The following is a 123254-nucleotide window of genomic DNA, read 5'->3' on the forward strand; positions in this document are numbered from 1 at the left end:
TTGCTTTCTGTGCTGCTGCTGCTGACGTGCTTACCTGCTTAGCTTGAGAGTGAGATTGTCGGGTCCCGGCAGCTTAGGGGGAAAGGGAGCTCGGTTCCGGAACCTTGTTTTATAGGTGGAGAGACTGAGCCATCACCAGCTACTTGATGGTGGACTTGGACCTCAGACCCACAGCTGCGCTCCTGCCTTTTGGAGCTTGTTCCTGTGACCTCTGGGCCAGAGGCTTCCACAGCAGACGGGGGTAACGCCAGCCGCAGCAGTGACCCCAGTGGGCTGTGACCCCAAACCTGGGGGCACACGGAACTTTAGCCCGCTCGCAGAGTGGACAGGTGTGCCTTGGCCTACAGCACTCACAGTATCAGTCACCAGGGGGTTTCTCAGGGGTGTTGACTGATAGGCAGGTAGATAAATAGATAGATGATAGATAGGTCACCAGCTAGCTAGATAGATAGATGATAAATAGATAGATAGGTAGCTAGCTAGATAGGTAGACAGATATATGACAGATAGATATAGATAGATAGGTAACTAGATAGACAAATAGCTAGAACATAGATAATAAGTAGGCGGTAGGATAGATAGGTAGGTAGATGGAGATGTAGACGCAGGTGATGCAGATGCAGATGGTGGAGACAGCAGAGAGGGACAGCTTGGTTTGGGGTTTTCTCTCTTGCTTCCTGCCCGCTTGTCCAGGCCCTCACCCCCAGTGACCCCAGGAACAGCCCCAGCATGAGGGAGTCCTAGAAACAGCCTAAGTAGGGAGGGCCCCCATCTGGTTTGGGCCCTGCAGGGAGTCGGGCCCCCTGTCTGCATCAGGTCCTGGGGGGAGCCAGGCCCCATCTGGGTCGGGCGTTTGGGGCCCGTCTGGGTCAGGCCTTGGGGGGAGCCGGGCCCTGTCTGGGTTGGGCCTTGGGGAGAGTTGGGCTCCGTCTGCACCAGGCCTTGGGGGGAGTCGGGCTCCCTCTTCAACCTTGATGCTGCTTTCCCAGGCGCCCCGGATTCTGAGACACGATCTTTCCTGTCCTGACCGGCCTCTGCCTGAGGCCCCTTGAGATCACCACCAGGCCCTTCATGGAGGAAGGAGCAGAGCTTCTTACATCCCAGGGGTGGATTTCTGCTGGAACAAGCCTCTCAGCCTCTCTCTCTGTCAGTTGGTCCATCTCCTTCTGTCTCCCTTCCCACGGGTGTGTACAAGCCACTCGGGGCACATGACATCTGTATGCCTGGAGATCCCTGGGGTCAAGCAGGTGGCCCCTTGAAGGGACCTGCGAGAGGAGGGCTGGGCTGGGTGACGTCAGGGAGGCAGGGGCAGGCAGGGGAGTGGGGTGAGGAGGAGCCCAGGGCATCACGGGGCCAGGAGCTGGGCTCCAGGTGGACCCTGAGCAAGTTAGGACCAGTCTCCATTCAGCTAAAGGTTAACAGACAAAAAGCAGTCATGGTGGGGGCATGCAACCCAGAGCTCGGCGTGAACACACCGCATCTGTCTCTGGGTCAGGATCCGCTTTATTCTACTTCCTGCACGGGATTGCGAGCCAGCAGCTCAGGAGACTGTTCTATTTATTGACGCTTCTCTTCATCAGCACCCTGACAGGAAGTAGACTACTTGATTCCCATTTGTTTTCCTTGCCAAAATAATAAAGAATGTTTGTATTAATACCCACCCACCCCCCTTTTGGGGAAGAGAGCAAAGAAAAAGGGAGGAGGGAGTAATAATCACCTTAATGTAAGTGGAAAAAGTACAGTGTGTGAATAATGGATCTGACAGTGATAGGAGCTTGGGGCCCTGGGGAGAGGGAGAGGAGGAGGGAGGAGGGAGGGGAGGAAGGAGGGGAGGAGGAGGAGGGAGGGGAGGAGGAGGGAGGGGTGGAAGGAGGGGAGGAGGAAGAGGGAGGGGAGGAGGGGGGGAGGGAGGGAGGAGGGAGGGGAGGGAGGGGAGAGAGGAGGGAGGGGGGGGGGAGGGGAGGAGGAGGAGGGAGGGGGGAGGAGGGGTGGAGGGGAGGAGGGAGGAGGGTGGGAGGAGGAGGAGGAAGGAAGGGTGCAGGGAGGATGGGGGGAATGAAGGATGCAGGGAAGATGGAGGGAGAAGGCTGTGTGTTACGCTCTTGTGTGCATGGTGCTCTCTGTCCAGCGAGGGGACAGCAGTCTGGAGAACAGAGGCTGGGAAGGTACAAACAGAAAAGGCCCTGCCCGCTGTGTTCCTGGGAAAGGAAGGAACAGGTCACGGAGAAGAGAGAAGATCTGGAGGAGACAAAGCGTACCAGAGCGCCAGGTGAACACGCCTGTCGAGGTGCCCTCCTACCACTGCTCCTCACGTTGAACTCAGCCGTGTCTGACTCTGTGTGACCCTGTGGCCTATAGTCCACCAGGCTCTTCTGTCCTTGGGACTCTCTAGGCAATAATGCTGGAGGGGGTTGCCATGCCTTCCTCCAGGGGCTCTTCCTGACCCAGGGATCAAACCCGAGTCTCTGAATCTCCTGCATGGGCAGGGGGGTTCTTTACTGCCGAGCCATTGCAGGACACCTTTAGTGACTGAGGAGGAACCCTTTCAGAAATATATGCAGTGCGTCAGTAAGTGTTCAACTGAAAATACCAGAAATTACAACGATGTTGGAAGTAGGATGGATATTTAGCTAGCTCATGCAGAAACACATGTTAGCAGGTGGTTCTGTGGAGCCAAAGACTCAACAATGTTGGGAAAACAGGGCTTTTCTCTCCTTCCATTTAGAAAAAAATTACCCATAATTCCCCCATTGGAAGGTTTCCAGTGTTGCCATGTTAGTCTGTAACCTCCCACTTTCTTTCTTTTTTATACAAACTCACACATATTCACAAAAAATGGTTCCTACAAACTATCTGTGGCTTCCCAGGTGGCACAGTGGTAAAGAATTAGCCTCCAATGCAGGAGACACAGGAGACTCAGGTTCGATCCCTGAGTCAGGAAGATCCCCTGGAGAAGGAAATGGCAACCCACTCTAGTATTCTTGCCTGGAGAATCCCATGGACAGAGGAGCCTGGCAGTCTACAGTCCATGGGGTTGCAAAGAGTCAGACCCAGCTGAAGTGACTGAGCACGCATGCATGCACAAAGTATTTGTAACCTGATTTTGTCCCCTAACAAATGATCATAACCATGTTTTCTTGCCAATAAATATGTCTATGGTTGTATAATATCATCATATAGATATATATCTATATTTTAATCCCTTTTAAACATTTAATTTCCTTCCTTATTTTTGTTCTTATCAATGACTGTGATGAATATTCACAGAAATACATTCTTGAGCTTGTCTTTTCTCTCCTTAATTTTGTTGACTTATGGTCAAAAGACTGCTGTATCTCAAGCAGAAAAGTAGGAGGCAATGGAAAGGGGGAATTTTCCCTTGTGAAGAGATAGCTTTGCATCTGGAAGGGAGATATTTCCCAGAACACCTGTCTATCAACTCTCTCTCACAGCTGCTGGTCAGAACTAGGCCATGGATGGACCTCAGGCGGAGCCCTGGCAGAGGGGAGACCACGACTGCTCACTCCAGCCATAGTTTATCTCCTGCACCTGAGGTGAGAGAGCGTGCCTCCTAGCAGAGCAAGGGGTTTCACTGACTCTGAGCAAAATCAGGGCTATGACAGGAGGAAAGACAGGAAGGGTGGCTTCTGGGTAGCGAGGCCCCGGGAGGGCTGCAGCAAGGGCTCAAAGGGGCTCCTCCTCACTGTGGTTTCACGCCTCACTTCCGGTGTTTTCACACCTCACTTCCGGTGTTTTCACACCCCACTTCCGGTGTTTTCACACCTCACTTCCTGGTTTCACTGAGCAAGTTTGAGCTGCATTAGAGGTCTCTGTCTTCTGTTCTAGTCTAAACAGCAATGCTCAGAACCCAGACTGGGGAGGGCACTCAGAGATGGGCCCGCTGGGGCACTCCTCCTGGGGGAGACCCGCCAGCCAGCTGGTGGCAGGCTGGTGACGCTGGACCCCTTCCATCGTGGAAGGAGCAGTGCTCTGGTCTCGCTGGGACGGATGCTCACTTCGGTTATGGATTTCCTCCCTTCGTGCAGTCCTTCTGCCCAGACTGCCAACCATGGACACGCAGGACGCCTCACCATTGCCAGGTACCCCACGCAGCCCCTTCCCATCAGGACGCTCAGTTCGCAGGAAGGTGAGGCGCGGGCCCACGAGCCCCGCGTCTCCGCCCTCGGGGAGCAGCTGGCTAGTTGGAGCCGTGGCGTGGCCTTCTGAAGGATCAGTTACAATGCCAGCTGGGTGGAGCCCGGCAGGGCTCCCCAGAGCCGCCCAGGCTCCGTGTCAGTGTCCACGGAGGTGCTGCTGCCAACTTCTCTGGTGGCCGAGCCGGGCGGCGGGGGTGCAGTTACCGCCCTCCCTGTTAGCACAGGTGACCTGTTAACATCAGCGCTCACGGGAGGGAGGCAGGCTTCCGTCAGGAGACGCGACAACGCTCCTTTGACCTGAGGTTGAGACGGCCGCCCCGGCCACTTTGAGCCCCTCATACCTCCAAGTCCACAGGCAAGAAGGGAGGGCCTGTCCTGGCTGGGGCGAGTGATCGCGACGGCCAAGGGGAAGTCCGGCCGCTGCTCTCGGCGGAGGTGAGGAAGGGCGTATCTGGAGCCCAGGTGATGGCTTGGGTGTCTCTCAGTATCCCCGTGTCCTGGGAGTGAGGCCACCTGAGAACTGTGGCGGCCCAGTCCAGGCAGGCCTGCTAACGGCTCAGACCGTCGGGGCTGAAGCTTGGGGTCACCCTGCCTGGTAAAGAGCGAGGCCAGCTGGGAGGTCAGCTGGGAGGCTTGCTGAGGGCAGGGGAATCCAGAGAAAAATAGCGGCAAATACCAGCCATGACCACGTGGTCAGCTGCAGAAACCAGGATGACCGCTTTTGTGTTTCTCCCTGACGTAAGTCCTGCGATGTCAAGGAGAGAAATGGATATCGTTCCGAGATTCTTCTGCCCTTCTCGGTGGAGAGAGCAGGCTTTTGGTTGCATCGTGTTGGACAGGCGTGTGGCTGTGCTGCTGTCTTTATCTGGAGATGAAGCAGGGCTGCAGGAGGTGCCTGCCTGCCCTCTGACCGGGGGTGGACCGTGGTGCCAGTTTAGACCGCTGATCTCACTGTTGCTGTGAAGGTGTTTTGTGGATATAATTAATACCTGCACAAAGGAGATTATCCTTGATAGTTCTGATGGGGAGTGGGGGCTGGTCCAATTAGTTGAAAGGTCTTAAGAGCAGAACCGAGGTCTCCCTAAGGATGGAGCAGAAAATCCCAGGCAGGGAGTTCCTGCCTGAGGTCCCAGGCTGACGGCCAGCCTACAGACCGGACCCACCTGGCCAGACGGAGGGTGTGTGAGCCAAACCCCGTGACACATCTCTCTCTCTAGGTGGCCCTGGTGGCTCAGATGGTAAAGAATCCACATGTTAAGGCAGGAGACCTGGGTTCAATCCCTGGGCTGGGAAGATCCCGTGGAGAAGAAAATGGCAAACCACTCCAGTATTCTTGCCTGGAGAATCCCCATGGACAGAGGAGCCTGGCAGGCTACAGTCCATTGAGTCAAAAAGAGTCAACACGACTGAGTAACTAACACAAACACACACACACACACACACACACGCACACACACACACACAGTCTGGAAGATTTGGGGCTTCCCAGGTGGCACTAGTGGTCAATAACCCACCTACCAATGCAGGAGACGTAAGAGACTTGAGTTCAATCCCTGGGTTGGGAAGATCCCCTGGAGGAGGAAATGGCAATGCTTTGTAGTATTCTTGCCTGGAGAATGCCATGGACAGAGGAGTCTGGAAAGCTACAGTCCATGGGATTGCACAGAGTCAGACACAACTGATGCAACTTAGCACGACACATACACAGACACACACACATATTTAATGTGAATGTATATATTTTTCAAAATGGGAAAGAGAGTGTGCTGTGATTACCAGCCAGAAGGCCTGGAAGGTGCAGGCAGACCGCAGCATTGAGCGGGGCCCTGGGAAGCCCTGGGGGGTGTTGCAGACTCTGCCCCTGACTCCGGGAGGTGGCGCTGGTCCTGTGGGAGAGCACGTGAGTCACGGTAAGCGCCCTGCACAGCCAGGGTTGGAAACCTTCCTGCAGAGCAGGTCACTGGAGGCTCACTCATGTTGGCCAAGCATCACCGTGAGGGCAGGACAGGAGGCCCTCCCGGAGGCTCTTTCTGGGCTGCTGGGCTCTCAGCCCTGGGCCAGGGGGGTGGGCTTCTCACTTGCTGGAAAAGGTCCTAACAGCCAGAGGAGCCCGTGTGAACCACACCCTGCGTTTGCTCCCACGGCTGTGTCACTGGCTGAGTCACACCCGCAAACCCCACATACTGAAGCTCCAACCCCAAGACCTCAGGGAGGCACTGCATTCGGGGTTGGGCCTTGAAAGAGGCAACTAAGCTAAGAGTGAGGCCCGGGGGTGGGCCCTGATCTAGTCTGACCTAAGAGAAGAAGAGGTCGGGACACAGACACACACAGGGGATGACCCCAGAGGCCAAGGTGGGGAGACCGCCAAGGGGAGAGGCTTTGGGGGCTGGCAGCCCACACCTGGATGCCGGCCTTAAAGCATCCAGGACTGAGAGCAGAGAACTTCCCTGGGCGAGGCCGCCCCGTCCGCTTTGCTGTGGCAGCCTGAGCAAAGTCACACAGGTTGTAAGGAAGCTTTTTTTAATGTCAGAGCATTTCCAGCAGGGGCTTTTTCGCACATCATGTCAGCTGCTCAGGCAGGCAGGCTGCTTTCCATGGTTGCATCTAGACATGCTTGCGTCAAGTAGGCTTTCTGACTGGGCACCCTGGGTCCACAGCCTGGGCACGAGTGCCCGCCCACTCCTCAGGAGTCACACCTGTTCCGTGGGTCTCCCCGGGCAAAACCTTAGACCCTGGGGTCCGTGGGCATCACTGAGGACCAGCCTGTCCACCGGTGCCCCGGTGTCCCTGGTCCAGGGTGCCTGTGACTCCAAGTCACCAAGTTGAGACCATGGACTCCAATGCCATGCTCCTCCCATCTGCATCTCTGGGTGGGGGGCAACTTCCCATCGTGAGATCGGGAGCCCCAGTCAAACGCAGGGAGGTGGGAGGAAGAAGCTGAAGGCTGGGCCCCAGGCACCACAGCCTCAGAGTCGGGCTGGGCTGGGGGGAAGCTCGACAAGGGACCCAGTAGGCCCCCCGGCGAGGGGCAGGCGCATCTCTGGGGCCGCGTGGACCTGGCGTCTCCAGAGGAGGAGGAGTCTCTGGCAAGGGTGTCGCTGAGTCCCTAAACGGCCTTAGTTTATTTGTTTGGTTTTAAGTTCTTACTAATTGTTAAATTATTTATGTCATTACACGGAAAAGCCACCTGTGGATTTTATGATCGTTGAAAGTCAAAGCTGTCAAAACTGTCCCCCTGGGAATGTGTGTGCCTGCGGGCGCCTCCTTCATCCGCTCTCACCTGCAGTGTGAATGGCTCCCAGGTGGGGAGACGGGACAGGGGTGTCCGCACACCCCTGACTCTGACCATGAACACCCCTCTGTGGTCCCCACTCCCTTCCCTCCTGACAACCCCCTGCAGACTCGAGGGAGGTGACTCGGGTTTTAAACCTCTGAGCAGAAGTGACAAGTGTGGGTAGGAGGGAGGCTGAGGCACAGAAGCAGAAGCTGTGTTGTTCAGTCGCTCAGTCGTTTGTGACCCCACAGACCGCAGCACGCCAGGCCTCCCTGTCCATCACCAGCTCCCGGCGTCCACTTAAACTCATGTCCATCGAGTCAGTGATGCCATCCAACCATCTCATCCTCTGTCATCCCCTTCTCCTCCTGCCCGCAATCCTTCCCAGCATCAGGGTCTTTTCTAACGAGTAGGCTCGTCACATCCGGCGGCCAAAGGATTGGAGCTTCAGCAGAGGCTGCAGCCGAGGCTCCCCCACACCTTCCTCCAAACAGCTTTCCTTTGGCTGTCGGCCCAGGAAGGTATTTCTAATCCAATGAAAATTAAACGGACTTACAGGGAGGATTTACTTACAGGGCGGACTGGCTCTGGCATGCAGTTCATTGCTAATGTTAACACTTCTTTACACTAAAAGTTCTGAATATAGAGCCTTTCCCTCTACAGACAGCTTAGCGGGTAAACGACTGAGGCCCTGTTTTTCATTCACCACTGGATTCTCCAGGCCCAGACAGTGCCTTGGGCTCAGTAGATGTGAGCAAACGTTTATTTAGTGACGCTGACATGAAAAATAAGAAGAAAGCTAGACAGGTGTGATTGTCACGGTCCCAGATAAGGCAGGATCATACTTTGGTATAATTAGAACACGCTGAACTCGTAGGCTTCCAACAGAAGAGAAACTCACGAGGGTTATCAGACTTTCATGAAAGGCCCAATCATCCTGGATGTTGAGCGCAGCCCTTGTGCGGATGTTCTAACCTCAGCTTCTACTTCACTTCCATTCATTCACTCAGTCATTCATCCATTCTACAGCCTGCGCCCTAAAGGAACATGAATGCCTTGCAAAGCACGTGTAAAGCAAGACCCGGAAGGTGTAAACCTCTCACCCCATGAGAGTCAGAGGTTGCTGCTGAAACAAGCTTCTGAAGGTCAGCACAGGGACTGCTCGTGAGGTGGAACGGAGCAGTGGTCTGGGCAGTGTTTGCGCCTTTTCCAAACCACGACGCATGGAAGGGTGAGCCTGTGTGTCCCACCCCCGAGCTCTGCAGACGAGGGGGCCCCGGGCCCTCAGGGGGCTGCCGCTGGCAGGCCCCTGGTCCCAGAGGTGAGGAGAAGCCACCTGTAAGCATTAAGAGACATTCAGAGTAGAAAATAATCTTCTCAGACATAAGGAAACATCCTTCTGTTACAAGGTGAGAGATACAACGCGCGCTCATAGAACTCTTTATCTACTCAGAAGTATCTTTTATTGTGTATACATTTTAAACTTGCACGGAATCTTAAACTGGGGCTATTAGAAGTGTTTCCTGAATGCGTATTTGCATCAGTCTGTAATCTGTCTACATAAATATTGTTTGAATCAAGTTAAATTGACGACGTCAAAACATTTTTTGACCTAGGCAATATGGCAATTTTATGGTTAACCAAATAACCTTAACATATGAGGCTAATTTAATTCATTATTCTTAAATGGAGATTACAAATAATTAGGTCTTTTGTGGGACATGGCTTAATATCTAAACAAAACTTGATCAAAAGAAAATTTTACATTTCTGAAACTTATGTATGAAATAATATATTATTCAGATACTAAGTTTACTTACCATTCAAACATTTTATTAGTTCACAACTTCTCTAGATGTTAAATATAATATAAATATAATATATTATATTATATAATGTATTATTACATAATATATTTATAATTTATAATTATATATTTATATATAAGTTATATTTATAATATATATAATATAATTATATAATATATAACATAAATATAATATATAAATAAATATAGCTATAAATATATATATATATTTTTACTAAAAAGCTTGGAACAGAACTATGATTTTTTATGAATGTGTGTTTGATATGTTATTTCCAAGAGTGTTAAAAATAATATGCTGGAAAACATGCAAATAAAATAATACAGACATTTGTTTCCCCATTAGGAAAAAGGAAATTGAGAGCCTGCCACGGGGGGACTCACGTGGGCAAAAGCAGCACAGATAAACCTTAGGTCTTACTTCATTTTCTACAGGCTGTGCTGTCAGGGGAATCTGGAGTGGTTCACTCTAAGGTGAAATAAGGACTGAATTCAGGTGTAAAGCTTGTCTCTGTTGACTTGCTTATGACCGTGCTGGGGCCTGGTTGCTGCGTGGGCCTTTCTCTGGCTGTGCTGCGCGGCGGCCACTCTCTGGGTTCAGGCTCCTCACCGCGGTGGCTCCTCTGCTGGGCGCTCGGGCTCTGGGGCCTGTGGGCTTCAGCAGTTGTGGCTCCCGGGCTCTAGAGCGCTGGCTCAGCGGTTCTGGTTCACAGGCTTCACTGCTTCGTGGCCTGGGGGACCTTCCTGGCCCAGGGATCAAACCACAGATCTGCATTGGCAGGTGGGCTCTTTACCACCGAGTCACCTAGGAAACCCAGGATGAACTACAAATTCAGACTGAGAAAAAAGAGTTCTTTGCTTCCTGGTCCCATCATCGCCCGCCCAGCATCAGCTTTTGCTCCTGCCTTGAGCCTGTGCTGGGTTTATCTGGGCTCCTGTTCACCGCTCCTTCTGGTCTGAAGACCCCTTGAGGGGTGGGGAGTTGCATATTGTGAGTCCAGGTAGCAGCAGCGCTTTGCTCAAGACTTGGGCTGTGGAGTTTCTGGGGGGTGGGAACGATCCCAAACCAAACCAGATGGGAGAAGGTGTTCTCCAGCCTGCCCACTGCCTGCCTTTGGCCGCCACCCGTGTGAGAGCACCCGGCCTCCTACCCTCAGAAACCACACGGATGGCCGTGACAGAAACCCTCCTCCCGTCCCGACTCTGCAGGCAAGGCTTGGGGCCTTGTCTTCAGTGAGGAAGCTCTCCCTGCCCCGGTAAGACCCCTGTCACACGCACCTCCCAGAAGACCAAAATACACTTCCCTCTTACAGAAAATGTATTCCTTGAGACATCCGATTGCCGTGATCAGAGGGTGCGATCCAGCTGCTACCAGCCATTCTGAGCCCCGCGCTTCCTCTGAGTTGGTGGAGGCATTTTGTGTAATTATCCTGCTTGTTTTTCCGCTCTAACGATCTCCCCGGTAGCTCCCCGGATAGTTTTTCTTGGTTAATTGCTCACGTTGCATCTTGCCCCACCATGATTTGGGGTGCTCTGCTCCGGGAGGATGCGCTGCGTTGCCCTGGACTGAAGTCTCATCCGAACGTGATGGTCACGCGCTCGGGGAGACGACGGGGCTGACCCGGCGGTCAGCTGATCACCAGCTTCGCCCCCTGCAAGTGTGGACAGCGGAACCCTTGGCTGCCGTGTTCCCCGCATGCACCCCCGTGGCCAGCCTTGCACATGGACACAAGGACATACTGTTCACCCTCACTCACCCTGGCCTGAGGACTGCAGTGACCTCTGACCTTGAACAAACTCAGTGGAGAGGCACCAAAAGTACAGAGCTCTAGGCAGGAGGGCAGGGGCACCGTGTCCCCGCATGTCCCGATGGAGCAGCCAGTCTCGGGTGCCCGTTCTTCCAGGGCGAGGTCTGCGGTGCTCTCTTTAGGCCTGGCCAGCCTCTGCCCCTTCCCCACACCCTTTGCTGGGGCTGCTGGCTGAGGAGCTTCCCTGGCAGTCCATCCCGGGTAAGGAGGCCAGGCGGTCTGTCTGGGTGGTCCCACATTGTCCATCCATCCGGGAAGCCATCCAACCCACAGCTTGAACCCCAGACATCCAGCAATGCCTGAGACATTGGCCAATCCAGGCTGGTGGAGGAGATAAGCATCTTTTCATGACTTGGTGGCTTCCTCTGGTTGATATTTGGAGCAGGATTTGCAAAATATACCCCCTCTGAGCTCACAATTGTAGGGGAACTAGAAACTCTTAAGTAATAAAAACTGGCTTTTAAGTAATAAAAACGTCTAGCTCCTAGAAGCACAACGATAGCGGGTTGAATTATGTGCTCCTCGAAAGACACGCTGACATCCTCGGTTCCTGAGATGAGACCTCATCCGGGAATGAGGTTGTTGCAGATGGGGCTGCCCAGGTGGCTCAGAGGTGAAGAATCCGCCTGCAGTGCAGGAGACAGGGGTTCTGTCCCTGGTGGGGAAGGTCCCTGGAGGAGGGTGTGGCAACCACTCCAGTGTTCTTGCCTGGAGAATCCCGTGGACAGAGGAGCCTGGCGGGCTGCATACAGCCCATGGGGTTGCAGAGAGTCGGACATGACTGAGCGATTGAGCACACATTGCAGATGGAGCTTGTTAAGAGGGCGTCACTCGGGCAGGTGGCCGTGACCCCGTGAGGCAGGTGGCCCTCCCAGAAGGAGGGGTTTGGACGCAGATGCACACACGGGGACAGCGTGTGAAGACACAGGCGGAGCTGGGGGCGGAGTGTTCACGAGCCAGGGACCCGGGAGGCGGGGAGGCGGGGAGGCGCGGGGTGGGTCAGTGTGCGGGCCTTGCTCTCAGCCCCCGACCTCCAGGCGGTGAGACGGGGTTTCCACTGCTTTAGCGCCTGGTCTGTGGAGCTTCCATCGCAGCAGCTGCAGGGATCGAATTCTAACAGCATCTGACTAAGCTAGCAGAACAAGACAGGAGATGTTCGCCTTGTCCTGCGGCTGAAAATAGAGCTATCAGTCACTCAGTTTTTCTGGAAAGACACACTCCTTCCGTTGACCCTGAGCGCGTTCATGAGTTCTCTCCCCAGGAGTGCAGGGGAAGCCCCGACTCCTTCCTCTTTCCTCTCCAATCCCAGCTGATCTTGCTGCTTTCCCGGGATTCTTCAGGGCCTCCCTGCCTCTCCATCATCGCCCAGCCTGCTCATCACCCTCCTCACCCAGAACAAAGCCCGAGCGGCTCCATCCTCACCCATCGCCAGCGCCCCGCACAGCCCACTGCTGAGCCCCTCCCGGCACCTCCGTCCCACCCAGGGCCCTGCACCCTCCCCCACTGGCTCCGTCCCCCTGTCCTGGAGGTTCGCCTGCCTCCTCACAGCCCAGCATCCTTCCAGCTTAGCCAGGGGCCCCTCCTCCAGGCAGGCTTCCTGGCTGCTCCCTGCCAGAGTCACAGGTGACAGTCAGGGACACCTCGCTCCAGGCTGAGAGGCTCTGTGTGTGTTCCTGGACTGGACTCTCCTGATGGCACCCGAGGGTGGGCGTCACCCCAGGGGTGGGGCCGGGCGGCTCCGGGGAGCAACAGCTGCACTGCAGCCCCGAGCCCCTAACACGGCCTCTGTCTCCTGCCAGGCTGCGGTCCCCTTCCAGGACGCACACAGCCCGAAGGACCCCAAGCCACTGCAGAAGGGAGCTGGGCTCCTCCCGGTGTCTTCACCCCTGAGGTAGCCTGGTGGCTGGAATCCTTCTTTTATTCTTAAAGGTCCTCCCTATCGCTGGGCCTGCATTCGGGCCTTGTCCTCCACTCTGGTCCACCTGCCGTGGGGAGGGGAGAGGCGTGTGGTCAGAGCTGCGCCTCCCCCCACCCCCAGGCCCCCGCCTGGAGCGCAGGCCCCTCTGGCTCAGGGCCTGGTGTGAGTTACCATACAGACACAGCAGCGGTGCTCCAGCACCAGCGTCTCTGTAAACAGCCCCTCACCTGCTTCCCGGCCGGCCCCCACGCCCAGCCCAGCACAGACCCCCTCACGGCAGGGCGGAGGTCATGGGGAAGACAGACCACAGAACACGGGAAAAAGAAGGGAGAAACGGAAACCTCCCTGCTCCCCAAAGCCTGCGGTGGAGGATTTCACAGGCGCCTCCCCAGGAGCTCACGCCCGGCAGGTGGTTCGGGGGCGCGTGGGGGCCTGCCGTGAGGCCCGGGCACCCCCAGTGCCCGCCCTGCCGGGATGGGCAGGGACCCGCACGCTGGGGGCACTCAGCACGGACCTGCCGGCTCGGCCAGGGGCGGGGGGCCTCCCCGCAGCTGCTGTTCCCACTCCTTCTCAGCACTGGCCCCCTCCCCCTGCCCTTCACGCTGACGCAGGACACCAGGGCCCCTTCCCCCTGCCCTTCACGCTGACACAGGACCCCAGGGCCCCTTCCCCCTGCCCTTCACGCTGACACAGGACCCCAGGGCCCCCTCCCCCTGCCCTTCACACTGATGTAGGACCCCAGGGCCCCTTCCCCCTGCCCTTCATGCTGATGTAGGACCCCAGGGCCCCTTCCCCCTGTCCCGTCACCGGGAACCTCACAGGGACTGTCCCGAGAGGACAGATTTGCTGACCATTTCCAAAGTGAGCCTCTGGCGGGAGGCGGTCCATCCCTGGGGCTGATGCTCTGGGTATCTGTTAATAGAACAAGACTGGGGGGTGGGGCACAGCGGGTGGGCTTTCTGAGTCTGGATCTGGTGAACCTCTGACTTTCGGGAGCCAAACACTACTCCACTTTTAAATTAACACCTTGTGCTTCTGGGGTAATAGAGTTACGCTATTTTAATGAAGTTTTCCGTGGCCTGGACAGGGAGGCATAAAACGAAGGGAAGAGTGACAGGAATGAATTTCTTATCGGACCATCAGAGCTCGCGGAGAAATATATAAACAGGCCAGAAAGATGAACCAGATAGGAGTTCTGTGTTATGGGCTGCTGTGCCCCGAGGACCCGGCAAAACTGCTAATATCTTCTGTCGAACACTCCAGAAATGTTTGCTGAGCTCATTAACTGATTATTAACGTGAGTAAATCCACAAGGATAGGATAAGTGTTCCACGAATGAACAGACGGACCCCTGACCTTTAGCTGTTTACTGATGGAGGTCAGACACTGCAACATGTAAAAACAGAGCCATTTTCAAATGGTTCTGGTGTGGGCTTGTTAATATTCTTATTTGCCTGAGAGAACAGAAAGAGATGACATATAGCAACAACAGAGAAAACCCCGAGATTAAGATCCTCAGTAAATGCTCTTCCTTAGAAGACTAATTTCAAGTGATTCTACAAATAGTTCCCGCTTCACCTGGCAGCTCAGAGAGGCTTCTCTCCTCCCGGATGAATTTGGTGGACCTCTCAGGCGTTAGTTATGCCTGTGAGGTTTTGGACCCGTGGGGTTTCACAGCGGACACTCGGACACTTGTCCTAAGGTGGATTTTTAAAATATCTTAACTTTGTGTGTGGTTCTAGTGGCCGTGCTGCAGACCCGGTGAGTGAAGGCAGGGGCACGCTGGCCCCACCCTCGAGGCAGGAGAGACCACAGGTGCCGGGGCTCAAGTTCTCCTCAGAGTCTCAGTTCAGGAGACAGGCTTGTTCCCCAAGCTTCCCCGGGGTCTCAGCGGTAAAGACCCTGCCTGTGGTGCAGCAGATGATGGAGATGCTGGTTTGATCCCTGGGTTGGGAAGATTCCCCCAGAGGAGGACGTGGCAACCCACTCCAGTATTCCTGCCTGGAGAATCTCAAGGACAGAGGACCCTGGCGGGCTACAGTCCAGGGGGTCGCATCGCAAACAGTCAGATGACTGAGTGACGGAGCAGAGCACGGCCCGTTCCCCGAGGGCTTCCCAGGTGGCGCTGGTGGTAAAGAACCTGCCTGCCAATGCAGGGGACGTAAGAGACGCTGGTTCAGTCCCTGGGTCAGGAAGACCCCCTGGAGGAGAAAATAGCCACACACTCCAGTATTCCTGCCTGGAGAATCCCACGGACAGAAGAGCCTGGCGGGCCACAGTCTGTGGGGTGGCAAAGAGCCGGACACGACTGAAGCGACTTAGCACGCGTGTACGCACGCTTGCTCTCTAAGCCTCGGACTCCCCGTTTATAAAGCGAGGATGGGGGCACCAACAGTGCCAGCAGCACGGCGTTGGTGGGGGGAGAGGGTTCACGCCCGGGGGCCTCGATGACGTTGGCAGCCAGTTGTCATTGTCCCCGAGGTAGGATGTACCACCCCTGGGGAAGGAGCTTTAGAGAACGGGAACCTACCTGGAGGAAGAAAAGCCGACCTCGGCTCAGCAGAGCCCAGTGTTGGGAAAGACCAAGGGAGAGACACACGCACGCATGCACACACATGTGCGCACACACACACACACACACACACACAGAGCCTGGGAGGCCCGCCTGGGAGGCCCGCCTGGGGGAGACATCAAACCCCCCAGGCTGCCGCACTGTCAGTGGGCGGCGTCAGAGCCCACGTTCACGTCTGAGCTCTACTCCTCGGAGACCTCTCTCTACCCTCTGAGCTAGGGACTCATGAAGTCTGATTAGAGCGCATCTCACAAGTTTCCAGCCTTTAACCCTATGCTTGGGTAACCATCAGCCCGCCGGCCAGATCCTTGACTCCAGTTGCAATAGAGCTTCCCCAGTTTGGTGAGTGGGACCAATGGGTGGAACCAGCCGCCCTCGGCATGCACGCCTGGCCCTTCGTGTCCTGCAGACGTGTTGGTGGCCAGCACAGGAATGGTGAACACACTTTAAGTGTAGAGGACACTCAACCTTCGGGCACCTTCCGTGCATTGACCCTGAAACCTGCTGTGCTGGCTTGTCCCCAGGTGGACCCAAGCACGCTCGGCCCTAAGGCTGCTCTATAAATATGATGCTTCAGCCCGATGGAGGGTGTGAACAGGGCCTCCTCTTCCACCAGAACACAGTCCACTGCAGAAAAGTACGTTTGTTTTCATTTTCTCCATAGGGAGTCCTTTTCTTGTCTTAAAGAGCTATTTTAGGCAATCTTTTTCTTGTGTGGACATTTTGCATAATAAAAATTATACTATGCTTTGTGTTACACAGGCATTATTCGAGACCAGCCCTACCTTGGATGAAAATACTATTATTATGGCCATTTTACAGTTGATAAAACTGAGGCTTAGTTAAAAAGAACACAGAAAAGAAAAATTGGGATTTTAATGCAGCCTACATGTCTAGTCAATGCTATTTCTTCACTTTTCTCCCTTATAACTCTTTCTAAAATCTGGAGGCAGTTTTTTCCAGGATATGAATAGAAAAGGGCCCAGTCTGGGTTTAACTTGCTTGTGCTTTGACGTTGAGGCCACGGGCTTGTGTTCAGAGATCCTAATGTTGCGGGAGGCAGATGCCACCTGTCAGGACCAGAAACACCCCCGAGGCCACTTCCGGTGAGTCGGTGCGAGGGGCCGGGGTGGGGGCTTTGGTCCCTGTGTCTCCCACCTGCTTCCTAAGGATGCCTGTCCAGAGACCCGAAGACAAGCTCACGTTTCACTTTGGGTCGGGTCTGGCCTGCCCACGCTGCATGACCAACATTTCTCTGAGAAGGCAGCCAGGAACGAATTTAGAAAACCAGGAGTTTAATAATGACCCTCGCCTTAAAAGATAAAGGCGTGATCCCAAGGCAGAGCTCATCTTTCCTAGTGTGCGTGCCTGGGACTTACAACCATTCACAAGTCAGATAGAGTTTTTGAAATAATTTCTTAAGAAAATACTGACCATCTGTTTTCCTTCTTGAGGACAACTTGAATCCTCTTGGTCTTTTCCTAAACCTCCTCCCGGAGATAAGAGGAGTTCTGTTGTGCATGCACCTCCCTGGGAGTATAAAGGCCGCCCCCACCCGTGAGAAGCCCTGTAGAGACGGCCGAGGACCCCCTAGAATCGTCAGCCTGGGGAACCCGTCAACCCCTGCTGGTGCCCAGAGCATCCCGACTCTGAAGGGTTGCCTCCTGGTCAGGTCTGAAATGTCCTTGCGGGTGTTGTGCATATTTCCATCTGCTTGGCTCCTTCCTTCCCTTCTAGACCGGCCAGAACTCAGGGCTGCCCACCCACCGCCTGCTGGCCTGCCCGGAGCCCCTCACCCATCCCATGGCCTCTGCTGGGCAGGGAGGGTCAGACCTCGCAGCCCAAAGCCCCATCCTTGGGTGACCCTGGTCACCGCTTCGGGGCAGCCAGGAGTCGCCTTATGGCCTCAATGGAGAGACTGACTGGGCTAATCACCATCATTTCTGTCCTTTTTCATCCATGTGCTAACAGGAGAGACTGAGCAATTCAAGAAATCGTATGTTTCAAATTTGTCTTTACAGCGTGACAGAAGCAGTGAGGAATTGGCTCCGGCAATCTGACTGCACAACCGTTGCTGGGAGGCCAGTCCGGCTGCTGGTGCTAAGAAGCCAGGAGCAAGGCCCTGAACCTTCTCCGCAGCCTGCACAGGGCGGCGCCCTGCAGGAGGTCCTTCCCGGTGGGCACTCTTCTGCGGGTGCGCTCTTGGAGGGAGAGGTGAGCGCCAGGGGCTGTGGTCAAGACGAATGGGCTAAGGTTGGCAGGGGCTCAGAGGGTGGGCGTGAGCACAGGGTCCAGTGCGGGCTGAAGTCATAGCTGTGATTCAAGTTTTATCAAAATAATAACATTTTGGGGGGGAGGGAAGAGGGGGAAAGGGGTGGGAAAGGAGAGGGAGGAGGGGGAGAGGGAGGGGGAGGGAGGGGGAGGAGGGAAGGAAGAGGGGAGGGGGTGGGGAGGAGGGAGGAGGGGGCAGGGAGGGGAGAGGGAGGGGAAGGGGAGGAGGGAGGAGGTGGAGGGAAGGAAGAGGGAGGGGGAGGAAGGGGAGGAAAGGAAGAGGGGGGAGGGGTGGGAAGGGGAGGAGGGGGAGGAGGGAGGAGGAGGAGAGGGAGGAGAAGGAGAGAGGGGGAGGGGAGGGGAGGGGGAGGGGGGAGGGGACCTCCCAGTGGGCTGGGGAAGGAGGTGGGCTGCCGGTTTTACCCCTGCTCAGTCTCAGTGGCTTTGGGTGAGTCACTGAAGCTCTCTGAGCCTCGGTTTCTATATCTGAAAGACAGAGGATTTGGACTAGAGGAATTTAGCATTTCTAGCTCTATAATCCCATGTTCTGAACTTCTAAACAGTACCAGTGGGTTAAGAACACGTCAGCATAGCTTTAACATGCTTCATACCTTAAGAAGCGTTCTTTCAGGCATCAGGTACCATTTTTATAAACTCCTTGGCCCCCGCTTGACTGCTCTTTTTTAATCAGGTGAGTTTGAGTTAAATGCTTTCAGTGCCATAGAGATGATTTGAAGTTTTAAAATTAAAGCACACTCGTTATCTGCAGGATTTTGACCACTTGGTGAGTTAGAGAAAATGCTCCCATCTCAAAGTACATCATGGAAATTAAATTAGCAGTTCCTAGCCAGGGACCAGCTGCGTGATGTGGTGATTGTTGTTGGCTCCATGTTTGAGGAGGAAAGACTGAAAAGTTAAGAGATCAGCCCCGAGCAGGAAACAAAGGGAGAAACTACATTGAAACTCAGTGCCGGCTTCCGAAGCCTCACGAAGTTAGAAGGTGGCCCCTCCTGGGAGCGGCCAGTCACGTTCAGCTTGTCGGCTTCCAGCAGCCAGGGAGGGGCAGCACGTGCTTTTCCAAACTCCCATTTACCCCGAAAACCTTCCAGCCTTGAGAATAAAAGCTACAGTGGATCAGAGGACAAATTAGGGACCCGAGCAGCCTGGCACAGCCCTAACTGATGGGTCTTCACCTGGCCACCGGGAGTCTGGTCTGGACGGAAAGCCACGTAATCCTTTCACTGGAGAATCCGTCCCCACTCACCCATCTTTTGTTGCAAGTAATTCAACATCTCATTTGCCCTCATTTTCTTTCTTTATATTTTTGTATGTGAGCTTTTCGTCTCCCCCATTCATGTCCCTTGCTAATTGGAAGGTCTTTTGAAGAAAGTTCTCCCCGGCATTTGGTCCTTTGGTTATTTTGTTTTCTCTTTTCTGTATTAATGGAGAAGTTTTAGATTCAAGTAAGAGTTAAACTTTTCTCCCCTCGATCCTAAATATACTGATGTACAAAACTAAATTTTTTAAATAATACTTTTGTTATGGAAAGAATAGTTTTTCTGAACAAATAACATGAATGTTAGTATTAAGTGGAAACACCCTATGGGATAAATGCAGAACTCTTCCAAGTCCTTTTGAGGGGGGAAAAAAAAATCTCAAAAGTCTCAAATTAGCAAATGAAAACACCGTGTCCAGGGATATTGTTTCCTAAATATGTCTGAAATCTGTCATAATCTGTTTTCCTGGAACAATAAAGAAGTGGTTCCAAGACCCACATCACTATCATTCTCCAGACAAAGGTTATCTGTGCATTATGTTCAATATAGAATTTTCAAATTTTGAAACATTTTATTATTACTGTAATGGCTATTGCTGTTTCTAACAGACACCCTGTCAGAAGGTTTAAAAAATGTATGCCTCGGTTCACGCAAGAGAAACACAAAGGTCAAAACTTTTAAAATGTCACTTCTTCTGCAGTTTTGCATAGAAAATACATTGGATCAGTGGGAGGGCTCCTTGCCCATAGAAACAGGCTGCAGGGAAAGAATGTTACCCCGCTGCTGAGTTTCCACTTTCCCTGCAGCTGCGGGCTGAGCAGAAAGGCACTGTGGGAGACTATTGTCACCCCAGCTGGGTAATAGTTTTCTTATTTTACAGTCAGCAGCCAAGGGGGGCTGGGGTGTCTCCGTAAAGTGCCTGAAAAAAAAATATATAACTCCTGCAAATAGATCCCTTTTCCCCTCCTTGGTGAGAAAGGGGAGTCTGTGAAACGTGTGTTTCATTTGGCCCTAGCAGCGTAATTAACCAGCACAAACAAAAGCAACTCAAGATGGGAGCCTTGTACGCAACATCCTTCCCTAACAGACCTGGGCTTGAGGGGAGGCGGGTGTCTTCAGGGTCTGCAGGCTGGGCCCCACAATCGTTTCCTTCATGTCCCATCAGCCAACGACTCCCTCCTTGCTCGTTATTGCAAAGTCACCTGCCATGGAGTGGAAAGCACGGCACTGAAATGTTAATTTCCAGTGTTTCAGCAAAGCCAAGCTGCAGGTACTGGCCGGTTGCTGAGTTTCTGTAAACAGTGGTTGGGTTGTGGGGGTGCATCTTTCTGGCAAAGTTTGAGCAATGCCTGCCCTTCAGGCTGGTTTTGCTTGGGTTTTGTTTTGAACTGCGAACTGTCTGGGCCATCGTGCGTTTGTTACCATGGAAACTCAGTTTTTTTTTTAAGGTGAAAAGTCAGCGACCTCTTAGCATTCCCGCCACAGGAATAAATATTCTTGCGGCTTGGCAGGAAGGAGCCAGGCTGGCAGGAGAGGCAGTGACGGCCCCTCCATGAACACGTGTGTTCACAGCCACGAAGCCACAAGGTGACTGTGCTCAGATGTCTCATGAAGCCAGGCCGCCTGGACTGCATGTTTCAAACTGATGAGACTGTTCCGTGCAGGGCCTGAAAACCGAAGTGGACACAAACCTCCTTGGCTTTCCCGAGCAACAAGGACGGAGCCAAGGCGGAGTCTGGGAATGTTCTGTGTTTACCTGGTCTCTGGAGATCCAAGAAAGGAACACTTTTAAAATAGAAACTAATAGGGAACAGTCTAGAGGGCGGTAGTGCAGTGACCAGGCTTGGGACTTTCTGGAGACTCAGAAAAGTGAGGAGAAACCTGGTGGGTTTTTCTTTTAAAAGTGCTGAATCAATGAGATCGGTGTTTCTTCTGACTGGTCTGAGGAAGCCATGGGCTCAGCATGGTTTTTGGAGGAAGAGCAAGCACCCTCCTCCGTCCCTGGGAGTGGACAGACTCTGAGAGCAAGCAAGAGAACGCAGGGCATGCTGAGTCAGTCCTTGGAATGGTGCCCCAGTGCTGCTCCAGAAAGTTCCAGAAAGAGGTGCGTTCGGCAAGACTGACAAAGGATCAAGAGGTGTGCGTCTCTGAGGGTGCGGTGCCCTTCTTTCTGGGGGCTGCTTCACGATCGTGTGAGGGCACTGACCTAAGCAGAGGTTCTCAGGGTGTGACTCTTCCAATGTAAAAGCAAGGAAACAGCAGCAGCAAGAGGCAAAGTCGAGGACAAGCGAGAACCTGGCGTTTAGACTCTGCTGTGTGTGTGAGGGGACGACACCCCGGAAGTCAAAGGGCCAGGGCGGGCTGGTTCCAGCAAAGGAAGGGAGTCAGAGGCTGATGGGACTTGGCAGAAGCACCTCCCAGGCGCGCAGCTCTCCCTTGAGACCCCAGAGGTAGAGACGATGGTGGGTGTGCTGGGCGCTGGGTACCGGGCAGGGCAGCTCCCGTGCCCCCGGGAAGGCGGTATGGACTGGGCCTGACGCGTCTCCTGCTTGATGTCCCCACCCAGATTTGCACACACGTTTCAGAACCATTCTTTAAGGGCAAATGTGCAAAACCAGCCTGGACAAAGGCCGCCGGTGACCCGCCCCCAGCTGGCACGGCTTCCAGGGGCGGGGTTCGGGCCCCGGCTGCTGTCGGGGGTTTGGCGGGGGGCAGACTGAGTGGGGGAGACTGTGTTCCGCGACCTCAGAGCAGGTGTAGCCCGCCGGGTCCTAGACTTCTGGGTCGCGGGTCCTGGACTTCCGGGTCACGGGTCCTGGACTTCCGGGTCCCGTCCCTTAACTGCCGGGCTGAGAGCTTCTCCTTGGCGAGGATGTCCCTGGACTCCGGCTCCCCAGCCCAGGTCTGAGACTCTACCGAGAGGGTGGGTGAATGAAGGGTGAAGTAAGACCACAGCACGTCACTGCCTGTTGGGCAGAGCAGAGACTGGGGGGGCCCAGAGACCTCTTCACCCCACCGCCTACTCACCTTACCCTACCCACCTCTTGCCCGCTCACCTCGTCCACTCCCTGGCCTCTAGCAGTGTGAAGAAATACCGTCCGGACAAAGCAATTCTTTCTTGTGAAGAAACAATAAAAACTTAGATGCAAGGAAATAAGCGATTTTGAAGAAAATTAATGTCCTATTTTGTCTCTCTTACACAAGCTTTGCTAAACGCAATTACTCATCTCAGTTTTCCTAGATATTCCTTTTGGGACAGCAGCCTCTTTTAATTTAAAACTTATTTGTTGAGATCCTGGCATTTATCCTTAATATACAGATGCCATCAGAGACTCCCTTTGGCAAACTGAGAAACTCCTTTTTAGCAAAGTGTTTGGAGGGTGGGGTGAGGGCTCGTCGCATCAAGGGGTGACTGTGCTTCGGGTTTTTCAGCATAAAACGGGGGTGCTGACAACGTCTGCTGTCCCAGATACACGGGGTCGTGAGGATGACAGGGGGACAGTGGCAGTGAGCGCTTTGGGATTCAAAGTGAAATTCAAGTGAAAAGCAGAGTGAAATTTCAAGATAAACAAATGAGTTCAATCTTGCACTCATTGCAACTTCAAGAAAAGAGAAGGTAAATAAGAGAAGGAACATTGGACAGTGATGAATTTTGCTTCCGGTAGAGCTGATCCCAAAGTAATATTAATAAAGGTTGAACATTTGTAGTAGAGAGTGAAAAGCATTGTTTTAAGAGAGAAAAAGTTGGTGTCCAAGGAAAATCTAATATTTTTGCCGTGAAAATGCTAAACTGTCTCAGCAAAAACTAGGAGTAAAAGGAGAGAACAGAGTAGAAGATTCCAGCTCTTTTCAATCTTATTTGTTTTGTGTGAAGGGAGAAATAGAGCATTCTGCTTTCTGGTTTTCTTCCAACAGTTGAAAAATGTGTGTGAATTCTGAGTGTGAGGAATTGATGAATAGTTACCAGCTCAACAGAGAAGCTCGGAAACACGTAATTAACAAAAGAAAAAAGGGGAATGAACATTAATGAAATCAAACCATCCAAAATGAGGAAAAGGAAAAAGAAGAGAAATTATAACAAACAAGGATCATAAAGTAAGGTAGAAGAATAAGATAAGCACATTCATTATTATACTAAAGGTGAATGAGATAAATTGCTCTATTAAAATCAGAGGTTGTCAGACTGTGTCTTAAAAAACAGGTATATGTGATTTCAAAAAACCCTTCCAACAGAACGGTAAAGTTGAAAACAGAGGAACAAGCAAACAGATGTTAGCAGATGCGAACAGAAAGATGTGGTGACGTTAGCATCAGACAATGAAGAATTTAGGACTAATGGCTTGAAATCAGATGAAAATATGTAATAATAAAAGTCACAATTTTTAAGATGAGCTGGATATGTCAGACAATGGTGACTAATTATAAAGAATGACAAAAATAAATGACCATAAAGAAGGCTGAGCACTGAAGAACTGATGCTTTTGAACTGTGGTGTTGGAGAAGGCTCTTGAGAGCCCCTTGGACTGCAAGGAGATCCAACCAGTCCATCCTAAAGGAAATCAGTCCTGACTATTCATTGGAAGGACTGAAGCTGAAGCTGAAACTCCAATACTTTGGCCACCTTGATGCGAAGAGTTGACTCACTAGAAAAGACCCTGATGCAGGGAAAGATTGAGGGCAGGAGGAGAAGGAGGTGACAGAGGATGAGATGGTTGGATGTCATCACCGACTCAATGGACATGAGTCTGAGCAAACACCAGGAGATAGTGGAGGACAGAGACGCCTGGCGTGCTGCAGTCTGTGAGGTCGAGGAGTCCGACTCGAGTGAGCAGCTGAGCAACAACAACAAAGCAACACGATAGTAGTTTCCATTTTAATGAGACTAAAACATCCGCAAACAAACAAGCATCAACCTGGATGACCTGTAAGTGCTAACGGGAGTCTTTACGGCAGTCAGTGGCCTGTCAGTAATTAGAACGTTCTGAACTGCAAATCCGGCCCGCGTTCCTGGTGTGGATCATAACGGCCAACACAAGAACCAATCCCCAGAACTGTCTCGGAGTTCTCAGGCGCCCCAGGAAGCCCCTAATGAACAGGTGTCTTGAGCAGGTAGGCCGCTGTCATCTAGGTGGTTGGCTGGCTGGCTGGCTCAAGGTCAAAGACCGAGTGGTGCCGGGAGAGAAAGCCTCTCCCCTCCTGCCTTCAGGGTGCCTGAAACTCGCACGGTTGTTCTGCTCCCTCGGGGGAACCAGGACAGTCATGAACCATATTCCTCTCCAAGTGCAGCTTTCCTCAGCAGCGAGCGCCTTCTTCCCGCACAGGCGTGTCTGTGAGAAGTTTTATGTAAATCAGATCCCATTTTCCAGCTCACTAACCTACCTCTTCAAGTTTGTTTTCTTTCTTTCTTGATTGATTCCCAATTGACAGCGGCTCTTACATTCAGCTCTAAGTGTTCCTTTCCTCAGCCTTCCTGCTGAAGCATCACTGATCACTGAACAAGTGATGAGCTGCATTTGGAGACAACCGCCTGAAGGAAGGCTTCTGTGAAGCCTGCTATAAAGTCTCCTTTTGTCTGGCACAGCCTCCTCTGCGGCAGTAACAGTAACCCCATAATTTATCTGTTTGGGAAGTGCAATGGATTACATCTCTTTGTTCTGCAGCATCCGTGGGCCTCCTCTGGTAACTGTACCTTTGGTAGTGAGAGCTCAGTGAAATGACCCTTTCTCAGTCCATGTGGTCCTGGCCCAGGATCCCTTCCCAGCTCCAGTGCTGGAGGATACAGCCCAGGATCCACCAGGAAGGGCAGAGCATGCTCACACTGTCATGGAGGGCACCTTGCCTGACCACAGCTGAGGAGATGCTTTGGGACTATGGCTTCTGGAAGAGAGAAGCCTGATGCCACTGGAGCTGAGCCCCACGAGGATGCTGGAGACGGAACCGCTGACTCCATCTTGTTAATGCATGAAAACCTCTACTGACTTAGCGAGGTCAGAGCAAATACCCTTCAGCTCCTGATGCTGCTGGCTGCGGAAGTACTCGGGCCTGAAGCCTAGCTTAGGGGAGCCAATGAATTTGGTTTTTTATTTAGTCCGGTTTAGGATGGGTTTTCCCTCTGTCTTGCATGCCTTCAGACACTGAAAGTCTGAATTTCTGTGCACTGAATTTTCTTATAAAGAAGCCTCTGCTTATCCACCCACAGTAACAGCTGATGTGTCTTTGGTCAACATAGTTCTAATATTTGCACCTAGAGCAGCAACTCCTAGAAGCCAGGCTTTAGAATCACTTCCACTGTCTGTCCCGGAGCTCCGTGACCCCCCAGAGGTTGAAAGATGGAGTCTGGGGGTTCCCTCTGGCAAAGGAGAAGAGTCTTCTGATGACACAGTTGATATTTCCCGAACTTCATCTCCTGAACTTGCCTAAGTATGAAACTGTGTATCCAGTGGGTTGAAAGCGCTGGAAGGAACCCACGTCTGCATGAGAACTTGGAAGCCAGGGGTTCTGTGAATGTCTGGACTTGGAGAGCCCTCGTTCAGAGCAGAGGAACCTCAGACAATGACGTTATTTTATTTTCTAAGATGGTAGACGCCCTGGGCTCCAGCCGTGAGACTTGGAACCAGTTTGTGGCCATAACCCAGATCAGAGAAATGGACTGACAGCATCTCTCAGGCATCCAGACTCTTTTCCAGGTTTCTGACTTGCAGACAGACAGTGCTTTTGCATTCTGTTGGTTACAACATGAACAGGATAACACCGGGATGAAAATGTATAAGGTATTGAATTCTGCAGGCTGTCAAGCTACTGAAAGTGCATTTACCGTCAGCTCGCTCTCCCTCACCCCTTTCTCAAGCAGAAATCAAGCTCTGGGCTCGGCAGGAGGGCTGAGGCCCCTCTCGTGACAGTGACCCTTAGTGAGTGTGTGTGGTTGGAGAGGAGCCCAGGCCAGTACCTCACCCCCGGATACAGCCGAGTCCCGCGAAGTGACATGTCCGGTTCTCAGTGACCCTGTCCTCAGGGCAGACACCGCCCTCTCGCTGGGTCCTCACGGCCTTCCCTGGTGCAGGAGCCTGCGGCTGCGGGCAGAGCACTCGTCTCTTACTCTCGTTATAAAGGCTCTAATACCATCACTCCAATACTGTGGCCGCCTGATGCGAAGAACTGACTCACTGGAAAAGACTGTGATGCTGGGAAAGAGTGAAGGCAGGAGGAGAAGGGGGTGACAGAGGATGAGATGGTTGGATGGCATCACTGACTCCATGGACATGAGTTTGATCAAACTCCAGGAGGTGGTGAAGGACAGGGAGGCCTGGCGTGCTGCCGTCCATGGGGTCTCAAAGAGTCGGACACGACTGAGCAACTGGGCTGAACTGAATCCCATCACGGGGCCCATCCACTCAAGTCTCGTGCTGGAATTTCTCTCACTTGTTTTAATGACTTTTGTTTTCTAGTCCCCCTGACTGAGCAGACCCTCCTGAGTGTGGAATCCTGGGGAGATCATTCCCCCTGCTTGGCGCCTGGCTGGCCTTTCTGGAAATGGGGTCCACACACACCCGCGTGGGCAGTGCTGTTGCAGTGAATTGAGGCCGCGGCACTCGGCACACGCGTCCCCTCCAGTCCTGCCCCTGCCGTCCCCCCACGGGGGGACATGGAGGTGACTGCTGCCCAGAAGGAAAACATTCTGGAATCTGGAAGCACTCGGAGGAACTGTAGGAGCAGGGCGCTCAGGGCTGGCCCGGAGGCCTCAACTCCTGACGGCTAAGCGCGCTTGAGCGTCTTGCTTGGGCATCATGGCAGGCCGCGCGGCGGGCCCTCCACGCCGTCCCTGGCTCTCCCGTGACCTTGACGCGCGACCTTGACGAGTTGCTGCTGCTTTTCTCCTGTCTCTGGAGCTGAGTTCGTCCTCCCTTCAGTGTGCAGGTGGGAGTCGTGAATATTTGTTTCCTGTGGGCTTGGTTTTGTAAACCTCTTCTCGGATAAAAGCGCCAGGCAGCTGTGGAGCATTGTTCTTATTAATAACCTCATCCTGGCATAAGCTCACCCACTTCCATACTTCATATTAATATTCCACTGCCGAAAATACGCTGCAACAACAGCTCAGGCTGATACCCTCTGTCTCCTCACGTTGAAGCTGATCGTACACAAGACAGTTAAATTGTCTGAAAACAGACGCGCTTTCTTCTCTTTCCATGTCCGTGTGTAAAGGTGCCTTGTCTTCTAGAGAGGAACGTCAGGGTGGCTCCCTTGTCCAGCTGCATGTCGCCAGGGGTGTCAGTGGTCCTGGGCTGACCTGAAAGGTCCCGTAGCCTGGGGGCTTAAACAGCAGGGCTTCACATTCTGGAGGCTGGCAAGTCCAAGCTTTGGGTCCCTGTGAGGGCCCGCTTCCTTGTTCACAGATGAATCTGTCCTTACGTGGGAGAGAGAGGGAGACAGATCCTGGGTCCCTTCTTGATCCCATCGTGAAGGCCTCACCCTCATCCAAACCTGATTACTGCCTGGAGGCCCATCTCCAAACCCCATCCTGCTGGGAGTTAGGGCTTCAGTTCAACATGTGAGTCTGGGGTGCGGGGGCAGCTCAGTCCCTGGCTCCAGTGTCAGAGTGCTCACAAACAGGATTGCTTTGTTTGTCTGCTCAAGGCAACTCAGCTGGCAGAGGTGGCTTGCTGTGGTTTCCTAGGGCAGATGCAGAGATGATAAAGGTACGTGGTTCACATGCAGAAGCACCACTGCCCCTGGGTGGCCGCAGTCCGAGCTTCTTGCGGGCACCCCTGGGCCCTGGAGAGCGCCAGCCCTTGGGTGCAGGGGTGGGAAGCAGGGACACTGCCCCTTGGGAGGCGGGGGTCTGAAAGCTCATACTTGCCCCCATCTGGGTGACAAGACCCCCTGAATAGCAGGTTCTGCGTGCCTGGGCAGACAGTCCAGGGCACCCGGCTAGGGTAAGGAAGGTTGTGAGCCTCCTGTTCTGGGCTCCCCAGAGTTAGAGGACATCTCCTCCCCTCTTGACTGCTGAGACCCCCAAATGTGGTGCAAACGTCTGGAAGATACGGGGCAACACAGAACTGCATCTGGCGGCCAGCCTCTTCCACCAGCTTTGGAGATAAGCGGAAGGTGACCTTGAGTCAAGTGCAAGGTCACCCACACAGCCTGAGCCTGGGCGGAGCCCTCTGCGCTCTGTGGGGAGCAGGTGCCGGCCTGGGCTCCTGCTGGGGGCTCCTGGGGCTCTGGTGGACGCCGCCCTGGCTTCAGCTGCGGCCACAAAGTGAAGTCGCTGATACTCGGTACCACTGGTGAGGAGCCCCCACTTTCCCAGAAAGCTGACAATACGAGGGCGAGCAGACGCGCCCACACCAAACGCCTGCATGACATACAGAAGCAAAAACTCTGGATGCTGAATGTTTGTGGGTGGGTGTCAAGTTAGACCGCCTCCATTCACAGGGGTGTTTCCAGGCGGCTGTGCACCCTAGATTGTGAAGGACGCTGTGGTCCATCTCCCCAAGCCCTTGTCTGTAGATTTAGTTTTCAGGTCAGACCCTTTTTTTTTTTTTTTTTAAAAGAAACTTTTTATTTTGTACTGGGGCATAGCCGATTAACAAGCAAGGTTGTGGTAGCTTCAGGTGGACAGTGAAGGGACTCAGCCCCACATAGACATGCATCCGTTCCCCCCAAACCCCCAGCCAGGCTGCCACGTGACACCCAGCAGAGCTCCCTGTGCGCTTCGGGTGGTCCTTGTTGGTTTTCCGTTTGAAGCACAGCGGTGTGTATGAAGCTCAGATCGAGTGTGGCAAGGCAGCCAAACCCACAACCACAACAACACCACAACACCACAAACACCACAAAACCACAAACACCATAAACACCACAAAACCACAAACACCACAAACACACAAAACCACAAACACCACAAAACCACACACACATAAAACCACAAACACCACAAACACACAAAACCACAAACACACAAAACCACAAACACCACAAACACAAAAAACCACAAACACACAAACACCACAAACCCACAAACACACAAACACCACAAACACACACACATAAAACCACAAACACCACAAACACACAAAACCACAAACACACAAAACCACAAACACCACAAACACAAAAAACCACAAACACACAAACACCACAAAACCACAAACCCACAAACACACAAACACACACACAAAACCACAAACACCACAAACACAAACACCACAAAACCACGAATCTCAGGAAATCTTCTTGCCTGCTGAGTCGTTTTCCAGTAGAAGTGCTTTTCCGTAAAGTGCAATTAATAGCCCACCCAGCCTTTGTCAGGCCTCACTGTGTTTGAACAGAGTGTGAAATACCCAGAAGCGTTTGGCGCCGTCCTCCTCCAGACGGTGAGCACGACCAGGCCAGAGCAGCTCTGCGGAGACGCCGGCTCGGGCGCTCCTCTGTGTTGGTGGGAAGAACACGGACTCGCCTAACCAGGGCTGCCCACGGAGCGGAAGAGCCGGCGGCCGGCGCACAGGCCCGTCGCCCCTCTGACAGCAGTTGAAAAGTAAATTGCTTTTTAATAAGGGTGGTATTTTCGTGGGGGGATCAGAGCTAAAGGGTTAATTCGATGCTTGACCCGTCAGAACTGCTGATGGCAGGCAGGGAGAGGCGCGAGCGATCGGATGATTGCTTCTGCGGGGAAAGTGGTTGAAAACTGAGCCTCACTCGGCCAGGTAATCAAGGGAAGTCGGGCAGAGCCTGCGTGCCACCTGAGATGCCGTTACTAGTCCCCTTTCAAGCATAATAATGAGATTACTGTAACCCGAACCTGGCTGAAAACAGAAATCTGGCTGCCTGTCAAGTTCATTGTGTTGAGTTTTACAACAATCCAGGTCTGGTTCCCCTGAACCTGTGTTGGTTACGCTGGCAGGGGGAGCTCGGAGAATCCTGGCCAGTCCCCAGGGTGGTGTGGGTTCTGGCTTCCGACCTGTACATGGCCATGGAGTGCACGGAAGGCCTTGCTAATGTCTGTCTTCTCACTGTGTGACTTAAGGATAGTAAGAAGCTGTTTCTGTAACCCTCCCTGCTCCCCACGTCAGGGCCGGACTTGCTGGGAGTCCTGCGAAGGCGTGTTGGTGCTGTGTGCCTGGATCCAGCCGCACCAGCACACTCGGGGTTCACATCCATCCCCACCACGCCCATCACGCTCCCTGGGGGCGCCCTGGGCCTACGTTAACCCCACCTGCACAGACAGGAAGTAGGGGAAAAAGGGGCAGGAAACGGCCTTGTCCTGGAGGGAAAAGCTGGTCTTCCTGGACGTGGCCCTGTTCAGTGGGTGCCCTGATGAGGTGCTGAGCTGCTCCCGGCGCCGTGGTGGCATTTCTCAGCGCTCACGACAGTTGTGGGCCGACGTGCTCTTTGCCCAAGCCGCTGCCCTCCCGCTCCGCAGCTGGAGGTCCACCCCCCACACCACATGCTGGCCTGTGGCCCTGGCGCGTGGGCCTGCAGGGTGTGGTTGCCTGAGAGCCTCTGCTTCTGCGGGACCCGAGGGGCTGGCCCGGCTCCTGCCTCACACACGGCGAGGACGTGAGGTGCAGTCTCCACACCGCCAGCCCCGGAGCCAGCAGACCGGCCTCCCCCGTCAAACTGCCCGGCCCTGCCTGCACAGCGGGTGGTGGGAGCCTCCTGACGGCCCTCCACGCCAGACTCGGAACTGAGTGGTTCCTCGCTGTGCCTCCCGGAAAGAGCACAGAACAAGCCGTAAGTAACGCTGTGGTCATCGCAGCCTCCCTCGGTCAGTGGGGACGTCGCCGTGACGGGCTGGGGCCCAGGGCGGGTCGGAGGCCAGCAGGCCAGGTTCTCAGTGCTGTCCCGCGGGGCTGCGCCCGCCCGGGCTCCCGCGAGTGACGGCGCTGAGCTAGAATGCATCCTGTGCTGGGCTGCGCCCGCCCGGGGCCCTGTGAGTGTCGGCGCTGAGCTAAAGTGCAGGCCCCTCAGCCACCCCTTCCCGTGTGTCCTCCGCGGGCCGGCCCCCACCCTCAGCACTGACCGGCGTCCAGGCCTCCAGCCTGGGCGCTTTGCTGACCTGCTCAGGGCTGCCCCCTGCGGTGGGTAAAATGCTGACCCTGGGCTGGGAGCACCTACAAGCCAGCAGCGGGCTTCAGTGCCCACAAGTGTCCGTTACAACACCACTGTAAATCGACTGTATTTCAATAAATGATTTTTAAAAAGCAACAAAATGACCTTTATAAAAGCAGAGCGTGGGAGGAGAAGGGGGGACTGCAGGGGGAGAGGTCATGTCGGTTCCTGCAGGCATCGCTTGGGAGAAGACAGTGGGAGACTGTGGGGCAGGGGTAGACGTGGCAAGTGTGCTGGGCCGGGGGCGTGTGGACGGAGCCCCGAGGCGGCAGGTGACTGCCGTGGAGGGCAGAGCGGAGCACGCCCCCTGGGAGCAGGTGAGGGGGATCGGGGCATTGCTGGGGGCGCAGCTGGGGGCTGCAGGTGGTGTGCAGGGGCAGGGAGGGTGTGCCGCCCGCTGTGGTCACGGGACCGGCAGGCTCAGAGGGAGAGGCGGGCCCCCACCCCGGTGCCTCAGTCTCCCCTGGTCTGACTCACATTTGCCTCTGTCCACTGGGGGGCTGCAGCTGCCCAGACTCCCGGTCAGAGGGGTGCCCTTCCCCTGGGCCCTCGCTCCCTGCTGTGCAGACCTCACCTGGGAGGACATGTCCACTGCTGACCACACGGGGCTGGCGTGGGACAGAGTCTCAGCACAGAAGGGAAAGCAGGTCCCTGAAGACCCATGAACTGACCTTGATGAGGCTCTGCAAGGCCTGAACCTGCCACCGCTCAGCTCTTGTCCTGGCGCTTCAATTGCAATGACCCTGTGACCACACCTTGATGACTGACAAGCCTGGGAGAGCGCAGACCTGAACATTTCCATGACTTAATAACCCCGGGAGATGGCGAAGGACAGGGAAGCCTGGCGTGCTGCAGTCCGGGGGGCTGCAAAGAGCTGGACACGACTAAGCGGCTGAGCAACTACCCAGCGACATTGGTCTTAGCGTCTATTCCATGTCTGTGAAGAAATTAGCTACTCAATGCTGAAATGAACCTGAACGTGATGGATTTAGCAGCAGCTTTTGGGTATTGTTTCGTGAGTGTTTTTCATTGAAGACTGACATGATACATACTGGGGGGAGCCCAGGCATAGCATGTCACGTGTACATGTGAATGTATCCAAGGGCCAACACTGTGGTCTTGAAATACAGTGTCTCACTGGAGCTTCACAGAGAAACAGCCGCCCTGGTCTGGATGTTTACCAGATGACCCCGGGACATTTTGTCACTCATTAATGAAGGAGCCAAATTAAGGAGGCTTTATTGATCAAAGAAGAGACAATTTGATCCTCGGAATATCGTAACCGCAGGGGATCAAAACACGGCACGTGTTTAATCCACAAGCCCTTCATAAAACTAAACAAAATCAACTGGTACCCCTGGAGGATGCTAATGGAAAATTCATTATTTTGAAAACTAGTAAGTGAAGGGAAGGTATCAAATACTTATCCCAAGTTTCCAATAAAAACTGCACCCTGGGCAGCCTGCTACAGTATGAGGAATTTCTCTTCTTACCGAGGTGCTCCAGCTTACGGACCAGTGGTGAAGAGTCAGGATGAGAACAGGCCCGCACACCAACCCGTAACGGACGCCTGTGTCCTGACACAGAGTAGCGGCCACCGCTGCTCTGCAAGGATGGAGGCGGTCAGACCTTCCCGGTCTCCTGACCTCACAGTAGAAGAGGTGCCCGGGGAGTCACTGGGCCTCCCCCAGGGGGACTGGGATCCGCTCACACCCCAGGTCTAGGCACACGTCACAGGAAGCACAGTGGGCTGTGCTGGACTAAAGCTCTGGAACGCACCCAGGGGAAATCCTCAAACTGGGAAACTCTGTAGATTAATGACTGTTTCCTCAATGAATAAACACTAAGGAAAAAGAAATGCCGCGAGACCTACTGACTGAGACTGAAGGCGCAGTTCAACCAGTCCCAACATGGGGAGCCTTATCTGATCCTGGTTTGAGCAAACTTTATATTCTAAACTGAAAAACGCATTTATTTATGATCTCTGTAAGTCAGATAAGTGCGTGCTAAGTCACTCAGTCGTGTCTGACTCTTTGTGACCTCATGGGTTATGGCCCTCCAGGCTCCCCTGTCCATGGGATTCTCCAGGCAAGAACACTGGAGTGGGTTGCCGTGCCCTCCAGGGGATCTTCCCAAACCAGGGATTGAACCCACATCTCATATATCTTCTGCATTGGCAGGAGGGCTCTTTACCACTAGCGCCACGTTGGAAGCCCCATAAGTCAGATAAATGACATTAAATGAGACAAGGAGAAAATTTCAACAATGGCTAGGTATTTCATGATACTAAGGAATTATTGTTACATCTTTAGGTGTGACTATGTAATCATAATTTTTAGAAAATGATTCCTTTAATTTTAAAGATCCATAGCAAGAATATTTACACATAAAAACATGACTTTGGGGATTTGCTGGGAACACGAAGCGGGAGGGTGGGATGGGTAGACAAAATCCTTATGAATTATTGAATTATTAAAGTTGGGTGGTGGGTACATGAAGGCTTATTACATTATTCTGTCCCTGTTTACATGTTTGACATAATTTTTAAAATAAAACATACACACATATGTATAATCTCAGATTCTTAGGAAATAAAATCACTACTATTGCTGAAAAACTAAAGACCTCCCGCTTCTCCTTGCAGCATTTCCACGTGTACACACACATACGCACGTCAGTGTGCGTCCCTGCTAATGTCCGTAAGCATCTGTCTTCAAGGAGAGCTATTCTAGTCTGCTGAATGAGATAATGCATTCTGGAGCCACTGATTAAAAACATGAAGTGAACTGAAAATTATGCTGTAAAGTTTAGAAAACTTTCGGAGGTTACATTTGACAAACTGATATCTTGCCTTTAACAATGACAGGAAGCCCCACAGAAATACCGTGTTTCATCCGGTGTGGGTCTTTATCTTATCTTGACAGATTATTGCTGGTTAAATTGTAGTGCTGACTTAAAGGCAGGACTCTTCAAGGAGTCAGAAATTAAGGCTTCACCAAATGGTAATAAAGCTATTAAAAATGCAAACAGCAAACAGCGGCACTGTACAGGTTAGACAGCTAATCCAAACTAGCAGTTTAAAAAGCAGAGCAATTACACTTTTATTTAAATGCAAGGAATATGAGCAAGAATAGAATGAGCAGCCTTGTTTAAATGCATTCTTTTGAATATTTATTAGAAATAATACATGTAGTTAAGCCACTTATCTGATTTCAGTGAATAAGTAAAATGCAAAAGATCAATTTTCATAATTATACCAAAGAAGTCTGTCTTTCATAAAAATCTCATTAATAACACCATTATTACTGAAAAAATATCTCGGTATTATTATTGTTATTCTAATTATCAGCAAAATGCTACTGATAATGTTGTCATAAAATTCCCTTTTAGTATCCTATTAAGAGAGATAGTCTAAGTAGTGGTTTAAGTTAAATCTAGACCCTAAGTGGCATTACGAAAATCTCCTTTGTGTATTTGGTTAAGATACATAATGTGTATAATTACAGAAATTACCACGAGTTTGGCAAACAGGAATGTCTGTGTGCCTGTGTCTACATGTGGTGCGTGGGCCCTGAGCCCATGGGTCCTGGACGGTGGCCCCGGAAGCCTCGGACTTGGGGGGACACTGGAGCCACCCTCAGACATCACGACTTTGAGTGTCTTTCCTTGAAATGGTCTTGCTTCTTAACTGAGGCCGAATGTCACTTTGGAGAATGCAGAGATTTACTGATTTCTACTTTCGCTTCCTGGTGGCGGTCCACTTCTGCTTGCTGAACACCCACCTTCCGAAGCAGCTCTTGCTTTTCTGTCTGAGTATCTGTCCTGACATCCGCCTGCACGTTGGGGAAGGGACCCGGCTCCTCTGGGCCTCGGTTTCCGTCTCAGGGCGACGGTCCCCGAGAAGCAAGACCTCCACGACCCCTGGATTCCTGACTGTTTAGCTCAGCGTCAGACAATGGCTGCCTGAACCTTTGGCAAATATTGCTGCAACAAAAAAGACAAAACAAAACAACCAGGGCTCTCGAGACTTCTCTTGTGTAATGAGCTCTACTGAGAAAAAGGGATTTGAAGCAAAATTAACTGCAGTTATTGTTGGGACTTTACTCCCAGTTCCAATAAAGGAAAGGATTCGGCAAACTCGAGTGTCTTTGTTTAAGCAGCATGTTTTCCTCCTAACCTGCTCAACCCAACTGTCTCATACCCAGGCGATAAACAGCCCTGAAAATTCTCAGGACTGTCTATGTTGTGGAAGTAAAGTTCCTCTTCTCACCAGACTTACAAAGACGTGAGCAAGGTGTTTTAAAAATGATACAGATGACTGAATAAACAACCCAGATAAACCTTCTTTTTAAACTAAAAAATAATTAATTCACAGTGTTCTGTTAGTTTCAGGGGTATAGCAAAGTAATTCAGTTATGCGTGCATATAAATCTGTTTATTCAGATTCTTTTCCCTTGTAGATTATATCAAAATACTGAGTAGAGTCCCCGTGCTTTGTGGTAGGTCCTTACTGTTTACCTACTTCATATAAAGTCGTGTGAGTCCACGAGTCCCAAACTCCTGACTTACCCCTCCTCCCCTCTCCCCTTTGGGAATCGTTAGTTTTCTGTGTCTGGGGTAACCCCTCTTACTTTAATACCTGTTTGTGAGCATATCTGAATATCTTTCTGTACCTTCATAAAGGTCCTGACATGTAGAGCATTTACATGGTCAGCCTTTCTTAGTGAATTAATGATAACGTGGCTCTTTGAACTGGAGGAAGCGGTGCTTTTTGAAGATGGGAATCCACAGCCAAGTGAAGAGCCTGTGTTCACTCACTTTGGAAGGCAGCTCTGCTAACCGCTCCACCAGTCAAAGCTGAAAGCGTAAAGAACTTCTGGAGCACGAAGCAGAAGACCCGGCAGGCCCACCGCCGCCTCTGGGGACTGTCCCCGCTTGGCCCCAGTGGAAGGGCCCCTGGGGCGCTGCAGGCCGCCCGTGCCTGGCTCTGACCCCTCCGGGGAAGAAGCTCCAGCATGGCTGCCAGACGCTTCCCAGAGTCGGCCTTGGTCGCGAGATGGGCCGGGAGGTGGGCCAGGGCTCCCCTCATCTCCGTGGGGTGGGAGGTCTCAGGTGCAGTTCCAGACCTCGGAGGGCGCCCCCGAAGGACGCCTCTGGCCACTGCCTGTGCACCTCCGGGAGTACCCTGGCGGAGCGCTGGGGTAGAGCCTTTACCCCAAACCAGCTGAAGCTGCAGCTTAACTCTTACCTGAGCATCCTGCTCCGCCTACACGAGGGGCTCAAAGCCCTGAAGAGGGTTGAGATGATGCCCAAAGTTACCTATTTCTTGTGCTGAAGCCCCCAGCTGCACCTCCCGCATTTGCTGGGACCTGATCTGATGCCCTGACCACATTCACGGCTCTGCTCTGCGAAGATTCGGCTTGTCCCAGTACCTCTCAGTGTGACCCCATCTCCTGAGTCTCTGAGATGGACGGGAAGGAGAGGGGGCAGAAGGAAGGGATGAAGGAGGGTGGAGGATGGGGCAGAGAGGACAGAAAAGAGGAAAGCAGGTGTCCAGTTGGCAGGATGGGCCCACGGCAAGGCAAGTCTAGGGCAGAGAAGGCTTTTACCTTGAGGAGGGCCTGGGGTCAAGAACATCTATTTGAGAAAAATTCCCTTAAGCCAAGACCTGGTGGCCGGACAAAGGGAAGAGGAGTCTGACAGTCCAGCGAGGGGACAGAGGGTGAGGGCCACCCTCTGGGAAGCTCCCTCCCGTTCCCGGGGCGAGGGGCAGCCGGGCAGACGTTTGGCCAGAGGAACCCAGGAAGGTTGGGAGGCAGGAAGGCTGGGCGCAGTTAGCTCAGAAACATCAGATTTAAAATAAATCTAGAGCAAAACCTAAAGGCAAGAAGAGAATCCACACAGTCCCAGCTGCCTTGGTCCACGTAATTTCTACAGCCTTCTCTTTTTTAATTTTTACTTTTTATTTTAGAGGAAATACATGCTCAGCATCAGGCTTCCCTGGGGGCTCAGTGATAAAGAATCTGCCTGCAGTACAGGAGATGAGGGTTCAATCCTGGGGTCGGGAAGGTCCCCTGGAGGAGGGCATGGCAGTCCACTCCAGTATTCAGGCCTGGAGAATCCCCTGGACAGAGGAGCCTGGTGGGCTACGTCAGACACAACTGAGTGACCAATACTTTCACACATAAGCTCAGCATGAAAGTAAAAATTACAGTTTCCAACCCTGAAGAAAGAGGCAGCAGCAGCTCTGGCTGCAGCTCGAGGGACGATCTGGGTGAGCCGATGTGGAAGCAGAGAGCAGTCCGCGGTGAAGCAGAAGGATGGGGAAGACAGCGGCAGGCTTAGGAGACGTCTGAGATGCTTTCCTAAAACATTGCTTTAACACTTTATGTTATAGGTTAAATCAGCTTTGATAGGCTTACCTGGGACCCTAGTTTCACTGTTTCACATTATTTCCATGAAAATGTATTCTAAGGGGCTGACAACTAATGTGGACTCGAACTTGAGGAAGAACCTGTTTAGAAGCGGAGAGCTACTTAAACCCCGACTCCAGCAGGGCTGTGGGGGAAGGGCCCGTCTCCTGACAGCTCCTGGCACAAGCCGCGTCTCTCCCGGGCCGGATCAATGGCAGACCATTTCCTCAGCTGACTGGAAGTCTCCAGGACGGTTTCCCAGCTGGGAGCATCAGATGGAGTTTGTGCAGGCTGCACAGGGGCCACTCATGAAAGGACCTGAGCTGGTTCCCATGACTCTCAAAGTTTACCAACAAAGGACAGAAAAGCTAACGCCTAGAGATGGTTCAAAAAACTTTTTTAAGAAGGTCCTAAAGTTAATCCACCTCATAAGGTAGGTCTTGGCTTGGCATGGGTGTTGTCCAAGTTTAAGGAAGAACTCAAGTGCCCAGCCTGTGTGACCGAGATCACCTATCCTGCAGTGAGGGACCAGTATTCTATTTCCCACCTATTATGGAATGACACTTCTTTTGTTGTTCAGTCGCTCAGTCGTGTCCAACTCTTTGTGACCCCATGGACTGCAGCACGCCAGGCTTCCCAGTTCTTCGCCATCTCCCAGAGCTTGCTCAGACTCATGTCAATTGAGTTAGTGATGCCATCCAACCATCTCATCCTCTGTTGTCCCCTTCTCCTCCAGCCTTCAGTCTTTCCCAGCATCAGGGTCTTTTCAAAGACTCAGTTCTTTGCATCAGGTGGCCAAAGTATTGGAGTTTCAGCTTCAGCATCTGTCCTTCCAATGACTATTCAGGACTGATTTCCTTTAGGAATGACTAGTTTGATCTCCTTGCCATCCAAGGGACTCTCAAAAGTCTTCTCCAACACCACAGTTCAAAAGCATCAATTCGTTGGCTCTTAGGCTTCTTTATGGTCCAGCTCTCACATCCATACATGACCACTGGAAGTACATGATGTTTCTACAAAACATAATGAAAACAAATTACTGTAACCGGCCCAGTGGGGTTTTCCTGGGACAGACCCCCCTCCACCACCCCCTGCTTCTTGTTTGTAGAAAAGCCTCAATCTCCTATGCCTTGTCCAGGCTCCAAAGAGCAAATTTAATCAGAGAAGAGAGAAAGTGCAGAATGGAGGAGACCAGCCAAGTGGAACAAAAATAATAAAAATTTGGTAATAAAACAAGATCGAAGACCTCTAGTTCCTCCCCAAGGGCTGTAAATAACATCCTAAGCCATGTCCTTGAGCTGTGGTGCAGATACTAAGACCCCCTCCGCACACACACACCCCCCAAGAGGAAGAAGTTAACTTCATGCTGACCACCAGCGCTAGACCCCGTGACAAAGAATCGCAGGTGGCTCCTTGGGAATCAGCCCACCAATGCCAGAGATGCAGGAGTTACATCCCTGGGTTGGGAAGATTCCCTGGAGTAGGAAAAGGCAACCCACCCCAGTATTCCTGCCTAGAGAATTCCAAGGACAGAGGAACCTGTCGGGCTACAGTCCATGGGGTCACAAAGAGTCAGATACGACTGAGCGACTAAGCAAGGACGCAAGCACTAGACCCCAGACCAGTTAGAACCAGAGGCTGATGATGGGGATTCCTGAGCTATCACCCTGTTACCTCACCATCGACCAGAGAGCTGTGCCCATGCTGGTCAGACCCCCTGAGTCCCTCTTGCTGGCTCTGCCTCTAAAACCCCTGCTCTGAAAGCCTCCGGGCACTCGGGTCTCCTAGGCCCGAGCTGCCCGTGCTCCTTGCTTGGCCCTCTGCTAGGCGCCTGCAGTGAACACTGCCCTTTCCTTAACCACAACCTGTGTGGGTGGATTGGCTTTGCTGCGGACCCAAGTTTGATCCCATAACATCACTAAAAAGGTGAAATAAAAATAATCATTGACATTCAAGCTGACTTTTTAATTATGAGACTCTACAGACATAGCATTACTTATGAAAATGCTACAGAAGTTTCTAAATTTTCACTCTGCAAGCAGCCCTCTCCTCCCAGACATGGTCGCCAGACTGTGGATCAGACGCTCAGTGTTGGAGATGGTGTGGATTCCAACCCACCTGTAAAACTGATCCAACGCCTGATGTGCGTGGAACGTGGTGTGAAACAGGAGTAGCTGACTTCTTTCCCTTTTGCTGTGGTTCCCAGAGATGGACGTAAGGTTGTGGGCACCTTAAATTTGAAACCCAAGCCTCCAGGGTCCTTTTTCTTTGAGGGGCATTATTGTTATTCCTGCAAAAAAAAAAAAAAAGTTCCTGGGACGTCCAGGGAAAGGGAGAACATGGTTGCTACTTAAGTCACAGAGCAGGCTTCTGGGGGATGAATCGGGGATGTCCACTCAGCACAGGCGACGGTGACACCTGTCCCGCATCCACGGTCAGTGGCCATGAGCCCCTGGGGATGGGGTCGCGGTTTCAGCAGCCCCGGGGACATCACGGCTGTCCTCATGTCTTGCCAGTGCAGTTTGATGGCACTTGTTGAGGTTTTGCTAGAACAGGGGGAGGGAGGCTCTTTCTTCTCTCTCCAGTTGGGCTCCGCTGGTCTGCCGTTTGCCCAGAGCCCACCACGTGCTCCTCCATCTCAACAGAATCTCCTGGGCAGCCTCCCTGGTGAGATCGTGAACAATGATGCGGTTTCCAGGACCAAGTGGAGATGCGGAGTTCTTGCAGCCTGTGGTGGGCAGCGGGCAGAGCCCACGTCCCGGCTGACTCCGGCTCTGGCCCGGCAGCCTCACCTGCTCCTTCCTGCACTGCTGTTCATGAAGGCATGTGCAGAAGCAATTGGGTTTGCTTTTCAAAGAAAGGACCTACTGACAGAAGTGACCCTAATGAATGTCATTAAGGCGGAAGTGCTGCGCTCTCCATGGCCACCGAGCCGGCCCTCGGGGCCAGGAAAAGCCCAGGCTGTAAACAGTCCAGGGTCTCCATGGCAACAAGCGGCCAACCTTTAACTTTCCAAGTAGAAAGGAGGTAATTACCTTCTTCTTTACATTTGTATAGTTTATAATAGCAATAATGCTGCCCCACCCCAGGTTGGACAACTCCGGTGATTAATGACCAACTGGCCATTTGCATTCACTTTTTTCCCTGAAGGGCCTTTGATTTCGCTCCAGGTTTTGAACTCCTCTGGTCAGTTGCTAACTGCCAGAAAATGTCCTCCTCCTGGGTCACGACGGCCACCCCAGGCTTGGTTTTAAAACAAAGGCAAAGGGACCGGCCTCGCTTGCTGTGGGGCCCCATGCTGGCCTCTTAGAGGCACTGTTTCACTCCCGCCCGTGTGTGTGTGTGTGTGTGTGTGTGTGTGTGTGTGTGTGTGCGCGCGCGCAGATGGATGTGGGCAGAGGAGCTGGGTGGGAGGGTGCTTGCCCTGCAGCAAGCACGCGCTTGTAAGGACCGGGTCTGCTTAATGCCTCAGCTCTCAGGCTCCATCCCTGGGTCTGGTTCTCTGTGCTTCACAAACGGAACCGCTTCATCCATTCACCCCCTGTCCACTCAGGGGTTCGTTTGAGCTTTATTTACAACACAAGAAACATTGGTCTATCACCAGCGGGGGTATGTGCACTAGGCGATGTAGGAATATGGAGATACATTTGGTCCTTAATCAGAAACGTGTCAAGCCTTGGCTGTGGACCAGTCCTCGGGCAGCACTGCGCTCACCAACGGAAGAGGATGGAGTGTGGTGTCATTCTGATTTAAAAGACCCCGTGAGGTTGCTGTCAGCTCCTACAGACGAGGGAGGTGGCAGTTAAATCCGGCTTGTTAGAGCGACTCAGGCACTAGTTCTGACCCCCTTATTCACCCAACTGCCGTGATAGGCTTTGGAGATGTGAGTGTAGGAAGTCAAGGTCAGGGTGGGGTTGCGGTCGTTTGATGCCCCCTTGTTTCTGCCCCGGGGGGTCCTCTGCAGTGACAGCCCCACCGGCACGGACCACCCCCCATCACAGGGGTCCTGGTAAGTTCCTCCGGGCCCAGGTTCCAGGAACTCAGTTACCCTCATCCCTTCTGATGAAGAACAGAACCAGTGACGGGGCAGCGGCTGAGGGAGGTTTTCTCTCAGCCTGAACTGTAGGCGAGCTTTGTAATTCTTCATAATTGAACGATTTAACTGAAACAGATGATTTCCGTTCACACCAAGCAGGGATTTCTGGTGAGTTTCCTGTGTTACTTGTGTGTCATTGGGATCACGTGGGCTCTCCTCGTTTGGTTCTGAGTGTGACTCACTTTTCTCGGGTCTACTATCTGCAGGGCCCCTGCAGACACCCGCCACGCTGTCCCCGCCACACTTTTCTGCAGGTGACTGCTGTCGGCTACAGCTGGGGCTCACTCACCCCTGCGGCTTGACCACCCCCCCCAGATAAAAGGAGGGTACGGCCACCCTCACATCTATTCAGCACCTTTTACTTTGATTTGTAAAGTGTGTTTTTAGGATTCATATAGCATGTTCTTTTATTTAAAAGAAAACTTCAGAAAATAACTGAGCAAAAAGAACGTGTATCAGGCAGGTTTGTGCCCAAGCAGTGCAGAAAAACAATTGACCTGGAGAAAAGGAAGAGGAACAGAGGGAGGGACAGAGAACTGGAGGGAGGGGGGCACGGGGAGGAGGGAGGGGGGGACAGGAAGGAGGGAGGGACAGGGAGGAGGGGAGGGGAGGGAGGACAGGTGGGGGGAGGGAGGAGGGGAGGGGGAGGGGAGGGGAGGGAGGAGGGGAGGGGAGGGGAGGGGTACTGGAGGAATGGAGGGAGGGCAGAGCAGGCGGTGGGGGTGTGCAGTGCCCTCCAGGACCAGGGAAGCCCAGGGTGCTGAGCGCCGGAGCGAAGAGCTTCTCCATCGAGCTTCTTGGAGAGCCTCAGTCCGGACTTAGGGAAACACAGCGCCAGCGCAGTCAGGACCTTGACTGGTCGGCAGCTGGAAGGCAGGCAGAACGACACGGGTGGGTAGCCCCGCCCGACGCCTTGGAGAGCCCGGAGCTCCATCCTGTCACCTAGGCCGACCCTGTGGAATGCTCCATGAACGTCAAGGTCAAGTTGGTCCAAGGTTTTGGTCACGTCCCTCTCTCCAAGAGGGGCACGGAGACCAATGGAGTCCCTGGTCAGGAGGGCCTCTGACCTTTAGATGACCCGTTAGACATCCATTAGTAGTTAATGCACCCAGGAAATTACCAAGGGGAGAGGGACCAGCTATATGACCAGTGCGTTCTCTTGGCAAAACTCTACTAGCCTTTGCCCTGCTTCATTCTGTACTCCAAGGCCAAATTTACCTGTTACTCTAGGTGTTTCTTAACTTCCGACTTTTGCATTCCTGTCCCCTATAATGAAAAAGACATTGTTTTATAAAAGGCAGAGGAACCAGAGATCAAATTGCCAACATCCACTAGATCATCAAAAAAGCAAGAGAGTTCCAGAAAAACATCTATTTCTGCTTTATTGACTATGCGAAAGCCTTTGACTGTGGATCACAATAAACTGTGGAAAATTCTGAAAGAGCTGGGAATACCAGACCACCTGACCTGCCTCCTGAGAAACCTGTATGCAGGTCAGGAAGCAACAGTTAGAACTGGACATGGAACAACAGACTGGTTCCAAATAGGAAAAGGAGTCCGTCAAGGCTGTATATTGTCACCCTGCTTATTTAACTTATATGCAGAGTACATCATGAGAAACGCTGGGCTGGATAAAGCACAAGCTGGAATCAAGATTGCCAGGAGAAATATCAATAACCTCAGATATGCAGATGACACCACCCTTACGGCAGAAAATGAAGAAGAACTAAAGAGCCTCTTGATGAAGGTGAAAGAGGAGCGTGAAAAAGTTGGCTTAAAGCTCAACATTCAGAAAACGAAGATCATGGCATCTGGTCCCATCACTGCATCGCAAATAGATGGGGAAACAGTGGCTGACTTTATTTTGGGGGGCTCCAAAATCACTGCAGATGGTGACTGCAGCCATGAAATTAAAAGACGCTTACTCCTTGGAAGGAGAGTTATGACCAACCTAGACAGTATATTAAAAAGCTGAAACATTAGTTTGTCAACAAAGGTCCATCTAGTCAAGGCTATGGTTTTTCCAGTAGTCACATGTGGATGTTAGAGTTGGACTATAAAGAAAGCTGAGTGCCAAAGAATTGATTCTTTTGAACTGTGGCGTTGGAGAAGACTCTTGAGAGTCCCTTGGACTGCAAGGAGATCCAACCAATCCATCCTAAAGGAGATCAGTCCTGGGTGTTCATTGGAAGGACTGATGCTGAAGTTGAAACTCCAGTATTTTGGCCACCTGATGTGAAGAGCTGACTCATTGGAAAAGACCCTGATGCTGGGAAAGATTGAGGGCAGGAGGAGAAGGGGACGACAGAGGATGAGACGGTTGGATGGCATCACCGACTCAATGGACATGGGTTTGGGTGGACTCTGGGAGTTGGTGATGGACAGGGAGGCCGGGCGTGCTGCGGTTCATGGGGTTGCAGAGAGTCAAACACGACTGAGTGACTGAACTGAACTGAACCGAAACGTTGATTCATTCTTCCTATTAAAAAATTAAATCTGATTTTTAAAAAATAAAGTGAAAGTTCAAAGAAGGGAAAAAGACCTACACCCTTATCCAGAGGTAACCATTGATGGATTTCTTCATATTCTTCTTTGCCTGCGTATTCTTAGTTTTTGATCTTTTGCACTTAGGGCTTCCCAGGTGGTGCTAGTGATGAAGAACCTGCCTGCCAATGCAGGAGGCATAAGAGATGCAGGTTCGATCCCTGGGACCGGAAGATCCCCTGGAGAAGGAAATGATACCCACTCCAGTACTCTTGTCTGGAGAATCCCCGAGGGCAGAGGAGCCTGGCTACAGTCCGTGGGGCCGCAGAGAGTCGAATGTGACTGAGCGCCTTGAGCGGGTTGTCGTGGACGTCACCCACGCTCAGCCTCCTGCAGGCTCCGCCCTCCCTCTCCTCTCAGGATGAGCTCGAGGTGCCTTGCTTGCGTCCTCAGCCCACCTGTGCCCACCGTGCCCTTCCTCCACTCTCCCAGGTCTTCGCACAGTGGGCGCTTCCCCCTGTCCCATTTGTCCCCCTTGAGGACCACTCTTCATCCTCTCTCAGCAGCTTGGGCTCCAGGGCCAGCCTTGGCTTGAGCTGCTTCTCCCGCGGTGACGTCCCCTTGATCCCCGTTCCCCACTGAGGCCAGCCACACGGGTAGGTGGGCATCAGACCTTCTGAAGGCTTGGAGTCCCAGAGCTGCCTTCTGGGGGTATTGCCAAGGTGTTCTGGCTCCTGTTAATGTGTCTGTAGAAACCTGTGGCTCTGAATCTGTGTCTAAAGTCTCCCTTTGGAGTAGACTGGGCACAACTTGCTGAGCACCGAACATCACCTCCTCCAGGGTCTCTGGCCATTTTTCCCACAAAGAACCTCCCAGCCAAGCCTTCCCCGCTGTCGTCGCGACAACGATTCGGGAGAGACCCTCTGCTGACCACCGCGCGGGGCCTCCCGAGTGGCGGAGTCACAGGACCTGAGATGACTCGTGTTTGCTGCTCGGCGTGGGTGGGTTCTTACACAGCCATCGGTAACCAGCGCAGAGGTCAGCAAGGACAGGACTGTGAGCCGTCAGCTTATTACCTGCAAGTGAGACACGCTGACTCTTAAGGGTATGAAACACGTGCTTGGAGAAAAAGACTTACGCTGCATCCAGCAGTGAAGTACATGGGAAGCCAAGATAATTAAGAAAATTTGATCCGTGAAAGAAGGCCAAAGAAACGAGGGTTTCCTTATCCTCAGAAACAGGAGATGTAGCAACTGAAGTCATCAGGGGACCCTCGTCCTCCCCAGGAGAACAGAGTCCTCCCCAGGAGAACAGAAGTCCTCCACTTCAATGCCTGGTAACTCTTGGAAAATGGATGCAGCGTTCAGTACAAAAGTATGAAGAAAAGATGTCTTTATTCTGAAGAGCGACTAAGGATTATTGTTAGAACTCCGTTTTGGTTCTCAGAGTCAGGTTCATCGACACCTAATTTGAAGCTGTATAAACGGTGAATGGGCTGCCTGGGGGCTCAGATGGTAAAGAGTCTGCCTGTAATGCAAGAGACGTGGGTTCCATCACTGGGTCGCGAAGATCCCCTGGAGAAGAGAATGGCTACCCACTCCAGTAGTCTTGCCTGGAGAATTCATGGGACAGAGGAGCCTGGCAGGCTACAGTCCATGGGGTCACAGAGAGTCAGACACGACTGAGGAAATCACACACACACATCAGTTCAGTCGCTCAGTCGTGTCCGACTCTCTGCGACCCCATGAATCGCAGCATGCCAGGCCTCCATGTCCATCACCACCTCCCGGAGTTTACTCAAACTCATGCATACACACACACGAATAGTGAATACTAACATAAGCCTTGAAAAAGATGATTTTTTTGAAGTCCCTCACTGGATTGAAAGAAGTAAAGTATTCTTTACACTCCGAGCCTTGTATCTGGTGCTGCAGGTGAACTAGGGACACTGAGTGGGCAGACGTCTGTGGCCCACAGAGCCCCACGCAGCGGGCAGAGGGAAGCCCGTGGCTGGGATGAGTGGAGATGCGATTCCGAAAGGAAAGGACTCCGTCCTCTGCAGGGTCTTCAAACCCCGTCTGTGCCCTCGGTCTCAGCGTGGTGCACATTCTGTTCTTCCCGGAGGGCCTGGTGCATCAGGGTGGGGTCTATCTGGGCTCTCTGGGGTCCCCAGTGGCCCACGTCCCACCCCTATCCCCAGAAAGGACAGGGTTTTGAAGACCCGAGTCCTGGCAGTGTCACTCGTGGGACCCACAGTCTCCAAACAGGTTTCTCCCTATCTCTCCCTCCTCCCAGGCGATGTTCCCTTCTGTGATCAAACATGTTTAAGGAGAAAAAAAGTCTCCTGATTTCACTGCACGCACACTCACGCCCCTAGAACAGGGTTTGCGTCTTGAAGTCTGCACTGAAAAAGCAGTTGTTCGTTAGTTCATTTCTTCTGGCTGCTTCCCAAAATAGCTGCAGAGTGAGTTTGGAGCTTCTTAATTCAAATAACCGAACCCAACAGTAATTATGCTGTATATCCACGCACCTTGATAAACTGAGCACAATCATGAAGCAGTTTTATGGCCGTTTTCTCTTAAACAACTGTTTTCATGAAATCTAAAAATGACTATAATTAATCTCTGTATTTGGGAATTTCTGGAACCTCCCTAAGTAATTGTCTTCAACACGACTTCTCCAAGAACAGAATGATGGCTCGGTTTGCAAATAAACAGAGAAGGGGGGGCTACAAACGCCACTCCCCCCGGAATGCAACAGGTCAGCACGGCCTCCTCCCCGCCCGCGGCCCCGAGGACGTCACACACGCGCGTTCTGTGGACACCCTGCTCGCCCACCCACCTCCCGAAGACGGTGAGGTTGCAACCGTCCAGAGCTGCGTCTGTGAGCTCCCATCGAACAAAAATAGCACATCTCCACGGCCAGGAAAGCTCTTTGCACCCACACTCAGGGGTTTGGGTTCCAGATTTTGCTTTTTTAAAAAAATAAATCTCCTTTGAAATTTATTTATTGGCCGTGCTGGGTCTTCGTTGCTGGGCCCCGGCTTTCTCCAGCTGCGGTGAGCAGGGCTTCTTCACCGTGGTGTTCCGGCTTCTCACCGTGGCGGCCTGCCCCGCTGCACTGCGCAGGCTTCAGGAGCTGCGGCTCTGGTGCCCCAGGTGGGCAGGCTCAGTCGTGGTGGCACACGGGTCTGCTTGCCCCATGGCACGTGAGATCTTCCCGAGCTGGTGGTTGAACCGGCGTCCCCTGCATTGCAAGGCAGCTTCGTAACCACTGGACCACCGGGGAAGCCCCAGCTCAGGACTTTGAGATGGGGATGACAGCTCTCATATCTCTCACCTATGGACGAGGTGCTGACGAGTCCATGTGAACCACGAGGCTGGAGCCTTGGGCTTCAAGTGACGGTCACAGGAGCGCCTCCCCTTCTGGAAGCTTGCACTGGCCGCCCATCTGCAGCGCGGAGCCCACCTCTGCTGCCTGCTCCGCTGGATGGCCCCTCATGCCGCCCCTGTTTGTCTGTGTCTGGAGCATCCATGCTCACACACCATCTGCGCTTCTCCAGGGATCCAGCCATCGAGGCAGGGATGAGGGGACCCTTAGACTGTTCACAGACATGTGTTCATTACTCTCTTCAACCAACCCTGAAACAGCATCTTTTTTCTAAAGAATATATTTCAGGGATGGTAAAAATAACACAGCTTTCACAAGCCACGCCAGCCAGTCCCAGAATGGCGTCTGCCCTTAAAGAGGGAAGCTGGTCTTCACTGAGTCCAGTGGAAGCTGGGACTTTGAGAGAGTGGGGAGGAGGACCCCGTGAGGGCCCCCACCCGGGGCCCAGTGCCTCTGCTCCATCCCAGGAACGGCCGACCCTCACCCGCCTCCTCGCCCGTCTGCTCCTCCATCCCTCAGCCGTATCCACTCTGACTGCCCTGTCCCAGCGCTGGGGACACAAGGCCCAAAGGGGTGCAGGGACAGAGCAGTGACCCACGACTGCAGCGTCTTGCTGCAAGGTCTAGCTGAGACCCCCACGCCCCTCCGGGGGGCTAGGAGGAGCCTCTAGGCCCGGGGCTGGAGGGGACGGACCGCCCTGCAGAGGGTCCCAGGCTCTGGGCTCTGGGCACCCGGTGCCCTGGAGGGAGGATGGGGCAAGGGCATGAAGCCGCTTCCCAGTGGCTGAGTGGCTGACCCGGCCGCCCAAGACCCCCGACAGCCCTGAGTGTCCAGGCCCAGGCGGCCCGTTCTGAAGTGTGTCTCCGAGCATCTACTCAGCCCCTCGCCTCCCAGCGTGGCCGTGCTCGCTGCAGGAGGCCTTGCAGCTTCATTGCTCATCTGTTACTCTTCACATGCAGACTCAGGCTTGGGACTTCACCCCGAGAGCGCGGCAGGCAGGGGTGAAGGGGACCAGTCTGTCCTCAGGCCAGAGCAGGGCCCCCTCCCCAGCCTCTCTGGTCTCGCAGCTGAGGGCCCTGAGCTTGCGGGGTCTGGGGGGGGCTCCCCTGGCTCCCGAGCCCATTAAGGACCCCGAGGTCGTCCGGCCTCAAGAGCCATCTGGGGGCCACAGGGCAGCCCCGGATGGCCCGGCAGCACTGATTGGGGCTCGCCAGCCCAGCAGGGCTCCCGGGGCTGAGCATGAAGCACTCTGAGCCCCGTGCCGCCCCAGGGGCAGCGCGGGCCCGGGACCTGAGTGGCACCCGCACTCTGCCGCAGGTCAGGATGATTGCAAGGTGGGGCCCAGCCACGCGGGCCGGCTCTGAATCGCATCTCCTCTGGGCTGATTGGCAATCAGGCCGAGGAGCCTGTCGGCGCAATCAGATCTGAAATCGTCTCCGCCCCGGCCCTCTCCTGCGGCCGGAGGAGCAGCTGAGCAGGCAGGCCCTGGGCCAGAGGAAGACGACCGAGGGGAGGCGGGGCCAGCTGTGGCCGGCTGGCTCGGGGGGAAGATGGAGAAAGGTAACCGAGAGGGGGACTTGACAGGTCACACCAAGTGTGAGCTGGGCCCCTAGCTGCGGTGTCCTTGTGCATAGGAGCCCCTTCGTTGTCCTCCCCACGCGGATCAGAGGTGGCTGGGGTGTGTCCTCGCCCACCCCCAACGCAGCCGTGACTCGGCCTGGTTCTGCCTGTCCCCCCGGGAACCTTGGCCCGGGGACATATGGACAGAGGCGGCTGTGTGGCTGAAGCTCTGGGGAGGCTCCAGGGAGGCCCTGGGAGCCCCAGCTATGCCCTGCCCACCCCGGCTCCGGGGGCTGCAGGGCCGGCGGGGCGTCCACTCCGCGGGCTGCTCTGCACTGGGTCAGGCCCCTCCGCAGCACCTCCTTCCCCAGGCTGGCTTGGGGACGTGGCCTCCTTTGTCCCCTCGGGCCTGAGGGTGGGAGCAGCCCCTGGGTCACAAGCCCAAGGCCTGCACTGCCGGCCCCCAGCGCCCACCGCCCCGGGCTCTTCTCTGGCTGAGGAGCGGCTGGCAGCCTGGACGGCTCCCCGGAGGGGCCTGCCTGCTGGGCTCACATGAGTGAGGGTAGGGGGACGGTGCCCCTGCAGGACTTGTTCACATGGGGGGGGGGCTGTCCCCCGAGGGACACCCATGGGCCCACAAGGGGCTGTCCCCCGAGGGGCACCCACATACCCACAGGGGGCTGTCCCCCAGGGGCACCCACATACCCACAGGGGGCTGTCCCCCGAGGGGCACTCACAGGCCCACGGCAGGCGGTCCCCTGAGATCTGAGTGACTCAGAGGCTGGAGTCACAGTGGGCGGCTGGCCCCCTGAAGCCCCAGGCATGCCCTCTGCCCCTCCCAGGACTCTGGCTCCCGTTGCCGGCTCTGCCCGCCTCAGCTCACGGGGCACCCTTCCAACCCTGTCCCGGTTGCCCGGCCTCCCCCCTCTGGGTCCGTCTTGTAAGGACACGAGCCAGAGCAGGTTTGGCCTCTGCACCCTGGTCTGAGTGCGTCTCAGCCAACCGCCTCTGCTGCGACCCTGTTACAGGTCCCGGGGTCGGGACCTTCACCCCCCAGCCAGGCTGTTGGGCCCTTCCCAGAGCCCGGCTCCTGAGGCTGTGGGGCAAGAACCAGGGCCACCCCCCGTTTCAGGGGTGCCCTGACCCCCATTGGAGAAGGAAATGGCAACCCACTCCAGTTCTCTTGCCTGCAGAATCCCAGGGACGGGGGAGCCTGGTGGGCTGCCGTCTATGGGGCTGCACAGAGTCGGACACGACTGAAGCGACTCAGCAGCAGCCGCAGCCTGACCCCCTGCTGTCTCCCTTTCTGTCCCTTCCCTCCTACGAGGCTTCCTGTGTCACTGACCTCTCGGTCCTGGAAGCAGGGCTAACCGGTGACCAGCCTGCACACGGCCCCTTCCTCTCAAGGGCCCGTCTTACCAGGACCATAGAATTTGCCGCTGTTCAGTTGCTCAGTCATGTCTGACTCTGCAACCCCACAGGCTGCCGCACACCACGCTTCCCTGCCCTTCACTCTCTCCCAGAGTTTGCTCGAACTCATGTCCATTGAGTTGGTGATGCCAGAGAATCACCGGTTTTAAATTCATAAACGTGGATGGCTGGCTGCATAACACTTTTCAGATCATCTCTACTAACTTGGGGGATGTTCTCCTACCCCCAAAATGTGAAGTTCATCACTGCTGTTTGGTTCTCTCACTAATCGGAATCTGTGGATGACAGGCATCTCTTTCTCCTTGCCGAGTTTTCCCCCAAAGGGCCACGGGGCAGGCTGGGCGGGAATGGTGTGTTCAGGGCCTGCCTGCTTCCACCCCTACCCACCCCACTCTGCTCACACACTGGGCTCGTCAGGAAAGTGGCATAACCAAGACCCACACAGCCCCATGTGGGCGCTTTGGAGGGAGTGGAAGGTGATCCTGGCAAAGCTGGGGTGCTAGCCCGGGGGGTGGGGTTCAGCTGCCCGTCCTGCCTGCATGTCTGGCCAGGCGTGTGCCTGGGGGTGTGTGTGCGTGTGACCAACCAGCCCGTTGTGCATGCTGTCCTCCCACCAGTTAGATCTGAAGGGAAGGAAATATCACCCTGTATGAACACACCATCTCTGCACAAACTAAGAGAACTGAAACTCGTTCAGTCGGGTCCCACTCTTTGCGACCCCATGGACTATGGAGTCCATGGCATTTTCCAGGCCAGAATACTGGAGTGGGTAACAGTTCCCTTCTCCAGGGTGTCTTCCTGACCCAGGAATCAAACCACGGTCTCCTGCATTGAAGGTGGATTCTTTACCAATTGAGCCACCAGGGAAGCCCGTACAAACTAAGGATGTGACATAATTTTCTCAAAGTACATGCTAACCTTTAAGTCCTAGATATCTCAAGGGCCGCTTAAACACTGTTTAAAGTGGAAATAATTTTCCAGACCAGAGTAAGGCAGGTACTGAGATTCCCTTAGAAGCTCTGCAGTTTCATTTTTCATTCTTTAATTCTTTGAGAAATTGACAAGAAACGACATCCATAAATATTTAAGCATCAAGAATGTGTTTGCATCTTTATTTTCAACTTGTAATTAAAAGCTCATCATAATGGGAGGAACATTCCATATTTTATCAGGTTTTTTCACTCCAGAAGCTCCAGGAAAGCTGCCTTCACCCAGGAAAGCGTGAGCCCTTGCAGACCGCTTGCCTTCGGGCTCAGGCTCTGCCGCGCCTGTTCAGCTGCCCCTTTGCTGCCCCGTCCTCCCGGGCATCCTCTGTGGGCCGCTGTCCTCAGGCTGATGCCCCCCGAACCCTGAGAGCCTGGCTGTGAGTCTCACATGGGACCTTGCCTCCTTGCGTCCCCTCTAAATCCTGACTGCCATCCACTTCCAGCGCTGCCCCCAGACACGTGATGGCCTGGTCCATTCACTCCCCACCCCTCATAGCTGTCTTCGTCTCAGATTCTTGTCAAGGACAATTTGATTCTCATGGACCCGGGAGCAAGCAAAGCTGTCTGCAACCCTAACCACTCACAGTCACACACACGGACGTACACACTCCTCACGTCTCCTCCTGCTCAGAACCATCCACTGGGTCCTCCTCGTGCAGAGAATCAGACTCAGGTCTCTGTCTGTTCCCTGCCTCCAAGGCCACCGGGCTCGGCGGGACCGGCATCATCACCCGTCTTCACCTGCTGGTCTTCTCTCCAACCAAGGTCAGGGGAGCTCCACTCAAGGCCACTTGCACACCCCTTCCTCCCACTCCTGCCCTGGACGGCACCTTGCACTCAGGTCCCCCCAGGTGGGCTCCTGTTCCAGGGTCCTGAGCGAGGCCCCGTCCTCTGGGGGCTCTCCACCGCCTCCCCACGGCTTCTCCCCAAGACAGCGCCCCAGGAGCCTCCCAACACCTCTGTACGGAGCACGCTCTTGGGGTGGGGGTCCTAACAGCCACCTCAGACCCAAGAGCGGACCTGGGTGGTCTTCAGTCCCTGTTTTTCTGTGACAGTCACTATCTTAAATTTTGAAAATTTCTGTTTCCAGGACCTCAGACTCTGATTTACTTTGCTTTTCTATTTCCATTTTGGCAGCTGTTTTTCTAGATTTGACGGACCTCCCTGCTCTTGGGCAAAGCCCTCGGTTTCCTATTATGATGCAATTGGGAATTTTGGGGTTTAGGCTGCTGGATTTTCTCCTGGGTTTTATCTCATTACAGTTTGTTGTATGCCTGAGTCAGCGTGTTTGCATTACAAATGCAATTTAAACCTGAAAATAAAGACTATCATAGTTATGGACACTCAGAATTGTGTTCTAAATATAGTCAATTTTAAATGGGATAGCATCATCTAGTTTATAGACTAGTCTATGTCTATTTTTGAAACTTTTTAAATAACAGCCATTCTGTTAATTATGTCAAATTTTATCATGTTGAATATCTTTTGTGTTAATAGGTTATTAAATAAATTTTGTGTTAATAGATTATAATGGTAATGAAAGGACAAGTCAGTGACCTTTGTTAAAAGAATGAGGATCAGATAAATGCAACTTCCACTTCCCAAACAGTGGCTCAAAGGCTACTGGGGCAAATAGCATATTAAAAATCAGAGACATCACCTTGCCAACAAAGGTCTGTATAGTCAAAGGTATGGTTTTTCCAGTAGCCACGTATAGATGTGAGAGTTAGGCCATAAAGAAGGCTGAGTGCCAAAGAATTGATGCTTTTGAATTGCGGTGCTGGAGAAGACCCTTGAGAGTCCCTTGGACTGCAAGAAGGTCAGAGCAGTCCATCCTAAAGGAGATCAGCCCTAAATACTCACTGGAAGGACTGGTGCTGAAGCTGAAGCTCCAAACTTTGGCCACCTGATGCAAAGAACTGACTCACTGGAAAAGACCCTGTTGCTGGAGGGCAGAAGTGGGCGGCAGAGGATGAGATGGTTAGATAGCGTCCCCGACTCAGTGGACATGAATTTGAGCGAACTCTGGAAGGCAATGGAGGACGGGGAGCCTGGCTGCTGCAGTCCACGGGGTCGCCCAGAGTCGGACACGAGTTAGTGACCGGACAGCAGAGAGCACGCACTGATGTCAGCAAAAGTGGTTTCTATACGAAGGCACCAAGAAAGTCCTTCCGGTCCTGGCCTCAGGGATCGCATCAGTATTAGCAGCAGGCGTCAGGAAGAAAGAAAGAATGTGGGCAGCCAAGCAGTGGAGAGCCAGAAGGGGCTTCCACGAGGGTCTCGGGGCTGCAGCCTCCGGGACCCTCTCCACCCTGGAGGAACCGTCCAGACCACCTGCCCTGAATCGGAAAAGAACAAAGACCCTGCCATCAACAGACAGGTGTGAAAACCATCACGCCTGGCTTAGAAGTCTAGAAACTTTCAAAATGCCTGCTTTCCCCTAGAAGCTGCCTAACTTGCAAAAACCTTCACAATTTGCTTATGGCCATATTAAAATCTAGATAAGGGCCCTCATTTACGAGCAGGCGCCATGGCTTGCTTATCTGCTTTTGAGACATGTTGTAATAAATAGTTCTTTTTTTTTTTTTTTTGGTCCGTAGTGCTTTTTCAATCACTAGCTGACACCAGATCATTTCAACACAAGGGACATATCGCACTAGCCCAGTATGAACATTGACCTAATTTTGTTAATCTTGGATCATTTATCCAGAATATCTTGTCTGTGAATATTTGAAAATGTATAACCATTATAGTCTTCAGGGAGGAAAAAAGAAAAATGGGAGTGTGGGCGAGAGTGTTGTCTCTAGTTTTTAACATGATGAAGAAAACGAAGCCACGCAACATGCAGATTAACAAACGGAGGAACGGGCTCCTGGGACCTCTGCCCACACAGACTCCCCGTGCCGTCAGCCCGGGTGCCATGGCCTGAGCTCCTCTGCTTGTCTATCACTTTCTGTTCTCTAACTCTGAGATGATTCCAAAAAAGTACCAGAAGAGAGGAGCAGACAGTACGTGGCTAAGTTCTGAAATCTGGTGGTTTGCTCCGTACAGTTATCCCGGTAAATTTAACGAGAGCAAATGTGAGTCATCTCAGAAATAAGATAAGCAACCTCTCCTATTAATAAATACACCATCCTACACACCCCAAGTGAGATTACTTAAGTTTCTAAATGGGATGTTGATAGCTCTTCAGCAACATACATGCTAAATTTTCAGTTATTTCCTTGGAAACTTTTTAAAAAAAACCAGGCAGTCCAATGAAATAATTTAAATTTCTATCATTTTCTTATTAATGATGCACAAGCCTTCAATAACAAGAATGGCATTTTCCAAGGAATTAATACAGATAATAAACCATTTTAATGAGTTTACCCACAAAGCCTTGATCATTTTGGGTATTATTCACTATTTTCTTTTCCCATTAATTAAATTTAATTTAGCCAAAAATGACCTGTAAATAAATGTACAAATAATGAATAACAGAAGGGTTCCTTTTATGATAGAAACATATTTTTAGTTTTGTCCAAAATTATCTATGAGATACATTCAATTATTGGCAATGTAGAGCCATCTTACATTTTTGCTGAATTGTGTTTTTCATTACTTATACAGCCCTCAAGATAAATATGTAAAAAATATAATGTGTGTCTAGCAAATATATAGGCATGCAGACTTTTCATGATACAGTTATACTGAATTTACTATATACAATATTCTTGGAGGGTTCTCTTGTCTCTTGCTATCATCAAAAGACCAAATATAATTTTTAAGTTTTATTACTTTATTTCTAGAACTCGTGTCTCTAAAGTGTTAATGGAGACTATTTTGAAAAATCTTATTTAAAATTTTAAAAAGCTTGCAAATGATTTCTTGTATTCTCCTTGACCAAGGTGTGACTTCACAGATTTTTAAACCTATGGGTCAATCATAAAAAATAAAATAAAAAACCAGGGGAAAAAAACCCTTCTATTCCTGCTTAATAGAAAGCATCTTCACTGGGAGAAATCCTGGCGCAGGCTTTCCGCGCCGTTTGCTTTGCCTGGGGTTGCAGTGGTGGTGGGTGGTGGTGGTAATACCTGGCAGGGGAAAAAGTAAACAGAAGAGTACCAAAAATGCTGATCTGAAATTTGAAAATAACAGGAAAGGGTTTGCTTCCACCCATGCAGACATCACCGGATAACCTGCTGCAATTTACATCTAATCCCCATCCAATGCTCCTAGCACGACCCTTCCCAAGTTACTTGAGAGTTCATTTAAGGTTGCTGACTGAGATCACAACACAATAATTGGATGAGATTAAAATTAAAATGGAAAGAAAATGAATCAGGCAACAAAATACAAAGTGTGATGCCACCTCGTCCCACCGCCAGTTCTAGGGGGAGAAATGATGCTTGGCTGCGACGCTGTGTTGCAGAGGCAGCTCCAGCACAAGCGGTTTCGCCTGGCCTCCCCCTGAACCACGGGGCCAGCGTCTTCCTCCATCTCTGCCTGTCCGCTTCCGTTTCCTGAAGGATGCCGAGGAGAGTCAGAGATGCCCTGCAGAAATACAACGCAAGCCGCCAGAGGCAGCTGAATTAATAGCTACGTTTTTAATGGGTGAAAAGAAGCAAGTGAAACTCACGTCAAGAACCTAGTTTACCCCTATATAAAAATACAAGCATTTCAACATGAAATCAGTATTTTAAAATGAATAGCGAGGTACTCTGCATGCTGGCTTCCAGGCTTCATTTTAAAGCCCGTGCGCAGCGTGCGCTCAGCACTTCTCCACTTGAACAGGCCACGTGTGACGCGCTCAGAGGCCACATGCCTAAGAGGAAGCCCAGGGAACCATCTTGGGAGAAAGTGAACGTGGACGTGAAGTGCTGGTTCAAGACGGGAATCCGAGAACTCAGAAGGGAAGGGTGGGGAAGAGCTGCCCGCCCCTCAGCACTGTTTGCTGTTTCCACAAGGGCTGGCTCACTCCTGCCCTCTGCACATGGCGGAGAGGCTTGATTTTTCCCCAGCCACCCCAGAATCAGTGTGTGTGTGTGTGTGTGTGTGTGTGTGAGACTCATAGGTGAAACAATGAGTGTGTGGTCCCGGGTAGCAAGTGCTGTGTGTGAGGGAGGTTCCGGTGCTTGTGAGGGTGGTGAGTGCACAGCATGTATGGGTGAGTGTGTAAGGGTGTGCACAGTGTGTGGGTGTGTAAGTGTGTGCACAGTGAGTGTGAGTGTGTGTGAGGATGTGCACAGTGTGTGTGGGTGTGTGAGGATGTGCACAGTGTGTGTGGGTGTGTGAGGATGTGCACAGCGTGTGTGAGTGAATGTGTCAGGTTGTATACAGCATGTGTGTGAGTGTGTAAGGGTGTGCACAGTGTGTGTGGGTGTGCGAGGATGTGCACAGTGTGTGGGGGTGTATAAGGATTGAACATGTAGGTGAGTGTGTACAGATGTGCACAGTGTGTGTGAGTGAATGTGTCAGGTTGTATACAGCATGTGTGTGAGTGTGTAAGGGTGTGCACAGTGTGTGGGTGTGTAAGGATGTGCACAGCATGTGTGAGGAGGGAGGTGAGGGCAGAGCCAGGCTCACCAGCTCCCCGGAGACTGGGCCACCTCTGCCAGGAAAAAGCCCACCCTGGTCACTCACATTTGACCGCGGCCACGGGCTCCACCCAGGAGGGCCCCTTCAGGGTTTCAGCACCGTATCTGGGCACCCCCAATGAACCAGGCGCTGTCTACACCCTGGAGAGACCCTGGTGAGGCCACCGGGCAAAGACTCGGCCTCCTGGAACTGGCAGCATCCTGGGAGCCGCGTGCCTGCAGCCAGGACCTTCGGGTGGGGAGACCCCCAGCCTCCAGCTCGCCCAGCTGCACGGGGCCCCAGGAGGGCGCAGGAGGGGCTCTGAGGGCTGGTGGGGGACGTGGGGGTGTCCCAGGCATCAAGAGACTTCCAAGTACACCCGCAGGCCCCAGGCCCAGTCAGTTTTCTGGGAAGAAGGGCTCTAGTCTAGTTCCCCACAAAGTGTCCACATTTGAGAAAAGCCCCTACAGTTTTGGGGGGGCGATCTCAGCCTCCCCTCCCCCCCAACCAAACAAGCACAGCCTCTGGGGGCCTTTCCCCCTGGCTTTCCTGTCCTCCGTTTGGGTGACTCCCCTCCCAGGCCTCCCAGCTGGTCAGGAGACAGGAGGCACCAGGCCTGGGGCGCGGGGCGAACTCGGACCCCGCCGTCCAGCCTCCTGCAGTCCTCAGCCGCGGGCTATGAATTGACCTGGTGGCTTTCCACGTGTCGGCTGCTTTTTCCTGGGGACCATTTCCAGCCCACGGAGGAGGGAGAGGGCAGTGGGCACAGAACCCTGTTAACTGAGGGGCAGGTGAACACCGCTCCCTGGGCTGTGCCTTAAGCGGGCAAAGAGGCCTTCACGGAGCCTTGGGGGCTCTAGGCGCACAGCCCCACCTGGCCCCCGTGGCCCCACACGCACCCTACCTGGGCCACAGGTGAGCCCAGGGCGTTCCTCTGCCATCACGATTCTAGAAAAACCGAGGTCTACCCAGAAGATGGGGGCCGGGGGGCATGATGTGATGATGGAGAAGGAGGAGCATCCTTGGTCGAGGGGGGACAGACACACAGGTCTCCAAGACTCGGGTCCTGGGGTGCCCAGAGTGGCCAGCTGTTTGTTGTGGTGCTAGGGGCGCCCCCCCAGCCCCCTGTAGCCGCCTTGAGGCTTCAGGTCACACCGTAGCCCTAACAGGTATGGTTTCGAGTTCAATCTGAAGAAAGGAACTTCAGAATCTCTCACGGGTGTTGTCACAGAGGCAGAAGACGAGCTTCTGTTAAATTCTCTGCACTGGCTATCTTGGCTGCTCCTAGGAATTTTAAACTTAGAAGCAACACTTAAGGAAAATCTGGAAAGGTGGGCATCTCCCAGTCGCCCCCGTCCCAGGAAGGAGCTCAGAGCCCCCAGGACGGGTTTTGAGGTCTGGAATCCAGCAGAGGGAGGAAGTGATGGGTCATCAGCCCTGTCACTTGTCAAACTCCCGCCCCCGCGCCCCCCGCCCCTCTGCGCGCGGCAGAAGGGGGTCTGGAGTTTGCAACTTGTCACACGAAGAAGAGAAACCTTTGCCGAGGAGGCTGCTAATGAATTCGGATTGTATAGTTTTCAAAATCTGATGTTTTGCGATGATGACATTAGTGTGGCAACGGAGGGTCTGGGGCGACAAGTCTGTGCAGCTGCTCCCGCTTTGAGAAGCTGCAGACAAAGGGGCCAGTGTTCCCGGCGCTGCGGCTCCGCGCCGCATTTGCATAGTCTGTTCTGCCTGATTGACCAGCGGGGCTGCCGCGGGGACCAGCTTTGTTCCCCGATCACTGGGAGATGCCCGGATGACAAGGCTCAGGTGAGAGGCTAAGTGGGCCGGGCCGCCCGCCGCACAAAGAGCAGCCTGGGAAACCCGGCGGGGCCGCCGCCGACCCCAGAGTGGATTTACTTGTTTGCTTTTAAAGACCTCATCAAGTCGCTGGAGGGGAAAGGGAAGGCTTAAGGATTTCAACAGGAATTTACAATGCCTTATTTGGGGGGCAATTTGGGACTCTCCTTTATCCAAAAATCCAATGATTTTATGGCACTTGGTTTCCCTGTATTCTTTCACTCCCCAAGTTTAAGTAAGAGTTACGCTGTCGGAAGGGAACCAGTTCCAGGCCGTGTGGCCAAAAACTGTCACCAGTTGAAACGGAATTTGCTCTTTCCCTGAAGCACCGTTTTGAGGCGTTGCGGCGGAGGTCCCTAGGCCAGCCCATCGGAGTTGGGGAATCAAATGGTTTGGTTCTAATCAACGGGCCGCACCTGCCCCTCCTTCAGAAGTCCACCCTCTACAAGTCACCGCGCACAGCGCACCCGGGCGCGGAGCGCCTCCTTCCCCGTCGGAGTTTCATCCGAACTGACGTTTTGACTTCAGCTCAAAGACAAAATCCTGGCCACCCAAGTACCCCCCGCCCCACCCCATGCCCAGGCCTCAGATGCCTCTGCCGCCGAGGTTCACCCCCATCGGGGAGCGCGGAGGCGGCGGCACTGGGGCGGGTCTCCGCACCTCCTCTCCGGGGGATTTTGCAGAGATGGGCATCTTGGAGGAGGGGGTCTGGGGGAGGGACTTAATTCGGACCGAGTGGGTGGGGAGGGGACGAGGCTGGAGGAACCCAGACCCAGGAGGGAGAACCGTTCCTGCCGAAAACAGCGAGGGCAGGGAGCACCGGTTCAGGTCAAAAGGCGCGATTCTGGCGCTGAGCGCGCCCGACCGCGCGGACCCCGAGGCCGAGTCCGGATGCGCGGGGTCGCTGCGGCGGCCCTCTCGCCGGTTCCAGCCCTTCCGCTGCCCCCCGCACTCCCACACCACCCACCTGAGCTGCTCAGGTGCCCTGCGGCCGCACCCGTGGGCACCGAAGCCCGGGCACCCGGGCCCCAGGCCGTAGCCCGACGGCCGACTGGAGTCCCACAGGCGCGGGGGAGGCGCTTCCCCGTCCCCACCCGCGTTCGCTGCGCATGGCAGCGACGCTCATCTCGGGAATATAACGATTAATCCAGCCGCAGGTTTCCAGATAAGTGATTGTGATGGAGATTGTTGGCGAGAAAATAGACAATTATCCGCTGTTAGCTTTACATAAAGATCGCATTAACTCAAATTAGTTATCAGACAAAAGAGGGTCGGCGCGCGCGCCCGGCCCGCCCGCGCCCTGCCCGCAGGGACCCCCGGGCGCAGTCGGGTCCAGCGCGCTGCCGACGGGTGGAGGGATGCGGTCGCGGGGCAAGTGGCCGCGCACGACGGGGACCCCCGCCCCACGCAGGGACTACAGGGCCTCGCTCTCCCGACGCCGCACGGCTCTCCAGGGCCTCCAGCTCCGCCAGCGTTCACCGTCCCCTCGCGGGCCCTCCTTTCCCTCGCGTTCCCCGCCGCGCGCCCCTGGTTTTGTGTCCTTGCGCTCAGTCGAGGACGTCACTCATCCTCCGCGCCCCAGAGGGCCGGCCCTCCTCCCCCCGCGGAGTCAGACTCCCAGCGCAGGCGTCCTCGCCACGAGGAGCTCGCTCCGACGGGGCGGCCCGGCGACCGGGGCTCGGACACGGTCCCTCCCAGCTGACCGGCCGACGCGAGGACTGATGGGGAAGGCGGGCTGGGGGAGGAAGGGCGCAGAGTGACCCTCGGGGCCCAGAGACAGCGGCCTGGGGCGGGGGGCGGGCGCAGAGACCCGCAGAGCCGGGCTGGGACAGGGGAAGGGCAGGTGGTCTGGACACGGGGTGGGCAGAGGTTGCAGCCGTCCACACACCAGGCTGAGTTCTGTGATTCTGCTGGTGCTGCCCCAGGCCCGTCCGCGCACGGACTTCGCTGGCCCCGTCGTTGCAAATGCACAAGCCCGCGGGCGGCCCGCGTCTCAGCCTGGCCGCCAGCACGCCCTCGCGGCCCGGCCTCCCGGGCCCCCAGGGTCCCGGGGCCCTGCTGAATAGGGCGCATAATGACCCCTGGTTCCCAAGGCGGGCTCTCTGCTGCCTGGCGCGCTTGGATTTGTGTGGTCCAAGCCTTTCCCAGCTTCTCCCATTCTGTCACCGGGATAAGGGGCTCCCTCGGCTCGCTTGCACCTGCGTCGCTTTCGGCTCCTTCAGGAATGCGCTGAAGCTTGTAATCAGCTTTGTGAAGCCATTGAGTGCACGGCTGAGTGAAACTTCCAAAGCTCGAGGAGAACCGGCCGGCTGAATAGGAGCCAGCATGGGGCTGCTCTCCAAGCCTCCGCGCTGCCAAATTCCAGCAGACGCCGCACAATCGCCCCGCGGGCTCCGCTTCCCCACACTGAGAGCAGGGAGAAAAGAAAGGCGAAAATCCCAGTCACCCAGGTTGGCCGTCGTTTGTTCCCAGATTAATGGCAAACGGACTCCCTCCCATCCCCGCCCCCCAACTTAGCTCACCGACTCAGGAAACATGACCCGGGGAGCGCAGGCGGTTATTAATAACTGCGCCTCTGATTTCACTCTGGGGCCTGGAGATTCCCCAGCGCGCGTACCCCAACCCCAAGTGCTCCTGGACCTCGCCTGGCATCTGTGGACTCTTGGCTGGAGCGGGGGGCCCTGCATGGGGCCCTACCCAACAGGAAACAAAATCAACAACCCAGCCTGCTTCTTCTCCAGGCCCCTCGCCCCGCCCAGCAGGAACCCCAGTCCTTCGGGTGGGACTTGAGGGGCTCTGCAAGGGAGGAGGGTTCAAGGAGGCAGAACTGCTCCAACATCGGCACAGGGAAGATGGTTTTGTTTATTTGGGGACAGACAGTAGGCCTCGAGGCGGGCAGCCTGGAGCTGGGGCTGCCACGGTGGCTGTGTTGGAGGCTCTGGGGCGACCCCTGTCCTCCCAGCAACTGGGCCTACTGAGAGTCCAGGGCCTCCGAGGAGGCCTCCCCGCGGCCGGCCCAGAGGCCTGGTCCCTCTCTTCCCCACGAGGTGCCTGGCTGGCTCTCTCCAAGAAAGGAATGCCTGGGCAGCCAGTAGCTGGGCAGTGAGCGGGAGGCCAACTCGCGCTCCTCAGCGTCCGCACCCCCAGCGTCCGTCCCGTCAGCTGGCCGGACACGCCTCGGCTCTGTGTGGTTACGCGTGGCTCTGCGTTAGGACGGGCGGCTCCCAGAAACACTCCTTGCCTGAACACCGTCCACTCCTGCCTCTGGATTCTAAGCCTGGAAGGGGGGGTTCTGGAACACGGGGTCCTTTCTCCCCATCCCGCCGAGGCCCTCGCAGACGTCCCCTGGGAAAAGCACAGTGCAGGCAGTCTCACACCTGCTGGGGATTGCTTCTGCTAAGAATTCTTCCACCCACAGTCAGAAGCCTTTCCTTGTCTGCAAGGGCACGCGCATCGTTTTGGACTCCATCTGGATTCCACTCCTTCAAGGAAGGGGAGCCACAGTCCTGCAGCATTTTGTTTGTGTGGGTGTACCCACCGCCTGATTGCGGCTCTGGGAGAGAGATGGTCCCCGGTGGGTGGGGGGCCCGACGGGCCTCCTTAAGCACCCAACAGACCGTGAAGCCTGGGGGATGTGTGAACAGGCGGAGGGGCGTGTGAGCTCTGCGGACGCTCCAGGACGGGCCTTGTTGCACTCTTAGGAGACATGGAGGGGCAAGAACTCTCCCATTTATATATGCCAGCGTGTCAAGGGGCATAAGAAGCTATGATGTGTCAGTGAGGACCTGGAAGAGGGGCCGATGGTGAAACAGGCCATGTGAGCTGTTCTCAGAGGGGCCGGGTGACCGCCGGGGACTCACGGGGCCACGACTGTGATCAGCAATGATGAGAAAACTAGCGAAGCTTTGTCCTGGTTTCGAACACGCTGGATCGTCTCAGAGCAGATAATCCTCCCCTCCCTCCCATCCTGAACCCCGTAAGTGGCCCAGGAGGGAAGGGACGGTCTCTCTGGGCCCAGGGCTGCCACAGCCCTTTGTAGCCGCTGAGCCACCCCGAGTCCGTGCCGCTCTTCCTGACATTTCAACTTTCACGTCTTATTGGAAAGTTGGATGTGTAGTTTTCAGCAGCATTTCTCCTCCGAACCGTCCTCGGGAACGAGTCGGGAGGCTATGCAGTAATTCAGAAATTAGTGAAATTTTATTCTTGGTGGGGCGTTGGATTAAGAGGCTGGGAGAGTGTGGCGCGAGGCAACGTGTAATTGCATGATAAGGCTCTCACGAGGAATTTATTGGCCAAGTTGCTATTTCTATTCCTTCCTAATCTCGTTGAGCACATTCATTCTCTGCAATCTGTCTCCATAATCTTCTGCGGGAGAACGGCAGCCAATAGAAGCATGCATGTTTGGAGAGAAGAGAAAATATGCAGAAGCGTGATAAACTGATGCTAATTATCCATATTTAGGACACCGAGTGCAGAAGATCAAGGTTTACAAATAACGAACCAGAGCCAGTGGTGATGGCTTCCTCGTGCAGAATATGTTGGAGGCAACCAGATAAGGGTTTCACGGGCAGGAGAGATTTATTGGTCAAAGGGTTCACCTTCCACTTTTCCACTTTTATATAGCAGTAAATTATTTAGGCTAAATTCACCAGAACATCACTCTTTTATTTGGCTGGGTGCCATGACTTGCTCTTTCTTTGTGGCCTTTCAATGCAAATCCGTGTAGTGTAACATCAGCTGATAAGGGACACATAATTGAAGTCATAGGTAATTCCCTTTAAATCGGACGTAGAGGACGCTGAGGTAATGCTCCCAGGAAGAGTGAGACTCGGGGAGAGCAGAGGGCTGCATGGAGAGTAGCATCAACCCCGCCAGAAACACGTGAACGTGGACCCTCCCCGTGTGCCCGGGGGCCTGTCTCCGGCCAGCAGGCTCGTGCACACGGCCTGGAGCACAGAGGCCCTGTGTCAGCTGTTCCGGTCTGGAATCCTTGTCATTTAAAAGTTTAACAATGGAAACAAACTCCTTCTCTTCTCTCTACCGTCCCCACACCACCTCAGACTGACCTGATGTTTCACACCGGGTCCCAGGCCTCCCCAAGACTTGCTCTGGGAAAAGGTGCAGAAAGACTTCAGGCTGGAACTGTCGCCTGGCATGGCTGTGGGCTCAGCGGGAGCGATTTTCCTGCATTACAGTAATTGCCTTGTAAAGGTTCCAGGAAGCGCACACAAGTGGAGCTGAGTATTCTGATACACATTTGTGGGCTCATCTTGAAACCTGGAATAGTCACTAAATCCCATTCAGTGGCACTAACTTCGATTTTTCCATTTTGACTCACCGTCAAGCATCTGCTTGGGTCCCAATCGGAAAACTGGTCCCCTTCCTTCATCCTTTGAGAGTCTTCTAGAGGTTTCATTAGGAACCTTTTCAGTTGCATTGGACCACCTCTGGTCCAAGGCCATAGGACACCTCTGTCAAATGCATATTGTGATCTAGTGAGAACCAGCTATTTTAAATATAAGACTTTTTAGAATAAAGAGAGCCATGCTGAAGTTTGGGTGTGTAACTTGTAATCCCTCTGTAAGGAAGTATCATGGAAGACTAGCCGATCCTTGATGTGACTTTTCTTCAGCCCAGACCATGTGGACAAGAAATTATCCACAGGTTATGAACACACAGGTGCACTTTTTCTTTTCAACCAGCCTGAAATGCCTTTGACAGTAAGATGCATCTTTATTTCACATGCCACTATGCATGAAAAAACTCTGCCACTTATAATTGTGAGCTGTCACTGAGGGTAATGGTGCACTTAGATTCCCGAGATGATAAAACTGAAAATGTGTGTCTTAGAACCAAGAAAACGCAGTGTGCACAGTCGTTAGTTGATTCATGAATGTGTACCATTTTGCCCAAAATACTGAAAAAATCATTCATTATTCTATAGAAATTAACTTTGCTAAAAATGAACAGATGTGTTAATATGTAGTCAACAAAGGCAGCAGCTACTCTACAGTTGTACGTGGTTTAAAAATGTAGCATCAACACAGTTATCCATTCAATTCACCAAAAAACAAAAAAGAGAGAGAGAAAAGACAAATATTCTCTCATTAGTAATACTCTGGTCACGGAGGCTGAAGATGTAAGTTGTTGGCATTTCTAGAAACTTTACCTAGGCTTCAGAAAGAACCCCAGTTCTTCAGTTTATTTGGTGCATTGAGATTCCCCGCAAAAATCAATGTGTCACTTCCCACATGGACACGTCCTGCCAAAGCAAAGCGGCGGATTGAGGCCGGTGTGGTTACTGGCTGGGTTTGGTCTGAAGACTGTTCATCCGGAGAGGTTGTTCCCCAGGGTCTGCTTTCCCCCCGAATTACAGAGTGTTCACCAAAGCCACAGAAGAGGGCCTCAACTCTGCCTGCATGCTTCCCCTGTCCTCACCCCCCTTCTCCCCTCACTGACAACCATTCCAGCTACAGAATTAGCCATTATTATGAAAACAGGACTAAACTCAGACAGGGACCACTATGTCTGAGATAACCAGTTAAATGCAAGGAATCAGTTAAACTGTGTATCAGTTGAAGCTAATTTTCTAAATTTAACTTCTTTTTAAGATGAAATTCATTTTTTTTTCTTAAATTTGCCTGCGTTCCTATATTTGGACAGTGGCAAACTTTCACCCCACTAACAGTGGACCTTGGCAGAATGTGGAAGAGTAAAACAGTGGGGAAGTTACCCAAACAACAGACCAAGGGATTCTAAATGTGGTGGCACCCTTCTGGGCTGTGTGTGTGTGTGTGTGTGTGTGTGTCTGTGAGTACCCCATGGACATGTGCCTTGTGTGTGTGTGTGTGTGTGTCTGTGAGTACCCCATGGACATGTGCCTTGTGTGTGTGTGTCTGTGTGTCTGTGAGTACCCCATGGACATGTGCCTTGCAGGTAAGGGAGCAAACTCGGAGGAGGGTGGGTGTGCCAGGGAGAAGGTGGGAGAAGCTGGAGGAATTACAAGCTTGGGTTAGTGTCTCTGTGAACCAGGACAGGCTTGGTTTTTCCTCTGCTGCTCAGGATGACAACAGAGCTGTGAATGTGTCTCCGAGCCCAACTCCTACTCTTGGTGGAAAAAGTGAGTGGTTAGCTTGGCGTGTGGTTGTGTCCCCTGCCCTTACTTCTTCTCTCCAGAACCTGCCCCCACCCTGAATCAACTGACATAAATATATATTCAGCACATGCCAGCTTCATGAGGCACCCCTGTCGTAAGTACCTAGTTGCCACTGACTCTTCCAATAAAGCAGAAGATGCTTCGTGTGCTCCTCTTCCTGACTCACACTCCTGGAACACTTTCTCAGGGGTGTTGCAGCCCCTTCACAAAGGTCTCTGAGCCAGATTCTTATCTGTGGGTAGTATACACCGAGGTATCTGAAATAAACACAGAACTCCAATTACTGTTTGCCTGTGAACTGGTTAGCAAGATGATTACAAGATACTGTAAATACACTTGGCATGTTGAAACATACTTTCAGCTCCAACGACTTCAAATAGCTCTTAGTAAAACAAATAAACAGAATAATGGTGGGATTTATTTGGAATTATTCATTATGAGACGACCCAAATCATGACGTTTCTAATCATGTCTTAATTTTCTTGGTAGGATCGAAAGGGTTTTCATATCTTGACACATTCCTCTCCTGGGGCCCGCAGTGGTGGCTCTCCGGTTCTGTGGCTCTTGGAGCTGATGGAATGCTGGGGGTCTTTTGTGGAGCATGCATGGCTTGCTCTGGTTTCTACACAGTAAAACTGAAATAAATACCCAGGCTGACTGTCCTAGATTATCATCTATGAGTTGATGTGTTAAATGAGCCCGTTGCTTTAAAGGTTATAAATGACAAGATTTTTACTATTACAAGTAATTTATAGCTATTTCCTGTTTGACATGACAGATTCTCATGGAGAAGTCCAAATTTGTCTGCTTGACATACATTTATTTTAACACTTTCCCCTTCTCCAAATTCTAGCATGTATTAACTACTGTTTTCCTAGGTGTCAATTTGCACCTGTGGGGTCTACCTCTTGAGGCTTCAATGAGGTCCCTGGTCCCCCCTCCAGATGGCTGCCTGCATTTCAGCAGCTAATGTGGGTGATTACTGCATATTTACTGTAATTTATAAAAATCACAAGAAATGACATTTTTATTAGTCACTGACTCCACCATCACCAACTGCAAATGGATGTTATGCATACAAATCCATTTTAAAAAACTGTTCTTCCAAAATCAAAAGCTCTTTCTAGTCTCTAAGTCTCTGAAACGGCCATGCTCCCTTCTGCTTCCCATGTGTGGGACCCCAGAGGAGTTCAGACCTCAGCTTATTTCTCAGCGCCCGCAACGTCTGTGCCGGGACTGGAATACAGGCCAGGGGTGTGCCCTCCACGACAGAGATGAAGATCCAGAAATGCCAGGACCTCAGCCGGAGGAGGCGTGGGGAGAAGGGCAGAGGAGAGCGGAGGCTCCGGACTCAGCTGCCGCCCTCAGCATCACTTCCGGCCGCAGTGAGGATGACTTCCTGTTTGTGGTCAGCATCACGCAGTGTATGCGTGTTTGCAAACCCGTCCCACCAGCCGGAGCTGGTTCTGGCCAGAGATGAAACCTAACAGGATCCTGCCGCCCTGGTTCCTCCCTCCAGCCCCCGGAAGGCCTTGCTCACCTGCGGACGGAGGGAGTGCGCTAAACCTTAAAGGCGGAAGAGGAATTGTCTGTGTGAAGCAGGGTCGGCAGTGCAGAGAGGTTACCATCAGCCAAGGCAGGGACCGTGAAAGAGGAATCTGGGTTGAAAAACTGCCAGTTTATTTGCGTAAAGTCGGAAATACCTGAGGGGCAGAAGAAAAGAAGATGGGGGCGTTGCTGGGTGCCCCCCTAAAGCATCTCCACCCTCCAGGCAGTCAGACGCGGGGGATGTTTGGTCACCGGGGGAGTATCGTGTGCAGCTCTGGTGGGGACACGTGAGTTGGGATCAGAGTGGTCATCCACACCACAGTTAATGGGAAGGTCAAGGGAAGGGCCGTCCTGAGAAGAGGGAACAGGGTCTCCCAGCTGGGGGATGGGAAGAGGCCGTGGGCGGAGCAGAGGTGGGAGTGGGGGTCCCTTCTAGAAGCCGAGAAGTGGAGTGAGAGCAGCGTTCCGGAGGGGAGAGGCGCCGGCCAGCTGGGGAACCGCAGAGGAGCTCGCGGTGCCTGCGCGTCCCCTCGTGCTGAGATGGGTCACTGCCAACCCTCAGGACCCAGCTGGGGGGCGGGCAGGGAGCAGACACCACCACCCGCCCGAGCGGAGAGGGCAGGCCCCTGGAGGGGCTGGACACCACTCGGGGGCTTGGGGGAGGGGCGACAACTGTGCTGACCGCAGCCTCCACTGAGCCCCCGGCGGGCGCCGGACACTGCTGTTCTTCCCCTCACTGCCTTGTCCTGTCTGAGAATCCGCCGCCCGCTTTAGAGCTGAAAACCACAGAGCCTTGGCATCTGGACCCAGGCTGGGCTAACTCGCCAGTGTGGCTTTAGCCGCTGCTGTCCAGAGTGACGAGGCCGGGAGGAAGTGACCGCAGAACCGCGTGCAGGGGCCGCTGTGACCTCGGACACGGAGAGGGTAAGGGTTACCCTCCAAGGAGGCGACTGACCCAGGGGCCCGGCGCTTACAGCCCGCCGGGGAGCTTCCCGCAGGTGCTGCGACGTGTGTTTACAAATAGGAAGTTGGGGCTCAGAGCACACCGCTACCACACGGGGAGGCTCACATCCCAACTCAGTCTGACGACCGAGATGCTCCCAGCCGCCCACCCTGCCCCCTCAGTGGGACGTGCGGGGCAGGCGGGACAGGAGACGCGTCAGTGGGACGCGGGTGGGACACGCCGAGGGCCACGCAGGGTGTGAGGCGGAGCATTTAAGATATTTAAGCTCCCCGCGGGCAGCCCTGCTTCACAGGAGCCCCGAGGAATGCGCTGTGTCTGAGGGGCCTAACTCAGGGGTTACTGTTTTTGTCACTGTTTGTCCCTCAGTCGCGTCTGACTCTGTGTGACCCCATGGACTGCAGCCGGCCAGGCTCCTCTGTCTGCGGGGTTTCCCAGGCAGGGATACTGGAGTGGGTGCCAGTTCCTCCTCCAGAGGATCTTTCAGATGGGGAAACTACAGGATAAAAAATCTTCCCGCTTTTTTTAACTTCAAGAAATCAATTGTAAGAAGAGAGAAGAGTTGAAGCAGAATCTAGAAATTAAGAGGCTTAAGAGACATACCCACTAATTAAAAGTGTGAACCTATTTGAATTCTAATTGAAAAAATAAATTTAAAAAGCTAACGCTTATGGATGCTTGAAGACTTGAACACTGACGGGATATTTGATGAACTTAAGGACGTGTTGATTTTCTCCAGTGCAAGCATGGTATTATGATTATACGTGAAGAAAAAGGTCTTCTATTTTAGAAGCACAAGCTGAAATACTCACAGGTGAAGTTACATAATGTCTAGGATTCGCTACAAGCAGTGCAGCAATGGAAAGGGTTTGGGCTAAACGGGGTGATGGGTATGTGAGCATCTACATGTCATTTACTTTAATGTATGTTCCAAGTCCTCCATGATAAAAGGTTAAAACTAAGATTTAAGATTGCCAAGGAAACAACTTGTATTGAAATGCAGTTATCAGAATATATTTTTAAAATATTGTGTGATATAGTAATAATTTTCCTCCATAATGCACTAAGTAACAAGTTCTGTGGCAGGTCCAAAAGCAACTGCAATTCCAAAATGGTTGGGAGCATAAATGGTATTTTGAAATGTAATATTTGCAACAAGTATACTGTGACATGAAAATACTGATTATTTCCATTGGTGAGAAAGTTATAGGGAATACTGCTCCTGCGGTGTGTGGATTACCGAAATGCTGAATTTCAGTTAAAGGGTAATAAAAATAAAGGTGACTATTTTTCTGTCCAAGTTCAATGGACAGTCTGAGTTCTCTTCACGGGGTATTTGGACTTCAGGGTAGCTTGGCAGACCTCAGGGTAGCTCAGTGAACCCCAGGTTAATGGCCACGTTCTCAAGGCGTGGGGGTTTTCTGGGGTGAACACCGCGCTTTGCTCTCTTTGTTCTAGAGAGCCAGGCCACGTCTGATGTGGGGATTGGAACTGACTTTACATCCTGGTTCTTAGCTGTTTGACACATTCATGGATCTGTCTTGGCTTCCTCTTCTTCTAGGACCCATGGGGAATGGCTTGTTCAGAGACAAGTTGGGAATCCCAGCATTTCTTCTTTCCTCTCCCTGATGGAAAAATGGCCAAGTTAACACCCCATATTCATGTACCACTTAGGAATCACCTGTAGTGATAGAGAACCAGACTCCTAAAGTGTTAGAATAAGAAGAGGCCGTAAGGGGATTTCCCTGGTGGGTTCCGTGGATAAGCCTTTGCCTTCCTGCAGGGGGTGCAGGTTTGATCCCTGGTCAGGGAGCTGAGATCCCACGCGCCTCGCAGCCAAAAAGCAACACAGAAAACAGCAGCCTGTTCCCTGTCAGGCAGCAGCGGGGACGCAGACATACAGAGCAGACTTGGGGGCACCGTGGGGGAAGGAGCGAGCGGGAGGAACGGAGAGAGGGGCGTGGACGCACACCCAGTGCCATGTGTGAAACAGACGGCTGGTGGGAACGCGCCGTGCCCCTCGGGGCGCTCAACCCCGTGTTCTGTGGGGACCGCGAGGGGAGGGGCGCGGTGGGAGGGGGAGGAGGTTCAGGCGGGCGGGACATATTTGCCTGTGGGTAATTCCTGTTGATGTACGGCAGAAACCAGCACAATATTGTAAAGCAATTATCCCCCAATAAAAAATTTGAAAATAACCCAGAAGCAATATTGTAGCAAGTTCAATAAAGACTTTTTAAAAAAGGCCTTAAGGAGGATGCACCGCCTCTGCGGATGGGGGGTGATGCTCCGACAGAGGGGCCACCTGGTCTGCCGGCTCCGGGACCTGCCCGGTTCACAGAGGGCTTACTGTCTCAGGAACATCGCCCAGCAGCCTTCCCCCAAAGAAACACTTCATTGCTTTGTTCATTAAGGAGTTAGGTTCAACTTAAAATATTTTATGTGCTAACAACTCTGTAGTTGATTGAAAAAAGTAACAGATGTCAGCCGAAGGAACAAAGCAATATTTTAATTACATTCTTAAATGGCTATACTGTATTACTAAAGGCAAGTGTGTCTGCTATTGGAATCAGATTTCGCTGCCAACACCTTCGTGTTCAACACCAATTTTTATGTGGGACTTTGATTTTTTGTAAAGTAGTTTTCATTTGCTAATAATTAATGTATTATATCTTTATTTTACCTTGGTGTATTTCTTCCAACATCAAGTGACACTATGTTACCGAACACTGAGCTTGGAGCACAAAGTTTGCATGTTGATCTGTGAGTCCCGTGACCCCCTTCTGCTGGCCTGTCTTAAGACTCTTTGTAGGCAATTGTGAGTTCTTCTCTAGACAAAGGAAAGGTTTCCAGAAGCAGGAAAACTACAGATAACTGATATTTGGATATTCCTGCAATGAAACACTCAAGTTTCAGGCTATAATAAAGCCTGCCAGCTATCACATAGCAGCTGTGTGCTTTGGGAGCAGCTTTGGGAGCAGCTCCCAAAGCTTCCAAGCAACGGTTTGAGGACCCACTGTTAAACATTAACAGATAAAAAAGATGACTAGACTTTTGTGGAAAACCTCCAACAGGAAAGACTGAGTCCAAAACTAACAGGCAAAGCGGATTCACAAAGAACAGAAGCTATTGAGGGTAAAGAAAAAGTATTTTTAAAAAATCACAAAGAAGATACGCATGAAAAAAATCAGCATTTCAAGAACTGATGCTTTCGAACTGTGGTGCTGGAGAAGACTCTTGAGAGTCCCTTGGACAGCAAGAAAATCAAACCAGTCAATCCTAAAAGAATTCAACACTGAATATTCATTGGAAAGACTGATGCTGCAGCTGAAGCTCCAATACTCTGACCACCAGATTCAAAGAGTCAACTAACTGGAAAAGACCCTGATGCTGGGAAAGACTGAGGGCAGGAGGAGAAGGGGACGACAGAGGATGAGATGGCTGGATGGCATCACTGACTCAGTGGACATGAGTTTGAGTAAGCTCTGGGAGATACTGAGGGACAGGGAGGCCTGGTGTGCTGCAGTCCACGGGGTCACAAAGAGTCAGACATGACTTAGCGACTGAAGAGCAACAAGAACAACAATACATACATACATGGAAACTCAGAGAACAGTATAGATCTTGGAATATAAAAATATGATTCCTGAAAAAACAATAGAATAAGTTAAAGATAAATATGAGGAACTCTTCAGGGAATCAGAACCTAAAGAGAAGGTGGGAGGAGAGAGAATAAAAGGAAAAAATTACAAAAAATCAGAGGGTGATGGATATGTGTCTTCTAACTAACGGGAGCTCCAGAAAGAGAGGACAGAGAGAGTGGAGAGAAGAAAGCTTCAAAAATTAATAAGATCTTCAGAATTGAAGGGTTCATCTCTTGAGGTGGAGAGTACAACAAATCACGAAGAAGTCTAACATAACGCACATCTTCATGTGGTTTCAAGAAGCAGAGAGAGAGACGCAATCAAAAAATAACTCAGAGAGACTAAGAAAAATAAGCAAACAAAATAAAAACAGGTCAAAAAGAAAGGATCTGGAATGCAACAGAATGGGTTCGATCCCTGGGTCAGGAAGATCTCCTGGAGAAGGAAATGGCAACCCACTGCAGTATTCTTGTCTGGAGAAGCCCATGGACAGAGGAGCCTTGCAGGCTACAGAGCATGTGGTCGCGAAGAGCCGGACACGAGTCAGTAACTAACCCACCGCCATAGCTAACATCAGACTTACTGGTGAGAGATTGAAAGCTTCCCCCTGAAATCCAGACTAAGACAGGAATGTTGCTATCCTAGCTTCTCTTCAACGTTGTACTGGGGGTTCTAGCCAGTAAAATGAGACATGGAAAAAAAAAAGATCCCTAGATTAGAGAGGAAGAAAGAAATCTTTATTTGCTGGTAGTAAAATTGTCGTTGTAAAAAATCTCACAGAAGCTGCAAAATGAACCTACCACAACTTATAAGAAATTTATCAAACATATACATCACAAGACCCAAATTAAAAAATCAGCGGTATTTTTCTGTCAGAAACGGAAATATAAAAAGCACTACTACCTACAGTAACAGAATGAAACATGAAACAGTTTGGGAGAAAAATGACCAGAGATGTACAAGATCTGTACATGAAAATAAAACATTGCTTTAAGAAAGTTAAAGATTTAAATACATGGAGAAATATAACATGGCAGTGAATTGGAAGAATCAGTATTATCAAGATATTAAGTCCCTCAAAATTCACAGGGTATTGTAAAGCCAAAACAATCTTGAACAAAATGAAAAAGTGGGAGAATTTACACTGCTCGTTTTTAAGGTTTATTTTGGATCTGTGGTAGCCAACACTGTGTGGTCCTGGCAGGAAGACGAGCCAATGAATCAGTGTCAGGATAGGGAGTCTGAAGGCAGATCCAGACATACATTGCTAAGTGATTGTCAGCAAAGGTACCAAAGCAATTTAATGGAAAGAATGATCTTTTCAAAAAATGAAATTATTAGAACTGAGCAGCCACATGCAAAAGGCATTAACCCTTACCTCATACCACATACAAGAGTCAACACAGATGCACCACTGACCTAATTCAGGAGGCTATAGAAGGTTACAGGATAGTTCAACAGAACTTTCTTGATGCTGGAAATATTTTTGTATTTCCCAAGATAATAACCACATATAACTACAGAGCATTTGGAATTGGCTACTGTGATTGAGAAACAAATTTTAAAAAATTTAATTTTACTTGTTGTAATGTTAAATGACCACATGTAGGTAGTGGCTATTTGATTGGGTAACAAATTTCCAAAGAAATCCTGAGAGAAAATCTTAATGACCTTGAATTTGGCAAAAAATAAAATAAAATACACCAGAAAAGGCATGACCTATGTGAAAGAAAATACAACACAAAATGCATAAATATAAAAGAAAAATGAAATCAAGAAACCAAACTTCACGAAAACATAAAACCTTTCTTCTTCAAATGACATTGTTAAGATGAAAAGGTAAGCTACAGACAGAAAATATTTGCAAATATTTTAACAGACGTTTCTCCAAAGAAGATATGTAGAGGGATGGCTAATAAGCACATGAAAGGATGCTTGAGAGGATTCGTCATTAGGAAAAAGCAAATTAAAGCAACACGGAATTCTCTCACACAGCCAGGGGCATAGCTAACACTAAAAAGCAAGTGTGGATGTGGAGCAACTGGAACTCTCATACACGCTACTGGGAATGAAATGCAGGGCACGCACTCTGAAAAAGGATTTGCAATTTCTTAAAAATTTAACCCACTGCAGTATTCTTGCCTGGAGAGTCCCCATGGACACAGGAGCCTGGCGGCTACAGTCCATGGGGTCACAGAGAGTCAGGACTGAGTGAGTAGGCACGGCACCACACAGCAGCCTACGGATTCACCCAAGAGAAATGACAGCCTATGTTCACCCAGACTTGCACACAACTGACGACAGCCCAAAACGGAACAAATGTCCATCACGAGGTGGGCAGACTGCAGTTCATCCACACAGCGGGACGCCACTCAGCCGTCAAAGGAAGGACCCACAGACCATTAGAACGTGAATGGGTCTCAGGGCGATTATGCTGGGAGAAAGAGGACAGGCAGCGGAGTCCATACTATGCACTTCCATTTATGTAAAATTCTAGGAAACGCAAACAAATGATGACAAATAAACCGATAAAAGCAGATGACTCATTACCTGTGAGGGGAGAGAACAGGAGCGGGGCTTTGCAAAGAAGGTAGGGAACACCTTGAGGGTGACAGACATGTTCACTCTCAAAACTATGGCAATTGTTGCCTGGGTTTGCTTACTTGTCAAAAGGAATCATATTGGACACTTTACATACGTATAGTTTATTTTATGCCAAGTAACCCTCAGGAAACTGTAAAAAAAAAAAAAAAAGTAGTATGGACTATTCAAAAGCAACAGAGTAGGACAGAAAACAGAATCTTAAAGGAAGATGATTTTAGAATCCTTTAACCAGCTAAACTGTACCACTCCAGTGTTGCACAGCCTGCTGGGAGTTACCGGAACAGGGGAGTAAGTGAACACGAGGGCAACATGGGACCCAGAGGATGAACAAGCGCCTGGAAGAAAGGAGACGATGATGACGACGGGCCGCCGTCAGAGCAGCCACCCGCTGGGGGCAGGGGGGCAGAAGACCTCAGCAGCAACGGCGGGAGGAAGAGGCTGAGCTCATACATTCCCGACGTGCTTAACCTTGCAAAAACTAGTATCGAGGGTGTTTACCGTGGTGATGCCGAGCCTGGCGAGAATTTGTAATAAGAACAGAGAAATCAAGTGTTAAAGAACAAGCGCTCTCAGCAAACGAGACCGTTGATAACTTCAGGGGAAACACAGCTTTGAAAGAAAGGAAATATAATCATAGTTTTCCACTGGCTCAGCCACGACCAGTCCTTCCATGAACGGACGCCAGGGTACACTGGATAGGACTTAAGAGAAACAATGATATGCTTCTGTGGGGAAAAGAGGGCTGGGGAAGAATGCGAAGGACGCAAAAGCTTTACAGTGTCTAATGAGTAAAGGTCCAAATAAATAATGCCCCAAATTAATAAAGAATAAGCAATATAAAAATATAACCCAGAACCATTGAGATAAACCATGGGGAAAACAGCCAAAAGTCTTATAACACGTTGCTGCTGGGGACTGGGACGGAGGCTGGGATGCCTGAAACAAGGGTTATTTTCCTAATGAACTTTATAATAGTGCCTGCCTTAAAAAAGTGTTTAGCAGAAGTATGGACAGTAACACGATCAGTGGTTTCCAGGGTTGGCGGCAGGGACAATGAATAGGAGTACAGGGGCGGGGGTGGGGTGGAATTAGGACAGAGGAAATACTCTGTGACATTATGACTTTGTCCAAAACCGCAGCAGATGCAGAACACCCAGAGTGATGCGAATGCAGACTGCACTCCGGGTCACGACACGTCAGGGAGGCTCATCCACTGGCATAAGTGTACCATCTGGTGGGCACGCTGATGTCGGGGAAGGCTGGGCATGGCGGGGCAGGCAGTCATCTCTGCACCCACGCTCGGTGTTGCTGCGAACCTAAAACCACTCCAAAAATAAAGTCTACTGAAAATACTCCCATGTATTACATAAATATTAGAATCTGTCATCTCTGGATTTTGATTCTGAATTTTCTGTTCCTCCATGATATGCCCTTTGGTAGATAGCTTAACCTTTCAGATTCTTAATCTATATAAAGGGGAAACAACTATACTTCTATCTGGAGGAGGAAACGGTAACCCACTCCAGGACTCTTGCCTGGAGAGTCCCTTGGACAGAGGAGCCTGGTGGGCTACAGTCCATGGGGTCACACAGAATCAGACACGACTGAACGACTAAGCACCACTCTACTTCTAGGCTGGAGATGCAGTGAGGATTAAATGAGACTATATGTGTGAACTCTCCTAGTGATTAGCCTCTTTATATGTTGCATGCTTCCCAAAGATGTGAAGATGGTCTACAAAGATGCATTTAATATAGCAAGACAACGTGAATTAAAAACAAATAAAAAGAAGGCCGCGTCGGGCACTTGTGCGTTGTTCACTGCTCCTCTTTTCTGACGGAAGCGGCGCGTCTGGGGTCAGGTTTCAGCGAGTCCCCTCGGAGTTTTGTGGCAGCGCTTTTGCGTGCATGCTTAGTCCAGGGTGGGCTCCCGCTTGGCTGTATCAGAAGGTCCTGTCACAAACAGCTTGAGGGGAGAATTGCACACAGAGCTTTGAGAGCCCGCAGAAGGCAGTCTTCAATCTTCCCGTAGCCAGGGCCCTTGAGCACACAGCACTCACTCAGCAAGAACCCTGGCTGGAATCGTGGTCGAAAGAGGGGACGTTACAGCTGGAATGGAAGAAGGGTGTCCTAACCCCGCTGTGGGACCTTGCTTGGAAATACGGCCTCTGCAGACGACCAAGATGGGGTGTCAGAGTGGGCCCGTGTGTGCCGTGTCCTTATAAAGGGCAACCTGGACCCGGAGATGCTCAGCGATCACGGAGGGTGCTCCTCCAGCCAAACGTGAGTGTGAACGTCGCTCAGTCGTGTCCGACTCTTTGCGACCGCGTGGACCGTGCAGTCCAGACCAGACCAGAACGTCCTTCCGCCAAGCATGCCCGCAAACCACCGACGGCCTGGGGACCTGGACAGGTCCTCCCTCTGGCCTCAGAGGGAACCAACCGCCTGGCCGCTCTTCCAGTCTGACTTCCGGCCTCTAGGCTGCAAGGGCGCACCTTTGTGTTGTTGGAAAGCCCGAGGCCTGCGGCACTGGTTTCCTGCAGCGGGGACTCAGCACACAGGCAGGTGACCAAGAACCCCTCTTCCGTCCAGGCGTCTGCACTGCAGCCTCGGGGGACACCTCTGAGCTGGGGTCGGGGGTCTCCTTGCCAGCTTTCCTGTCCCTTTAACACTTGTCCCTTCCTGTCCTCTTTCCAGCGTGACCCCGCTCTGATCCCTTCTGCTTTGGGTGCCCTGTTGGCGTCTGGATAACCCCTCATTCCTAATAATTTTCTCAGTGTTCCCTGTATTTCTTGGTCTGAATTATGTTTTCCACTTGTTCCCACGTTCTAGTCACCATCATGAATACACCCAACCAAAATATTTCAATCCCATCCAGTTCAAAAGAAGTGAAAGTCGCTCAGTCATGTCCAACTCTTTGCAACCCCATAGACTATATGGTCCATGGGATTCTCCAGGCAAGAATACCGGAGGGGGTTGCCGTTCCCTTCTCCAGGGGATCTTCCCAACCCAGGGAATGAACCTGGGTCTCCCACATTGTAGGCAGATTCTTTACTGTCTGAGCCACAAGGGAAGCCCAAGAATACTGGAGTGGGTAGCCTTTCCCTTCTCCAGGGGATCTTCCTGACCCAGGAATGGAACCGGGGTCTCCTGCATTGCAGGCAGATTTTTTACCAGCTGAGCCACCAGGGAAGGCCCATCCAGCTCAAAGGCAATCACATAACCACCTGATGCATCACAGAGCCCGGCCTCCAGGCTGAGGGCAGGGCAGGAGTGTCTCCACAGGGAGCCTCGATGCCCCGTATTCATGCAGAGCCGCTCTCCTCTGCCTCGACACCGGGCGGGTCCCAGGCCAGCTGCCCTCCCTCATCGCTGCCCTGAACTTGCCTTGGTCCTTCTCAGCTTCCTCAACAAGACAGAACAAATACAAGCAAAATAAATTTTGAAATAATGAAAAGCCTTAGGAGAAGGTGTTTACTGTGCAAAACTGAGAGTCATCCCTTTCCTCCTATTCATGGATACTGAGGAAGCCTGTGAGATAAAAATAATCCCTGAAAGAGTAAAAGGTAATCAGATGTTTTGATTTCAGAGTCGCGGGAGTGACTCACACCGACGCCCTCTGCTTTCGGAACTGCCGCCTTGCAGGCAGGACTGAGCGAACATGTCCAGCCTCCTCACGTGTGGGCAGCGCCATGGTGGCCTGCATGGGGGTTCCAGGCGGCCGTGTTCCTTGTTCGCGGCTCACAGCAGCCAGGACTCGAGATGTTTTGTCAGCATGAGGTTTACAAAGAGAAGAGAAGTCCTGCACCAAGGTCCCGGACGGCTCGGCCCCACCAGCCCTGACGTCGGCTCTGCGCAGGGTCCGGGGCAGTAGACAGCTGTTGGCCCCACGAGGTGCCTGGAACTGTGCTGATATTTGAAATACAGTGTTCAGAACAAATCAGGCGGGACCCAGAGCCTGTTCTCCAGGAGGCTGGGGGCTGCTGGCAGGCCAGTCCACACTGGCCTCTGGCCAGGGGCACATCTGGGAAGGTGTTCTAGCAAAGACAGGCCTTTACTTCACGAATCTACAGGTGTCCAGACTCCGCAGAGGCTGCACAGGCAAGGGAGGGGCACTGACCCCGTTTTGCTTGTTGAGTTTTTAAAAAATCCTTAAGTGAAGACTTTGCTTAAAATGTTGTAAATGTGCTATTTTCCTCAAACCTAATTTAATGTAATCATAACTGTTTCACATTCATTTAAAACTTAAGCTGTTTAAATTTATATTGAACTTGTAGCTTATAGATTGATTTAAATTATCTATTTTTAATGCAAATACATGATTACATTTGAGCTGTGACTTTTAAAGACAATTTTGGTTTTCTGCAAATAGTTGCTACAGGTGATGTATTTATTTTAGATAATAAAGTATGGTTTAATTATTTGAAGGCTTTCATTTAATTGCCTTTAGTAAGTGTATAACTTCATTCATTATCCACATCTTGTCATCAATATTTTAAAATTGAGAATATATTTCTTGTAGTAATTTCGGTTTGAAAGACTAAAATAAATGATTTGCTTTTTTAAAATGAGAAGAAAGGTTTTACATTAATATCTTATTCAGATTAACATAATCAGATTTTAATCCATGCAACTCAGAGAGAGCTAGAGATGGTGAACTACTGACTGAAGGCGGGAGGAGAAGGGGACGACAGAGGATGAGATGGTTGGATGGCATCACCGACTCAATAGACATGAGTCTGAGTAAGCTCCAGGAGTTGGTGATGGACAGGGAGGCCTGTGTGCTGCAGTCCATGTAGTCGCAAAGGGCCGGACACGACTGAGCGACTGGACTAAACTGAAACTACTGACATGTAAGCTCACACGCAAGGACTTGCTAAAACATGTTCCCCAGCTTTTTGTTTATTTTCATTGTAAATGTTCGCAGCACCAGGATTTCTACCAACTTTTAATTTTTTCAATTAAAAGAGCTCTCTCTCTCTGCTTGGCTGCCTCGGGTCTTGCCCGCGTCCTGCAGGGTCGTCGTTGCGGTGCGTGGACTCTCGCTGTGGAGCTCCATGCTCAGTGGTCGAGGCAGGCTGGCTTAGCTGCCCGCCGCCCGTGGGGTCTTCGTTCCCCAACCAGGGATCGAACCTGCGTCCCCTGCACTGCCAAGCGGATTCTTAACCACTGGAGCGCAGGGGAATCCTTCGAGTTTTTAAATAGACGCTTAGTCTATTGGTTCTGACCATGGGCGAGACTGCGCTAAGAGTCAGCCTGAATGTTACTTCTCTATCTCATTTCATCAGCTGCGACGTAACCGTTTCTGTTCCGGCCTCCCCCCCTTCTTCTCTTCCTTCCCCCTTCCTTCTCTCCCCACTCCTTCCCTTTCCCCGTCTTTCCTTCTTTGTGCAGGACCTTCTTTTCTCTATGCAAGCTACGTGACAGACTGTCGATGGGTCTGGGTGTATGGTGTGCAAGGTGCACGCACGTAGTCACAATAACTGCAGTGATGCTATTAATAATACGCAACGATGGTCAAAACAAGAGGGTTTCAGAAACTCTCCCCTGCCTACTGTGCGCAGGGGCCTGAGTGTCTGGATTGACATCTTATCCACTGAAATGATGAATGATTTAGACAACAAAGACACTGTCATCGTCTCCAAAAGGCTACAGTTAAGATGCACAGGTTATCAGATTTTTTGAATGATGCCCTGAGTCCTGAAATTAGCTAAAAACCCTATTGGAACTTTTGCATTATCAAGATAGTTTTGAATCTATAGAACATTTTCTCTCATTATATCCTATTTAAAATTTATTTCCTCACATGCTACTCAGGTAGACACACATTTCTTCCCTAAACACACCTTGGTCTAGATCTGTGTCTACAGACATAAGGAAGGCCTCGTTGTTACGATCTGCAGGAGCAGTCACACGCATCACACAGAGCTGAGTCGTTTCCAGACAGAACGGTGCTGACACACAGTAGCTTACCCCGTTATTCTATCTGCACAACCCCTTCCTTTCAAAGTTACTGAAAGTGCTTAATGTATTAAGCTTTTTTTAAAAAAGCAAGATAGCCCCATTTTACAGACAATAGCTACGGTTCTACATCCAACAAAACCCATTCATTCAATTTCACCTGCACGATTAAATGCCCTTCTCCCACTTTCAAGTATCATTAAAACAATGCCCCACTGTTTATGTGTTTTGGCCCTCACCGCGCTCACAGGTTGTGCAGACCTGGTCTGTGTGAATACCAGTTAGTTTGGTAAAATCAGAGCTCGATGACGCACAGCACATGACCTCGCTGAGTCTGTTTAGTCGCCCATTCTTTACAACAGAAACGTGTGGGGGGACTGCCTCCCGTGTCTGCCCGACCACCCTCCAGGAGAGGCGCACTGCGTCCTCAGGCAGCCGGAGCGGCCAGTCCAAGAACGGAGAATAAAACCAGTAAACTGGTCAGTCCTCTCTACTTGCAAGATTCTGATAATCCAGCTTAAAATTTTCTTCTGCCAGTTTAGTTTTTTCAAAAATCATCTAAATTGAACAGTTAAGTGAGAGTACTTTAAAAACAATAAATTGCTCCTCAAATTTAAGTGATCTAAACAGAGTCTTGGGCTTCCTGGGTGGCTCAGATGGTAAAGAGTCTGCCTGCCATGCAGGAGACCTGGGTTTGATCCCTGGGTCAGGGAGATCCCCTGGAGGAGGACACGGCAACCCACTCCAGTGTTCTAGCCTGGAAAATCCCATGGACAGAGGAGCCTGGCGGGCTGCAGTCCCTGGGGTCACACAGAGTCCCATGACTGAACGACTTAACACACACACTCACAGTCTGAACAACTGCTCACCACACACGTGCTGGGCCGTGTCGTGTCCCCAGTCTCCCGAGTCCCGGCGGCCCTGCTCAGCATCCCCAGGGTGCCGAGGAGCAGGTTGGGCCTGGGTCCTCCTGGACCTCGGAGGCGTCCTGCGCCGGGGACTGGTCTGAGCCCCTGCCTCGGCAACAAGCTCTCCCAGCGTCCGTGCCTCCGGATGTGAGAGGCCCTGCCTCGTGAACCTCTGAGGGTAACTCTGTGCCAACTCCAAGGCAATGTGGGCCGCTGCCGATGAACAAGATCGTGATCAGACCCACTCTGCTCAAAGTCGTTCCAGCGTTCATCCGTGCGGAGAGACAGGGTGCATGCCCCATGGGAGGGCCCCACGGGCAGGGCAGCCCAGGGCGTCTCAGCCTCCAGGCCAGCTCCTGCTTCCTCTGAAGGACCCTCCTTGAGCCCCCAGGATGGGCCCCCACCGCCTGTCCTCCAGTGGTGGCCCCCAGGGTCACGCTCCCTCATGTACCATCAGGCTCACTGGCGCAGGGAGGCCCGAGAGTCCAGCGCTGCACTGCCAGGGCCTGGGAACAGGCCACGCACAGGACAGGCGCCCAGAGAGTGACCCATGCCCACCATCGACGTGTAACAACGTCTGCCGGGCAGGTGAGCCAGTGACGCGACGCTCATCAGTAACTCTCAAAGGAAATCAGTATTAATACGATGGGGGTGGGGGGGGACACTGGTCTGTATAATTTTGTCTGCCACCCAGGCACCCAACTGAGGTCACAACTCTCCACTTTGTCCCTGCCTGGATGGGCACAGGCTTACCTGGCAAAACACCGTTTATTGAAAGGCTGCTATTTTCTGGGCAGAGCACATACTCAGACCATGAACCATTAACACCCTTCCCCGGTGGGTGTGATGGTGAGAAGATGGACTCGCGGTGAAGACGTTAACTGAGGACATGGAGCTGCCGGGTCACCAGCAGGCTCCCCTTCGGTCCAACTCCCACATCCTTCCCCATCCTGCTGGACAAGGTCGGCAGAGATTAGAAACAGTCCAGACACCACCTCGGACGGACGCTTCCTGTCACAGCACAGGTGAGTCGCTGCTCCCTGGGGTGAAATGCAAGTGGCCCCAGCTCCTACAAGGATAAACATCGCCCTTCAGAGCAGTTTCTAACACACAGAACAAAGCCCCACTTCTCCCTCTGTGTGGGCATTCACGCTAACGTCCTGCCCAAGTCTGGGCTCTCCCACGTGCCTAAATTTCCCCCTAGAGTTTGGATGACTGAAAGGCATGAGGTTTCTACATCCTTTCCCAGGTTAGAAACACGTCCACCTGGGCTTCCTCCTGTTCTGTTGCTTAGAAATACAAAGAGAAGCTGGCCTCTGCTCGGGACGTCTTTGGACCGCCCTCGCCTGCTGCTCTTCCGTCCTAAGTGTTCCGAACCTGTGCGGTTCTGTGCACTGTGCGGCCCGGTTCTCCTTCTGCGAAGCCTGGGTCAGTGTTTTCCAGGCTAAAACTCTCATCCCCGTGTCTTCGAGCACGTAGGACCATTGCTGCCACTAGATATGGTCCCTACTTATCGTTTCCGGGGTGCAGACAGAGAACAATGTCTGGGTGATCACTCTTGTCAGCGCCCCTCCCCCCCATTGTCAAACCCAGCCTGACATTCCTCCGCACTCTCACAATATTTCCCCATTGGGAACATGCCTGACATTGCAATTTCTCAAAACTGCAGCTCTGCAGTGAATGCCTAATTCCTGAAACTGCAAAATCTAACAAAAGCTGATTTTTTCCACTGATTTGACTGGCTGACTATTTCGAGGCTTTGCATGTGATGCCCTGCTGTTCTTCACAAACAGCATCTTTAATGCCCCACACGGTCATTCTGAAGGGGCTGCGGGCAATTAAGTCCTGGCGGCGGCGGCCTGCGGACGCTCAGAATTGCTCTCAGTGTCCAGAGTTTCTGCTATAGATGCATTTCCCCAGAGGTGGTGTTGAGCAACTTGGGAGCAGGAATCGGTCCTTGCTCTGAGCCGGGAACCCATTCACCCTGAGAGTCCAGCGTTACCCAGGACGGCTGTGCAAACACGTCAGCTCACCGGGAGTGGTTTGTTTGTGGTGGTTTTAACATGGCTTTTCTCTCCCCCTCTCTCTCTGGGGTTGGCGTTTTCACATTTACAGATGAGAAGCCAATTTGGAAGAAAATACGGCAGTTCTGTTTTCGCTATCAAAACAGATGATCTTTTTCTATCTTTGGATGTATCAGTCGTCTGGGTTCCTGATCTGTTTTTCATAGTTGGCAGCGCTCTTCAGCTGTGATCGCAGCGCGAACCCCAACCTGACTTGTGAGGAGGACAGTCCGTCCTCCGCTTTCCTTCCCCCTTGACTCCCACCCGCCCCCCACCCGGCACCGCAAACTCCAGTTTTCCCGAGTTTTCAGATGAGCCTCGCGGGTCTCACTCTCTGGTGAGCGCCGCGGGTTTACAACCCAGATCAGCGCTCCATTCCTCCACCCTGGTGGAGAACCGCGTCCAGGCACAAACAGCCTGAATATATTCCATGCCCCCCGCCATGCTGCGCGCACACACACACACACACACACACACACACACACCCCAGGGTTTGCAGGAACCCAGGCCCGTTGCGCCTCGGGTGAAAAACGGAGAGGCCGGCCGGCCGACCGAGGGCCCGGTCGTTGGTTGTGGTTTCTTCTGGAAACAGAACTGCCCGGGCAGGATGGAGCCTCGCGGGCTTGTTCCCAGGCTCGCGCGGGCCCAGCGAGCGGAGACAGGCGCTCTGGTTACGGAGAAGGATGCTGAAGGACGAGCCCTCTGCGCGCTCGGCCGCCTGCGGGCCCCCGGGTGCCCCCGCCGCCTCCGCGCACGGCCCGGCCTCCCCGCCCCCAACTTGTTGCGGCCGAGCGTGGAGACCGCCCGTTCCGCCTGCTGATTGTAAAAGGGTTTGACTCGCCGCTGACCCCGGGTCAGGACTTTCTCTCCGCTAATCCCGCTCTCTTTAAACACAAAACACTCTGCCCCTTCCCTCGCTTCAGTCGTCTTAATCCCCCCGCGGCTGACACCCCGCGCGGCCCCCGGCCCGGGCCGCTCCCGCGGGGCCCCGCCCGCGCCGAGCCCGCAGAGACGCGGCGGAGGGGACGGGGCACCGGCCCTCGGGGCACCTGCCGACCCAGCCCGGACCTCGGGGAGTGTCCCGGGCCCGGCCGCGGGGGAGGTGGGCCGGGCGCGTGGAGACAAAGGCGAGGAGGCCCGGAGCGCGGAGAAGGAGCGCGGAGGAGCCGGAGCCGGAGGGGAGGTGGAGGGGAGGGAGGGGGCGGAGAGAGGCCTCAGGACGCGGAGGGGCGCCGCGGCTGCGGGGCGGAGAGAACCCGAAGCGGCGGGAGCGGGAGGTCGCCCGCGGCGGAGGGCCACGTCCGCAAGCCGCGAGGCAGGGCCGCCCCCGCCCAGAGGGCACCGGGCCCCGTGCGCCGCCCGCCGCCGACACTGCCGGGTTCCCGGGGGCGCGCAGCTGGAGAGGAAGGGCGGGGGTGAGGGGCGGGGGCGGAGGGAGGGGGAGCTCCGCGCCCCCCGCGGGGCCTCGCCGTCTGGCTGGGGTGGGCGGACCTCGAGGTGTGGGAGAGGGTGAGGGGTCCCAAGTCCCCTACTGCCGGGCTCGGCCTCCGCGCCGCCCGCCCGCCGGCCCTCGCGCGTTCCCCTCGCCGCCCCGACCCTGGGGGGCTGGGGGGCGGGGGCCCGGGCCCACCTCCCTCGGTTCCTCGCCCCGGGAGGCCCGCGCCCCCCTCCCCACCCCTCCCCTCCCGGCTGGGCCTTTCAATCCCGCCAAACAGCCACGCTGGAAAAAGAGCCGCGCCAAGGCCAAGTCTGCTTTTCACTTGAAGTTTCCAAGGAATCAAACCTATTATTACATTCAGCCGCCGATGTTTCTGGAGCCTCTGCCCCGAGGGCCGGGCTGCAGAAGCGAGGGAGTGGGGGTGGGCGTAGGGGGGCGCGGGCCGTGGGTGCGGGAACCCTGGCCCGCGGCGGCCCCGGAGGGGTTTCCCGAATTAACTGGAATTTTTCGAAGAAGAAATCCTCGTGGCCCAGTCTTTGTCGGGAAAGTGAAACGCGTGAAGACGCGTGTTGATCTGCTCCTAAAGGCAGGCCTTGACCAGACCCACCAGTCCCGCGTCTGCAGGTCGCGCGCTCTATGCCCACTGCCAGTTTGGAAATCATTTCACCAGCTGCAGTGGGCTTCTCTGACGGGGGAGGGGGGAGGAGGAGGAGGGCCAGAGTCTCAACCACGAAAACGAGAGAGCCCCGTAGGGTTAAAAAAAAAAAGGTGGGGGTGGGGTACAGAAACGAGGGGAAAATGTCCCCAGCAAACAAACCCTGCTACCCTCGGCCTGGAGAAGCCGGAGGTGCGCGCGGGCCGGTTCCTGAGCTCGCGGATCCTCGAGGCACGAAGTTATGCAAACTTTGCACAAGACCATCAGAGTCCCGTCTGCAGTCTCCACACGGGTTTCACAGAAACTGGAGTAAGCCTCAGGACTCCCACCCCCGAGTGCCCTGGGGACGTGGACGAGGCCGGGGCAGTACCGTGACGGCCACGCCGTGCGCGTGAACAGGGCCAGGCCGTCTCGGCAGGAGAGCAGTTCGCGGTTGAGTGAGGTGCTCCCGGGCCTTGTGGAATATTCTCCCCACGATCTGAAGTCGAAGAAACACTGCTGGAGCGATAAGACCTCAATCCTGAAACATGATTCCTGGCTAATTTCTATTCCCACCCACCCCCGCCCCGTCCTAAGTTGTTTTAAAATGGAATCATTAAAGAATTTTTATTTGCTTTTCTCCTCCTTGTTCTAGTCAACAAAACAGAATTGCTGAATTTCAGGAATTTTTGTTTTCAGATCTTCCGGGGTTCTTAACAACGTGGCTTGGGCCACCTGGCATTGACTATTTCTGCTGACTTGGTATGAGGCCGATTAGGGAAAATGCCACACTATAAGTTCACCTTCCAGGAGACCAACAGGCAGCTTTGCCAGGAGCCCGGCTAAACTTTTATGGTCAGAAACATTTCCAATGTATCCACCTTACTAACATTGTTATGCCAATGGTCCAGCAAAGATACAAATGTGTTTATATGTGAGCACAGCCCCAGGTCTGGTCTGCCCCCTTAGCAGGTGCAGGAAGATGGTGCAGACGAGCCAGGCGGAGTCCACTGAACTCTGGACATTTCAGAGCAGATGAGGCCTGCACCTTCCGCCGCTTGGGGAGTCCACAGAGCATCACAGAATTTCTCAAAGTGTCTCCCAGAGGAGACAGTGTGTGGCATTTATTTTCAGATTGTCTCACTATCTAAGATGCTGTTCTGCCCAAACACATCAAATTGCTAAAGCAAAAAAAAAGAAAAGAAAAAAGAGGGAAACTTTATTATCTTGTTAGAAAGAAGCAACTGCCCTAGCTCTTAAAATTTCTGCAATCACCTTAAGGAATGAGTGATTGAAGCAAAATTATCAAAGTGACTCCAAAAAAATTACACATGTCAATTGTCAGGTGAGCATTTTACTTAAAGCTGTTCTCTAGCGCAGGCTGACCCTGGTTTTCTTTAACCTGCTAGCACAGGCTCACGTTTGGAGGGACAGTCTATGCTCATTCCAGGACCAAAAAAAAAAAAAATGTTGAGAAAAATGAGGGGCTGATGAAATCAATGTATTTCGATCTGACTGAAAGCTTTGTTCTTTTCAAAAATATAATTTTCATCTTTATGCTGTGACTAATGTCAAAATGTATTTGCTACAGTATAACTTTCAAATGCAATATTTAATGCTGTCATTACTTGAAGACAAAGTTTTACAGAAAACTTTAAAATCCAGAAAAAACTGCAATGTACCAATAAACACCTAGAAAAAATATAATTAAAAAAAATTAAAGCATCAAACAACCTCAGATCTCGTCAGGAATAATAAACACCGCATTTTGCATTCACATTGGTTAGCAACTTGCATCCCAGTTCACGCGGGGCATCCGGGAGTGATCGGTTTTGTGTGTGAAAACCCAACAGAACTATTTTGTCCTTTTCCAAGGAGAGAGATACCAGAGGGAGGGGCTGAGGACAGACAGAGGGGAATCGGTTGCAGTACATTTTGGTTTAAAGAATGCGTTTCCTTGAGCCAAATTCAGAAAATTCCACTTGCAGTCTCATTAACTGCAGGGGAATTGGGCCCCCCGGCGCCCCCACCGTCTTTGTCGCCCGTCCTTGCCCTGGTCCCGCCACTGGGGTCTTTTCTCCTCCCTCCTTTGGACCAAACTGCGCGCAGGTCCCGGGCCAGCAGGAAGAGGCTGGAAGCAAGGAATCGCAAAGCCCGCGGCATCTGCCTGCGGTTAAAAACTGCGCACCCAAGGCCGGGCTACAAAACTGTTTTTTTTTGGGGGGGGGGGCAATTATTTCTCGTTCCGTAATGACAGTGTAAAGTCTACAAAATAATCTATCGATTTTTACTCCCCTTCCTTCCTCTTTAATGCAACTCCAAGGACACTGTGCCCTCTCCCCCGGCTTCCCTCAGTTTCATTTCATGATAATTTTTCTTTCTCCTTCAGATTAACTAATTGTATCTTGAGCTCATAAAGCATGATTATAAATTTAGCACGTTTCAAATTTATGGGGGAAAAACGGACTTCTCGCTCTTAAATTTATTGACTCAAAGCTCGATGCAATTATTTTTTAGGGTGGGGGGTTCTTTTTTTCGTTTTTAGAAGAAAGGCTTTTTAGGAAACTATGTACATAATCTGAATCCCCCTCTCCACACCGCAACGCCGCAAATAAAAATTTCACAACGCATTTACATGAAATAATACAAAACCAAAAAAAAAAAATGAAAATGCTCAGATACAGAAAGTTTTACAAAACCCAGAATAACGCTGCCGCCTGAAAGGGGTGGGTGGGGGGAATCTCTTCGTATAAATTAACAAACCGACCCCCCCCAAAGCCATAACGACTACCAAAACTTGTGTTTGGCGCCGTCTCCCTACACTGCTAATAGATGAGACCCGCTCCCCGCGCCGCCGTCACCCGACGCCGTCAGGAGGCGATGCGGGATGAAAGCGGGCCCGCGGCGGGGATAGAAAAGTTGGGAGTCGCCTCGTGTTTGGTTCGGTCTCTGTGTCCCCTCGAGCAAAGAAGACGCTTTCTGCCTTCTCCGCGGATGGATGATAAATACTGTACAAAAAGTCTCAAGAAAACACCGGAGTTCAGTCTCCGACGCGCAACCGTCCCGCCGAGCGGTCCCCGGGAGCTCGCGGTCGGGGGGCCAGGCGGCGCCGGGCGTGCGGCGCCTGTGTCTTCCTTTTCAGGAGAGCGTGGACAGGTTTGTACGGAGGCCGGCCGGCCGCGGGGTGCGCGCCCCTAGATGTGCGTCAGAGGCACCGTGCCGTTGACGCCCGCGCCCGCGCCCTGGTAGTGCTGCGGCAGCGAGTGCAGCCGGCTCTGTGCCGCCGCCGGGTCGCCGCCCTCGCCGGCCGGCAAGTACATGCTGATCATCTCGCGCAGGTCCCCGGGGCACGGCGCCCGCGAGTGCGCCGCGGCCGGCGGGCTGCCGCTCGGCTCTGACTTGACGAGCGAGCCCAGCGCGCCCAGGGCGCCCGACGACGCGGCCGCCGCCGCCGCTGCCGCCGCCACGGCCGAGTTCTGGTGCGCGCCGCCCGCGGCGCCGTAGGGGAGGCCGCCGTAGCCCGAGGGCGAGGCGCTCATGTAGCCCTGCGAGTTGGAGATCGGGCTGTACTGCAGCGCGCCCATGTCGTAGCGGTGCATGGGCTGCGGGTTGTGCGGGTGCGCGTGCGGGTGGTGCGCGTGCGGGTGCGCGGGGTGCGCGTGCGGGTGCGCGCCACCCGCGCCCGGGTGCTGCCCGTAGGCCAGCTGCGCCTCCTGCATCATGGCCGCGGCGGCCGCCGCCGCCGCCACCGAGCCGGGGTAGGCGCCGTTGGCCCAGCCGTTGACGTGCGCGTAGCCGCCGCCCGCCGCGCCGCCGGGGCTCTCGAGCCGCTGGCCCACGGCCGCTGCGCCCACGCCCACGGCCACGGCCGCGCCGCCGCCCGCGCCGGCCGCCAGCAGCCCGCCGGCCAGCGAGTACTTGTCCTTTTTGAGCAGCGTCTTGGTCTTGCGCCGCGGCCGGTACTTGTAATCCGGGTGCTCCTTCATGTGCAGCGCGCGCAGCCGTTTGGCCTCGTCGATGAACGGCCGCTTCTCGGCCTCGGACATGACCTTCCACTCGGCGCCCAGGCGCTTGCTGATCTCCGAGTTGTGCATCTTGGGGTTCTCCTGGGCCATCTTGCGCCGCTGACCGCGGGACCACACCATGAAGGCGTTCATGGGCCGCTTGACTCGGTCCTGGTTGGCCTTGGCGCCCCCGCCGCCGCCGCCGCCCCCACCCGCCCCGGCCGGGCCCGACAGGTTCGTGGGCGCCTGGGCGCCGCCGGGCGAATGCAGGTCGGTCTCCATCATCATGCTGTACATCGAGGCGGCTCGCGGGTTCACCGGCGCCGCGCGGAGAGGGCCTGGCGCATAGACGGCCGGGGTGGGGGATGGAGAGGGGCTCAGACGGACCGAGACGCGGGCGGGGGGGTGAGGTCCTGGCGGAGAGAAGAGTGCGGAGAGGTGGAGGCGACAACGACACAAAAGAGGCAAGGATACACGCACTTAGCGCCGGTCCGGCTCACGGGTGGAAAGTTTCTCTGAAGCGCCAACCACTTGCCGAAGAGGCCGAGGGCCGGGGTCGCCGTCGCCGCAGCCGGGTCGCTCTCGGCGGCGTGCTGCCAACAGGTGCAGGCGCGGCCAAGTTGCAGCTCCACTTTCCGGGGCGCAGCGGTGCGCGGGGCCCGGCTCGGGGCTCGCCGCCGCCGCGCAGCTCCTTCCTCCCGCGCTCGGTCCTCCGCGGCCTCCAACTCCGGGGCTGCAACTTCTAGCAGGGCGGTGCGCCGCGTGCGCTGGGCATGTGCCGGTCCCAGGTGCCCGGGGGGAGCGAGTCGCCGAGGGGAGCGGGAGGGGGGTGCGGGGGCGGGGGGCGATCACGGTGCAGCCGGGGAGGGGGGCCGGGGGCCGCGGAGGGGGCGCAGGCGCGCGGAGAGGGCCTGAGAGCGGGGCGGCCGAGCCCGGGACGCGCTGCCGGCTGCCTGCCCGGGGCCGTGCGCTCGGAGCGGAGGCGCACGCGGGGCCGGCGGCGCGCGGGGCCCAGCAGCCATACGCCGGGCCCGGGCTGCCATTAAATGAGCGCGCCGCGGCCAATGGGAGCCGGCGGCGGCGGTGATTTGCATGGCGCGCTGGCGAGTGACGTGGGGAGGGGGTAGGGGCGCCGGGCGCGGGCGGCGGAGCGGGAGGAGCGAAGGGAAGCGGAGGAGCAGGGGAGGAGGGAAGAGGGAGGCGGGAGGCAGCCGGGAGGGGGTCCACGCCACGCCGCTTCCCGAGCGCGCGCGGCGGCGGCGGCGGCGGTGAACCCCGAGCTCGCCCTCCTCGCCTCTCCCCGCCCGCGCGCTCCGAACGATTAACGAGCGGGTTTAAAAGCGAAGATGAAGAACGACTCCTGCGGGGCGGGGGGCGGGGGCCGGCAGTCCCGAGCAGCGTTTAAAAGAGCGCCAAGGAAACGCGGCCCCTCCGCTCCCCTGCCAGCCAACTCCGCGCCTGCTGGGAAGGGGGAAGTTGGAGGCCGAAGCGGGATGCTCGCCCCCCTCCCACCTCCCCCCGCTCGGCCCGGGGGGCGGAAGGCCGGGCGCGCCCCCGGGAGCAGGGGAGACCTGCCGAGGCACGCAGCTGGAACGTCCCCCTTCCCCCGCCCCGCGGGCGCGCCCGCGAGGCCTGGACCGCTGCGTCCCCCTCCCCAGGCGCACGCTTCGCCGCCGCCGGGCTGAAGTTCTCAGACCCTTCCCGTAGGGGAGGCCTCCGAGGTCCAGGCCGCGAGGATCCCGAGGCGCGCGAGCGTTTGCGTCGGGCTCCACTCCACGGCTGCTCTTAGCATTAGCCCTGAAGTCTTATTTTGGACGGGGTGGGGAGATGGGTAATGAGTCTAGGGGTTGTCATCACGTGCTGTTCTTGGTTTGGCTTCCTCCTCCTAAAACTGCATTTCTAGGAAGGTTGAAAGCAACAAGATCTATCTGGAACCTAGTGACTCAACGACAGTTGAAAAAGTTGTTTGAAATCGCAAACGAAGGATCTAGCCCACGCTCTTCTGGAGCCGTTTGCTTAAGAACTGCGAAAACTTCGTGAACGGAGGCCGGGTGGGTGGGCACCTGAACCCGAATTGGAAACGTGGGGCCTCGGGACGAGGAGACCGATGCCCTTTCTCCTGCTTTACGCAAACCAGAGGCCTGTTTCCTGGAACGACGAAGGCACAGACCTGCGGGTGTAATTGTTAAACCACGAAGTGTCCTCAGTTCCGGGAAGCACAGGCCCGTTCTCAAACACCAGTGCGCTCTCGCTGTGGGTACAACCCCAAGGGTCTGAAAATGGCCCAAAGGCTTGCGGAAAATCCCTCAAGTCCTGGGGAGGAACGGGGCGTCTCTGTGCTCTGCGGAGGGAGGTGCTTAGGAGATGGCTGGTGGATAAAGTGGTGCCCAACCAAAACGCCTAACTGACCATCTTGTGACAAAAATAAACATATAATGATGATCGTTACAAGTTAAGAAGGCTGTTCAAGTATGTCGGGCAGCGAACACACGACGCCTCTTCCCTCCCCCCACCCCTTAAAAAAATTCTGAGCTTGTGAATTTCCTAACCCTGTTGCTTGTCCTGGGTACGGGAATAATGCTTTCTTTCCTCTCAATCACTGTGATTATTACCGTTGCTTTTTTTTTTTTTTTTTTTATTGCAGGATTGTTGCAGTATGCAGTGCAAGAGCAAATTGGCCTCTGCAGATTTAACTGCTTTCATTTCAGGCCATTCAGCATTTAATAGTGAACTCATCAAATAATATATAATTATATTATAAAGGAAACGTCATTTCATATTTATTTTTCACTAAATATCTAGGTTATAAACTTGGTTTTCAACTGCCTTCTTATTTCACCCATCGAGTTTGTTAAACCTTTTGATTTGTTTCATGCACTACCTCCAAATACCACTTCCATTGTGAATGAACAAAAAAAGAACAGGAATATTGCTGAAGAATGCTATAGATCTGTTTCTCCTTTGATAACTTAGGAGGCAATGGGTGTGCAGTGTGATCCAGTGTGTTATGGAAAGTCAGCAAGACTGAAATAAAGGAAATGGTTTACAAATTATAAACTATATTATCCACTTAGCAAGTGAAAGATTTCTTTCCTCTGCTTTTCAATTTAAATGTTAAACTAAATAGCCTAAGACCCCCTGAAAACGCTTTGTGTGAACCAGGCTTGGCACATTATTTTTCCATATCAATGGAGCAATTTATTTTATAAACACCCTGCACTCCAGTGTGCATTGCAGGAATGCTTTATGCTTTGGGGAACTTGGATAGCTGACTCTGAAATGGTCTGATTTCTTTCTACCACAGTCCTGGAAATTGTTCCCAAATACAAAGTTACCCTTGTTTTCCAGAGCATCTAAATAGGGGGTAAATGGTTTAGCCTTCTGTTAAAGCACACTGGTCCTCAGCATCCAGGGTGCTCTCCATAAGCCCTTTTCAGTGATGAGGTGGTCCCTGAGCCCAAGCTGGTGCACACGCTACGGGTGCCCACATGCATAAGCATTAAACCCAAGCTGCAGGTGTAACTTGTTGCCAAGTGATAAGATGATTGGCAGCCACCGCCTGTGCCAGCTAGGCAGTGGCAGGGCACTGCTTGCCAGAACTCTTGGTGCCTTCCTGCCTGGCATGGAGATTGAGGAGCTTCACATGAATTCCTGCCAGTGAGGGCTTCTTCGGGCCTCAGCGTCTTCCTCCTTGTGGCCTCCGCTCCCTGTCACTCCTGGAGAAGCCAGAAATGGTCCAAAACAGTTGGGAAAACATCTCTCCCTGAATCTATGTTCCTCCCTCCTGACCCCCACCAGGTTGGCAGGGCACTGGTGCCTCTCCAAGGCCAGGCACTGCAGAATGTGAAGACAGACTACACTGGTTCCAAGTAACATCAGAGCCCAGACCCCCAGCGATGGATTCGTTCACTGTTGATTGGCCACATTTGCTCTCTTGGCAACTCAGAAACTTCTTTGTGCCTGTTTGTTCAGGGCGCCAAAGAGAAGATCAACTTAGAAATGCGGATAAGTAAAGATGCTTTCTGTCCTTTTATTTAACTTTTGGGGACAATCCTTAAAGAGAATTCAGATTCAAGCCCTCATTAGAGGAAATTATATACACACACCTGTGCATATTGTGTACATACAAGTGCACATCGATAATACATGCCTGTGTATAAATGTGTATACACAGAATATATGCCCATGTCTAAATACATGTGTATACACAAAATATATGCATATGTATAAACACATATGCACACACATGTGTGCATATGTTTACATACATGTGTGCACACATAAAATACATGTGTACACACAGGACATATACATATATGCATTCATGTACACACTGGTGCACACGGAATATATTCACACCTGTATATGCATGTATATACCAAAGAATATATGCATCAATGTACATACAGGTGTGTACCCAAAGAATATATGCACATATATTCAAGTCCTGTGTTTAGGCGGTTATACTAGAGCCCTTGACTCTCCAGTAACTTGAGTTCTGGACTTTAACACCAGGAGCTCACGTTGCCTGTTCGCAGTGACTCAGACTCTTGGCGTTGGCTCTCTCCCCTTGCTGAGGCTGTGCTCAGGAGAAGGCTGGACAGCAGCCTGGCCCCAGCAGTCTGTCAATGAAAGCCTGCTCTCAGGCACTCGGAGATGACCTTCTGTTCCAGCGCCCGTCTGAAGCTCCAAGGAGCAGAGATGCACAGGTTAGGAGTTTCCGAGGACAATCAAAGGGACCTCTGGGAACGCGAAGAAGACGAATGTTCTCCAAGGTCTCCCGAGGCCTTGGCGCAGACGACCGGTCTGATGACACCCTCCGGAGGCGGTGCCCAGACCTCCGCCCGAGGCCCTGCCTAACTCAGCCCAGCCACTTCCGGAGATCCCCCGAGGACCGAGGCCGCGGGTAGGCGCCTCCACAGACCGCCCAGGGCGCAGCCCGACGGACTGAGACCAAAGTTTTAACAGGCAAATCACGACGGAGCCGCCAATTCCTTGGCAGGACTTTTGGGAAAGAAAGTGATGTGAGAAGAGAGAGGAAGAGAAGGCGGAAAGAAAGCGCAGGAGGGAAAAGGAAAGAGAAGACAATTCAATTGAAAGGCCTCCGAGGTCACCTCGGCCAACAGGAGGCGCAGACGGCGAGGAGGCGGAGGCCCGCGCGTGTGGGAGGGAACCACGGCGCTGGGCGGGCAGGAGGGGACCTCGCGGGGAGGCGGGGGAGCCGCCGGGTGCGCGCCCGGACCCCGATGCCGGCCCCGCGCGCGTCAGCCTGCACCCAGCCGCCGCACGGGCCGCGGTCGCCGTCTGCTGGCCGCCGCCGCCCTCGCCGCCCGGGCGGAGCTCGGGGGCCTCCGGCCGGCGCTCTCCAGGCGCCAGCGGGTCCCAGGGCTCGGCGCGCGCACTCGGGGGTTTGCGCGCGGGTGACGAGCTAGGGGCCTTAGGGGCGCTGCGTACCCACTCTGCGTCGTGACCAGGCCACCTTGGCCCCACTGTTCCCAAAGCCAAGGGGCCAAAGTAACAGAAAAGTTTTTTCTTGATGGTGACGAATTTCTTAAAGGGGAAAATAAAACGTGTGGAAAAGCGGGAAGAGAGGGAGCAGAGAGAAAGAGAACCGCTGCCAAATCGGAGCTTCAAGTGGTTTCGGTCCTTACAGAGCAGGGGGTCCGGCCACGGCTGGCCGCGGGCAAGGCCATCTCTTCCTCTCCGTCAACGAGAAGAATGGGGTTTCGGGGGGGGGGGGCTGTTCCAGGAGCGTCTGCTGGAGAAAGGAAGCCCATCCCCTCTAAGTCAAGCAGGACTCTTTCTCCAGCATCGGCGTGGAGATGCGTGAATTCCCGGCGACGATCAAACCGCCCTGCGTGTGAGCGCGCGGGCGCGTTGTTTGTGCCTCCAGCGCTCTGGGCGAAAGCGTTTGGAGAATCTCTGGGAGCTTTCGAGTAGGGACTCACCCTGTGAGCAGTACTCACACATATAATTCAAATTTCACAGCTGACCTGCTCTGAAAACCTCAATCAGCTTCTAATTGAAGGGAAAACAAAATATTGCTTCCCTACAGCAGAGCTAACGATTTAATCATTATATCAGACATTATAGCTTTTAATTAGGCTAATGCTGATACTGTATGGAAAGAGATAATTCACACAGTTCTTGATGAATTCTGTAATTGGGTTAACGGCGGAGCAGTTGGGGGAGAGCCGTCAATATTCAAGCCGCGTCTGTAGCCACCAGGTTTATGAATGAAGAGAAGACAGAGGAAAACACGGCGACCCGAGGGGAGCCTCGCGCCCTCCGCCGGGGAGCTGCGGGCGCCCTGGAGGGCGGGCGGCTGCGGGGTGCCGGTGCCCGGGCCTCGCCGCCAGCGCGCCTCCTCCTGCCGCTCCGCCGCCCGGCCCTCCTTTCGCGGGAAACTTCCCGAGGAGAATCTCAACCAGGCCTACCTCCGGCCCCGTCCGCCCGGGCGCTGGGGTCTCTGCGAGGGTGCCCATCCGGCCCAAACCAGTTGGGTTGGAGGGCCAGGCGGCGCGCGCCTTTAGCGCGCAGTTCTGTTGAGTGGGCTTTGAAGGCAGGGGCCTCGCGGGCTGCCAGCCCCACCCGCGGCGGCGGGGCGCAGGGCCACTCGCCCAGGGCAGCCAGTCGCTGGTCCCTGGGGCTGCAGGTGGGGTGAGGACCCAGGGCCAGGCGCTGGTGGGCGCGGCAGGCGGCCTGCATTCTCTGTCCCCACAGATGATGCAGGGCTGGGCGGGAAAGCGGCTGGAGCAGGGACCCCGGCTAGTGCCCGGAAGGCCTCGGCTAAGCTGCTGCCCGACCCCGGGGCGGCAGAGAAGATCCCCAAGCTAGGCCACGTCCCTTCCTCGACCGTCCCTGAAGCCCCGAGACGGAGCGGGAAGGAGCAAGCCTGTGGACTCGCCTGCAAGAAGCGGACTGGGCGAGGGGACGTCCACAACCCCCCGCCGCATCCCGCCCGGCCCTCCCGGGCCTGGGCTCAGCGCGGTTTCGGGGTCACTGTCCAGCCTCTCCGTCCCGGGGCAGAGTCTGCCGAGAGCTGATGCAGGGCAGGCAGAGCCCGCGTTCTGCCGCCCAGATTTCCAGGATCTGCAGAAGTTGTGCTCAAGGCAGCGAATCCGCAGGACTGACACGACGATGCCAGAGCAGAGGGTTTGGGAGCCTCTGAAATCTGGATGGACGCCACCCGAGCCTGCCTTCTGCAGTTTGAACCCAGATGGTTTCAGGGTGTGATTTTTATGTACTTTTTCTATTTCTGCGACACCCTCCACGCCCCCCCCCCTAGTTTTTTCTTAGTCCTTGGCTTAACTGCACCAGTGCAATATCCTCCTTCAAGATAAATATACTGTATTGTGATTCATCCTTGTCTTTTTTTGTCAGTAATTACCACAAAATTAAATGGGTCACTGCGAAAGTTTCATTTATACAACCCTCGGTAATTAACAGTTTGAATACACCTTTTTACGTTGTACAGAAGTTGTAATTTTCTGGCGCGTGTAGTTCTCTATTGGTAAAGAATGCTTGTGTTCAGGGTGGTAATAAGAATACAAGGCTGGTGCCTGAACGGGGTCTCCTGGAAAGACTCAGCAAAGATGAAACTTTGCTGAATGGGGGGAGCTTCCTTAGTGTTTCCCATTAAAATCTGCAGAAACAAAGGCCTGAGAATACAGCACCATCTGCTTTTTAAGCTAACTTCTAAAGCCAAAATCCTTGGCAGAAAATGGTCCAGCATGTACTGTTCCACCGAGGAGCCCCATCCAAGCTCCCGGGGTTCGGCACAGGGCTTGATGCGGGAGGCTGCCCTCGGGTTCATTCTGAAGAGATCAAAAATAGTGTTTCTGGGCCATGCAGCGCCCGGTCAAGTCCAGGCCAGCCAGGGACCAGGGGTGCGCAGGCAAGAGGCCGGGTTATGAGTAAACACGGCCTTGTCTCTTATTCTCTCTCATTAGCCCCCAAATAGAGAAGGCATCACTCACAGAAGGAGACAGTCATAAGGAATTTCTATATGAAAAGAAATAAAGTGAAATCAGAGATGCTTCTTGGTGCAGGCTGGCCCTGTTATTGCAAATTAGATTAGCTACACAGGCTTCAATATAAACATGACACGAAGTTCACCGGAGTGAAAGGCCCATCCACTCCAATCTCTCCTTTCATCGAAGCATCTCACATAAATTACATCTTGTCCTTTAATACACTTTTCAATGAGATTAAAACATCACTTTGACACAATTTCAAGCCCTTTCAGTTGCTTACTTTAGAAAACAGCAAACAGAGAAGTGGGTCCATCAGAGTCTTCAGGCAGCGGGGTTGGGGGAAGGCAGCGCTGGGCCCTGTACTAGAACTGAGAACCCCCCAGCCCCCCACATTCGGGGCCGTTTCCTAGCCCCCCCCCCACGCAGAGCCAGCCGCCCTGCAAGGGGGGCTTAGGTGTCCCTCCCTAAGGTCCACCAGGTGGACGCCTGGTGGATGTCAGGGGCATGGGTCTTTGTGGAGGACACACCTGCATTATTCTTTCTTAGGTATTTGGGGGGGATGCAGGGGAGATGGGGAGGGTCTCCAGGGACCTCCCCCCACTCAGGACACTACCCACCTTCGGGATTAGGCAGCATGAAAGTAAGATGGAGGGAGATTTGGCATGAGAGAGGGAGAGAAAGGAAGAAAGAGACTGAGAGGGAGAGAGAGCAAGCACCCTACTAGTTTCAGGGCTAAATTTCTGAGCCCCGGATTTGAATGAGGAAAGAGCAGGTGAACATAGGGGGATTTCTAGACAGCTGGCTAGTGGGGTGGGCACCTCTCCTGTTATGGACCGACTGACCCTGGACTGGAACCTGGGGGCTCCCAGTGGCTCCAAAAGGACCAAGGACCCTCCTCAAGCAGAAGGGGAGGGGTGCTCAGGTCTCTGGGTAGGAACGGGGCGTTTTCTTAGGTTTCATCTGAAGGGTGTTGAGCCCTCACAATACAGGCTCATTTTCCCCGGAAGGAGATCCTCCTTACCCCCGGATTACCCCGGGGTTGAGCAGAGAGGCCGCCCTTGGGGCAGAGCCGGCAGGGTCCTCGAGGCCCCTGTCTGCTTGTGCGGGGGAGACCGGGTCCCCCAAGTCTCAGCAGCCGCAGGTTCCTTGGAGAGACGCACCTCCTTCAGATCCCAGTCCTGCCCCACCAGCTGCTGCCTCCCGCGCCAGGCTCGGCCGTCTGCCTTATCCTCTTCGGTGACAACTGGGACCCGAACTCAAGGCCACCTGGGGGGTTGCTGTCGTCCTCAAGGAGCAAGTGTGGCGCTACCTCCCCGCCCCACCCTCACCAGTGTTCAGGCCAGCTGCCCGGCCCGCGGCGCCCCTTCTGTGAGAGGCGCTGGGGGAGGAAGCCTAGGAGCGCCGTAGGGAGGTGGGCTGGGCGCCGTTTCCCTCGGCGCCGGTGCCGGCTTAGCCTGTGGTTCACAGCCACAGTTGGGCGAGTCGGGGGACACTGGCTGGCGCGGGGCGTTCCCCCCTCTGCCTCGGCGAAGCCCACCTGCCAGGCCGGAGCCGAGGACAGAACCCCTCCCTCCTTGACCTCAGCGTAGGGCAGAGCTCTGGGCCTGGCCACTTGGGCGGCGCTGCCTCGGGGCTGGAGGTCTCTGCGCCCGCCGGGTGCCCTGCAGCCCCCGCGCGCTCCTTCACAGAGGGGCGTCCAGCGCTCCGGGAAATCGATGCGGCAAAGCGGGCTTTTAATGGGTTAATTGACCGGCGGCCGCTATCATGTTCAAACACCCGTTTCTTGCCTGGAGAGGCGGCCAGCCCCGTCCTATCCCGGTCGATGGCAGCCGCACCGCCCCTCACGGCCGCGGGTTTCCAGCCCCAGCCACCGTCAAAAATCCATTTCACCTTTGAAACTTCGCCACCTTGCCACCTTTCTTCTCAGCGGGCAGCTAAAGCAGGGGAATGGGAGGCGGAGGAGGGCGGCCCGCGCGCCGGAAGGGAGACTCGCGGCTGCGCGCACGGAGGACCGAGGCCGCCGCGTGCGGCGCGGGGAAGCCAATTTCGCTGGAGGAGGGCCTGCGAGCCAAGGGGGTGGGCGCCCGCGCGGAGTGGGATCCCTGCGGTCTAGGGCGGCCCGCCCGGCACGCGTGGCTTTAGGGCACCCCAAAGCCCGTCTTGGGGCGCGCTGCTCTAGCTCGCTGGACCGAGGCATCGGCCGCGAGCGGGGCTGCGGGCCAGGCGCCGGGTCCAGGGACGCTCGCCGCGCGTCCAGGGGTCCCTGCTCATGGATTTTGAGTGTGCGTGCTTGCGGCAGTATTAACACAGTCAAGACCGTCGGTCAGTCAAAGTTAAATTGATTCTTTGCCCAAAACACTTCTCACTAAATGGCACACGCTCAACATGTCAATTTTTTAAAGGCAATTTCGACCCACGGCTTTCGTTCTCGGCGCTGCAGGAGCGCACGGCAGAGAGCCGGAGCCGGGAGCCCGGGCCTCGGCGGGCGGGGGCGCGGGCAGGAGGAAAAGGGGACCCTGCGGACGCGAACCTCCCCTCTCCCCCCCAAAATCGACTGGGTCAACCTCCCCCCTCCCCCCAAAGGGCGACCCGACTGAAACTGAGTCTCGGTCCCTTGGGCGGTGGCCAATCCGGAAAGCCAAGGAGGAAGGAGGAGTGAACGCACAGATAAGAAAATGACAAATGTGGCCGGCGCGCGGGTCCAGTCCTCCCGCGGCGGCCAGCGCAGCTCCCCACCTGTTCTCAGCCGGGGCGGGAGCTTCGGGGACGCCCTACCCACCCCCCCCCTCCCGCCGCCGCCGCCAAGGTCGCTTAGGGACCCTCGCCCCCGCCCGGAGCCCCTCCCGCCCCCTTCCTCGGCTTGGGGCGGGCGGAAGACCCCGCGCAAGTTGGAGACACACTTACAGTTAGTTCCTTCGCCGGCTCCAGCGGGTCCCGGGAGCGGGTCCGCCTCGGCGGCGCCCGGGCGCTCGGCCCCGGTTGCCTCCCCGGCCCGGCGCCGTGCGCCGCTGCCCGGGGACCCCAGCCCGGCCGGCTCCGGCGGCGCCGCACGGCGGGCGCGGGCGCCACGCGCACGCACACTTACACGCGCACACTCACGCGCAGCCCGCTCGCACACTCGCTGCACACGCACACGCCGCTGCTCGCCTCGCGCGCCCTCCCGGACACGCACGCTGCCGGCGAGGGAGACGAAAATGAAATTTATTACTGATGGAAAAGACTTTTAAAGACAATTTCCAGTTATTGTTTCTCTCTGGAAAAAGGGGGATCCTTCCACATAATGAAACGCCTTTTGTGCGGCGCCGAACAATACCAAACAAGTATTCTAATAAATAGCCACTTTTTTGTTCCTACTCGACAGTGAATAGAATCGAGCAGTTGGTTCGCGAGCAGCTGCGACGCCGTTTGGAGCGGGGAGGTGGAGCCGAGTCGCCGTGCTCCCGGCGCCGCGCCCCAGCCCGCGCCCCGCTCCCCCCTTCGCTCCGCGGATCGGTCGTCGCCCCCACCCCCAGCCCCGGCCCGGCCCGGCCCGGCCCCAGAGATCGGCCCGATAAAGCTGTCCTGGCCTGAAAAAGCTCCCTTCTCTCCGGCACACCCCCCTCACCGTAAACTAGATGTCACTCCTGTCATCACACAGGCTACGATTTCCGCCTGGAACTGCTCCCCAGGTCCCTTCCCGACCTCCGGGCGGAGGGTGTCTGCCCGCACCCGCAGGCCCGAGTCACCTGCGCCGGCTCCCGGGGTCTGGGCGCCGCCCCCTCGCTCCTCACCGCGTCCTCGCTGCAGCGAGGGGACCAAGCTTCAGCGTTGTTCTCCCGCCCAAGGGACATCTTGGCCCCGCTTTTATTTTTTCGGTTTTTGTTTTGTTGTTTTGCGCTGGGACGGGCCTTTAACTCCCCCAGCTCTCTACCAAGCAACTCGGCAGCTGCGAAAGCAGAGCCTGTGCCTAAGGGTCACTATTGCGGACACATCTCCAGGTAGGAAGTGGCTGCGGTCGGAGGCCGCCTTCCAGGAGCGCACGGCCGATGGGGCCTCCAGGGCTCCGGCCCTCCCGCGCCTGGACTGACGCTGCCGATGGAGGCCGCGGACGCCCACCCCGCGGGACCAGCAGCGGAGGCCTTCTGAGAAGGCCCCCTGGCCGGAGCCGCGTCTCCGGTCTCTCTCCTCTCTCTCCAGAACTGTGCCTCTAGTACCCTTTGATCCTCTCTGGAAACGTCTCACAAGCAAAGCAACTGCTTGAAAATGATCACCCCCCATTTTCCCAAAAGGACTTACGACCCCCTCCCACCAGAAGAAAGGATATTTACTAACATTAAAAAAAAGTCTGCAGGTACAGCGCATTTGAACGTCTCAAGTGGCAGTCAGTCCCCCAGTCTTCCAGGGTTTAAGGCGGGTGTACTTATCAAGTTATCTTGGACGAATGTTTTTTTTTCCCCCCATTGCTCACAGCTGCAGTTTTCAGGAGGTCCTTGTCTGTCCGGCTCTAATTGTGGAGACAAAACCCCACATGACTTTATTCAATGGACCTTAATCTAGAGAAATACTCTGCCATTTGCAAATTATTTCTTAATTGGACCAAGCTATTTAGAGGTGTGGGGAGAGGAGTTTGTGTTCTAGAAATAACCAAAGGGCTCAGATGTTACCTAGGAGCCTTTACCCCAAAAGGCACGTTGGTGCAATTGTCAAATGCAAAATGAAGCCCTGCTTTACTTGGGGATTCTTATTATTCTTGCAGTCTACTTTTGAGAAATTGTATTCCCTTGGAGTTTAAGGCAATTTAGTTCTGTCATCCGAGATGTCGGTCATAATAGGAGGAGAGAGTTTGGTTTTTAAAAAACCAAACATTTTTTAAAAACCGGGTTTGCGCAGGAATCTTGGTGGTGGTGGGAAAGGAGGGAAGTTGAAATTGGCCTGATTCCAGCAGACACCCTGAATGCTTTTTCCTTTTGTAGGAAAATGGAAACATTTTGGAATCCAGATTTAAAACTTTGACTTATATTTTACATGTTAAATCACTGAAAGATTGGGTACAACACTGCATAAAGCTTCAAAACCTGCAAATATTTGAATGGTTTTGTAAGCCAGCAGCTGCCAGTCATCTGGCTCTGACAGGCTGCCACAATTTTGTCACTTAATAGTGGGTGTTAGGCTAAGTGCAAAACACTCTGGCAAACAGATGTCAAATCCATATCTCATATCAATGGGGGTTGTGAAGTGGAGTTTTAACCCACATCAAGGGCTGGAGCGCCTGAGCACATGTGGACAGCCCCCTGACGCCAGCGCTGGAAAAGTCCTGGCCGGGTGCTGGGCGCTGGCAACCCTGGAATTCAGTAAAGCGGGAGACGCTCCTCTCCGTCCCAGGCAGGGAGGAGCAGAGCGGATGCCGGCTCCGGAGGGAGGACCGGGAGCTCCCCTGCCTCCACTGAAGGCCCCGCCTCCCGCGCGGTGGCAGCTTGGCAGATTCCAGCTCGAGGAGGGGCCGCGAGCCCCGCGGGCTCCTCCCCAGGCGCCCAAGCCTCTCCCCGCGGAACTCAAGGCCTCTGGCAGCCAGCCTTGCCAGTGGCCTCTGGGAAATAGAGACCCAGGAAAATACCCGCCGTCGCTGCGGAACCAGCCGGCACCTCCGAGGTCGCCCATCTGTTCACGGCCATATCGGACCGCAGCGAGGCCCAGGGCCAGAGGCGGGCCGGCCGCTTCTTTCCCATCTCCCCAAGTCGGGGTGTCTGGGTGGGAGCCGGCTGTCCCTCACAGTTGGGACCAGGAATGAGGCCCTCCCGGAGGACGGGGGAGGGGCAGAAGAGCATTTCCTTTGTTCTGGCGCCCCAGAGGCGGGCCTGGGACCCCCTCTCTCTCCCAGGCAGTCTCCCCTCCCCACATCTGGACAGCCCCTGGAGTCCGAAGAGGCTCCAGCTCTACCATCTGATTTGCCGACTCTCTATCCTGAGCGCAGGTAAGGGTAACACTTGGGCGCCGCTGGGCCTGGTGTCCGGCACTGCTCTCGGGAGACTGGGTGCAATGGAAGGATGACCCTGAAGGCAGAGTAGTTACACAGGCTCGCTCAGAGCCCAAGTCATCCTTGAAATGTCTTCCCAAAGTTTCACCTCTTGGTGTCACCTAACTTGTCCACCAAATGCAAATGTTGCCAAGGTCACATCCATCGCCGAATGTTACAAGGCAAGGTGGGAGTCACAACAGATGATCACTTGTTAGATTTTTATACCACGGATTGCAATTGACTTGCTGCTCTCTCCTTCCTTTTATACAGCCATCCTGCCAGCTCCTCAGTGTTAGAACTTATTCTTGAAGCTGGAAGGTCAAAATAGAAAACTTTGATCATACTACAACGTGTGATGAAAAGCAAGTGTCGGTATGAAGATTAAGAAAATTCTCATGGCTTCCCTTGAAAGAAAGTGACTTTTCTGCCTCACAGATTCCCTCAGGATAGGCATTTCAGAAAATGTATCTTCGTATGGTGACAGATGGCAACGAGGCTTATCACGGTCATCACTCTGAAATGTGTAAAAATATCAAATCACCATGTTGTGCAACAGGAACTCACAGCATGGTAGGTCAATTATGCTTCAAAAACAAACCCACCAATAGACTCACAGAAGAAGAGGTCAGTTCCGTGGTTAACAGAGGATCAGGGGAATCGGAGGAAGACTGTCAAAAGGTGCAGACTTCCGGTCCTCAGATAAATAAGCACAATGATTTGTGATTTACTGTTGTTGCTTAATTGCTAAGGCATGTCCTACTCTTTGCGACCCCATGAATTGCAGCACACCAGGCTTCCCAGTCCTCTACTATCTCCCAGAGCTTACTCAAATTCATGTCCATTGAGTTGGTGATGCCATCCAGCCATCTCATCCTCTATCGTCCCCCTCACCTCCTGCCCTCAATCTTTCTCAGCATCAGAATCTTTTCCAATGAATAAGTTCTCATCGGGTGGCCAAAGTATTGGAGCTTCAGCTTCAGTATCAGTCCTTCCAATGAATAATCAGGGTTGATTTCCTTTAGGATTGACTGGTTTGATCTCCTTTCAGTCCAAGGGACTCTCAAGAGTCTCCTCCAGCACCACAAGTTGGAAAGCATCAGTTCTTTAGTGCTCAGCCTTCTTTCTTCCAACTCTCACATCCATATGTGACTACTGGAAAAACCATAGAGTTTACTATATGGACCTTTGTTGGCAAAGTGATGTCTCTGCTTTTTAATGTGCTGTCTAGGTTTGTCATAACAATTATAATCACATCTTTAATAAGTGATTAATATAAGTAGCACTACTGCATGTTGTATATAAAGGCTGTTGATAGTAAATCCTGAGTTCTCGTCACAAGGAAAAATAATTTTTTCCATTTCTTTAATGTTGTATCTCTATGAGGTGATGTTGATCACTCCATGAAGGGTATAAGTTGAATCATTATGCTGAGTGCTATGTGCCAATTACATCTCAATAAAACTAGAAAAAAAATGTCTAGATTATTTAGGCTACTATCTACTCTATAATAAACCGAGATCAAAACCCTAACTTTGACTTGCTTTACTGTAAGATCAGCCTGGGACACATTCGAATCTTCTATGAATACACGTGCCACTGCTTCACGCTGGAAATAAGGGCTTTACTTGTTTCTCATATGCTCATTGATGGGATGGAAAACAAAACAAAACAAAATTTAATACCCCACCCTTGTCCTCTTAAAATATACAGAACAAATGTTTTATTGGGATGGCAGTTTTAGGACAACTGAAGCTTCCTGTGTCCATTAATTTTTAATTATATTTTAATGGAGAACCAGATGTGTTAACGTTTTAAGAGCCCCTTTCCCAGGTCCATAGAACTGATTAATTCTAAATATACAAAAATGAATTTTTGACCAGAGTTCACTATTTTCACAACCTACCCACGAAAATAGTTATTTAAGTAAAAATATTTCAAATGATAATCACTTAAGGCCTCTAGAACATTCCAGTGTGTGGGCCCATCCCAGGCCAGCTGATCCAATCTCTTGAAAAACTTGCCAGCATTTTAAAAAGTGCCCCAGAGTGTTTGTGCTTGGACTTCAGAGAATCCCTCACTTAACCTAGTATTTTTAAGAGAGAACTTGAAGCTCACCTGAAAACCATACTGCCTTGCACTTACAGTGAGTTACTTTCCAGTTTTATGGAAGAATTATGATGTCAAAGTTTACGGCAGCCGACGTGGACACGGCTGTGCAGATTCCCGCGTGCTGACACGCAGCACGCATGCTTGCAGGTGTGACCCACTTGTATGCGATGTGCCGTGATTGAGCAGCTCGCTCCCACTCCACGGGGTCCTGGCTGGTCTCTGGGAAAGGCAGAGGGTGGGGGAGGCAGGTCCGGTGGGCAGCCTTGCCTCAGCGCAAGGATACCAGGCTTTGAGCACCAAGGTCAGACTCAGCAGGAAGCAGGTCCCCAGGGAACAGACCCTTCAGGTCTAAGGGATGTGCAGGAAGTGCAGGCGAAGGAGCCACTTCAGGGGAGAGCTGTGAGGTGCAGACTGCATCCATCAGAAGGCGCCCAGCCTGGAGAAGGTCGGTGAGACTGGGAACCCTGGGGCGGAGCGGGGAGGAGGAGGAGGGCTTCATCCAGGACAGGCCACTGCGGGGACTCCAGGCGGTGATGCCCCTTTCCAAAAGCCCAGTTAGCAGTGGTTTCCCCGTGGTTAGATTCACCGCTCAGGAACATCCTTCGCCTTCTAGCTACCCATCCTTTGTTAAAGTTAACTTTCAGGGTAGTATTTTTCTATGCCTTTTTTTAAATCTAAGGATTTAAACTGAACTGTTGAGCCATGAAGTAATGCATTCTGGCTGATTTGTCAAATGTCCGTATTCACGTTGAATGGGGCATAAGCGTCTCCTGTCCTCTCCTGAGAGTCAACCCTCATGGTAACCCAGGGGCATACCCTGAACCCCAGGTCATTGAGCAGGAAGACAGCTGGAATATCAGAATATTCTCTGTAGCAGAGCTGATGAAGCCCCATCTTTCATTCTGTTCCTGTCCTTTACCATAGAAGCTCAGCTGTAATTATTGAAAGACTTCACCAAAGGGTTGAACGTTTTTGGTGAAGAACTTGAATAATTGTCCTTGAAAGGAGGGGGTAGGGGTGGGAGAGAGATGGCCTGGGAGTGTGGGTTGAGTAGATGCTGACTGTTATATGTCGGATGGATGAGCCACGTGACCCTACTACAGAGACAGGGAACGCTGTTCAGTCTTCTGGGACAAACCATGATGTAAAAGAACATAAACAAGAATGCAGTAGTGTATCACTCGGCCGTACGGCAGAAATTAACACAACATTGTAGATCAACTATATGGCAATAAAAAATAAATCAGAAAAAAAGGAGGAGTGGCTTGCTGGTGCATCTCTGTGTACACACACAACCACACCTGTGAATACAGAAATTTCTCTGTGAATATACGCTCATAGAACAGAGGAGCTTCTCGGTAATTAATATTCATAATTTAAACAGTTTACCTTTGAAAAGGGAATGTAACTGTGTAACATCTAATATTTGTGGTTGGCCTGCTTTCTGGTGATACACACAGGAGCCTGCAAGTGGCTCTGGCCTTGGGGTAGTGGAGTCGGGAGATCAGCTCGCACCTGGGAGGGGGCTGGGCACAGCACGTGCGGAGATGTGTGTTCATGATGGAGTGATTGCGACGGGGACATCAGTGCGGAGCCCGGCTTCCCTGCAGCTCCGAGCAGTGTGACCCCGAGCTTCTCCAGCCCTGGCCCCTAGTCTGTAGTGGAGACGTCAACGCCCACTTTCAGGATTCTTGCAACCACTGCAGTGGCTGACGCTGACTTCCCTGGACAGAGCGAGGGCCAGAGCGAGGGCCAGCCAGGCAACAGCGACTTCTCCTGTGAAAACACCACCCGTCTGACCAGTGCAGCCCCCGAGGGCATCACCATCTCCCATGCACAAGTGTTCATTTCAGGAACCCGGACTCTGACCACCTTGACATTTCAGTGTTTACCTCTGAAAACCTGAGATGCCTGGCCCCGCCCCCTGCAATCTGTGACAACAGGGAGCTGTCACATGGCTTCTTGTGATCAAATCCACTTCTTCAGGAAACTGACCAAATCTTAACTTCTTACTCCGTCCACGTTGGTGTTTACTTGCTAAGTCATGTGCAGTTCTTTGCGACCCATGGACTCTAGCCCTCCAGGCTCACGGCTTATTTACTGACGATGCAGTGGATACTCAGGGCGGTCCCTCTTTCGTAAACTGTAGGTTTTGGAGGTCTTACTCCTTCCTGGTTCGGGGAGGTGCTCTGTTTCAGAACTTCATGCAGTCACTAAGTGTATCTGTGCCAATGTCCTGCAATGTGCCAGGCACAGAGCTGGCCCCGTGGGTGTGGCCACGCGCTCGTCCCTGGAGTGTGACTCCCCTCCCGCCCCGCGGGAGCACGTCTGCAGGCCTGAGCAGACCTGGGCCACTCTTGCGGGACGGCCTCCCCACCCCGGCCCCCCACCCCGGCCTCTTCTGGGGGTCCTCCCTTTCATGGGTGCTCTTCTTAAAGCTTTGTTTGGAGCCGGGGTGGGGTTGTTTTCATGTTCGTTTCTGGTGATATATTTCTTTTCCTCCTTTCCTTTTGGGTCTGTGCTCACTCAGGGAAGGTGAGGACTCCGTGGAAGAAAACGCTGTAGGATTTTTCTCTGGCTTTGAGTCTACATGATGCCAAAGTCTCTGTGAACAATTCTGCCTAGATTTCCATGAGATTGTTGCTGTTCCTTCAATGCAGGCAAACCCCCGGTTCTGCCGTGGCTCCACCACGTCCCTTCTCTGGGACCTCGAGTTTTCAAGCTTTAAAGTGAGGCAGCAGTAATGCTTTATGAGTCTAGAATGGAATATTTTGTCACAGTTTAAACCTCTAGGGATTAAGTGTCTGACCTGAGAAGTGGGTGCAAAAATGCGCTTGCCTCGCGGGCCTGTGAGAGTCCAGAGAGAAATTCGAAGCTTCTGCAGATGTGAGTGCCCGCAGTAAGGATGTGTTTCTCTGCCTGCCCCATGTCGGGGGCAGGACGTGGGCAGGCGAGGGGATAAAGCGACAGTCCCTTGAGAGGAGTGAATTCTTGCCATGTGAATTTTGCAGCTCTGGCAGAGGACTGAGTATTAGGAACTCAAAGAGTGATTTCATAAAGAAAAAAAAGTGTAGTTTATACCAAAATGGAATAAACCCCCTTTTGAGTAACAACAATCTGCATAAATGCTTTAAGAAAGCCTATAATTATGATAAAAATGTTGCTCAAAGTTAAAATTATGAAGCAATCAAGATTTATAAACAGTCTCTCATCGACTTTTAATCATTCTTTCTTTTTTATATACAAACTGTACACAATATATGGTTGCAATATATCATACTATACATTTTATTTTCAGTAATTTAGCTGAGTATAATGTATGTGAGGTGACATTGAGGAACTAGGTTACATATGTACATGATTATGGGCATATAACTTCCTATATCACACACACGCACGCACACACACAGAGTTATGCATCTTTTTGGCTAGTATCTTATGCAGAAAAGATGCATGCTTTTTCTGTGTCAGAATGTCTTTAAAATTTTAATTAACACAGCTCCTCCTGCAACAGTTTGAAAAAAAATATGACTTGCATGAGTATTAATTTATTTCTGCCCCAAAGAAACTATTTTAATAACAGGATGATTGAAGCCAAAACTAACCAGATTGACCAATATTTGTCTACACTGAGCAAAAATTGCCTAATTTGAGTGGATAGTTACCAAGCAAATTTGGTGATCATGTGAACGGCTGTGATCATATGAGGTTGTAAATACTGTGTTTGAAAGCTTCTCTTCAATGACTTAAAAATGTTTTCGCTTCAGTTCAAGTATGAGACAGAAGAGTAACCTTGATCGCAATAGGCATTTACTAGTTGGCATCTTATGTCAGGCCTCCAAAGAAGATTCCGGAAACATTTCCAGTAATTATATAAGTGACTTTCTGTGTGCCCTCCTACTCTCCGTGGTGTTTGTAACTCCTAATACCTACTGCCTCTTTACCTTAACACTTAAGCTCCAGAAAACTAGCCTGATGCCTTTAATTCTACTGTTTTCACTTGTAAGGTTCTTGCTACAGCTAGCTAACCCTGTGAAAGTACAGAGAACCAACAGGCAACATTTCAAAGGGCTTTTTAGGTAGAATTTTATTGTCTGAGGGCTTCCCAGGTGGCGCTAGTGGTAATGAACCTGCCTGCCAGCGTAGGAGCCTTAAGAGACACGGTTCAATCCCTGTGAACGTTTGAAAGGGAAGGACTAACTATTGAGCTTTATCATCTCAATAAATACTGGCCTATAGCACACTGGGTCTTCTGAGGCGAACATCCTCAGCTGAGATTCCATCCTCTCAAAGATACATTCCTTCTTGTTCTTGGAGGACGTGGTGTGACAAACTTGTTGGGACCAGTCAGCATCATTGTTATCTATACTTAGGGCTTCCCAGGTGGTGCTAGTGGCAAAGAACCCAGCTGCCAATGCAGGAGACGTAAGAGACTCAGGTTTGATCCCTCAGTCAGGAAGATCCCCTGGAGGAGGGCATGGCAACCCACTCCAGTATTCTTGCCGGGAGAATCCCAAGGACGGAGGAGCCTGGTGGGCTACAGTCATTGGGATCGCAAAGACTGGGACATGACTGAGCACGCACACAGTGACCTACACTTAACAACACAATTCTGAAGGTGATCTTACATTTCCTTGGTGCTCCAGCTCTGACGATGTGATCTCATACTGTTAACGAAGCCCGTCTGCTATTCCATGATCTTGGGTGCTGTCCCCAGGCCCAAGGCCCCGGACGACTTCCGTTCCTGCCCCAGGGACCTCCTCCCACAATCTTTTCTTGGTTCTAATCTGTTCTTTTATCTCATATTTCTTCCCTCAAACTTTAGTTTGCCTACACATCACTCAGGTGACTTGCTTGAAGATGCCTTCTTTCTCAATCTAAATTAAGGCAGATGTTGTATTTTAAAATATACACCACCTACCACACCTTAAATAGCAGATTTATTTCTGTGGTTATTTGTTTAATATCTATTTTTTCCCATAGACTATAAACTTCATGAGGACAAGGTTCATGTCATTTGTTCACCCTGTATTTCTAATGCCTCCAACATTGTAGACACTCAAGAAATATTTTCTGGATAGGTAAAAACAAACAAAAACAGCCAGTTGTCTATGATGGGGAAGCCATCCTGGGTTGTTCTTCAGCCCCAAACAACTGTAAAACCTGACAAAAAATACAAGGCAATTGTTTTCCAGCAGCGGGTAACAGGTTTCACAAGGTCATGATCTCTAGCAGAAGGAAGCTTGTGAGCTCAGCCCTGTGGCCTGCCTCTCTTCCTGGGAGCGATTTCCTGGCCACAGTCCAGTGGTTGGGGACCAAGAGAGCCCAGTGGTCTCTCTAAGTCAGGAAAGCAGAAATCAGAGTTCTGGGTGCCTGGAGCCGCTGCAATCTGCAGAACAGTAGAGAAGAGAGCGCCATGCAGCTGGAGGGCCCTGGGTGTCCTGCGGGGGCCCAGGAGGGTGTGGCTGACGGCCAGGCTGTGCATGCACCGGGCAAGGCTAACCAGGCTTACCAGGTAGAAGCTCGAAAGGGACTGGCAGCCGAACAGCAACCAGAGCTGAGCAGTGTGGACTCTGCGGGGGACGGGGGCTCATCAACGCCAAATCAACACCTGCACATCCAGACGAGACCCCAGAGGACGGCCTCGGGGTGAGGCTCACACGCTTGGGCCCGATTTGCTAATGAGCCTAATGCCAAGCTCTGGGCAGATTCACAGAGGAAGCAAAAAGTCAGGCCAAGTGAGAGGGACTTGGGGAAACTTTGGACTCCCGCGCATGCACCAGCAGAGCATGGAACCAAGTTTGTGGTGGCCATCCAGTGACTGGTCATGGGCCAATGTAGAAGAGAGGAAGGAAGCAGAACTCAGTCTCTCTGACGCATCATCCACACTCTCTGTGTAGATCTGCAGTCCGTGTCTGTGATTATCTTGCCACAAATAACTGCCCCTGGAGCCCTCCTCACGGGAGCACAGGGCTGCAGCATGGCCGTGTGCAGCCCGCTCGTCTCCACTAATCCTTCGATCCTGAGGTTGTCTTCTTTGAACCAGTTTACGTTCTAGTCACTCATCATAATCTCGCCTTTGAAATACTCTCAGCCTCCTGCCTCTATTCTTGCTTCACTAACTATATGGCCAAACCACAGTCTTAGTTAAGGTGAACTCTTCACACTGTGTACCTTCAACTGAACAGCTGATTAGGGCTGGAAGTAAAAAGACTCTCTAGACATGGTGGGAAATAGCAAAATGAAGGCTATAGTCAAGAGAAAAAGCAGTCGATAGAAACCGACCCTGAGATGACCCAGATGTTGCCCTCAGCCAAGATTTCAAAAACACGTTCAAATGATTGAAGGAAAATATAGTATTAACAAGTAAACAGATTGAGAATCTCAGTGAAGATTTTGAAATTATCGAGAAGAAGCAAATGGAAATTATGAACTTGAAAGCGTAGTAACCGCAGAGAAAAATTCGTAAGACAGGCTTCCAGCAGGCAGGAGACATCGGAAGAGAGAGTAATTAATTCAAAGATACCAACAGAAATTATCCAACCTGGGGAACAGAGAGAGAAAAGGTAAAGAAAAAGTCAACAGAGCCTCAGGGACCTGCAGACATTATCAAACGGTCTAACCGCTAATGTAACTGGAGGTCAGAAGGAGTAGCAGGCAAGGTGCTTAGCCACTCAGTCGTGTCTGACTCTTTGGGACCCCATGGGGCCCGCCAGGCTCCTCTGTCCATGGGATTCTCCAGGCGAGAACACTGCAGTGGGTTGCCCTGCCCTCCTCCAGGGGATCTCCCTGATCCAGGAACTGAACCCAGGTCTCCCGCACTGCAGGCGGATTCTTTACCATCTGAGTCACCAGGGAAGCCCAGCAAGCAATACTGAGGTGAAAGCTTTTTTTTTTTTTTGAGGAAATAATGGCCAGATATCAGACCAATTTGGTGAAAAACATGACCTACAGACCTAGGAAGCTCATCAAACTCTCAGAAAGATAAATATAAAAACAACCATACAGAGGCATATTTTAGTTAAACTGGTGAAAATAAAAAGAGAAGCTCTTCAAATCGGCTGGAGAAAACGGACATATGTACAGGATTACACATTTATTTCTCATGAAATACAATGAAGAGCAGAAAATGAAGGAAAGACCTCTTTAAAATGATGAAAGAAAAGCCCCCCACACACCATCAACCCCCAGTCATTCCATATGAAGCAAAAATATCTTTCAAATGAAGCTTGTAATAAGATATTTTCACATCATTGAAAGCTGATAGTATTTACAACCAACAGATTTGCACTATAAAAAGCGCTAAAAGACATTCTTCAGAGTGAAAGGACGAGACCCTCGGTGGAAACTAACATCTACAGGAAGAAATGAAGAGCCAGAGATATGTGGAATGCTTCATTTTTTCTCCTAATTTAGTTAGAAAATAGCTCAGTGTTTAAAAAGCAAGTCTGCCCCTTCAGAACTAGTATGGAGTTAACAGATCCATATGGAGATCGAATCCATGTCTTTGTCTTCACTAGTTCCAACAAGCTGAACGTCTGCTTCCAGATAAAGCAAGAAAGAAAAAGAGAAAACCACACAACACGGTGTTGAAAATAATAATGCTTGATTACAAAGAGAACCGAAGTCTTGGGAGTTGGTGAATTTTCAGAATAGTTTGCCCACAGTGAGTTTTTAAGACCTCTTACCTTCTAGTCAGAAACTAGGCTGTGTTGAGGAATTGTTGCATCCTTTTAAGATACAATGTCTTCTACCAGCATTGTGTTAGCTTGTTCCTCTGCCTGTTTTTTTGATCGCCTCAAGAGTCCTTGCTTCATTAGAGACAAGGGACAGGATGTCGAGTGAAGAATCTGGCCCATTTTTACAAACCCTGCTTTGTTTGCAACATAAATTGAGTAGTCTTTCATGTTCTGCCCAAGGGCATTTGGGATAATTTCTCCTTGCAAGAGGTTCATGGGGGACACATTAAAATTGAATAGTTACTAGACTCTGGATCTCTGTGTATAATGGTAAATAAAGATGTTTCCTTTTGAGATGAAGAACTAATTCCTGTCTTCACTCCCTCCTTCCTCACTCTCTACCGCCTCCTTCATCTCCTCCTCCTCTTCCTCCCGCCTCCTTTTTCTTTCTTTCCCTCTTCTCCTCCTCCTTCTGTCTTTCTCTTTTCTTTAGTCTCTTTCTCATTGGATACTGACCGTGCATTTTTTTTTTGCGATAGAGAATGATTTTCTATGTTTAGTTATGAGTCTTTATGTTAGGTGAATTACACTCTTTAATAAGGAAAGCATATTGAATTATATTCATTGAGCTTAGCATTTGGAAAGAAGAAAAAAAATTTTATCGATTAGGATAAATATAGTACTGTCTGTGAGGACATTTAATTTTCATTCTTTTCCTATTTATTTTCTTTGCCACTTGACAGAAAGACACAGGATTGTTTTACCATCTTTATAAATTTGAAGGTATCACACACACACACACTTCTCCCCGTCTTCTGATGACATATATACTTACCCAAGTTTTCTCTTTGAGGTTCCATGGGATGCTCTCTCAAAAACTGTTGAAGCTCTTCTCATCAATAAAAAAAAATCTGAAAAAGTGTGTTTCACATGCCAGCTTGTAGTCATTTTGTAATGTTAGAAAATAATTTTAAAAGAGCAGGGCTAAGCAAAAATTTTCTCCTTATCTAATTTTGTAGACAAATTTACTTATGCTTGAAAATAAGTAGACTATTATTTAAATTTTTATTGATAGAATTACTGGATTTTTCTCATATCTTCTATATGTGATTCAAAAGCTACCTTTCTGAACTCTGCATTTTGAAAATGAAACACCCGCTGACTCCAGCTCGGGCATCACTGGGAGCTTGTTACAAGTGCAGTGTCTCGGATCCCATCCCAGACCTATTGAAGCAGGATGTGCATTTGCAAAGGACCCCTTTAAAAGGAAGTGCCACGGGTATTGGACTGTCTATAGATTGATGTTTACTAGAAGAGTTTCATGGGATAAAATAGTGTCAAGTACTTTGAGGCAATCTCATGCAATCACCTGATGCAAAGAGCCAACTCACTGGAAAAGACCCTGATGCTGGGAAAGATTGAAGGCAAAAGGAGAAGGGGGTGACAGAGGATGAGGTGGTTCACTAGTATCACTGACTCAATGGATATAAATCTGAGCAAACTCTGGAAGACAGTGAAGTACAGAGGAGCCTAGCGTGCTGCATTCCATGCGGTCGCAAAGAGCTGGCCATGACTTATTGACTGAACAACAACAATGACAATGTGCAATCCATCCTCAAAACAGAAGTTAATATGAATTTTTAATGATTATTTTTGATACTCTTCTGAAGCTTATTTTATATGCAGTGTGCTGCACAAAAAATTTCACTGTATTGCATTTTAAAACAATGACTAAAAGTATATTATAATTCATCTAAGTCAACTCAGGAGTTATTTTGGGGTTAGATTATTTCAAATCTTAGTTGAGCGTCTAAGTACTTAATTATTTAATATCTAGTTACTTATCATCCCATGCTGCTTTGTACTTACTAAAATGTAAACTAGCTTTCATGATTTAAAAACTGTAAACTTGTTTTCCACCTTACATGCTTCCTATAATATGTGTACATCTGTATTATAACTCCTCCATCATCTAGACGCTGAGAGAAGGAAAAAGAGCTTTGCAGTGAAGTAAATACCCATGAAATGCCATTATAAAGTTGGGAAGCAGAGAACTGGGGGTTACACTAAAGACCAGGGACAATCAGTCTCTAAATTAATTTTACCTCTCTTCTCTCTGGGTTTCTTAAGCCATTATTTACAAGCTGTCAAATTTTATGGTTGAACTGATTTGTATAAAATATGCAGTGAAAGCATATTTTATCCATTGATTTCTTGGCTGTTCACAGTTGCCACTCATCTCCAGAAGAAGTCCTTTTTGCTGCATGAAGCAGAGATTAAAATATCAGTTTTCATTCCTGACTCTAAAGCAGAGGCAAAGAGAATGGGCCTCAAAGTCAGGCAGGCCTGGGTCTAAATCGTGCTGTGCCCTTGCCTGGCTGCTTATCCACAGTTAAGTCATCCCCTGTCTCTGGGCCACAATCTCTGTCACCTAAAAATGTGGATAATAATAGCACAACCTTGGAGATCATTGTAGTGACACTAAATGAGTTAATACATGCGAACCTCTATTACTTGGAAAATTTTTGATGGGCCTTTTTTTTTTTACATGAAATTTTTATATGTACAGCTTTATCTGTCCTTAAGTTTCTTGTTGAAAGAACTGCCACTTCAAGTAAATGGCAGACTAGATGATTTGCTGTAACATTATATTATAAAAGCAAATACAATTTCATAAGGTTGTAAAAGCAAATATAATAACTAACATAATTAGCTATAACAACTATATGACTTGCTATGTCTTACAGAGGATAGCCCAATAAGCTGGGGAAAATCAGTTTTTTAAAGCCTCAAAGAATTGAGACGATAGTGAGAGATTACTGGACTGAAATCCAAGATGGAGCTGGAACAGAGACAGACTGGCCAGGAAGGATCTCTTTGAATCTTATAGGCAGCAGCTGGCCGGGAAGCCGTGGCTGAGACTTGAACTCTGCTTCTGGGGTTCTCCCAGAGCTGAGGAAAAATGCTGGAATCTGCGGCGCACCAAACTTTGATAAGGGAACCCCCACTGGGGGCTGGCAACCCCTAGGGGCTTCGCACAGAAGTGAGGGTGAGGCGAACCATCTGCCCACAGTTCTGCAGCCCCCTTTCACGCCAGCGAGGTGGCCGGGAAAACCTCAGGGCTGCCCTCTGGTTTAAGGTGTCCCAGACAGCTACCTCCCAGCCCACCCAGGGAGTTACAGAAGCAAATAAAGCTCTTCCCTAAAGGAAGATAGTGTCATCCGAGGCCTCAAGTGGTTTCCTCCAGCACTTAGACACATACACACCCCACTGTGTCCAGCACACAGTCAAAGATAAGCAGACACGACAGACAACACCACCATGAGTGAGAAGAAATGCAGACAGGAGTCACCATGAACAGAACCACAGTGACTCCAGATGCCAGAGTCACTAGCCGTGGTCTGGGATGATTATATTTACTGCCTTTTAAGAGATAAAACCAAGCTCAAAAATGGCCAGGAATTAGAAACCACAAAAAGTGAAAAAAATTTTTAGGGTTTCAGAAGAAAAAAAATGATAATAACTCAATGTCTTCATAAAATCTATCTTCATAAAATCTATCTCACTGGATAGATTTAGGATAAATTAGAGCTAAAGAGAGAATTAGTGAATTGGGAGGCAGTTGAGCAGTAATCCAAAAATTATCATGAGCAAACTATGGCTGAAAAACACGGAAGGCAGAGTCCTGTGTCTCTTACCTTTACTTCTGTGTTTTTATCCTTAGTTTACTTCCAGTCAGGCTGGGCCCTGCATCAGGGGGATGAGACACTCACCCCGGGTACAAAGTTTAAGCAGGTGCCAATCTCCTAGTTGTCAGGATAAGCAATAGCTCTGGGCTGGGCTGGGGGTACACGGATCCCACTCCCCAGCAATGCCCCTGGAAGCAGGCATTTCCAGTATTCAGGCAACAACAACATGGTTAATTCCCACTTAGTTCAGAATTTTATAAACTAACCTTGACTAAATTTTAAGTGATACAACAGCATAAAAAAAATTCAAAGGATTCAAGGAAAGAAAATAAACAATTTTACCACTCTGAATACCAACGATTTGGTCCTTCTTAAAAGATTAACAGTATTAACATAGGAGAAGGCTGATCCTCTTTCCAACGAGTAATTGCGTTAAAGTTTTAGTCAAAGGAAGTACACTCTATGTTTCCATGCATTTCCACGGCTTGTTTGAGATTTGTATTTTTTCTGCAGAAGTGAGCACTTGTGACTTACCCACTGAGGGGCTGCTGTGATAGAGAATATTTTTTTTTCCTCAACAACCGCCCACATAAAACCACTTATGCAAAATGCCATTCCCCACGCCTGTGTACAAAGCAGGCAGCACGCTTGGCAGAAAGCACTGGGCTCAGCGTCTCTGCCCAATGGGATTAGGTTTGCGCCTACATCAAGGTTATTTAGGTGCAGTAGGGGACGTTTCTTTCCAGGGAGTCTAAAGCCATTGAAGTAAATGCACTAAGCCAACTTCCAGGGAGACCCACTGGGAAGAGGGGTCCGAGCCCAGAAAGTGCCTGTGCCTGGTTCCCGGAGCAGTCATGAGGGACTAGGGGGTCATCATTTCTTGCTGTCCTTGTCCTGTGTGGGCCAAGTGTGATCTCACACATGTATGTGCACATTCTCTTCTTAAAATGAAATCTGAATTAAAGTCCTTGCTCATTTGGATCATTCTGGAAAGAGAACTCTGATGGCCATGAGCATGTTGCCTCGGAGTTTTAGAATCCTGTTGTCTTGAGCAAAGCTTGTAATAGATATCATTATTAACACTCAATAACCATTTGGCAGATATTATGAAGGTCCTCGATGAGCTGGGTGCTGAGCGCATTCAAACCACGGCCAATGGCAAAAGGATGGAATGGAATGAACCGCTGCTACACACACCAATGTGACTGAGTCTCTTGGATGTCACTTTGAACCAAATAAGCCAAATCAAAAGAATCCATGCTGTGCATTCACTTTAGAAGCCGGAGAGCCAGCCTGTAATGTCTGGAGTTAGGATGACAGGAGGGGATAGTGACTGGACGTCTCTGGTCCCAAGTCTGGGGCTGGTAACGGGGTTGAGGGGGCCCTAGGGATTCACCTTTTGGTAGTTGACTGGGCTGCGCCCTTGGAGCCGGTCATCTCTCTGTATGCACCTTAGATGGAAGTTCCTCAAGAAACAGTGGAGGGTGTTGAAGCAGCGACGTGACGTGGCACAGACAGAAGAGCTTCTCTTGCCGCAAAGGACAGAATTGATGGCCAGAAACAGTGTGAGGCTCCAGCACGTGCACTGGGACGGGGCCCAGGCGGTGACAGCTGGCTGGGAGAGGACCCAGAGGTCAAAGCATCCTCGCGAGGAGAGACGCCAGGACCTGGTGAGCGCCTCGTGCGGGCAGGAAGGGGCCACGTCCCTCAGGAGGACCAGTGCAGGTGGGCCCGATGCACTTCTCCATCGCCTCACACTCAGAGTCCCGCAGACTCAAACCATCTAACCCGGCACATGGTGGAGACGCGTGCAGGAGCAGTGATCACTTTGCCCAGCATTTACTTCCCACGTGTTTTCAGATCAGCCCTGCGTCACCAGTTTCAGCATGAAAGCCAAGCCCACTGAGGGCGGGTCAGCTCTCAGCTGTGGTGACAGAGGCTCGGGCTGCCAGGATGCAGGCTCGGGTTCCCGACCCGTGGTCCAGCGTGGAACAAGCGGGGGCCACAACCTGCGTGTTTCCAAGTCTCCAGCTCCCTTTCCCAAGCTGTGAGAATCGCAGGTTCACTCCCACACATTTTAGGGGAAACAACACGCACATCACAAAGTCCCAGTGGCAGCTGTGTTTCCCCAGCACTTGTGATCACGGGGCCACGGAGACAAGTCCTGGCTGAGTCTGGGCACCAGCCGGGGGATCTCCCCTGTTAGGGGCTCCCAGGGTTTCCCGGGGGAAATAGGAGGTTGGCACCAACTCTCTGGGACAAGCAAAGGCACTTTCCAACTGGTGATGCTCAGACTCACCCTCTGTAGCTTTATTTCTCTGTTTCTTTTCTTGCACACATTCCTGTGGAATCTAGCAAGATGGTTTATTGAAATGATTTTATGAATCTGCTAATTCTTGTTACCATAATATGATATTTAAACAAGATCAGTTATTTTCTTTCTGTCTTATTTAATTAACCCCAATTCATTCCCAAATAGCTGCAAACAGAGAACGATTCCAGGGTCAAGTGTTTAGAGTTGGGCTTTCAGGAGAATTTTCTGTGCCGAAGGCAACGTTCCATGTCTGACTGTGACCACCCATCCCCGTGGCTACTTAGCCCTTGACCTATAGCCAAGCAGCTGTCTCCTGGCTTTCATTCCCTTCATCTTAATTAAAGACCCACACAGAGCGGCCCCGGTGACCCTGCAGGTGCAGACACAGCACGGCCGGTGCGTCGTCTCCTCTTTGCGATGGAGCTCCTTAACAGGGAAAAGATGTATTTTATTTTCCTCCAAAACCAAGCTTGAGACACATGCAGTGACCAATATTCTCATGAAGGAAGCTGTGTCTGTGTCACAGCAGAAACAAGAGATTGGCTTAGGATCTGGGGATGTAATGGATTTCTTTTTCTCAGCTGACGGTTATAGGAGTGAAAGGAGCTCAGTTTTGCATTGATCGAACACAGATTTACTGAGAGCCGCTTACAGGCCCATAATCTGGGTCCTGGAGGTGTAGCTGGGGATAAGAAACTCACAGATAAGAGGATTACCTGCCGATGCTAAGTGGTGGGCCGTGCTCTGGGGAAGATAAACCCAAGTTAAGGGGAGAGGGGGCCTAGGTTGGCCAGGGCAGGTCTCGGTGATGAGATGACGAGCAGAACATTCTGAGGCTGAGGTGAAGGGGAGAGAGCTCAGGGCAGTCGAGGAGCCACAGGAGCTGGTGGAGCAGAAGGAAAGAGAGGAGGGTGGGCAGGTCAGGGGAGATGTGGAGGAGCGACACTCCAAGGGTCTGTTCCTGAATCTGGAGGATTCTGAGCAGAGAGAGTGCTCTCTCCTTCCAGGACAGGGACACAGGGTGACTGCCACGGCAGCACCCTGGGGATGCCCCTGACAGTGTGCTGCAAGGCGGGCTCTCGATGAAGACCCCTGGACCCAGACACATGGGCCAGAGGACTGTGCCCCGAGATGCTTGGGTGACTGGGCGAGTTCCGTGCCTGGAGTCAGAGAAGCAGGGAGCCAGGGGGACTCCTGAAGTCAGGGGAGCAGGGAGTGAACCTGGGTTTGGGTTTGGTGGAAGAGTAGAACCCCAACTGCAGTATGGGGTCAGATTTTGTGCCAGAGGCTGCCTTCAAGCAGAACGCTAACCGGTGACCCCAGACTCTGCCCTGGCGAGAGCGTGGGACTCCCACGGACTCCAGAGAGAGCAGGTGAGGGGCAGGGCAGCAGGAACCCTCCCACCAGGCTGGCCCCCAGGGCAGCAGCCCTGAAATGCCCGAGCTGGCCTGTCTCCATTTGGAATTGAAACTTCAGAAACAATTCCTAGTTTTGCTTTCAGTTTTGATGGGTCCTGGGGAGGATTCCAGAGAGGGGACACAGCAGGGGTGAGGGAGGCGGTGTGAGGTGAGGGGAGGAGGTGTGAGGTGGGGGAGGTGGTGTGAGGTGGGGGAGACTGTGAGGTGGGGGAGATGGAGTGAGGTGGGGGAATTGGTGTGAGGTGGGGGGAGGCGGTGTGAAGTGGGGGAGGCGGTGTGAGGTGAGGGGAGGAGGTGTGAGGTGGGGGAGGTGGTGTGAGGTGGGGAGAGGCGGTGTGGGATGGGGGAGGTGGTGTGAGGTGGGGGAATTGGAGTGAGGTGGGGGAGATAGTGTGAGGTGTGGGAGTTGGTGAGGTGGGGGGAGGCGGTGTGAAGAGGGGGAGGTGGTGTGCAGTGGGGGAGGCAGCAGCTTGTCGTGTTGACCACCTCAGTAATGACCCTTTTTCTAAGTACAGTCACATCCTGAGCTCCTGGGTGCGGGGGCTCCAACATAGGAATTGGGGGGCCATGGTTCACCCACACAGCCTTGGCCTCCAGCTCCCAGCACAGGGAGAACCATCTGCTGGCTTCCAGGCCAGGCCTCCACGCCAGGTGCCCCACATCTGGCGTGATGGTGACCATGACTGAGCCAGACAGGTGAGTTTGTCTTTAATGAGGCCAGTGAGCTAGTTACCGCTGGACAGTGCCTTTCTTTTTCAAATTCGTAAGCATTTATTCAGTACTTTTAAGTGACGCAGGATCCTTGTTGAAAATCTACACGGTACAGAAAAGTTGGAAATGAAAAACAAAATCCTCTGCTGGAAGATAGCTACGGCTGACACACAAATTATTTTCTTCCATTATGTGATTGGATTGTATTTTCTTTCTACAGTTATGACTATACTACGATTTATATATTTTTAAAACTACAGCTTTCATAACAGCAGAATTAGTTGTGAATTAACCCACTTTTTAGGCCTAGGGAAAGCCCTGGATCACATCAAGTGCCCAATGAATACAGATGAAAAGACAGTTTCTATCTACTTACTTGCAAAGTAGATTAAAAACCAGGCTTTTGTTTTCACCGTCGACGCTGAGGGCCCCACACTTGCCTCCCTCTCTGCTTGCCTGTTCTCAGGCTTCCTTTCTCAACTCTGCAGATTAGTCCATGGGGTCGAGAGAGTCAGACATGAATGAGGGACTTTCACTTTCATCCTCCACATACCCACGGGCTTCCAGGTGGCACTCAGTTCAGTCCAGTTCAGTCGCTCAGTCTTGTACAACTCTGAGGTCCCATGGACTGCAGCACGCCAGGCCTCCCTGTCCATCAACAACTCCGGAGTTTACTCAAACTCATGTCCATCGAGTCAGTGATGCTATCCAGCCATCTCATCTTCCGTCGTCCCCTTTTCCTCCTGCCCCCAATCCCTCCCAGCATCAGGGTCTTTTCCAATGAGTCAGCTCTTCGCGTCAGGTGGCCAAAGTATTAGAGTTTCAGCTTCAGCATTAGTCCTTCCAACAAACACCCAGGACTTATCTCCTTTAGGATGGACTGGTTGTATCTCCTTGCAGTCCAAGGGACTCTCAAGAGTCTTCTCCAACACCACAGTTCAAAAGCATCAATTCTTCCGCACTCAGCTTTATTTATAGTCCAACTCTCACACCCATACATGACCACTGGAAAAACCATAGCCTTGACTAAACAGACCTTTTTTGGCAAAGTAATGTCTCTGCTTTTTAATATGCTATCTAGGTTGGTCATAACTTTCCTTCCAAGGAGTAAGCATCTTTTAATTTCATGGCTGCGATCACCATCTACAGTGATTAAGTTTGTCACTATTTCCACTGTTTCCCCATCTATTTGCCATGAAATGATAGGGCCAGATGCCATGATCTTAGTTTTCTGAATGTTGAGCTTTAAGCCAACTTTTTCACTCTCCTCTTTCACTTTCATCAAGAGGCTTTTTAGTTGTTCTTCACATTCTGCTGTAAGGGTGGTGTCATCTGCGTATCTGAGGTTATTGATATTTCTCCTGGCAATCTTGATTCCAGCTTGTGCTTCATCCAGCCCAGTGTTTCTCATGATGTACTCTGCATATAAGTTAAATAAGCAGGGTGACAATATACAGCCTTGACGTACTCCTTTTCCTATT

The 123254-nt window shown here is 52.3% G+C and overlaps 1 protein-coding gene and 1 long non-coding RNA gene across 2 annotated transcripts; both read right to left on the reverse strand.

The window, feature by feature from the left end:
- Positions 1-54868: 54868 nt before the first annotated feature.
- Positions 54869-100900, reverse strand: LOC122447470. The gene is made up of 4 exons (XR_006271245.1): positions 100763-100900; positions 67662-67824; positions 66224-66378; positions 54869-56100 (listed from the first exon to the last, which is right to left on the reverse strand). It is a non-coding gene; the product is annotated as an uncharacterized LOC122447470 (long non-coding RNA).
- Positions 87568-91169, reverse strand: SOX1 (SRY-box transcription factor 1). The gene has a single exon (XM_043478115.1). It carries the CDS (start codon positions 90177-90179, stop codon positions 89073-89075), a length of 1107 nt encoding a protein of 368 aa, XP_043334050.1. The 5' UTR covers positions 90180-91169; the 3' UTR covers positions 87568-89072.
- Positions 100901-123254: the final 22354 nt, after the last annotated feature.

Source organism: Cervus canadensis, chromosome 9 (genome assembly GCF_019320065.1).
Source record: "Cervus canadensis isolate Bull #8, Minnesota chromosome 9, ASM1932006v1, whole genome shotgun sequence".
NCBI lineage: Eukaryota > Metazoa > Chordata > Mammalia > Artiodactyla > Cervidae > Cervus > Cervus canadensis.

Coding starts and splice junctions, on each gene's coding strand:
- SOX1 (XM_043478115.1), bottom strand. CDS start 90,179: ATGTACAGCATGATGATGGAGACCGACCTGCATTCGCCCGGCGGCGCC.